Source organism: Zootoca vivipara, chromosome 16 (assembly GCF_963506605.1).
Source record: "Zootoca vivipara chromosome 16, rZooViv1.1, whole genome shotgun sequence".
Lineage (NCBI taxonomy): Eukaryota > Metazoa > Chordata > Lepidosauria > Squamata > Lacertidae > Zootoca > Zootoca vivipara.
In genome coordinates this window covers 22,809,375-22,939,442 of record NC_083291.1, presented here as the reverse complement: position 1 = coordinate 22,939,442, position 130,068 = coordinate 22,809,375, and the positions used below count along the sequence as shown (strand labels likewise).

Below are 130,068 nucleotides of genomic sequence, written 5' to 3'. Positions count from 1 at the left end.
ACAAGAAAAGGCCAGGGCCACAGCACAAACCAGCAGCCCCTGGTCCGATCCTTCCCTCTACCTTTCTGACATTAGTGTTGCTTACCCTGATATCCCAAGGGTGTGTGTTTCCACGGCAACAGCAGCCAGTGAAGCAGATCAGAGGGGGTGAATGTGCACCACACATTGGGGTTGGGTCATAGGGTAATTGAACTGAAACTCAACGCTGGGCTGGGCTGCCATCTTCAGCTGCAAGCCCCATGTTTCCCTGTGTCCTCCTTTGGACTTTGTAACAATCCTTGAGGCTGGTCCACTGCATTAACCCTTCCCATATCACCGTGCATTTCTCCATTGGGGATCCAAGTTGAGAGTCAGACTTGGCGTTTTCTCTTTTTTCAGACTTTCAACATGGATGCCAAATTGGCCTGTTTTTAAAAACAAAAACAAAAACGGGACTATCTTTCAAGCATACAGCTTCCCTTCATTTTTGCGCTGGTTTGAAAGTGTTAATGGAATACTCATTAATTCAACACTTATGTAAAATACTGCTTCGTTGTACTGTACAAATGTGAAAAGAGAAGTCTCCAGATAATATAAATGGTGTCTCTTGTTGGCTAGTTCATTTTAGCCCCGTATGGACCAGTTTCCAAACTGGTATTAATTCCAAGGTTCTGTTTTTACCTGTTTTGAGGACAAAAAAAATAAACCTCTGTAAAGGTGTGTGTGGAATCAGCTGCCGATAATCTAAATGGAAATGTGCATGCCAAGTGTCTATCTGTTGTCGTTTGGTTTTTTTTACAAATATTGTGGGGTTTTCTCCCTAAATGGAGTAAAATAATCCGTTTTTTGAAAGAAGCATAAAAACAACCAGTTTTCCCTTTTTTTATCTTCTTTACAGCCCCTCCTCCCTTCATAGCATGTGCCCTAGTCCTTTACAGTTGACTCAGAGATGCTCACTGTTGCATTAATCATCTGTAGCCAACTTGTGACCCGGATACTAGACGAGGATGTTGCGGTGTACCTTGCCAGGAGCAAGAGGACCGGTGGGCCTGGCTATGTCATAGAGTCCAGCCTATATTCCTCTCTGTGCCTCTAGTGTTGCCCCTGCTGCATGTTCCCCAGCCCACTTGGCCAGAAGGCACCACCAAGACTTCAAAGGTGGGATATGTTCTGTGGTACATTGCTAGACTACTGCTATCTGAGAAAATCAGGAAGTTGCCTTATACCAGGCATCCCCAAACTTCGGCCCTCCAGATGTTTTGGACTACAATTCCCATCTTCCCCGACCACTGGTCCTGTTAGCTAGGGATCATGGGAGTTGTAGGCCAAAACATCTGGAGGGCCGCAGTTTGGGGATGCCTGCCTTATACCGAGCCCAATCAGTTGATCCATCTAGCTCAGCGTGCACCAGTGGTCTGCAACCCTTGGGTCCCCAAATCATCCATGACCATTAGCTAAGCGGGCTGAGGATGATGGGAGTTTTATTCTAGCATCTTAGGATCCAAGATTGAAGAACACTGGGCTATGCTAACTTGCAGACACTGGTCTCTCCCAGCCATAGCTGCCAAGTCTCCCGTATTCCCTGGGAAACCCCCGTTTTTCCAGCTGTTCCCAGCTGAAAAAATGGATTTTTTTTTGTTTTTCCCCAGTTTATTCTGCTGTGGTGGCCATTTTGGAACTGGGCGGAGCATGCTCAGAAGCGACTTTTGGTGCTGCTCTGCCCAGTTCCAAAATGGCTGCAGTGCGACTTCTGGCGTGGCGGCCATTTTGGAACTGGGCAGAGCAGCATCAAAAGTCGCTTCTGAGCATGCTCCGCCCAGTTCCAAAATGGCGGCAGCGCTACTTCCGGTCTGCTACTTCCGGTCCAATCCCTCATTTCTTTGACAGGAACTTGGCAGCTATGCTCCCAGCCCTGCTTGAAGATTCTGGGGACCGAACCACAAAGAAAATGCCCTACCACTGAGCTACAATTTATGGTGCATTTGGCAATAAGGGTACCCACCACTGAGCTAAAAAATACTTGCTCCGTAGTCCTCTGTTGACATTTTTGACCGGTGTAGTGCTTGTTGTATTCAACCACCGACAGGATTATTTACACAGCCAAGCCCCAGCTCAGTTCTTTAGCTGTGAAGATTGGTTGTGGAGCATTTTCACAGTGAAAATTGCTTGCAGCCACTGGGTACAGCAGAACAATTACCACTTGTGTGCCTCTGATAGTCAGGAGAACATCGTTGCAACTATAGCTCTTGCACCTTCAAAGCCTCAGCAGAAAACAACATAATTTACCCAAAGCAACAAAAGGAGAACTCATTTGGGGGGTCACTTGGCCACGGATGGTTGTTGTTGTTGTTGTTTAGTCGTTTAGTCGTGTCCGACTCTTCGTGACCCCATGGACCATAGCACGCCAGGCACTCCTGTCTTGCACTGCCTCCCGCAGTTTGGTCAAACTCATGTTCGTAGCTTCGAGAACACTGTCCAACCATCTTGTCCTCTGTCGTCCCCTTCTCCTAGTGCCCTCCATCTTTCCCAACATCAGGGTCTTTTCCAAGGATTCTTCTCTTCTCATGAGGTGGCCAAAGTATTGGAGCCTCAGCTTCACGATCTGTCCTTCCAGGGAGCACTCAGGGCTGATTTCCTTAAGAATGGATAGGTTTGATCTTCTTGCAGTCCATGGGACTCTCAAGAGTCTCCTCCAGCACCATAATTCAAAAGCATCAATTCTTCGGCGATCAGCCTTCTTTATGGTCCAGCTCTCACTTCCATACATCACTACTGGGAAAACCATAGCTTTAACTATACGGACCTTTGTCGGCAAGGTGATGTCTCTGCTTTTTAAGATGCTGTCTAGGTTTGTCATTGCTTTTCTCCCAAGAAGCAGGCGTCTTTTAATTTCGTGACTGCTGTCACCATCTGCAGTGATCAAGGAGCCCAAGAAGATAAAATCTCTCACTGCCTCCATTTCTTCCCCTTCTATTTGCCAGGAGGTGATGGGACCAGTGGCCATGATCTTGGTTTTTTTGATGTTGAGCTTCAGACCATATTTTTCGCTCTCCTCTTTCACCCTCATTAAAAGGTTCTTTAATTCCTCCTCACTTTCTGCCATCAAGGTTGTGTCATCTGCATATCTGAGGTTGTTGATATTTCTTCCGGCAATCTTAATTCCGGCTTGGGATTCATCTAGTCCAGCCTTTCGCATGATGAATTCTGCATATAAGTTAAATAAGCAGGGAGACAATATACAACCTTGTCGTAATCCTTTCCCAATTTTGAACCACTCAGTTGTTCCATATCCAGTTCTAACTGTAGCTTCTTGTCCCACATAGAGATTTCTCAGGAGACAGATGAGGTGATCAGGCACTCCCATTTCTTTAAGAACTTGCCATAGTTTGCTGTGGTCGACACAGTCAAAGGCTTTTGCATAGTCAATGAAGCAGAAGTAGACGTTTTTCTGGAACTCTCTAGCTTTCTCCATAATCCAGCGCATGTTTGCTATTTGGTCTCTGGTTCCTCTGCCCCTTCGAAATCCAGCTTGCACTTCTGGGAGTTCTCGGTCCACATACTGCCTAAGCCTGCCTTGTAGAATTTTAAGCATAACCTTGCTAGCGTGTGAAATGAGCGCAATTGTGCGGTAGTTGGAGCATTCTTTGGCACTACCCTTCTTTGGAATTGGGATGTAGACTGATCTTCTCCAATCCTCTGGCCATTGCTGAGTTTTCCAAACTTGCTGGCATATTGGGTGTAGCACCTTAACAGCATCATCTTTTAAAATTTTAAATAGTTCAGCTGGAATATCATCACTTCCACTGGCCTTGTTATTAGCAGTGCTTTCTAAGGCCCATTTGACTTCACTCTCCAAGATGTCTGGCTCAAGGTCAGCAACCACACTACCTGGGGTGTACGAAACCTCCATGTCTTTCTGGTATAATTCCTCTGTGTATTCTTGCCACCTCTTCTTGATGTCTTCTGCTTCTGTTAGGTCCTTACCACTTTTGTCCTTGATTATGGTAATCTTTGTACGAAATGTTCACGAATGGTATTAAGTGTAAATATCCTGTGGCTTTTCATGAGTGATGTATGTGCATCTCTTAATACTTTGGAGTAGCAATTCACATGGAGATGTTTCCATTGCAGAACAGAGCTTAGGGTCCCACCTTCAGAGTTCTGTCACATAATTCTTGTTTCTTGATGGTTCATAATCTGCTCCTTCCACACCTTTTCTGATCTCAAGAAGACTTATTCCCGAGCAGCAACCACTAGCAGTTGAGCATCTCTTTGCAGCAATCATATTCATTCAGTCGTACGATATGAGAGATTCTCAAGTCCTGTTTGTGAGCGTCCCATAGGCATCTGGGTGGCCATTCTGAGAACAGGATGTTGGGACTAATCTTTTAAAACATTTTTTTTCTTGTAAAGAAGAGCGAGTTTGAACCCATGTACAGAAACCAGTTAAGCTCTCTGCACCAGCAGCAAAAGAGCTTCCCACAGCTGCCTCAGGGACCATTGAGATGGATGTAATTATGCCACCTCATACATTGGCATGAAAATTATGTCGCTTACCATCTCTCTCAGAAGATTTCTGACCTAGCTGTTTTTCTAAGATGGCTATTTTTAAAAAAAATACCAGGTGCTTCCAGATTCCTCGTGTTTCAAATCTGGACGGACTCTACCACCTCAAATGACTTAATGTTTAAACTGACCCAAGAAGAATAGACTCCATGAGACAGACACTCGATCCAGAGTAGTGGGTTCCGCAACCGTGACTAGATTAGATGCTGATGTGTGTTGCTTAGCCCTCCTCAACTGCCTACAGTTCATGTAAAAACACTGGGAAATCTAGGGAAGTACAAAGCGAGGAACAGCGTCCTGATCTGGAAGTATAATTTAAGTCTGGGAGGTCAGAATCGGGTCCCTTCGGATCAGAATTCACAAAAGATCAAAGTCCTCAAACATCCCTAGGCGCCACAACCACGCCGCTAGTTCAGAGTATTTAGTGCTTGTTGCAAGCTGCACAGAACATCACTCTTTTTTTACATTTGCTGTGGAGGAATCGGGAAGAACTCCGCATGTAGAATTTTGAATAAGCAACTTCCGCCTCCTTGGCTTCTGCCACAGGAGGCAACCCCAAGTCCCAGGTGCTCCATCTTTCCAAGTCAGCCAAAACAGACCACACTTCACAACATGGGAGCCTGTTGATCTGGTCAAGGGGTGTATGAATCGGTGCTTCCTGCCGTTTTCCCTTAAGCAGTTTCACTTTCGCACAAACTCAGTTGCCGAAATTCTCCATCATGTCCTTTGCTGTCATCCTGGCAGACAATTATTTTAGGACTTGTGAGCTGTCAACTGGTTCACTCTTCTGCATCCCCCCTCACACCACCCCATGCTAGCTCTGAATGTGGGGCTATTTTAGCCATAGATCTGATTTCCCCTTTCCATCTATTGCAGTGAAACTTCACAGGGTATTAACCGGGAGACTATTCTTAATACAGTATTGTGTGGCTTATGTCTGCCCCTCCTGCAGTTTCTCAATGTGTTTCGCACAGATGAAAAGTGTTAAGTGTTAACTTGCAGCCTCCTGTCCGAGGGCCTTGCAAGAGTCTTCCCGCGGATTTTAGCATGTGTCGGCCTTTTCCAAAGTAATGGCACATGCATGCGTATAAACTAAGGTGTGTGATTGTGTGTTTGTGAGTGTGCACAGCTGTATAAATCCCAATTAAAGGGAATGCCATGGGCTTTAGAAAGTGTTTTTAATTTATTTTCTAACAGGATTTCTCAGAGGTGCAGCGCGGCTGCAGCGTAAACAGAGCCTGTCTGTTCTTTTGCACTGTAATATTGTCTCTTGTTTTATTTAAGTGATTGTGTGATGCTTATTCCCCTCCCCTCTGGTTTTCAAAGTTTTCCTCTTTAGAAGAAAGGAAACCCACACAAAACAATGTTACAGTTATTTGTGCCATTGCTTCTGGTCGAGAGACTGAGCAGCAACCGTGCCTGTGTAGTCCATTAAAAAGTTTATTTTAAATAAAAATTATAAACCTCTCCCTTTTCTTCCTCTCATTGTAGCAGTTTCCTCTCTGTCAGAGTGTATTCATATTTTCTGGAGCAGCGAACAATTGAGACTATTATTCCGCTACAGAACAATCCATTGCGAGGTGCCCTGGCTTTTGTAAGGCTGGTGTGTCAGCCAATGGCAGTGGAAATGAGAATTAGGCTGTGGGTTTTGTTTAATGGAATCTGTGCCAGGCAGCTCAGCCCTATTCAATAGCCTGCCAGAGAGAGTTGCTTGTTTTCTCTCTGCAGCTCATCCCAATACAATAGCTTTCGACAAGCAAACTGCATCGACTAATTCTATCCAAATGCTTGGCAAGTCAATTAGCACCTTCTGGAGAGAAAATGGGATGGCATTAAGCTAGGAAAGTTCCCAGTATTAAAAGCTGGGAATAATAGATCGGCCAGAAAACCATCTCCTGCAACATTGTGTTGTTTGGGTTGAAGAAACTCAGGCTGTGGTTGAAATTCCTAAATATGCAGGTCATTTCTCCCTGCCTGGCTTGGGGATGAAGGAAGACTTTCAGTCCTTTACAATTATGCGCAACCAGGACTCTGCCGAAACTGCCACTTACTCTCTCTTTTTTGCAATAATTTTTGGCACTGCCAAAAGCTGCCTCTCCTTTTCAACGATTTTTGGCACACTCTTGAGAAAACGATTGCTTACTCACCGAAATTGCCCTCACGTTCTCTTTCCTTCCCTCTCTGAAACTATGCAATGACCTCGTCACACAGCCAATCCTGATTGGTCACGCCACATCGTGATGTCATCCTGTTCACTAGGTGAACCCTCATTGGGTGGTATCAAACATGTGAGTAATTTGGGAAGCAAGGAATAGTGATAGTAGCTTCCAGGGTGATACTAAAAAGGATAAAAAGAGTAAACTCAATTAGACTTCCTTCAATGTGTGTAGGATTCTGCTCTTAAGTGTACAAATTTCATGTCACTAAAATTGCTAGTTTTTACCTGAGAAGTAGAAGATATTGGGTTCAGAGAATGAAATAGGTGAATTTGGGTCTTTATTTGATCGATATTGCAATTGTTACAAGTCTTGGAACTTGCTGGTTCTACATAGGACATTTTCAGATAGAAGGGCCAGTTCAAGAGCCCTCTGTTTAAGGATAATTTCACGGAGTGACTGGGTTGACCAAATTCCAGAGAATAATAAAGAAAAAAGCTGTAAATATACTTAAGATGAAGAAAACATCAAAACGCACACACAGTGGGATGTGATTTGTTTCTTTGGCCTAACCATTGTGAGATTTAGACCCTTCAGACCTGTAAGTTTAAAGGGGGGGACCAAGTAAGAGAATCTATTTGAAGTTGCAGTAGAAATGGTCCCCAAAATGAACACAATTCACATTCAGTTAATTCAGCAATAATGAAAGCCGATTCCCCAAAGCCTGACACATCGTAGAAATGACCCTACCTTTAGGCATTGTAGAACACAAATTAGTTTGCTTTGTACCCTTTCACAACATCATAGTGTATGAAAATATGCCATCGGTTTTTGTAAAAGTAGAGCGCAATCTGCCATGTAGGTGAGCTGTTAGGATAGCGTCTATCCTTCAAATATAGTAATTTGTTGTTTAGTCATTTAGTCGTGTCCGACTCTTTGTGACCCCATGGACCAGAGCACGCCAGGCACTCCTGTCTTCCACTGCCTCCCGCAGTTTGGTCAAACTCATGTTCGTAGCATCGAGAACACTGTCCAACCATCTCATCCTCTGTCGTCCCCTTCTCCTAGTTATAGTCATGGGTAAATGAGTCACATTATAACTGCAAGTTTTCCCAGTAGTGATGTATGGCAGTGAGAGCTGGACCATAAAGAAGGCTGATCGCCGAAGAATTGATGCTTTTGAATTATGGTGCTGGAGGAGACTCTTGAGAGTCCCATGGACTGCAAGAAGATCAAACCTATCCATTCTTAAGGAAATCAGCCCTGAGTGCTCACTGGAAGGACAGATCGTGAAGCTGAGGCTCCAATACTTTGGCCACCTCATAGAAGAGAAGACTCCCTGGAAAAGACCCTGATGTTGGGAAAGATTGAGGGCACTAGGAGAAGGGGACGACAGAGGACGAGATGGGTGGACAGTGTTCTCGAAGCTACGAACATGAGTTTGACCAAACTGCGGGAGGCAGTGCAAGACAGGAGTGCCTGGCGTGGTCTGGTCCATGGGGTCACGAAGAGTCGGACACGACTAAACGACTAAACAACAACAACAATAACTGCAGCAATGTAACAGCTAGCACATTTGCAAAGCTAAGCAGGGTCCGGTCTGGTTTCAAATTGAATGAGAGACCACATGTTCAGATTCCTGCATTGCATGGGGGGTCAGACTAGATGACCCTCAGGGTCCCACCCAACTCTACATTTCTATGAATCATATATATGACTGGTTAACCCATTTGGGGCTGAGCAGCTTCATTCAAAGATGAAGCCAACCATTTCAGTAGGGTCTGGGTGAGCATCACCACTCAAGAGGTAGGGATCGAAAGCTGCATTGACTGCATGCACAAATAACTCCTTAGGTACAATGATATACCTTGCTGGATCGGAGCTCTTGGTTGTACTTCCAGTGAGGTAGCAAACACTAGGAGAAAGCCACTTGGCCACTTTTCTCAAGAATAGCACAGAATCCATAGCTGCCAAGTTCCGGCCGGAGAAATAAGGGACTGGACCGGAAGTAGCAGACCGGAAGTAGCGCTGCCACCATTTTGGAACTGGGCAGAGCATGCTCAGAAGCTACTTTTGATGCTGCTCTGCCCTGTTCCAAAATGGCCGCCACACCAGAAGTCGCGCTGCAGCCATTTTGGAACTGGGCAAAGCAGCATCAAAAGTCGCTTCTGAGCATGCTCCGCCCAGTTCCAAAATGGCCGCCACGCCAGAATAAACCGGGGGGAAACAAAAAAAATCCATTTTTTCGGCTGGGAACAGCTGGAAAAACGGGGGTTTCCCGGGGAATACGGGAGGCTGGAAAAACGGGGGTTTCCCGGGGAATACGGGAGACTTGGCAGCTATGACAGAATCTCAGAAAGAAAATAATGAAAATCTGAAGTAAATGAGGCCATTGGGTGAGCTGCTGTGATGTCATGGCAGAGGGAGAAGGCTGTTACCCTCAAATCCTGCTTCCGGTGTGGTGGTTGCATTCATAGTTGCTCAGGGTGTTGTGCCAAAAGGACACCACCACCCTATAGAAGAGTTTATTTTGCCATTTTCTCCCATTAGGTTTATGGAGCTCAAGTCAATAGTTACCTTATCCTCCCAACCATGCAATAATTCCAGTATTGGCCCCCTCTAAGTCTAGGGCCTGGGCCAGCCTCCCTCCCATAGCCTCCTTAGAAAGGGACCATCCCTGGGCCCACTTCATTTGTTTTGCCGCAGCTCCTCCCCACAGAAGGACCCCTGTTGCATTTTCATGAGAATTGCTTGATATGCATGGAGCGATTTCCCAAATTAACAGCTGGGAGTCCCAGACTAGGAATGCTACAGATATCACCATGAGCTATTAATTAATATTCATGATGGCAGTTGGTATTTTTCATATTTAATTGGCACTTGTTTTCACTGCCATTGAAGGAAGAGAGAGAGGCTAGGAAATTAGTCCTATTCCAATTATAATTTCATTTTGTTATGTGAACAGGGGAGTGAGGCACAGATGAATCCCGGCTCCAACATCAGGTCCCTTTGGAGAAACACTTTGGGAAACAGGTTAAGGAAGAACAGCAGGGATAAGAGCTTAAATATGGCTGTTTTCCAGCCGTTCTCTCCTGCGTGGTTGCGAGGACGCATTGATCGTAGGCCAGTTTACAGGAGTTGTTACAGCATTTAGGACCAACGTATTTTATTGCGCTATTGTCCTGTATTAAGAGTCACAAGCTGACTAGCAGCAGCTATTTGCTAATCTTTCAAGTATACAGAGAGAGCAGAGGAACACCCAAGGAGATTTTAGTTAGGCTAGCAAGAAGGCATTGAATATTTCCTTCCTTCCTTCCTTCCTTCCTTCCTTCCTTCCTTCCTTCCTTCCTTCCTTCCTTCCTTCCTTCCTTCCTTCCTTCCTTCCAGTGGTACCTTGGTTTTTGAATATCTCAGAAGTTGAACGTTGCGGTTTTCAAACGCCAAAATCCCAGAAGTAAATGCTTCAGTTTTTGAACGCTTTTTGGAAGTCAAGCATGCTACCATAGCTGCCAAGTTTTCGCTTTTCTCACGAGGAAGCCTATTCAGCATAAGGGAAAATCCCTGTAAAAAAGGGATAACTTGGCAGCTATGATGCTACACGGCTTCTGTATTGAGTTTTCCTTAAGTCAATGCTTTGGCTTTCAAATGTTTCGAAACTTGAACAGTCTTCCAGAACATTCAAAAACCGAGGTACCACTGTATTTACTTACTTACTTATCTCCACATTGATCACTCGCCTTTCCTCCCAAACGAAGAGCAGGATAACTCGCAATAACGCAATTACATGAAAATTAAACAGCCCTATAGAACATTGCAGACAGCAATGAAAACGGCAAAAAGGTCACAAAACTACCATCCGAAAGCCTACGCCCATGTTTCCCAAACTTGGGTCTCCTGCTGTTTTTGGACTACAATTCCCATCGTCCCTGACCACTGCTCCTGCTAGCTAGGGATGATGGGAGTTGTAGTCCAAAAACAGCAGGAGACCCAAGTTTGAGAAACACTGGCTTACGTGAAGAAGAAAGCCGTCGCACATACGCCAGTGAAGAAGGGGACTGCCTGATTTCTCTCTCCAGGGAGATCCAGAGCCAGGGTGCCACCACTGAGGAAGCCCTGCTTCAGACCCACACTCTTCATGCTGCTCCTATCTATGGGACCCCAAAAAGGACATCTTCCCCCACATTGAAGATTTTAGGTCAGATGGTACCGGTAGTTGTAAAGATGCTCTTCCAAGTATTTAGGTCCCAAGTCATGTAAGGTTTTGGGTTTAGCACCTTGAAATGGTAGGTCATTGTGCTGGGTTTCCACCAGCTCAAGGGAAGCACAAACTGAACTGAAGCTGGGGAGCGAAAAGAGAGTTCAGTTTTGCCTGTTTTTAAAAGACTCCAATGGCTCTCGAGTATCACAGATCCATGGAACCTAAGGAAAGGTAAAGGGACCCCTGACCATTGGGTCCAGTCATGGACGACTCTGGGGTTGTGGCGCTCATCTTGCTTTACTGGCCGAGGGAGCCGGTGTACAGCTTCCGGGTCATGTGGCCAGCATGACTAAGCCGCTTCTGGCGAACCAGAGTAGCGCACGGAAATACCGTTTACCTTCAATTCAATTCAATTCAACACCTTTATTGGCATATATATATAATATAAAAACAAGGACAAAGCATACAAAAAAATAGGTCATTAGTATAAATAGTAAGTCTACATCATACATTCTGGCCACAAGGGCATAATCTATTCCAGTAGGGGATGCCTTTGAGTCTTCCGGATAACACGGAGGACGGAAAAGCATTTAGGCGGGCCAACATAAATACTCTGCGATAAAAAGGAGATACCAGGTCATATATATATATACCAGGTCATATATATAATTAGGTATCAATCCTTGGTGCGGCGGCAGCCCCAAGAAGGCAGGCGAGCATACTAGAGGTTGGGCAGGATGAAGTTTCTGGAGTTCAGTTTACCTTACCTATTTATCTACTTGCACTTTGACGTGCTTTCAAACTGCTAGGTTGGCAGGAGGGAACCTTAAGTAGTAATCAACAAAACTGAGAGCATATCAGCCTGGTCTAGAGACTATACAAGGCGAGAGGACTTTTTTTTTTTTGGAAGATGGAGACAATGAATACAAAGTCTAGACAAAACTTAGAAAATAAAGAGAGCAAGCTTGCAAGAAGGAGCCTGAAGGTTAAATTGCTGGAGATGCATTTTGATTATCTTATTTTTACCATGAAATTCATGTGCCCTTAAATATGTATACCCCGATCAAGCTAAGGAGACAGGCCTAGGCAGGCTTGCAGGTATGGGTAACTTACTGGGAAAGACAGGCAGAAATCGGCTTTGGAATCAGATACACATCCAAATGCACATTCCTTCTTCCGCCCCCGTGGCTTTGAATGGGATGCATGTTCCAATGTGCTTTCAAAATGTGCTTCCCCACCTACGGTCTTGCACAACTAATTGCATACTAACACCTTGTTTACATGTAGCTGGACCTGGAGCGGGGCCACTAAGAGCAGGAAATGAGGCCCGAGAAGCAGCGTGATCATATTGTAAGGACGAAGTTGGAGAAATTGTGCAGAAGCTCGGTAGATTCCTCGCATCGGCCTCCTATGCTTCCCAGCTCTTTTTTTCTACATGGCACCACAATTGAAGAATTGCCTACAATGCAAGTTAAAAGTGAAGTATATTATAGAGCCAGTGGAGAAGCTGAAAACAGCACCATTGAAATCCATCTCCTTACTAGTCAACTGTCTGGAAGGTGGGCCTCTTACTATAAAGCTTTTTTTAAAAATAGACAAGGTCCACAACATGACAGATCTTTCGCCTTCACCTCTGCTCCCAACGTGAGCACTAGGGTTATAACTTTTTTACTAAAAAAAAAAAACCTGTATCATAAAGGGTTTCTTTTGCTTAGAAACCCTGAAAAGGGGAGTAATTCTTCTCAGTTGTGAAAAATGGTCACCCCAAAATGAAAATTTAGAATCATCATATACTGTATGTACTGTTAATACTCATAAAAGGTAAAGGTAAAGGGACCCCTGACCATTAGGTCCAGTCGTGACCGACTCTGGGGTTGCGCGCTCATCTCGCATTATTGGCCGAGGGAGCCGGTGTACAGCTTCCAGGTCATGTGGCCAGCATGACAAAGCCGCTTCTGGCAAACCAGAGCAGCACATGGAAACGCCGTTTACCTTCCCGCTATAGCGGTTCCTATTTATCTACTTGCATTTTGACGTGCTTTCGAACTGCTAGGTTGGCAGGAGCTGGGACCAAGCAACGGGAGCTCACCCCGTCACAGGGATTCAAACCGCCGACCTTCTGATCAGCAAGCCCTAGGCTCAGTGGTTTAACCACAGCGCCACCTGGGTCCCTAATACTCATAAGTATTAGCATTAAAAAAAACCAAAACTTTATGGAGCTCTTTAGAACTTTTACAGCTGTCTGGAACTTCCTAAAACTGTATTGGAGAATCACTGTAAGCAGAAGCCATCCATGCGCCAGAAATAATCAGTGCGCAGAACACGCAATCAAAGTGATGCGGGAACTTCATGGTGCTTGCAGTAAAAACAAAAAACAAACTGCAGCCTTGATTTATTCTAAACAATAGAAAATTTGCAAGCCCTATTTTTCCTGTACAGTGGAGCCTCGGTTTACGACTACCTCAGTTTACGAAAACCTCCGTTTACGAACACCGCAGACCCAGAAGTGTTTATATCCCGGCGTCGGATGCGCAGACATGATCTGCGCAGCTTGTGCATGCGCAGAAGCGCTCTATTGGTGCTTCGCGCACACGCAAAAGCGTGCCTTCGGCGAGTGAATGCCTCATTGAGCAAACGCCTCCGCGGAACGGATTGCGTTCGCAAACCGAGGTACCACTGTATGCTGTGCCTATTACATAATACATTTATACAGTTACATATACAAAAATCTATTTATTTATGTTGGGGTGACCTTTTTTCCCCAAAAGATTTGTTTTTAGGGGCAAATGTCCATCTAACTAAGCCTCAGGAACATAAGGTTGTAAAAAAAAAAGTTATAACCCTAGTGAGCACTTTGAGCAGCGCCAGACCCCTCAATTGCAGGGGCAAAGACATCACAGTTTAACCACCTATCAGGAAAGAAGCCAGAGAGGGCTCCAGGTGAGCCTTACAGATCCTTCAAACAGAAATCTAACCAGTCACATGGCAAGTATAATAACGCTCCCAGCAGGGCAGGCAATTGTTTGCTAACAAAGAAGGTTGCACAGGCAGCCAGGCGTCGTCTGAATGAGAGAGCTGCATTGAGATGCACAGATTTCCCTGCAGTCAACAACGAAGCAGCTATCAGGAAAGAGATTGCGCTCCTTGCTTCTTGGTCAAGGGCTGAGAAACCCAGGCAGCTAAAATACGAGCAGGTGATTCGGCTGCACATCCATCCTGCCGTCAGCGTCAAATGACGCTTTGTACCCAGATTCAAGGATTATGAAATGACCCTCAGACAAACAAGCAATCTTGAGCCTGGTGTTTTCTCCTTCCTGGCATTTATTGGTAGAAAATCCTCTTTGGGCAAGGTGGGGCGGGGGGGGGGGGTTCGTTTCATAACCCTGAATTGGCCCCATATCCATTTTGGGGGCATTGCTGCTGCTGCTACTGCTTTCCTGTATGTTAAAGAACCTTCCAACAGGCAAAGAGCCATTGCCTCGCAATTGCAGGAGGGAGATTTATTAACACGCAGTGCCACACCACGCCGTTTGACCCTAGTGACCCCTCTCCATTACTCTGACACCTCCTATCCACATAGTTTCTTAACCCTGCCATGCTCCTGAGTATATTTATCCCCCCCAAATCAGTTACGCTGTGGTGCCCTCTTGTGGCCGTTCAGCATTATTGCAACCAGAAGAAACTTCATATGAAAACCATTTTTATTAAAGATTTTCTTGGTTTACCAAATTACGTGCATTATCTTTTTTTTTTCAGGTTGCAACATCTTTTCTGCAGATCACTTACATTAGATATGAGACATTAGTGTAGTATTCAGTGTAAGGTCGGGAAAGAAGAAAGCAGGGAGGGGAGGGGTGGTGAAACTTATATTCTTTTATATAGTGTACACGTGGGGTTTTATGTTGGTGTCAACTGGGTAAGTTCTCTTTCTATTTGCTTACTACATTTCCTTGGTAGTGAGAGGGATTAGGGCTGCCAGGGTGTGGTTGGTTGTCTGTGGTTAGTTGCAGTGAGGTTTGTTTGCATGGGGGGGGAAGGTGGTTGGGTCAAGTAAGCCATGTTGATTCATATGGGACACGGGTGGCGCTGTGGTCTAATCCACTGAGCCTCTTGGGCTTGCCGATCAGAGGTTTGGTGGTTCAAATCTACACAATGGGGTGAGCTCCCATTGCTTTGTCCCAGCTCCTGCCAACCTAGCAGTTTGAAAGCACGCCAGTGCAAGTAGATAAATAGATACCACTGTGGCAGGAAGGTAAACGGTGTTTCTGTGTGCTCTGGTTTCCATCACGGTGCTCTGTTGTGCCAGAAGCAGTTTAGTCATGCTGGCCACATGACCCAGAAAGCTGTCTGTGGACAAACGCCGGCTCCCTCGGCCTGAAAGCGAGACGAGAGCCACAACCCCATAGTCGCCTTTGACTGGACTTGACCATCCACGGGTCCTTTACCTTTACCTTTTTTTACCTATTGATTCATATGCTGTCGGTGAGTTCTTGTTAAGTTTGTAGGGAAACTGCACTCAGCTCTCACCTGTGGCTCCTACTGTAGAAGCTGTCAACATTTGACAGCAGCCACACCCTGGGAATGGTTTCAACTGGCTGGCTAAACCAGGTGAGGGTAGCTGACGGGCTTCAGCCCCTCATTGAGTTAGGGTCTTTCCCTGCATGTGAAGACAGGCTCTGGCAGATTGAGCAGATGAGACTCCAGTATACCTGAAGGAGCGTCTCCACCCCCATCGTTCTGCCCGGACACTGAGGTCCAGTACCGAGGGCTTTCTGGCGGTTCCCTCGTTGCAAGAAGCCAAGTTGCAGGGAACCAGGCAGAGGGCCTTCTCGGTGGTGGCGCCCGCCCTGTGGAACGCCCTCCCAACAGATGTCAAAGAGAAAAACAGCTATCAGATTTTTAGAAGACATCTGAAGGCAGCCCTGTTTAGGGAGGCTTTTAATGTTTAATAGATTATTTTATTTTATTTTTCTGTTGGAAGCCGCCCAGAATGGCTGGGGAAACCCAGCCAGATGGGCGGGGTATAAATAATAAATTGTTGTTGTTGTTGTTGTTGTTGTTGTTGTGGGTCCAGTGGTCAAGAAGGCAGTTTCTGCACATGCTGTAGAAGGAAGAGAGGGGCAGATGGGGCTTGTCAACCTGGGAAGGTCGCTCATCTAGGAGAAGGAAAACTCTGGTCCTAAATCTCCGCTGCCTTGTGGGATAAACCCTACACAGTTCCAAAGTAGAGCCCCTAAGACCATTGGATGGTGCCTTGTATGCCTCCTTTTGGCAACTCCTGCAGCCCAGCTGGTGCCAAATGTATTGCTCAGCTTTCCTTTGGACCACATCAGAGAGGCCAAGACAGAGGTCTTGTAATCTAGGCAGCCCAGGACCTCCAGACATGCTGCCCAGGCTTTCGCCCCAGGAAGGTCACTTTGGTGCTGCTATCGGAGTGGTTTGACTTCACCCCCGGAGGCTCACTCCATTGTCTCTCGAGACAGACAGATGCCAACAACCAGGAAGAAAGGGAGAATCATCTGAACCCTCTCAGCACAAGGGCACTGGAGCAAATAACTGATACCAAAAATTTGCATGTTTTCCGTATGAGCCTTCATTTTGCAAGCTTAGAGGGACATGCCAGAACATTTTGGACTGTGTTTGTTTTGGAACAAGGGATCTAGGTAATCCATTGGGTCAGGACACCAGATGATGCAACAGGTCGACTGGATCATAGCTTACTACTTCTTTTTTTACTCTGCTGAACAAAGGCCTGACCACTTTTTATCAGTACTGTTTCATATTGGAAATGAGAAATTAAAGCAAGCTTCCTCCGGTATAAGGAAAAGCTTCATGGGTTAAACTTCAGCAGCAGGCTGCTGTCAGGATATAGAACCAGCTGAAAAACAAGTTAGCAACCTCAATTGTACAGAGCTATAAAGCACAGAAAAATCAAGAGAATCACCCCACCTTTTTTTGGCACTGTAAACTAATATGGCAGCTATTCTGAATTAATGCACAACAAAAGTATTGACTTGGACAGGTTAACCGCAGTCAAAAATAAAACTGATAATTCTATGAACCATTCCTTAGCTTGCAATTCCTTGCTTTTGTCCATTGGAATTTTGGGGTGAAACATTGATAGAGGTTTTACTTAACATGGAGAATGCTGAGAGATGTACCAACTGTTAAATGACTGAGCTTGCATCACAGGAGGGGAAAGGGCCTTACTGCCCCCTGGTGTTTTTTATGGTAAATACAAAGATGGGAAGAAGCTCATGCTGCGTATGACTGGATCTTTTCTAGATTTATTAGAAAGTGCATCTACAAAGAAAATCCATGTCCAAGAATAAAATAGAGCCTCCAGCTCTGTACGAGGACATCATCATTTTCACAAGTCACTTCTCTGGTGCTGGGAAAGACAAAACAGATATGGGAAGCGCCACGTTCTTAATTAGGCTTTCAGAGAAAACAGATATTTGTTGGCAGCTGAGGTTAAGGGCTGTTTATGGATCACATTCTACTTAAATTACATATTTATCATGCCAAACGTAAGCAAAAGTTGCTACTTTTGTTTCCCAATGGAAACCATTTTTAAAATTTTAAATTTTAAATTTAAATTGTTTAAATTCCCTATTTAAACAATGTGCCAAAGTCTGTCTCATTGTATGCTGCTTTTTACATAGAAGTGGAGAGACATTCTATTTGCATGCATATTTCATGTCTACAGTATTATCTTTATATTCTAGTAAAGGTAAAGGACCCCTGGACAGTTAAGTCCAGTCAAAGGCGACTACAAGTGGTACCTCGGTTTGCGAACGCAATCTGTTCCACGGAGGCGTTCGCTCGCCGAGGCGTTCGCTGACCAAAGGTACATTTCTGCGCATGCGCAAAGTGCCGATAGAGCGCTTCTGCGCACGCACTGCGCAGATTGCTTCTGCGCATGCGCTAGCTGTGCAGATCACGTCTGCGCATCCGACGCCACGGAACCCAGATGTAAACACTTCCGGGTCCGTGGAGATCGTAAATGGAAGTTTTCGTAAACGGAGGTAGTCGTAAACCAAGGTTCCACTGTATGAGGTTGCAGCGCTCATCTCGCTTTCAGGCTGAGGGAGCCGGCGATTGTCTACAGACAGCTTTCCAGGTCATGTGGCCAGCAAGACTAAACCACTTCTGGTGCAATGAGACACCACGACGGAAACCAGAGCGCATGGAAATGCCGTTTACCTTCCTGCCTCAGCAGTACCTATTTATCTACTTGCACTGGTGTGCTTTCGAACTGCTAGGTTGGCAGTTGTTGGGACAGAGCAACAGGAGCTCACCCTGTTGCAGGGATTCGAACTGCCAACCTTCTGATCAGCAAGCCCAAGAGGCTCAGTGGTTCAGACCACAGTGCCACCCGCGTCCCTTATATTCTAGTACCAAAAGCCAGATCTTAAGCAGCAGTGCCAAGGCACTTCTGACAGGGAAGAAAAAATCCAGAGCCACAGTTTGAGATGCAAATTGGTTTACTTTATCTTTGACATAAAGCCTTTACTCTTGCTCAGTGGTCAAGAAGCTTGAAAGACAACAGATCACCATAAATTCTATGAGACATAGGTAAGTACTAGTCAACACCAACTTCTCCTAAAGAAGTCCTGGGCTGAAACTAAATGCTAACCCGCTGTTTGTTGTTAACATCTAGATCAGTGTTCCCCAAACTTGGGTCTCCAGCTGTTTTTGGACTACAACTCGCATCATCCCTAGCTAGCAGGATCAGTGGCCAGGGGTGATGGGAATTGTTGTCCAAAAACAGCTGGAAACCCAAGTTTGGGAAACATTGGTCTAGACCAGGCATCCCCAAACTGCGGCCCTCCAGATGTTTTGGCCTACAACTCCCATGATCCCTAGCTAACAAGACCAGTGGTCGGGGAAGATGGGAATTGTAGTCCAAAACATCTGGAGGGCCGAAGTCTGGGGATGCCTGGTCTAGATGCATCCTTTTGTAGATATTAAGTAGATATTTTGTAGGCCCTGAACCAGTCCTTAGTCAAGTAGCATCCATCCATTTGTGCCCTGTTGAGATTGGTTTGGTGCTTTGCTGGGAAACTGCATTGAGCAGCCTCTTTAGAGGTCAGCTTGGCACCGCCATAGGAGACGGGCCAAACTGTTTTGGAGGTACAGTTTTTGTCACCTACAAGCTGCTAAGAGAAGCGCACTGCTCCGCATTTTAGTTAGCAAGTTCTGCAACGAAGAGGCCTCAATGACACTGAGCACCACTGAGCTCTGTGTACAGTACTGGGAAGAACTGAAGCAACTTGGCCACAGATTACAAGTTAGGCTTGATCGTTCAAAGCACTGGATCCAGGCACTTCCATCCTTTGGACACCGACCTCCGACTCCTTCACAGGTGGAGGTACTTCTGCTGCTTGGGATTTGGCCAAAGGTTCAGGAGGAGAGACCTCTTCTGGGGAGAAGGGCCCCACAATCCAGTTCAGGGGAGTGGACTGCATCACGTACTCCACCACCTCGTCCCCAGCCTGCCAGATTTTGCCCATTGTTTCCTGGCGGTGAGTCAAAAGGCCACTAGGAAGCTCCTGGAATGACTTGGCACTGGAAAGAGCAGCCTGTAGCTCCTCCATGTAGCTGTAAGCTTGCTGCACCTTTTCTTGGAGGGCCGCAGGGAGACCCTGCATGTTGGCCAGGAGGCTCTGGCAGGCAGCCTGCATCTGCTGGGCAATGTTGCGGGACATGCCTAGAGCCTGGGATTCCATCTGCTGGAGAGAAAGAGAGAGGTGTAAGTAATAATAGTAGTAGTAGTAACAACAACAACAACAACAACAACAACAACAACAACAACGAATTATTTATACCCAACCCATCAGGCTAAGTTTCCTCAGCCACTCTGGGCGGCGCCCAACAGAATATTAAAAGCACAATAAAACATCAAACTTTAAAAGCTTCCCTAAACAGGGCTGCGTTCAGATGTCTTCTAAAAGACAGAGAGTTGTTTATTTCCTTAACATCTGATGGGAGGGCGTTCCACAGTGCAGGCGCCACTACCGAGAAGGCCCTCTGCCTGGTTCCCTGTAGCTTTGCTTCCCCCCAATAGGGGAAGGTCACCTTCATCCCTCACCACTGCCATACCCTCCAACATTTCTCCAATGAACATAGGGACATCTTATTCCACCATAATACTAATAGTAATGACTATAGGTTTACTATTTATACCCCACCCATCTGACTGGGTTGTGCCACCCACTCTGGGCAGCTTCCAACTTATATAAAAGCATAATAAAACATGAAACATTGAAAAACTTTCCTACACAGGGCTGTCTTCAGATGGCTCGGGGGCCGCATAACTCAATACCCTCTAACATTTCTCCAATGAAAATAGGGACGTTGTAAGAAAAAGCGGGGCATTCCAGGATCAAATGAGAAACTGAGGCGCCTTCTGTAAACCTGGGACTGTCTCTGGAAAATAGGAACACTTGGAGGGTCTGCAGCTGCCCTTGCTCCCAGAGAGAAGATGGGGGCACCTCTGCTCTGTTCAGCACAGAAGGAAGGGGGGGTTCCAATCCTGGCATCCAATGAAATGTGGGCAAGTTTAAGAGGTGCATGTCCAATGTAGGAAAGGGTGTGTCAGCGGAAACAGGAAGAGCAAGCGATCTCTTGGGCTTTGTGGGGGTTTCTGAGGGAATATTTACTGACCCCTTTTGCAGGTGCCATAGGAGACAAGAGCAGGCAGCCCATTGGTGTTCGCATGTCACAGATTCAGAACTTGCACTGAGACCTTTTCCCCATCTATGCAAGTTAAAAGATAATCCACACCAAGGGGAGCTGCCATCTAAAGTAACGACACATCTCAGGTGACATTGGGGCTCTTGTAAAGAGGTTGGTCAGGTGAAAGCACTGCAATGGAAGCATTCAGTTCTTGTCTTTTTCTGAACTTCACTTACATTTGCCCATCCACACAAATCATAAAGCAAGCAAAATCTTTAACTTCCATTTAAAACTGGTGCTGAAAGTTTGATTATCCTCCGTTCAGACCATATTGTAGTTTTGTGTTTTATTTTTGCGGCTCTTGCCCTACCTGTGATTCAGAAACTCTGTTCAAAACCTGTCGAGGTTGTTGTGACTACTCTTGAGTAACGACCTTCCACATGCTTGTCTTTCAGATGTTTCTATTAGTGCCCATTATTTACAGTGTAACGAACTGCTGGTTTCATGTCTACTCGCTCGAGTCAGATTCCTGCACTGCCCCCCTTCGCGTTCTTGACCAACATAAAAGCCTCGGAACTGAGAAGCGCCTCCCTTTCCTCCTCCTCAATTCCAGCATTGGGGGGACGGGTCTTTGGTCTGACCGATTCCTGTCCTCTCTTTTCGCCTCCCTCTCTCCCTGCCTATGGAGCAGGGGCTCTTGGATGTTGCCAGAGCCCTGGCACTCCCTTTCCGTTTCCTGACTCCATCAGACCCTTCTCTCTCATGACTGCTGGGAGACGGGCTGCTTCGGATGAGGGAGGGGTTCTCTATAAACCCTCCCCCTTACAAAACCCAAATAATATGATAATTTTGTTATTCATCATGATCTCCCTTTAGCTACCATGCTGTACTTAGCAAGGAGGCTATGGTCTGCTGAGCTTTGTCACGAGAGCAAGCCATCCTGTCTTCCGTTGGGCCCTTCTCCGGGAAGTGCATCAAGGAAGCCAAGAACACAACACACCTCTGCTGGGCTCCCCCCAGTGGAATCACTCTGTCCCAACTGGTTCTTGCTCCACTCCAACCACTTCTGCCACAGTTCCTCCTGCCTGTCTCGATCTTTCTGGTCCGCATGTCTGGCAAATGCAATCTAGGAAATTAGCAGTGATAACATTAAGAACGTTTAGAAAAAGAGTTACTTCCAAGTGAAACAGTAAAAAGCAGAAAGTCTCTCAAACGAAGCTCAATGGGACTGACTCCCTAGGACAATCACATCTCACATTGTGCGGGGTTCTCTTGCCACACAAATAAAATAAACCAATCTGCTTGGGCAACAGAACATGGCATGCCTTGCTGATCAGGCAACCAACACCCAGGGTGGATTTACACATATGGTTTTTAGCATTAAGTAGGGGTTAGGGAAGGATTGTGATAATGGACATCGGATGTACCACATTTAATGTTCTTAATGCTTTATTAAAATGTGACACCAGAGGGTGCTACTGATCTACCAGCAGTGTTTTGAGGGGGGGGGGACAAGGTAAGAAAACCGCTTTAATTTACAAGTATGCCCTGTGACGTTTTAGAATGATATCTCTAATATTGTTCTAATAATGTTAAATAGGTCACTGTAGATCCAGAGCAGGGGTCGGCAAACTTTTTCAGCAGGGGGCCGGTCCACTGTCCCTCAGACCTTGTGGGGGGCCAGACTATATTTTGAAAAAAAATATGAACGAATTCCTATGCCCCACAAATAACCCAGAGATGCATTTTAAATAAAAGGACACATTCTACTCATATAAAAGCACCAGGCAGGCCCCACAAATAACCCAGAGATGCATTTTAAATAAAAGGACACATTCTACTCATGTAAAAACATGCTGATTCCCGGACCGTCCGCGGGCCGGATTTAGAAGGCGATTGGGCCGCATCCGGCCCCTGGGCCTTAGTTTGGCGGCCCTGATCCAGAGCCTCTGGAAAGCTCAAGAGCAGGACCTGAAAGTTGCCACCCTTCACTCATTTTGTCCTACAAAACAACATTGGTGTTCAGGGGCACCGCATCTGAACAGACAGACCCACCCCCTTCAGCTTCAATGGTCAGTAAGTGATTTAAGTACAGGTGAAACTCGGAAAATTAGAATATCGTCAAAAAGTGCATTTATTTCAATAATGCAACTTAAAAGGTGAAACCAATATATGAAATAGATGCATGACATGCAAAGCAAGGTATGCCAAGCTTTTATTTGTTGTAATTGTAATTATTTGTCGTTGGGCAGGTCAATTATAAATGGAATGTAATTAATGAAATGTAATAGTGATGTTTATTTTTGTAAAATAAAAAAATTCCTTCAGTAGCACCTCAAAGACCAAGTAAGTTTTTATTTTGGTATGAGCTTTTGGTATGAGCTTTTCGAGATTTTTGTATTATTGTAACTATTTGTTTTATTACTGTGGAATTTCCAAAAGAAAGCATTTGTAAAAATTTAAAGAAAAAGAAAAAACAATAAGTTGCATTCGTGAAATAAATGCACTTTTCGACGATATTCCAATTTTCCGAGTTTCACCTGTATATTCCCCATAAGTATATCCTCTTTTAAGTTATCAAATCTGGTGGACATCACATCTGGAATTCACAACCCTGAGCTAAAGTTATGTGCATTGTGCAACTGTACCCACATTTAAAACAAAAAAACAAAACCTAGAGCCAGAGTTGGGCTGTTTTGGACTACAACTCCCATCAGCCAGCGCAACCAGCAGGCTCTGCATCATGCAGCCATGCCAGGTGGCTCTGGTGGGAGTGGCGGCCTGCACCAGCAGAGGTTAGAGAAGGTCGACCCAGAATGAGCAAGCACTACCAGAGAATAAAAAAGTGCTTCTACCAAGTCCATTGCTTGCTGGAGCTGGGACAGAGTCTCCTGCATCTTCTGCTTGGTTTGGCGCAGCTTGCCCAGGGTGTGCTGGTAGGCTCTCTGGCGCACCCTGTTGGAGAGGGAACCCAGGCGCACGTAGTAACTCCGCTGCTGCCTTTGCTTCTCAATGGAAGAGGCCTCTGGCTCCTCCAGAGCAGCTGCAAGAGTAGCTGAAAGGAAGGCATGACACACTTTAGAACTTAGCAAGCCCTGGAAATATGCAAAACGCCCTAAATATTGTTGGTGCAAATATACATACGCATCGTGGAATTCCTGGATACCAGGATCCAAGTTGGGGGCAAGTACTACTTTTTGGCGGGAGAACCCCAGCAGAGATTTAAAGTCACAAAATATGCAGCAAGGCAAAGAAAAATCTAGACTGTTAAAGCTTTAAAATATGTCCTTCAAAGCGAGTTCCAATAGGTCCCATTAAAAGCTTCTTTCCAAAGTTTCCCTCTTCCCCCAGCATAGGGACAGACCACACATTTGGCAAGTTAAAAATGGTTTACTTACAAACTCTCGAAAGGTCAGATTCAGGTGCTTTAGAATAGTTGCACAGGCAGTAAAACTTAGTTTACTTACAAAGTAGTAAAAGTCCTAGATTCTTGGTATAAGAACTCTAGAGTGGCTGGTGAAAGCAACCAGCTCAAACCTCTTCACACACTGAACTTTTCAGATAGACTGAGATTAGAAGAATGAGCTCGATTACCCATTTCCTCCCTACTGACATTTGCTGCCATGCCTCCCTCTGGCTTCTGAAGAGCCCTCCCGCCCACGAATTAAGCAAAGCTGGAGAACAGCAGGAAAGTCCCAGAACAATGCACACATCTGCTCAATTCATTTTAGTACAGAATATGGATTGCATGGATGGAGAATTTTAGTTTTCAGATTGTGGGTGGCCTTGCAATAGGAATCTGCACTGCAGTGGACATTGTATGGCTAGTTCAGCCTAGTTCCTCTTCAACTGTGCTTAAAGGTAAAGGTAAAGGGACCCCTGACCATTAGGTCCAGTCGCGGACAACTCATCTCGCTTTACTGGCCGAGGGAGTTGGCGCACAGCTTCCAGGTCATGTGGCCAGCATGACAAAGCCGCTTCTGGCGAACCAGAGCAGCACACGGAAACGCCGTTTACCTTCCCACCGGAGTGGTACCTATTTATCTACTTGCACTTTGACGTGCTTTCAAACTGCTAGGTTGGCAGGAGCAGGGACCGAGCAATGGGAGCTCATCCCGCTGCGGGGATTCGAACCGCCGACCTTCTGATCGGCAAGCCCTAGGCTCTGTGGTTTAACCCACAGCGCCACCCGCGTCTCAACTGTGCTTAGAAGAGACTAAATAACACTGATGTACATGCATGAGCGTGGCGCAGACCACCGGGCACTCGTGCGCAGGTAGAGGCGGCTAACAGACAAGCGTCGACTGACCTAGCTCCTCATCAGACATTGGGAGGTAGTGGTCCACCATCTCCTCAGACTTCCCCATCACAGCCTCAACGGCACTGGAGGCCATCTGGCCTAAGCTGGAACCCATCACAGTGTTTACGCCGCTGGTTAGTGCAGATGTGGTCATCTCAACACTCCCTCGGACAGCTTCTTTAACCAGGTCCAGCATGCCGGGCGCCACGCCCTTTGTTTCGGCAGCTGCTTGGCAAACAGCTGCCGCTGCAACTGTCTCTGTTGATGACGCCGTCTCCTTTTTAGTTGGGCTCCCCTAGGGAGGGAGAAAAGCAGTCTGGCATCGGGGCAACCTAGCAAAACTTGTTAATAATAATAATAATAATAATAATAATAATAATAATAATAATAATAATTATTATATACCCCGCCCATTTGGCTGGGTTTCCCCAGCTACTCTGGGCTGCTTCCAACAGAAAAATGAAATACAATAATTTATTAAACATTAAAAGCCTCCCTAAACAGGGCTGCCTTCAGATGTCTTCTAAAAATCTGGTAGCTGTTTTTCTCTTTGACATCTGATGGGAGGGCGTTCCACAGGGCGGGTGCCACCACCGAGAAGGCCCTCTGCCTGGTTCCCTGCAACTTGGCTTCTCGCAACGAGGGAACCGCCAGAAGGCCCTCGGTGCTGGACCTCAGTGTCCGGGCAGAACGATGGGGGTGGAGACGCTCCTTCAGGTATACTGGACTGAGGCCGTTTAGGGCTTTAAAGGTCAGCACCAACACTTTGAACTGTGCTCGGAAACGTTACTTAATGAAAGTAACTTTCCATGTTCATCTGCTGCTCACAGATAAGCCTTCAAAGATGGACCACGTTGCATGTGTCCTACATCCGAGCAGAAAGGTATTCGGGGAAAGTGTTACAGGATTCAGTTTTTTTGGCAGAGAATACAGGGGAGGCTTCGAGTGCACACCTGTAAATAAACATCAGGCACCCAGAGCCTAGAAACATCAGATTCCTGGAAGCAAGGTGAAGCCTAAAGCCCTCCACCGAGTCCTGCTTAACTTACAGCTCTTGTCCTCCAGCTTGAGGTTGCTTAACAACAACTCCTATTGACTCAGGGATGGGGAACCTAAGGCACTGCCAGGCACTGCTGAATTCCAGCACACACCAAGCCCAGCCAACATGGCCAATGGACCGGGATTATGGGATCTGTAGCCCAGCTGACCTCTGGAGAGCCACAGGTTCCTATGCTAGCTGAAGGGCATCACCTAGTGAGAGTCTTCCAGCCTCCAAAGACCGTTCATGTCCTTTTGTTAACCCCCTAGCCACCAGTTGGCTGGGCCACAGCAGGACCACTCTGTAATCAGATGGCCAAACTCATAATAAGGACCAGTTAAAGTCTGGAGAGTGGTTACCTGATCATCTGGTCCTTGAGCTATTGATTCCTTTTCTTCCACTTTGTCCAGATCTCGGCTGCCCTGCACATCTGCTGCTGAATTTTTAATAAATAGATATTAAATAGTTGTTATTGGCGCAGTTGCACCTACAACAATAGATGTCCTTATTACATCTTATACATTACGTTCAGTTCTTGTATTACTGCATTTAGACATACAGGTAGATCTTTCCGTGAACTGTTTTGAGCATGAATTTCCCTGTGAAAAATGTGGTATATATATATTGGCAATGACAAAATTTATTTTGTGACGTTTCACTGACCATTTAATATTGTTCTGTAACAGAAGGTAAAATTTCATGTGGTCATTAGATTTTTGCCAGCTAATTTCCACTCCATTTCTATCTGTGGAACTTACTACCACCGCCATGAACATATGGGAACACTGGAAAACGCTCCACAGAGGGTAGGGATAGGTGAATATATTCATTTTGGTTTTTTGCAGTTTCAATTCCCTACATTTCCACATCAGTTTTTTATCTTATTTTTTAAAAGTTCTCATCAAAAATTCATCGGCACCACTGGGCAAATTCTTCCTACTACTTTTGCCTAACGCACACATGGTTGCAAAGCAATTTATATTTTGGTATGTCGCTCACACTAATATATGCATTTATATGCATGCTTTACCACAGAATATTCACTTTTGAACACACATCTGGGGAGCTGCACTGCAAAATTCGGATACGGCACAATTTTGAAAGGCAGCTGCGTTTCAGTTCACGTATTGTTTTGGAAAATGCCTTTAAACAGGAACAGAATTGAATTTCTCTCCACATCCCAAAGAACCGGCCATTTACTCACTCCGGGGCTTGCCGAAAAGAGGCTGCACCCCACTGACTGCGGCCGAAGCAATTGTCCTCATCCCCGTCTCGGCCGCATCACAGAAAGATTTGAAGCCCGGAATGTTCTCTTTCATTGAAGAGTATGTGGTGGAGACCATTTCACAAGCAGCACTCAGGGAAACCGAGGCCACTCTGCTCACCAGGTTCTGGAAGTAAAAGAACGTGAAGCAGACAAGACAACCTGTGTCAGCAACCCAAGGCCAGGGGACAGTCAACAAAGACTCCATTGGAACCAACCCCTCTTCTTGATATGTGACTGACCAGCGGAATTTGGAGTACATGGGTTTAAGGGAACAAAACTCTGTAGATTAGAAATGAGGAACCTTTTGGTCCTCTGGATGTTGTTGCTAGAGAAACAACAGGCCTGGCCAAGGCAGAATCTAGCCAAGGCAGACTCGAGCCAGTTCTTGTCTGACTCATTTGAGCCTAGGGCTTGCTGATCAGAAGGTCGGCGGTTCGAATCCCTGTGACGGGGTGAGCTCCCGTTGCTCGGTCCCAGCTCCTGCCAACCTAGCAGTTCGAAAACACATCAAAATGCAAATAGATAAATAGGAACCGCTACAGCGGGAAGGTAAATGGCGTTTCCATGTGCTGCTCTGGTTTGCCAGAAGCGGCTTTGTCATGCTGGCCACATGACCTGGAAGCTATACGCCGGCTCCCTCGGCCAATAATGCGAGATGAGCACGCAACCCCAGAGTCGGTCACGACTGGACCTAATGGTCAGGGATCCCTTTACCTTTACCTTTTTATAATTGCTTAATGAGGGTATAAAATGGAAAATGGCTAACATTGGGGTTTTTCCACAGTTGTTTTCTAAAGGGTGGTGGTTGATATATGAACCCAACAGAGAATGGAAGATGTAAATGTAGCTCTCAATGAAAACAGCACCAGGGAACTGGAGGCTGTTAAAGAGAGACCTTGGTTTATAGGTCTGTTTGGATTACAGTGGCACCTTGGTTCCCAAACTTATTCCGTTCCGGGAGTCCGTTCGATTTCCGAAACGGTTCAAAAACCAAGCATAGCTGCCAAGTCCTGGTTAGAAAAATACGGGACCAGCAGCACCGGCACCAGAAGTCGCTTCTACGCACATGTGTAGAAGGGACTTCCGGTCCCGGTGCTGCCCAATTTCCGGTACCCAGAAATGGGCAGAGCGGCACCAGAAGAAATCTGGGGGAATTACGGGATATTTTGGCCATTTGGGATGACAGCGGGAAATGGCTTTAAAAATGGGTGTATTCCCGGGGGAAACGGGAGACTTGGCAGCTATGAAACCAAGGCGTGGCTTCCAATTGGCTGCAGGAACTTCCTGCACTCAAGGGAAGCCACATCTGACATTCGGCTTCCGAAAAACGTTCACAAACCAGGACACTTACTTCCGGGTTTGCGGCGTTTGAGAGACAAAACGTACAAGTACCAAGGCGTTCAAGAACCAAGGTATGACTACATTCCCTATTTTCTAAGATGCTGGGCCTGCGTTGGAAAGCACAATATATTGTATGGATATTTGGGGGGGTATATCTTTAATGCTTATGCCCTGTTTTTTAAAGAGTTTGGATAATATTTTTATAGGCCTGGACAACGACTTCTTCCAAAAGGAGTCAGTTTTTATGTTTCCAGCTGCTTCAAACTGCACAATATTAAGATCTGCAACAACTTGTGCTGTGTTGCTGTTGCTGTTGCTACTCCACTCAGCGGACTGGAGGCCGTCTGGAGCAGTGTCTTATGTACTGTAGAATGCCATGTCTCCTTTGGAGCTCAACTCGGGGCATCAATGGTTTCTCCCATCAAATGACCATCACCAAGATCTACTCACCTGCTGGTCTTCATTGTTCTTGGAGTCAGAAGCAGCTGCTGCCATGTCTTTGTTTTCTGATGCCATGGCATTAACTTGGCCGCTCTAGAAAGAACAGGCAAGAAGACCAACATTACCTATCATCTCTTAGACTGGGTGTGTCCATACCAGGCATCCCCAAACTTCGGCCCTCCAGATGTTTTGGACTACAATTCCCATCTTCCCCGACCACTGGTCCTGTTAGCTAGGGATCATGGGAGTTGTAGGCCAAAACATCTGGAGGGCCGCAGTTTGGGGATGCCTGGTCCATACCATATATTCAAAGCACATCATTTCCTCCAAATCTTTCCTGAAAACCAGTGCTTTTTTTTCTTTTAAAAAAGTGTTTGGGTACCTTCATTTTGATTCAAGAAAATCACCATTTTATAGCTCAAATCGGGGGAAATAAATACAGTGAATGAACAAAAGTACAAAGATTCACAAAATGTTTAGGGTATGCCTACCCAGTGGCATAGGAAGCTGCTCGGGCACACGGAGCGGCAAACATGACGTGCACCTGGGGGCGGGGCGTCGCTACATAGCATGCATGTGCGGCGTTGCTACGTTTGACGCATGCAGCGTACGTAGCGATGCCGCACAAGTGCGCTATGTAGTGGTTTGCCGGCAGCGCAGTGCCGGGATCCTCTGCTCGCAGCTGCAGGCGTGAATGAAGGATCCTCCACATGCAGCTGCGGTGGCGTGATGGCTGCTCGTGCCGCCGCAGTGGGGTGCCGCCTTGTCACCCCCGGAGACGCACAACCCCCACCGCTCCCTGTTGCAATGCCACTGTGCCTACCCCCCAGAAAACTATGCTGCTGAAAACTATGGTTTCTTAAAGGTGCTGGGACTTGTTGCTCTCTGAAGGGTAAACTACAGCTCCCAAGAGTTAAATGCAGCTTTAAGTGTATTGTGCATAAGCTGTATTGGGTGGGACTCCCGAAGCAATTACGGTAAAAGATATACGCCATGCAAAATAATTTCCCACAAAGCAGTACCTATAAAGCATACAAGAAATCTAAAAAAAGAACTACAAAAGAACTACAACAGCCTCTTTTGTTTTATTCCCAGAAGAGTGAAATGCCCTTAACTCTCTTTCTCCAAATCATCTGTAGGAGAAAATAATGGTTTGGGCTTTGCTGGTCGAAGGACCCCACAACTGGAGCACTGTTACTGAGAAGGAAGTCTTCATAGCTCAGTCAGGAGAGCAGGAGACTCTGAATCTCAGCGTCCTGGGTTCAAGCCCCGCATTGGGCAAAAGATTCCTGCATTGCAAGGGGTTGGACTAGATGCCCCTCGTGGTCCTCTCCAACTCTATGATTCTATGATCCCTTACTTTCACGGTTGTAACGGAGAACCCACAATTTAAACTCACCTTTGCTGCTTTTCATAGACAAGGCCTGTGTGGTGCCATTCAAGACAAAAGGCACTGGTGGTCTTCCCACAACTTTGTTACTTACCGGTAGTCTAAGTGTGGGGTGTTTGGAACTCATGGGGGAAACACAGTCACCTGTTAACCACTGCAGAGCGCATGAATGGAAAGTGGAGAGGCACAGCCTCAAGGCTAAGCCAAGTAAATGCATGCAGTGTTTAATATTGTACTCATAAAGGTTGCCACACCCTAGTAATATATTGCTGCCCTAGCCATCCAGCCCCAGGGTGTGGCATTCTAACTTTTATAGAATTAGTGCCATTTTAGCAGCCAGCCTTAAACATGTATTCAATTAAAACAACAACCTGGCTTTCCCTGCTGCAGAAACACCAAAGCACACAGAGAACTAGTTAAGGACTCCAAAAGTCAACATACAAACATGTTAACTTACCACAAAATACCCAAGACCCACCTTCCAAACCTTCTCTTGCAGAGCTCTTCTTTATATACCTGTGATGATGTCATCAAAAGGCAGACCACGCTTGAGTGACAGCTCAAGAAAGCAATCAGAAATGCCCCCACCACAGCAGGTAAGGGGTTGCGTAGGATCGGTGGCTCTTCTTGAGAAAGAGGGTGGGTTGACTCTGTGACGGTCATTTCCTGTCTGGCACTAATGACTCTGCCTCCATTGTGTATCAGTGAAGGGAAAGCTCAGTCCTATGCACTGTTTACTCAGAAGTAAGGCTGAGTTCAGTGGAACTTACTGTCAAGTAAATGTGCAGTCATACAGCCCAAGCCTATGGATTGTTTACTCAGAAGTAAATCCATTGGTGCTTACTCCCAAGTAAATATCTCCCATCAAACAAGGATTTCAACCTTAATAGTTTATGTATTCTTTATACTGCGGAAAGATTTAAAGATTACAATTATACACACACGCAAATTTATACAAATGCCCACACACATATGTGTGTGTACACAGAGTAAAATAAGACATGAAAAGGGGAGGGGAAGAAAAGAAATAACTACAATAATAATTTTGTAATGTTTTTAAGTTCTGGTTTTCGTTTTCGTTTCATTTTGTATTGTGTATGAATGTTATGAGCATGCAACAGATATCACCCTTTAGCCTAAGGCCCCAATCCTAAATGAACTAACAACCTTATTCCTATGCATATTGACTCAGAAGTGCCATTGAATTCAATGGAACCTACTCCTAGGTATGGGTGCCTAAGGTTGCAGCCCTAAATTCAGGCAAAGCTCCTCTGAGTTCTTAGCAGCTCAAGAAGAACTGCAGTCTGGAATCTTGTGCCCCTTGAAATTAAATATGTGGTCCAAAATGCACTTTATGGTTCTCATTCTCAACGTGATTCCGACTAGCACCATTTTTTAATAAGACACCCCATCATAGCTGCCAAGTTCTCCCTTTTTTAAAGGGAAATTCCCTTATGCTGAATAGGCTTCCTCGTGAGAAATGGGAAAACTTGGCAGCTATGCACTCCATTTCATCCTCGCAACAGCCCTGTGAGGTAGGTTAAGCTATGAGATGGTGACTGGCTGAAGGTCACCCAGTGAGCTTCATGGCTGACTTGGGATTCACTGCCACTGGTCTCCCAAGTTCATAGTCCAGCACTCTAACTGTTATGCCGCACTGGCTCTCAGTGTGAAGATAGATATTCTCGATCTGCCCTTGGTGAAGAGATCTCAAAATGCACAGGGCAAAAGTCGAAGAATCACAGAACTGTAGACTTGGAAGGGACCCTAAGGGTCATCTGTTCCAACCCCCTACAAAGCAGTCAGTAACCTTCTCAGATTCCAGACCCACCTTTAATCCCAAATTGCAATATGGACACTCTCTCCCTCTGTGGCCTTCCCGCAGGAAAGACACAAAACCTGTCCTTTTTCCCCCACAGAGAAGCAGCAGATAAAGGGGCGACTATTGAGAGTTGAAACTGGCAGCAAGAAAAGGGTTAACCACCCCTCCCCACCTGCTTTCTCTATGCCTGATTGCAGCATCATTAGCTACCCCCCCACACACACACACACTCTTAAAGGGAGATGGGAAGTTATACAGAACTCCATATAACTTGTAGTTCAGTCCCATACCCTCCAAGTGATCAGTTTTCCAAGGACAGTCCCAGAATTACAGAAGCCAACCCAGTTTCTGATTTGCTCCCAGAATGTCCCAGTTATTCTTTTTCCTCACCTCCACACCTGGGAAAAATTAAAAGTGGTGTGTGTACAGGTTCAAAAACAGAGTCCTGTTTATACTGAAAATAAAATTCCCGCACCAAATGAAGGAAATGGTGCAGCTGGCATATGAAGCCCTTTCTAGGAAGGCTAAAGACTTGCCTTTGTAAATAATAAAAAGTAATAAAAATAAAGCTGAGTGTTTGCGGTACCTGCCGAGGAGCACCAGCAAAAACATACCCCATACTAGGACAACTACTGCTCATGAAATAACATCTTTCTCGTTTTCGTCACATTTAAACAAGCCGTATTGATTTGCGCGAAAGTATTTTACTAGTTTTTGCAATGTTCAAATTGTCAATATTTCTGTATACTCATTTTGAATTACAAAGTGTTACCAGCAGTAAAAATTAAAACCGGATGATTTCCAAACATATATGGGCATCAGGGTTACTGAGCTGTGGCCTTTCTGATGTCTGGATACAGTAACTATGACCTCATTGGTGTGTGTGTTATGACATCACCAGTGTGACCACAGTGCTATCATGTGAATTTTGAAGATGCAGCTGTGGTACATTTTCCCACTGGGGAAGGATGGACATATCAGAGGCCTTTTGTCTACATTTCCAGCAGTTAGATTCATCTCTGCCCAAAATCACCCAGAGATGGGCTTCACTGGAGACCTACCAATGAAATAGCAGAAAAATGCCGGAAGCATGATGAAAGCCAGCAAATGAGGTACTATTCAGGTATCTTTTTTTTGATGGTGTTTCCTGCTTGGCAGGGGGTTGGACTGGATGGCCCTTGTGGTCTCTTCCAACTCTATGATTCTATGATTCTATGATCTTCCACATCATGCAGACACAGAGACATCTGGGCTACCGGTAGCAGTTCTCCAGACCATCTCAAATAGCAAGCTCAAGTTCACGGTTAGAGCTCAATAGCAGAGTTTTTCCTTGGCAAGCAGAAGGTCCCAGATTCAATCGCTAGAGTCTCTTCTGTTAAGAGGGTCCCAGGTGGCAGAACTGGAGTAGACCGGCAGCCAATCGTAGTACATAGGCTCAGCTTGATGGGCCAATGGTCTGATACAATACAGTATTAGGAAGTTGCATATGAGGAATGTGGCAATGCAGTCTCAGTGAGGTTCATTTCAGTCCCGTTGCATCTGTAGTGGGGGAAATTAGCAACGCATTTGTAGGAGTTGTTGTTGTTGTTTAGTCGTTTAGTCGTGTCCGACTCTTCGTGACCCCATGGACCATAGCACGCCAGGCACTCCTGTCTTGCACTGCCTCCCGCAGTTTGGTCAAACTCATGTTCGTAGCTTCGAGAACACTGTCCAACCATCTTGTCCTCTGACGTCCCCTTCTCATTTGTAGGAGAGGACCCTCATTTTGACTTCCTGAATGCCGAGAGGCTGGGGTTATTTAGAAGAGTGTACGAGAGCAGCCATCTGGTCCTGGCTTTGTTGGAAACCCTGAAATCTAAAAGGAAATAAGGCATCAGTGCCTAATTTCTAATATGCTCCTTGACCACATGGCCCAAATCCCTTCTCCTTCAAGGCACAGACACCAGGTGGAAGAAGCTTCATTAACGTGGTTGCCACTTCAAAAAAAACCCCCAAAAAACGAGTATACTGGTTTCACCTGTGGGACGAGCCAGGCATCCACACACACAAACACACACACTGCCATCTGCACACTTGTGAGAATAATAATAATAATAATAATAATAATAATAATAATAATAATAATAATAATTTATTATTTATACCCCGCCCATCTGGCCGGGTCTCCCCAGCCACTCTGGGCGGCTTTCAACAGAAGAATAAAACACAATAATCTATTAAACATTAAAAGCCTCCCTGAACAGGGCTGCCTTCAGATGTCTTCTAAAAGTCTGGTAGTTGTTTTCCCTTTTGACATCTGTTGGGAGGGCATTCCACAGGGCAGGCGCCACCACCGAGAAGGCCCTCTGCCTAGTTCCCTGCAACTTGGCTTCTTGCAACGAGGGAACCGCCAGAAGGCCCTCGGTGCTGGACCTCAGTGTCCGGGCAGAATGATGGAGGTGGAGACGCTCTTTCAGGTATACTGGACCGAGGCCATTTAGGGCTTTAAAGGTCAGCACCAACACTTTGAATTGTGCTCGGAAACGTACTGGGAGCCAATGTAGATCTTTCAAGACCGGTGTTATGTGGTCTCGGCGGCCGCTCCCAGTCACCAGTCTAGCTGCCGCATTCTGGATTAGTTGTAGTTTCCGAGTCACCTTCAAAGGTAGCCCCGCGTAGAGCGCATTGCAGTAGTCCAAGCGGGAGATAACAAGAGGATGCACCACTCTGGCTAGACAGTCTGCAGGCAGGTAGGGTCTCAGCCTGCGTACCAGATGGAGCTGGTAGACAGCTGCCCTGGACACAGAATTGACCTGCGCCTCCATGGACAGCTGTGAGTCCAAAATGACTCCCAGGCTGCGCACCTGGTCTTTCAGGGGCACAGTTACCCCATTCAGAACCAGGGAATCTTCCACACCTGCCCGCCTCCTCTCCCCCACGAACAGTACTTCTGTCTTGTCAGGATTCAACCTCAATCTGTTAGCCGCCATCCATCCTCCAACCGCTCCAGGCACTCACATAGGACCTTCACCGCCTTCACTGGTTCTGATTTGAAAGAGAGGTAGAGCTGGGTGTCAGCAATATTTCCTAACCTGAACATTTCATAGATGGGCCATATCACTGCAGTGCCCACATCTGCCAGCAGAGAGCAGGACAGATGGTGAGATTTGATCCTAAGGCACTTATGGGGTTTTGAGATTTGCTAGTAAATGTCAGAATTTGCTTACACGACTTACTGGCATCCTAAAACAATACAGCGCTACCTCGGTTTTGAACGTCTCCGTTGACGAATGTTTCGGAACTCAAATGCCGTGAACCCAGAAGTGTAAATGCTTCTGATTTTGAACACACTTCCGAAGTCAAACGGCTTCTGCTGAGTGTATATGTTATTTTTTCCCCCAATTTTCTCTATTAAATTTGCAGGCCGCCCTTTGCACCTCCGTTTTTGAACGTTTCAGAACTCGGAACAGTCTTCCGGAATGGATTACATTAGAAAACCAAGGTACCATATAATTTGAAAAATGGCAGGAAAAGAGATTAAAGATGGGAAAAAAGGATCGGCAACACCATCAGAGAGAAGAGGATCAAAGCAAGAAGAAGTCAAGGATCTGGACGTTTTATGGCAGAAAATTAAAGATGAATTAAGACAAAATGAGAAACGCATGGAAAAGAAGTTAGGGGAAGTACAGGATAATCTAGATAAAAAATTTGAAAAGGTGGAAGGGGCAGTGGGGGACCTCACAACAAAAATAAAGGATTTAACAGTGAGATCCAAAGTAACTGATGAAGCGGTGAAGAAAAATCAGAAAGAAATTAGAGATGTCAAGAAACAATCGGATAAGGTGAAAGAAAAAGTTGATAAATTAGATAAGGCCCATGAACAGATGTTGGATAATTTGGCAATGATGGAAATGAAACAAAAACAATTAAATCTGAAATTAAGAGGTATACCAGAGGAACAAGATGAGGACATTAAAGCAAAAATCACCGCAGAACTAGCGAAATGGATGGAGAAAACAGATGAAGAAGTGAGTAACTCCATTGTCACTGCATTTAGGATCAGAGTAAAATCGGCCAAAGCCAGAGCAAGAAAAGCACCAGGAGATTGTTTGGTGATCTTCAATTCAATGGAAATGAAGAATGAGATTCTGAGATTAAGTTTTACTAACAAGTTAATTATCGGAGGAAGACCCATAATCGTCTTTAAAGAAATACCGGGAAGGTTCCTTCGCAAACGGGACGCGTATAAATCAATGGTGTCTCTACTGAGGAAGAACGGAGTACAACATAAGTGGGAATATCCCGAAGGAATAATGTTCTACTACAAAGAGAAGAAACACATATTGACGAGTATGTCAGACATCGGGAAATTTCTAAGGAAATATGAGAAGTTCCTGGGGCCGTTGGAACCAAGTTTAGCAATTTTGGCTGCAGAGACGGAGGAAGAAGAAGAAGACGTTAGACCAAGGAAGAAAAAAGAGAAAAAGAGAGAAGAAGAGGAAGAAGATAAAGAAGAAGGAGAATCGGGGGAAGAATCTAAACCAGAGGAGGAGGAGGAAGAGGATAAAGATAGTAATAAAATACCCATCCAAGACTAAACCAGATCTTGTAACAGAATTTGAACATGGCACTCAAGGTGTTGTCATGGAATGTAAATGGACTAAATGATAAGAAGAAAAGAAACAAGATCGAACATATTTTGAAGAAAAGGAGTCTGGATGTGATTTGTTTGCAAGAAACTCATGTAGTGAAGAAGCATAGTCATATTTTAATCAATAAAGGATTAGGAAAAGAGTTTATAAATTCAATTGCTAATAAAAAGAGAGGAGTAGTTTTTTATGTGAAAGAGAAATTGGATCCGAAATTGATCTCGAGAGACGAAGAGGGAAGAGTGATCGTTGTGCAGATAACATTTTATGGAGAAAAAATGTTTTTGGTTGGAATTTACGCACCGAATGAAAACAAGGCAGAATTCTTTAAGAAGTTGGAGGAAGATCTAATGGAATACATGGATCAAAAGATTATCTTGTTAGGTGATTTTAATGGAGTGGCGATACCTGAATTGGACAGAACAAAAAAGAGGAAGCATGATGGAAAATTACCTAAATCGTTCTTTGAACTTATGGAAAACCTGGGGCTAGTAGATGTATGGAGAGTGAAACACCCGACGACGAAACAATTTACCTTTTTTTCAGAACCAAATCAAAGTTCGGGAAGAATTGATCATATGTGGATTTCTAAAGAATTAGTACCCAGGACAACAAAAAGTGAAATAACGCCACGAACATTGTCGGACCACAATCCAGTATTTTTGGAAATGAGAGGGAAAGAACAGAATTCCTTTAGATGGAGAATGAATGAAGAAGTGTTGGAAAATAAAGAAACTGTGGAAAAAGCAAAAGAAATCTTGAAGGATTATTTCCATTGGAATTTGCATAAAGAAACTGGAATAGATATAGTATGGGACGCAAGCAAAGCAGTAATGAGAGGCTATCTAATACAAAAAAATAGTTATTTAAAGAGAAATAAAGAAAAGAAGAAAGAAGAAATTCTGAGACACCTCATGGAGAATGAGAAGAGGCTGATCGACAAACCGTACGATCAGCAAATTAAGAATAATATAAAGATGTTGCAAACACAATTCTCCATGTTGGTGAATCAGGAAATAGAGTGGAAGATAAAGCAGATGAAACAAAAGAATTTTGAATCGGCAAATAAAACAGGGAAATGGTTGGCCTGGCAATTGAGGAAAAGACAAAATCAAAATATAATAAATAAAATTAAAGTTCGGGAAGAAATAATTGAAGATCCAAAAGAAATTAGAAGGGCCTTTCAAAATTATTATAAAAGCCTGTATAGTAAAGGAAAAGAAGATGCTAGAAAGATAAATGAATATCTGGAGAAATATAAGTTAAAGCAAATTATGGAAAAAGAGAAGAATAAATTAAATGCCTCAATAACTGCACAAGAAATCCAGAATGCGATAAAGAAGATGAAGCAAGGAAAAGCGCCAGGACCGGATGGACTATCGGCAAAATATTATAAAGTATTGAATGGACAGTTGACCCCTGTATTAGTGGAAGTAATGAATAATATACTTCAAGGAGGAAAGACCCCAAACACATGGAAAGAAGCTTATATAACTTTGATACCGAAGCAAGGTTCAGATGGTTTAGATGTAAAAAATTATAGACCAATTTCATTATTGAATAATGATTATAAGCTTTTTGCAGATATAATGGCAACAAGATTGAAAGAGATCTTGAAGGACTTGATTCATAAAGACCAAGCAGGTTTTCTACCTAACCGACAATTAAAAGATAATGTAAGACATATTATAGATGTGATAGAATTTTTGGAGGTTAGAATAGATAAACCTGCGGCGCTGATGTTCATTGATGCAGAGAAAGCTTTTGATAATTTATCTTGGCATTTTATGAAAAAGAACCTGGAAAAGATGAAGGTAGGGGGATGTTTCCTGAATGGGATTGAAGCAATATATTCGGAACAAAGAGCAAAATTGATAGTAAATAATGTTTTGACAGATGAATTTGAAATCACAAAGGGGACCAGACAGGGCTGCCCATTGTCTCCGTTATTGTTCATTACGGTCTTGGAAGTGCTACTAAACAGAATTAGAGAAAAACAATCCATCAAAGGAATTAAATTAGGTGCGAAAGAATTCAAACTGAAAGCATTTGCAGATGATGTAGTTGTAACATTAGAGAACCCCAAAGAAAGTGTTGCTGAAGTGATAGAAGTGATTGAAGAATTTGGACAATTGGCAGGATTTAAAATGAATAAACAAAAGACGAAAATGATGATAAAAATTTTTGGTAAAGAAGAGAAGGAAGATTTGCAGCAAAGACATGGTATTGCGATTGTAAAAAAGGTACAATACCTTGGAATATGGATGACAACCAAAAATATAAATCTGTTTAATGACAATTATGAATTGGTATGGAAAGAAATAAAGAAAGATTTAGAGATATGGAATAGGAGGAAGTTGTCATTCCTTGGTAGAATTGCAGCTGTAAAGATGAACGTATTGCCCAAAATGTTATTCTTGTTTCAAACAATACCTATTATAAAGGGGACAAGACAATTCAAAGAATGGCAAAAAGATTTACAAAGATTTGTCTGGCAGGGGAAGAAACCAAGAATAAAATATAAAATATTGGTAGACAAGACAGAAAGAGGCGGATTCTCCATGCCGGACTTGAAATTATACTTTGAAGCGTCATGTCTCTGCTGGATAAAAGAATGGATAACATTGGAAAATACGGACTTGTTGGACTTGGAGGGATTTGACAACAGAGCAGGTTGGCATTCATATCTATGGTATGATAAGAAAAAAACCCATAAAGGATTTACGAACCATGTTATAAGAAGATCGTTATTTGAAGTATGGGAAAGAAATAAAGCCTTGTTAGAGACCAAGACGCCATGGTGGATCTCACCAATGGAAGTGATCATAGTGAAAAAAGTGAATATGGAAGGCGAGAGACCAACATATGAAAATTTTCTAAGACAATCGGAACAAGGTTGGAAACTGAAACCGTATGAAGAGGTGAAAGTATATTTGACGAGTTGGTTGCAATATCATCAAATTAATGATGTATTTGTGAAAGATAAAAAAATTGGTTTTGAGGAGAGAAGGTCCAAATTTCAAACAGAGTTGCTAGGGGGCAGAATAAAATTGTTGTCCAAAATGTATAACTTGCTGGTAGAGTGGTATACTAAAGATGAGTTGACGAAAGAGGTAATGATAAAATGGGCTAAGGATTTTGGGCATAATATTGAATATGATGCGTGGTTGAAATTATGGAACCAAACAATAAAATTTACAGCATGTACTGCTTTGAAAGAGAATGTTTGGAAGATGATGTATAGATGGCACTTAACTCCAGTGAAATTAGCAAAAATGTATAGAATGAGTAACAGAATGTGCTGGAAATGTAATGAAAAGGAAGGGGACTTTTATCATATGTGGTGGAAATGTGAAAAGGTTAAAGGATATTGGGAAATGATATATAACGAACTGAAAAAGATATTTAAGTATACCTTTCCCAAAAGACCAGAGGCCTTTCTGTTAGGACTGATAGGCCAAGAGATAACTAGGGAGGACAGTACCCTTTTTTGTATGCGACAACCGCGGCGAGGACATTATTAGCCCAAAAATGGAAGACCCAGGACTTACCGACAATTGGAGACTGGCAGACAAAGATGATTGAATATGCAGAATTAGCGAGACTGACTAGCAGGATTCGAAACCAGAGGGAGACAAGGTTTCTAAGGGATTGGAGTAAATTTGTGGACTATATGGAAATGAACTGTAAAGGTTTAAAGACACTTGCAGGCGTGAAATAAATCCTACGAATTGACCTTAAAGACTAGATACAAAGGAACTGCGAGATAAGAACTGATTAGAAAACCTTTTGAGGGGAGGGAGGGAAGTCAAGCTCGGCGGAGCATGTTTTTTGGGATGTATGTATTTTTGAATGTTTGTTTGTGTGTTTGTTTGTTTTGTATAATGTTTTAAATGTGTTTATTCTGGAAAATTTAATAAATAATTATAAAAAAAAGGTACCAGTGTAGCAAGTATTGGTAAATGGCAACGTTGACTATATTCCTAATATTTACTGATAACGTGTATACATTTGTAACAGCCCGACTAGAGCGTACCTGTTACTGTTGCATTGGTGAAATGATGGTAGTTGGGGGTTCTCTGCTGTTGTCTCTCTCTCGTTTGGACCACGAGAAGGTGGCAAAAACAGACGAGGGTGGGATTCATGTGGTAGTGGTCCATAAAGAGCATCCCAATCCATGTTCTGAATCCTGAAGTCAAATCATAGTGAGGGAGAAATTCAGTGCATGTCAAAATTCAGTGCATGTCAAAAAAAGGTTATTTATGTATGCCACTTTATGTATGCCATAAAGAAGGCTGATCGCCGAAGAATTGATGCTTTTGAATTATGGTGCTGGAGGAGACTCTTGAGAGTCCCATGGACTGCAAGAAGATCAAACCTATCCATTCTGAAGGAAATCAGCCCTGAGTGCTCACTGGAAGGACAGATCATGAAGCTGAGGCTCCAATACTTTGGCCACCTCATGAGAAGAGAAGACTCCCTGGAAAAGACCCTGAGGTTGGGAAAGATTGAGGGCACTAGGAGAAGGGGACAGCAGAGGACGAGATGGTTGGACAGTGTTCTCGAAGCTACGAACATGGGTTTGACCAAACTGCGGGAGGCAGTGGAAGACAGGAGTGCCTGGCGTGCTCTGGTCCATGGGGTCACGAAGGGTCGGACACGACTAAACGACTAAACAACAATAACAACAATGTATGCCACTACTGCAGCCCATGTTCTGTTAGCCCCAAAATGGAAAAGGAGCGAGATCCCAACTAAAGAAGAATGGCAACTTAAACCAATGGAATATGTGCAGTTTGCAGACCTCACATATAGAATAAGACAACAAGGAGAACATACATTTAAAGAAGATTGGGAAATGTTTATTGAATATATGGGGGTGGGAATTGTGTACACTTGAAAACGTTGGCAGTGTAAACAAGTTTTGATGGATGTAATAATGGAATACTGAACAGTATAGTTTACGTAAAATATGGAGGGATTCATGGTAGGCAAAATGAACCATGGAAAGAGAAGAAAGGAAGTCATTGACATTTTAAGGTTGTTTAATGAATATTTTAAATTATAAAAGAGGAAAATTAATAAAAAGTATACACACACAAAAAAATGAACTTAAGAAGGGAAAACTGAAAATAAAAACTAAAATCGAGAGATTTGGACACCCCTACTGAGCACATGGGAATTTGTAAACCCTTTATCCATAGTTCACAACATAAATAAATACAAAAACAAGCCACCTCCCACAAGCACATTTAAAAGGATGTAGGATGTTAGTCCACCAAAGGGTTGAAAAGTTAAAGATGCATGGGAAGGTATAGGTAAAGGTAAAGGGACCCCTGACCATTAGGTCCAGTCGTGACCGACTCTGGGGTTGCACGCTCATCTCGCATTATTGGCCGAAGGAGCCGGCACACAGCTTCCAGGTCATGTGGCCAGCATGACAAAGCCGCTTCTGGCAAACCAGAGCAGCACATGGAAACGCCGTTTACCTTCCTGCTGTAGCGGTTCCTATTTATCTACTTGTATTTTGACGTGCTTTTGAACTGCTAGGTTGGCAGGAGCTGGGACCAAGCAACGGGAGCTCACCCCGTCACAGGGATTCGAACCGCCGACCTTCTGATCAGCAAGCCCTAGGCTCAGTGGTTTAACCACAGCGCCACCTGGGTCCTTGTCCTAAATACAATATTGATCTCACCAGATACCCTGTTTGCACAAGAATGCATCTTGCCCCCTCCCCACCCGCTACAGACTGAGGGAGGGGCTGATCCTTAAAGGAGGACAACTCTAGCAACTTTCATGGCCAACGTTTTGTCCCATTTGAATAATAATAATAATAATAATAATAATAATAATAATAATAATAATAATAATTTATTATTTATACCCCGCCCATCTGGCTGGGTTTCCCCAGCCACTCTGGGCGACTTCCAACATAAATATTGGAATACACTAATTTCTTAAAGATTAAAAGCTTCCCTAAACAGGGCTGCCTTCAGATGTCCTCTAAAAGTCTGGTAGTTATTTTTCTTTTTGACCTCTGGTGGGAGGGCGTTCCACAGGGCGGGTGCCACTTCCGAGAAGGCCCTCTGTCTGGTTCCCTGTAACTTGGCTTCTCGCAGCGAGGGAATATATGTGTATTCTCATTTAATCTGTGTGCTGAATTGTTTTTATATATGCAAATGTTTTGATCTATGCCATTTCTCTCTATATTTTTATCATGCTGCGAATTACTTTGGGATCCTTCATGGGAAGCAATCGCAAAGGAAATAAATAATAACGTTTTAATAAGATGAGAAGAAAGACAAAAATAAGAGGCACCTTTTTGTTGCATCCGATGTGTGTACAATCTGTGCACACAACCCCTGACCTGCATGCTTGCACCGTTATTCACATGTAATATTCAACAAGTGAGGAACTGCCCATCTGTTATTATAATGCATACCTTTGCAAATATGCATACCTGTTATATTATGTATTATATAATAATTATTCTTAGTAGTAGTAGTAGTATTTAGAAGACATCTGAGGACAACCCTGTATCAGGAAGTTTTCCATCTTTGACATTTTATTATGTTTTTATATGGGCTGGAAGCTGCCCAGAGTGGCTGGGGAAACCCACCCAGATGGGTGGGGTATAAATAATAAAATTATTATTACTATTACACAGCAGTTGGGCTAAACAAAGCAGCATGCGTGCACTCTTTCACAAAAACACTTCCACATGTGTAGAGACAGCTGTTCGTATTTGCATTGCATTTGCCTGGTAAATGTATTTATAGAATTATAGAATTGTAGAGTTGGAAGGGACCCTGAGGATCATCTAGTCCAACCCCCTGCAGGAATATGCAGCTGTCCCATATGAAGATCGAACCTGTGACCTTGGGTATTATCAGCACCATGCTCTAACCAACTGAGCTACCCCCAAGAGCACTTTTCTTTATAAAAACAGCAACATATATTTAAAGTTAAAATGCTTGTGTAGCTGGGTGTGGTTTTTTCTTTCTTTCTTTACTAGCAAACCAATTAGAAGCTTTTGGGGGGCAGCATTCAGCAGTATATAAATGAATAAATAATAATAATAATTTATTTATTTTTATATTATTATTATTATTATTATTATTATTATTATTATTATTATTTATACTCCGCCCATCTGGTTGGATTTCCCTATATCATGTCACTTGCATGCAAACTGGTTTTACTTATTAGTACAGTGGTACCTTGGTGTACTAATTTAATCCGTTTTGGAAGTCCGTTCTTAAACCAAAGCATTCTTATTTCACAAAGAATAAATGGTATTGGGGAAAGGAGGTGGCAGTTTGGAGTTGGTTGGTTATTCTGTTAGCTGTTTCTTTGACTGAGAACCTGGGTGAGTGGTGACTTCAAGGAGATGCTATTTGGAGCAGTTTGTGAGGACAGGCAAGCTATGGATTAATAACTTATGCTATGATGGATGGAGTTTTGAAAACAAAAAGGGCTAAACCCTCTCTTGGGCTCAAGGGAGAGAAATGCATTGTATTTATTAACATATATATGAATAATACTTATCAACTGTTGTCAAACTGACAGGTGAGAAGATTCTTCAAGTCCTGTGTAAGGTGTCTATTTAACACAAAATAAAAAAAAATTCCTTCCAGTAGCACCTTAGAGACCAACTAAGTTTGTCATTGGTATGAGCCAGGGATCAGCAACCTATTTCAGCTGTGGGCCAGTCCACCGTCCCTCAGACCATGTGGTGGGCCGGACTATATTTTGAAAAAAATAATGAACAAATTCCTATGCCCTACAAATAACCCAGAGATGCGTTTTAAATAAAATGACACATTCTACTCATGTAAAAACATGCTGATTCCCGGACCATCTGCGGGCCGGATTTAGAAGGCGATTGGGCCGCATCCGGCCCCCGGGCCTTAGTTTGGGGACCCCTGGTATGAGCTTTCGTGTGCATGCACACTTCTTCAGATACTTCAGATCACAAACAGTTAACAACAGCTTGCGCCCATGTTCAGCAGAACGTGTGAACAAGCTAAAGGGCAATTATCACGGGACAGTTGCAGAAAACAACTGGTACTGTCCATCAATAGGTAACCTGGATGGCTGACTGCTTAAACCTAGTCATCACTTGTTAATCAACTGAAGTTTGAGTTGATTAATTTAGCTATTAAGCTGATAAAATCATGCAGTCTTCATTGTGGGCTTCCCTGTGGGCTTTGAATTTGTTCACTTGCTTCTTTTTTGAAAGTCAGCTACTGTATGTTTGAGAACTTTCCAGCCTTATGGCCCGAGAGAGGCAGGGGGAGGGAGGGAGAGAGAGATAGTCCAGGCCTTACCCAGGTCAGCAGCTTCATAGCCTTTCGGCATGATTGTCCTGTCTATCCGAGCAATCAGCCAGGCTCCCACGGTGACACTGCACAGCAGACGGAACAGGCAGGCCCCCAGGCCCAGCACCACGTTGTAGAAGAACAAGAAGTAGTTGAAATTGTGGAAAGCTTTCCTGGAAAAAAGGACAAATCGCCGTAGGAGAGTCACAGTACTATACGCACTCAAGGAGGCAGCATCAAGTGTAAATTGAATCAAACTGCTTCTAGCTTTCAGGCTTCCAGCTACAGGTACGCGTGGGAATCAAAAGCAAGTCACAGGTACTGTACGGATGGGCTCCGGGTCTAGTCATACTCAGAGTAAGCCCATTGGAATTAATGGACATGACTACCTTTAGTCCATTCCTTTCAGTTGGTCTGCTCTGTGTGGTGTGGTGTAGTGGTTAAGAGCGGTGGACTCGTAATCTGGGGAACCGGGTTCACTTCCCCGCTCCTCCACATGCAGCTGCTGGGTGACCTTGGGCTAGTCACACTTCTCTGAAGTCTCTCAGCCCCACTCACCTCACAGAGTGTTTGTCGTGGGGGAGGAAGGGAAAGGAGAATGTTAGCCGCTTTGAGACTCCTTCAGGTAGTGATAAAGCGGGATATCAAATCCAAACTCCTCCACCTCCTCCTCCTCCTCCTCCTTCTCCTCCTCCTCCTCCTCCTCCTCCTCCTCTCTTCTTCTTCTTCTTCTTCTTCTTCTTCTTCTTCTTCTTCTTCTTCTTCTTCTTCTTCTTCTTCTTCTTCTTCTTCTCTGAGGGGAGGTTAGCTGGATACAGGGGCAGACTTTGGCCTTTCAAATTTCAGCAGCACCCTGTGCGAAGCCAAAATTGACACCCCCTCGCATCTCGCCTTCGGTTCTTCCCAATTCACTATGTCATAGTTGTGGCACCATGTGTGTTTTCTAGACCTTCTCTTGTGCAAATTCCCTTGTGAGGATGGCACTTTTATAAAGTTATAATACGCGGGTGGCGCTGTGGTCTAAACCACTGAGCCTCTTGGTCGGCAGTTTGAATCCCCGCAGCAGGGTGAGCTCCGGTTGCTCTGTCTCACCTCCTGCCAACCTCGCAGTTTGAAAACACGCCAGTGCAAGTAGATAAATAGGTACCGCTGTGGCAGGAATGTAAACGGCATATTCTGTGCACTCTGGTTTCTGTCACGATATACCATTGAGCCAGAAGCAGCTTAGTCATGCTGGCCACATGACCCGGAAAGCTGTCTGTGGACAAACACCGGCTCCCTCGGCCTGAAAGCGAGATGAGCGCCGCAACCCCATAGTCTCCTTTGACTGGACTTAACCGTCCAGGGGTCCTTTACCCTTCTTTACCTATTATAAAGTTTTAACCACTAGGTAGCACCAGACAATGTTTCTGGGTGGCCACAGGACTTTCCTGTTGCTGTTGTGTTCTTGTTCAAGACAGACAACAATGTCCTTACGAGAACCCTGACTAGTATTTTCTCCCAGCAAACACTTTGGTTACACTTTTCCTCCATCAAATAGAGGCAGCAAACATTTCTTGCCTTGCACAGCTTCGACTGGAACAGATTTTTCTATCATGAACTTGAACAATGGGAAGTATATTTTTCCCAAGTAGAAACGCCAGCTTTTTTCTAGCACGGCTCCAGCGCCTTTAACAATGGCATGATAAGCAGAAACTCATCATCAGTACCAGCATAGGTGTCGGTTGTGCAAGTTGGATCAAATGTTAAGAGCCCTCCCCTGGTCAAAAAAACAAACCCCATTGGCCACCCAACTTCATTGCACTGACCTGTTATCAAGAGCCAAAGGCTTTTGCTTGTCGGTCAGCAAAATCTTCGGCTGAAGAAAGAAGGCAGTAGCTGTTGCAATCTGCAGTTGCATGAGCCCTATGACAACGGCAAGTGTGAGGCTGAGGCAGAAAAGGCAGAGAGAAGTGACAGTTTTAGGAGATTATAACACAAATAAAAGGAGCTGAAGGCCAAGGTCAGGGTATGCATTGGTACATTTCTTTCCCAGCTATCACCGACAACAGACTGCTAGTAATAATTGAAAGACGGATTTAAAAACCAGCAGAGTCAAGAAACGCAGTGGATCTACAAGGGGATCTGTGCTGAGCTGCAAATGGCCTCTCGCACATCTGCTATGCCACACCCACTGGGGTGGCTGGAAAATACCAGGATGTACACATAGAAACTGGGCAATATTCCCAATAAGAGGAAGAGTCAATTACAATTCCACTTTTTGCAGCTTGCAATCTTTGGACATGTGCACAGCTAGGGTCCATTGCACCCTTGTCAAGGAGCTGTCTTGGAGCCCATCCACCCCCTGGAAAAAAAAAATCAACTTTGTGCCATGGTGCGAGAAGGACAGGAAGTATCTCCCATGTTTGATCTCGCCATGATAGCAGCAGCACATCATCGCGCACATAAGCACATAACACTTCATAGTCTGGCAGCTGATATTTACGCCCTTCTTGGGCCTGTGCCCTCTGAGGGAGCCAGTTTCAGCAACCCCCAGGCATGCCTCTGTGTTTGGGTAGCAGTAGGAGTCACCCACCTAGAAGCAGCTCAGCCAGATGGGGAAATGGTAAATGTTTGGATTGCGAGGATCAGAAGGTTGGAAACCAAATGTTTGACCCCCAAAATCAGCTATCAGGTTCACAAGCACAGCTTGCAAAGGGCACTTCTATTTATGTTTTCTGTGCCTTTGATAAAGCACAATGAATACCTGAGAACGAAATAAATGTTTTGTGGATGTAGGAAGCGGTGGGCAAAACTGAGAGATGATCACTCGCCCAAGACCACCCAGTGAATGCCTGTCTGACCAATGTCCTGGCTCACAACCTCCTCCTCAGTCAGTACAAAAACGCAGGGCACTTACATCCCAGTTCCCAGACTTTTGAGCATTTCGATCCCCTGGCCATGCTTGATGGGCAAAACGAAGCCATACATGAACATCACTCCAAAGAGGCACTGAACCATGTGGATGATCAGGTACCCTAGAGGAAAAAAAGCACAAATGAACAATTAACAAGGGAAGAAAGGGGCAACCGCAATCATCATTTCACAACAAAGACAGCCACGTACCCCATAGTATGTATGCAATTTGCCAACCAGAGTATCTTGCTATTGCGGCCTGTTAATGTTAAAATAAAATAAAAAATGGAGAGACGTTTATATACAATAAGCTCCCACATGTATAATTGAAAATAAGAATATACACATAGCCTGGTATATAAATCTCCACTGGAACTTCTACTATGGACCATCTTCCTTGCTGAAGCCATTGATACCAAAGCTAAGCAGTGATAAAAGACTAACATTTGGGACTAGTCATAAACATTCTGTCTCATTCTCCCAATGTTCCATCACATGTCAATGTGACCAAGAAACTGACCCCAGCATGCCATTATTGTATGTATGTATGTATGTATGTATGTATGTATGTATGTATGTATGTGTTTGTTTCTTTGTTTGGTTAGTTATGGGATCTATATTCCAGCCTTCATCATAGAATGGTAACAAATCATTCTACAGTGGAACCTCGGTTTATGAACACCTCGGTTTACGAATTTTCGGTTTATGAACGCCGCGGACCCATCTGGAACGGATTAATTCACTTTCCATTACTTTCAATGGGAAAGTTCGCTTCAGTTTATGAACGCTTCAGTTTATGAACAGACTTCCGGAACCAATTACACTCATACTTCGGGTTAAGTACGCTTCAGGTTGAGTACTCCGCGGACCCATCTGGAACAGATTAATCCACTTTCCATTACTTTCAATGGGAAAGTTCGCTTCAGTTTATGAACGCTTCAGTTTATGAACAGACTTCCGGAACCAATTGTGTTCATAAACCGAGGTACCACTGTACAGAAAATCAACACATCAAAACTGAATTAAAAACCTGTCTGCATATTCCTTCATTTGCCACAACAGCCAACTTAAAACAGACAATACTTCAAAAGACTTGGCAAAAACATCTTTTTTCATGGCGCCAAATGTTCCTCGGTGTCAGCACCTGCCTAATCTCTACAGGATGAGTGTTTTACAATTAGGGTGCCGCCACCGAGAAGACCCTGTTCTGAATTCTGACCATCCAGCTTTCACTAGGCAATGGTACGGCCGAAAGGGACTCACCAGCAGATCTCAATTCATAGGCAGCACAGGACAAGGAGAGGTACTCCTTTATATAACTGGGACCCAGACTATTCAGGGCTGTATAGACACTAGCATCTTGAATTGGGCTGAAGATGGAATGAACAGCCTGGGCAGGCCTTTCCAGACAACGTCTGGGTGACGTAGGAGAGATTCGGGTATTTGCAAGATAGGTTACTGCTGTGGGTAGACTTGAAGGGGAAGAGAAGTGAGAACTCACCACATTTTGAGAAGATGACAACCTGACAAACACCAACGGAAGGAATTGCTTCTGCCCAGCCCACAGCCGTTTCATGTGCTTCCTAGGAAAATAGTGTAGTCAAGTTTATTTATATGCTGCCAGAGTCAGCTGTGCCCCAAAATACAAATACAATTTGGACTAGACTTGACTTTGCCAGGACTTAAATTGACTGCCTAGATCTGCTTGGACAAGCTGCTCTTTCTTTCCCCCCACTTCCCCTAGGGTCCCGAAATCCTCGCAGAATAAGACACAGGGCACAAAGCATCTCCGTACCTGTAGCAGGCCAAGATGTGGAACAGGTAGCTGACACTGGTGAGGCAGGCCGTGAAGGTGGTGACAAGCCAAACACCTGTGGGACAAAGAAACCATCACCTGTGTGACCTCATCCTCTCTGTGAGGTCGTATCCTCAGTCAACACAACCTCAAAAGTGTTCTGCTTTCGCAGGCATGGAAGGTACCGACATGCTTGCAAGCTTCAGAACCATTTCTCTCCACCCTCCCTATTTTTATTTGTGAGGCAATGTATGGGAAAGTGAGGCATTGGGAGGGGTTGGCTGATGGATTATCTGCACATGGCCAGTCTGGCAAGATACATAGGTTATCTATAAAATCAGACGGTTTGGGCAGCGTTTCTTTGAAGCTCATGCGCAGACTGATCGGCCGCAGGGCTGTGCAAACTGAGGCTACCTGGAGGAGTCGCTTTGCCACTTCTTGAGGGCTTCCAAGTGGCAGATTGAAGTGCTTGCTTGGTATGTATACCCTGTTCGCCGTTTAAGAATAAAATATTTAATCTTGTTGCAGGAATTTATGTAAAGGTTGGGGGAGGGGGTTGCCCCTCCAGCAGATACCACACACACACACACACACACACACACACACACACACACACACACTGTCTACCAAAATCAACACAATCACTTCGGCAAATATCCCCACAAAACACTTCATCACAGTTTTTTCTATATCCAAAAGGCCTCTGCTACACATCACCAAATGTAACAATTCACTGATAAATGTATCCGAATATTGGCTCACTGGGATAACTTTAGAAAGTCATATAAAATCGCTCCAGTATGGATTTGCACCATTCCAACTTTGTTCTGTTCAGGAAAGGAATGGCTTACGAAGGGGGGAGTCTGGGATGTGGGCAGCCATAATCCCTGAAACCTGGGATCACGTACACAGCAGCCTCTTGGACAAGAGGTAATCACTGGCATCCTGGCAAATGGGTGTCAGACAGGCAGCCATCAGTCTGCGCCCATACCTTCTGTGACGTCAATAAATTCTTTCAAATGCTTGACCCGGGCAACTACTTCTGTTGTATTGCTGGAAACAATAACCACATCAAAGGTGGACTTCAGAGCTTCCAGCGCTTGTGAAACCAGCTTGTAGACATAAAACTCATTCACAACAAACTGGAGGAGAGAAATGGATAAAAAGCAACAGTTAACAGTTAATTCCCAGTTAATTCCCAGACAATATTTCATGCTGCAAATCCTCACTAGTGAACTCCTTTAAAGATCTACAGCCCAAATATGAACAATTAAAGAATCAATGCTCATTAATGTGAGTCATTGTGGACTCACGGCTGTCCATGGAGGCGCAGGTCAGTTCTGTATCCAGGGCAGCTGTCTACCAGCTCCATCTGGTACACAGGCTGAGACCCTACCTGCCCGTGGACTGTCTTGCCAGAGTGGTGCATGCCCTGGTTATCTCCCGCTTGAACTACTGCAATGCGCTCTATGTGGGGCTACCTTTGAAGGTGACCCAGAAACTACACTTATTCCAGAATGTGGCAGCTAGACTGGTGACTTGGAGTGGCCACCGAAACCATAAAACACTGGTCCTGAAAGACCTACATTGGCTCCCAGTACATTTCCGAGCACAATTCAAAGTGTTGGTGCTGACCTTTAAAGCCCTAAACAGCCTCGGCCCAGCATACCTGAAGGAGCGTCTCCACCCCCATCGTTCTACCCGGACACTGAGGTCCAGCTCCGAGGGCCTTCTGGCGATTATCTCACTACGAGAAGTAAAGCTACAGGGAACCAAGCGGAGAGCCTTCTCGGTAGTGGCACCCGCCCTGTGGAACGCCCTCCCATCAGATGTCAAGGAAATAAACAACTATCTGAAGGCAGCCCTGTTTAGGGAAGTTGTTAATGTTTGACGTTTTTAATATTCTGTTGGGAGCCACCCAGAGTGGCTGGGGAAACCCAGCCAGATGGGCGGGGTATAAATAATTTGTTGTTGTTGTTGTTGTTGTTGTTGTTGTTGTTGTTGTTGTTGTTCTTATCATGGCAGATATCCCCATGAACAAAGGGCCATTCCTCTGAGAAGAGGAAGCTGGATCTTACACATACACACACACACACACACACACACACACACACACACACGGATTAACGCATCTGCCCCATTGGAAATCATTAAATTGAGCTGGAAATCATTAAATCTTACCCACTCTGGAAAGCCTTGTTGTTACTCCAAAACATCTCTCCACCCACCCAGAAAGAAACAGGGAATATTTTATTCACCATGTAGAGGCAGATGAGGGCAAGCACAGCCATGGTGATCATCCTGCTGGGGAACTGAAAATAAGGGTCCCATTCATACACCTTCTGCCGGATCCAGGATTTCTGAGGCTGCCTGTTGGTGGGGAAAAACATGTAAAGAGCACTGAAGTGGCAAAGGAAGGTGGGCTGCATGTGGAAACTGCTCTCAGAAAGTGGTCTACCCTCCTTCGAATTGCACCCCTGCCACAAAATGTGGGCTCACAAAGCAGAGCCATAGCTGTGGGGGGTTGTGCCAAACTGGGTCTTTGACCCGGGTGAAACAAAGCCTAGAGGAAAATTTTAAAAATTCAGCAGTTGCGTGTTCACCACTGTAATCTAGCATCTCTGAGTACCATTCTAATCTCATGGGGCCTCCTTACTATGTTAACTCTCAGGTCGCCTCCAAACTGTAGGTGGGAATTCAATTGCATAGTGGAAATTTAGGTTTGTACAATTAAGGTGAGTTAAAACAAGAGAAGAAGCAACAAATCCGCTTTTTTAAAATTAAAAAAAATACTGGTAGTGAAAGTGACGGGGATGGAAAACGAGCGAGGTCCCAACTGAAGAGGAACGGCATCTTTAGCTGATGGAATATGCGCGGCTTGCGGACTTAGCATATAGAACAAGAGAACACATTTAGAGAAGATTGGAAAAGGTTTATTGAAAATATGGGGGGAATTGTGTACACTTGAAAACGTTGGCTGCGTTAAGATAAATTCAACAGTGTAAATAAGTGTTGATGTATGTAAGAATGGAATACTGGATGGATTCGTTTATGTAAAATATGCAGGGATTTAGGACATGCAAAATGAAACATGGAAAGAGAAGAAGAGAAGTCTTTGATATTTAAGGATGTTTAAATGAGTGTTCTAAATTGTAAAACAGAAAATTTAATAAAAAAAATTGTGTGTGTGTGTGTGTGTGTGTGTGTGAGAGAGAGAGAGAGAGAGAGAGAGAGAGAGAGGAGAGAGTGATGGTGAGAGGCACTACAAGGGTGCATGGGCGTAGGCAGGGGGGCAGGAGGGGGCAGTTGCCCCCCTAGAAGCAGGGCCGCTGGCCAGCCTGCCCCGCTGCCCGCCGCCACCCGGTGCTGTCTCCCTTCTCCCTGGCTGGCTGTGAGGCAGGTGGAGGGAAAGCCCCAGAGCCGCGCAATGCGTTTGGCTGGCTTTCCCTCCGCCCGCCACACAGCTAGCCAGGGAGAAGGGAGACGTCCCTTCTAGCTGGCTGGCTGTGGGGTGGGTGGAGGGAAAGCCAGCCAAACGCTTTGCGCGGCTCTGGGGCTTTCCCTCCACCCACCCCACAGCCAGCCAGCTAGAAGGGACGTCTCCGTTCTCCCTTGCTGGCTGTGGGGCGGGTGGAGGGAAAGCCAGCTTTCCCTCCACCTGCCCCAGCGATCGCGGAGTGGGAGGATTTCGGGCTGATCGTGGTGCCCCCTCGCCCCTGCCGGTTGTGGAGAGGGAGGAGGGGGTCGGAGCAGCCCGATTTCGGGCTGATCCTGGCGCCCCCTCACCCCTGAACAACCATGGCTTTCCTTGCCCCACTGTGGCCCCTCCCCCATGCCTTGGCCCTTCCCCCCTAATTTTGATCCTGGCTACGCCCCTGCAAGGGTGAGAAAATGATCCCTTGACAGAAAGACATATAAACCCCATGCAAACAAATCAGGAAACAGACCTCGGTCAACAGATACCATTTTCTCCTGCCCAAGGATGGTTGGTAAGACATTAGCTAGCCTAGGAAAGGCACGGGGGAAGAAGGAAAACAGGGACGGTCCCTAGCAGGGGCAGCTGGAGCTTATAAAACCCTCGATGCAGATTCCACTTTTATTATTTTTTCTAGACTTAAAAGGCGAATGCCCCTGGGACAGAATGACCCTCCTCACATCAGTGGAGGCTTCCTCATGAGCTGCTGGACATATTGGCCCTGGTGTGCTTCCAAGAAGGAGGCCTTCGCTTCCTGCAGGGAGAAGGAAAGAGATGCTTCATTATTCCAGGGGGCACTGAAAGAGTCTAAAGGAGAGCACACCTTGAAATTAAGAACGCGCTAAAGTGTCTGGGGACTACTCACATCTTGATGAAATTATAGTTTCTTTTTTATTAAATTTGTATACCACCCTATACGCATATAGGGTCTGGGGGTGAGTCGCAATGTCAGAGTTACAATATATAAAACACAAAATAGGTAATTAAAATAATCAAAACAAAATGCATGATAAAATACATAGTAAAAATAACAAAGTAAAATAATAAATAATAATTAAAATAATCAACAATCTTAACACACTAATAAACAATACACTCCCAAAAAAGCCCCTAAACAATACTCCAGCTCACAAATACATGCAAAAATCCAAATTAGTATATATCATTTAAAAACAACTGGTTTTGCTATTTATTTTGCGTTTTTGCAGCTGTGTGTGTGTGTGTGTGTGTGTGTGTGTGTGTGTGTGTGTGTGACTCCGTGGAACCCTGTTCTGCTACTGATTGGTTCATTGTGTGACAGCAGTACATTGGTTATTACTTTCATTTTATGGATCAATGGTCTCGTTAGGCAATAAAATTCATGTTAAAGTTCTATTTTAGGGGTTGTTTTTAAAAGTCTGGAACAGATTAATCCATTTTGCATTGCTTTCTATGGGAAAGCATGCCTTGGTTTTGGAACGCTTTGGTTTTGGAACGGACTTCCGGAACTGATTAAGTTTGAGAACCAGGGCACCACTGTACTAAAAGGCTAAAACTAGCCTATCCAAGCTCCCTCCCTCTTAAGCTGCAAAGGGATGGCACCCTGCTGAGATCACTATGAGGAAGGATAATATCTAATAAAGATGCCCCCTCCTAGAATCTAATCAAATCCCAACTTTTATATCAGAAATGTTCCAAGTTAACTTTTTGTCCCGCTGCTTTTTCACTGTAGGAAGCAGCAATACTGAGGTAACAGCGAGGCAACACCACAGAACGACCAACAAAGGAAAGGTCGTACAAATCCACTCCTAATGCATTGTTGTTGTTGTTGTTGTTGTTGTTGTTGTTGTTGTTGTTGATGTTGATGTTGATGTTGTTATGTCAGTGACTGGCAGCAGATTACACTCCAAAAAAAAAAATGGTAAAAAAACCAGTGGTACATGTGTAAGAGAAACCTGCTGGCACAGTTAAGAATGCTATGCTAGTCTTCTTCCAGAGTTCATTATCCTATATAATAAAGTCCCTGCGTCTCTGCGTCCAGATTCCCTGTGTCCCTGTGTCCGCGCCACTGCGCATGTGCCCCACGGACACAGGGACTGGACGAAGAGACTGGACGCGCGCGCGCGCACACACACACACACACACACGCTCTCCCCACCCCACCCCTCTGCCTCCTCCAACTGCCGCTCTCGGCCGGACAGCGCCTCACTGCACTTGCGCTAAAGCGCGAGGAGGAGGAGGCTGCTTTTTTCCCCCTACGCTCCCCCCCCCGGTGCTGCTTCCAGCCAAGCCAGGCCAGGCCGGGGAAGGAGCCTCTCCTCCCCGGCGTAGCGCCTTGGCGCCGGCTGAGAGAGGCAGGGTGCGTAGGGGAAGCGAGGGTGGAGGCCGGCGGAGGTGAATGGGGGGAGGTTTGTGCGTGTGTGTGAGAGGGAGAGAGGGAGGGGGGACGTGGAGGGAGGCGCTCACGCCCCTTTATCTCTCCTGCCTTTCCCCTGGGCTGAGGGCTCGGGCGGCCGTTGTTGCCGCCGCTGCACCTCTTTGTGGGGGCAGAGTCCCACTGGGCGCCTCTCTGGGCTCCCTTGCTGTGTGACGGAGAAGCTGCGCCGCTGCCGCCAGTGGCATGGGATTAATGCCTGTGCGTGTGTGTGAGGGGGAGACTGGATGAGGAGGCGGCACCCCGGCCCCAGCTTCTCTGCCCCTGCCGCTGCCGAGACACATGCTCTAGCACCCGTTATTTTAATGGGCTTCAAGATACTAGTATAAGTATAAAGAATAAAAAGGGTTCCCTTTGATGTTTAAATACTCACACTTAGAGGAGCCAGCTGGAGTCGGCCCCAGGACGCTTTCACAAACATATAGACAAATCTGCCTAGCAGGAAAAGCTGGCAGAGCAAGGAGGGCCAGTAAAAAATAATATTTTCATATTCCCCGATGATCTGGGCAGAAAAAAAATGTGGATTAAAAGGGTTATCTGTTGGTGCTGCAAATATTCAGTTGTATGCCCCAAGTAGTGTCCCAAATATTCCCCTCTCAGACCTTAAAACCACAATGTTATCCCGTCAGCCCATGGTGGTCTGTTTTCAACAGTGTTCAACAAAGTGTTCAACAAAGTACCGCATGTGCTTTAATGTGTTAGGCCACTGGCTCACAGAGCCAATGAGAAGCTACCAGAGTGTCACTATGCCTGGCATTCTGCCCACACTAAGCCTCCCAGGTGACCAGCAGCGTTGGTTTGTTTGTTAAAAAAACACTATGATTGTGCGACCTGAATTGGCCAGTATATAACTGAATCCCACCGGGGGGGAAGGTAACAATCAGTACTCTGGAAGCGCCCTCATTTGTAGTATATGACTAAACTCCTGAAAAAGGCTAAAAACAATGTCCTTGATAAGTATTTGTGATGTCAAACATCTTAGTATTATTGCCTAGCCTGACACTCACTTGTCCATGTGGGCACTGCACAATGTTCATGGCTATGATGGCAAACCTGTAAAATAAAATTAAAAAGGAGATACGATGGCATGTGTCGGTCTCTCCTGACATTGTGCTTTGTGAATCTTAAATAAGGTAAAGGGACCCCTGACCATTAGGTCCAGTTGTGAACAACTCTGGGGCTGCGGCGCTCATCTCACTTTACTGGCCGAGGGAGCCGGCGTACAGCTTCCAGGTCATGTGGCCAGCATGGCTAAACTGCTTCTGGCGAACCAGAGCAGCGTACGGAAACGCCGTTCACCTTCCCGCCAGAGTGGTACCTATTTATCTACTTGCAGTTTGACATGCTTTCAAACTGCTAGGTTGGCAGGAGCAGGGACCGAGGCTCACCCCGTTGCGGGGATTCGAACCGCCAACTTTCTGATCAGCAAGCCCTAGGCTCTGTGCCACCCACATGGATCTTAGAGGAGATATAAACTGAGACATTTCACAGGTGCCATAGGAGACACTAAGGTGTCTGTGGGCACTGCATTGGCAACCCTGGCAATGCAATAACCCCCTGGATGCAGGCAGAACCTTATATGATGCTTCTCTCATTACCGCCAACTTCCCCACATGCCCATCACACCCACAAGTGGCCATTCTGGCCAATTATCTGAAGTCGCTCACCAACTTCCTGTGTAAAGGAACCCAAGCATGGCCCCCACGATCGAGAAATGTGTGGACAGGCAAGCGAAGAAAGGATAGGAGGAAAGGCCCACTTCCATGGCACCAGTGAGAAGGACAAAGGCTGTAAGAAGATGAAAACAGATAATTCAATCATATTAGGATAGTGCAGTGGGTGTAAACAAATTATTATTATTTTATCATTTATTAAATATGTATACCGCCCTATACCCACAGGTCTCTGGGTTATTTCTTAGTGTTTTTAAGTGTCAGGTGTAACTTCAGCCTGAACACAGCAGAGTTTGCGCAGGTTTTTCCGGAAGCTTCTGGCGGTAACTTAAATGACTAGATGTCTGGACGCAGAGTAAACTATATACAGGATTTATTAAAATAAAAGAAATCCAGAGTTTCTATGTACAACTTTAGAACTCAAAAACAAAGTAAAATAAATCCTTTCCTCTCTGTCTCTGTCTCTCTCACACACAACTGATACAGCACCTCTCCTCCTACACTGACCACACTCACCACACCACGTACTGTGCTAGCTTTCACTGATAACAGGTCTCTGTGCTGATCATCAACCAATGAGAGCGCAGTTACTATGGCAGAAGTAGACCTTGGCTTTCTGCCCAGTGTTAATTGCTTGTCCTAGAGTTGAATGTGTGAAGAAGCAATCTGATGGTTTCTCATGCTACTAATTTAGCAAAAACCTGAACATTATTCACAACATAAAATCACAATCTAAAAACATAAAATACATAATAAAAATAAGAACAAGAACAACCTAATAATCCCCCCACCCTTCTACAATACATTTTTTTTAAAAGCATTAGATGTCAATCAGCCAAAGGCCTGGTTAAAGAGGAACGTTTTTGCCTGCTGCCTAAATGTAATATAATATAAACACCGACAACTGGGAAACACTGGCCTGCGAGTGCTCCAATTGGAGAACAGCCTTTATCAAAGGTGTCATGGGCTTTGAAGATGCTTGAACTCAGGACAAAAGGGATAAACATGCTAAGAGGAAGGCACGCTTGGCAAATCCACACCGTGATCAACTCCCGCCTGGAAACCAATGTCCCCACTGCGGAAGGATGTGTGGATCCAGAATTGGCCTCCACAGTCACTTACGGACCCATTGTTAAAACCGTGTTCATGGAAAACAATCTTACTCGGCTAGGAGTGATCGCCAAAGAAGAAGAAAGGTGCATAATGAAGGCACCAGCCAAAGCTCCTTGGGGACAGCATTCCACAAACAGGGAGCTACTGCAGAAAAGGCCTGTCCTTGTGTTGTCACCCTCTGGAGGAGTTTCATATTAGGGAGTTTCATAGCTTGGTGGTCCAGGGGTCAGCAACCTAAGGCCCATGGGCTGGAAACGGCTGGCGGAGGTCGTTTGATCGGCCCACAAGACACCCCTGAACCAAGTGGCCTGCTCGCACTCTGTGCTAAACCGGCGAAGCGCAGTGCGAGGACTCACTTCTGCGGCACTGGAAATCGCGTTTGCACATGCGCAGACGCCGAAAATCATGGGTGGGCGCACTCATGCGCATGCACGATCCGGCCCATGGGGACCGATCCAACCCAGGCTCTGCTGTAGTCTAACATATCTGAAGGGCAGCAGCTTGGGAACACACAGCTTCCTCAACCAGGGGCTTGATGAAGACCCCAACTGATTTATGCACCAGGCTGGCATTTCTCAGCAGGGGCCTCTTACCTTGTGCCCATCTGAACTTGCTGGGCAGTGGGAGGTAGCCTTCCGAAAACAGAATCATGACTTTGTTGGCTGTAGCTCCAAAGGCAAAGCCCAGAGACCACCGATTGTTGAATGCCCCGGTAAACTCCAAGGGTCTGTGGACAAAAATACATTCAAGCTCCATGGGAACATAACAGCAACCCACTAGCATGTGGGCGATGGCCTCTTCAGGATGGTTAAAATAACAAAGAACTATTATCATGGTTATCTTTACTTCAGCTACAATGCATTTCCATTTACAGTCGTGCCTTGGTTCTCCAACGCCTTGGTACTTGCACGTTGTGGCTCCCGAACGCCACAAACCCGGAAGTAAGTGTTCCGGTTTGCAGAGGGCCTTCTCGGTAGTGGCGCCCGCCCTGTGGAATGCCCTCGCATCAGATGTTAAAGAAATACAGTAAACAACTATCTGACTTTTAGAAGACATCTGAAGGCAGCCCTGTTTAGGGAAGTTTTTAATGTTTTATGTTTTATCACATTATTATTATTATTATTATTATTATTATTATTACAGTGGTACCTCTACTTACGAATGACTCGACTTACGAATGTTTCTACTTACGAATGGAGCTCCGTCCGCCATCTTGGATGCTGTTTAGATAGGCTTTTTTCTACTTACAAATTTTTAGATAGGGTTGCTTCGACTTACAATTTTTTTCGACTTACGAATGTGCGTTCGGAACGCATTAAATTCGTAAGTAGAGGTACAGTGGTGCCTCGCTAGACGAAATTAATTCGTTCCACGGGTCTTTTCTTATAGTGAAAAATTCGTCTAGCGAATCCAATAGGAATGCATTGAATTTTTTTTGAATTTTTTTTTGGCCCATAGGAACGCCTTAATTGAATTTCAATGCATTCCTATGGGAAACCGCGATTCGCTAGACGAATTTTTCGTAAAATGCATTCGTCTAGCGAGGCAACCTCCGCTCGAAAAATCCTTTCGTTAAGCGGAAATTTCGTTAAGCAGGGCATTCATTAAGCGAGGCACCACTGTACCACTGTATTCTGTTGGGAGCCACCCAGAGTGGCTGGGGAAACCCAGGCAGAGGGGTGGGGTATAAATATATTATTATTATTATTATTATTATTATTATTATTATTATTATTAGCAATACAACTACCATAGTGTTGGTAAGGAAGACTCACATGACCATGCCGCATCTCCTGTTGAGAAGAGGCCATTTTTCATCTAGCCAGCTTCTCCTAGCTCTTCTTTCAAGACAGGACAGAACCACAATGATGGCGATCTGCAAAAAGGGGGGAAATGAATGTCGAAATGTCAAGGGATAGACTGCCAGGCAATTGCGAGTTGGCAGTCAGATTACTCAACTTACCGATGGAAGAAGTGAATAATGCAGAAAGAGTTCCATGTCCACTGAACTTGTGCAGGTTTCATTTTTCAATTGCCTGCTCAGGAAACACAAATGAAGATTTAAAAATTATCTGAAAGCTAGATGAAGATTCCATTTGCCTTGAGGTTGTTTCATAAGCTCTGGAGCCGGAGAAAATCTCAACAGCGGCTAAGCTACACCTGCCATGAACAATGAGCCTTTGCCGAGACCACATAACACTGGTCTTGAAAGACCTACATTGGCTCCCAGTACGTTTCTGAGCACAATTCAAAGTGTTGGTGCTGACCTTTAAAGCCCTAAACGGAAACGGCCTCAGTCCAGTATACCTGAAGGAGTGTCTCCACCCCCATCGTTCTGCCTGGACACTAAGGTCCAGTGCCGGGGGCCTTCTGGCGGTTCCCTCACTGCGTGAAGCCAAGTTGCAGGGAACCAAGCAGAGGGCCTTCTCGGTAGTGGCACCCTCCTCATGGAACGCCCTCCCACCAGATGTCAAAGAGAAAAACAACTACCAGACTTTTAGAAGACATCTGAAGGCAGCCCTGTTTAGGGAAGCTTTTAATGTTTAATAGATTGCTGTATTTTAATATTCTGTTGGAAGCCGCCCAGAGTGGCTGCTTCCAACAGAATATTAAAATACAATAAGCCAGATGGGCAGGATATAAATATATTATTATTATTATTATTATTATTATTATTATTATTATTATTTGGAAAGAAATTGCTTGAGAAGCCATTTTCAGGGGCAACAAATAGGCAATAGATCTAGATTGTGTGTGGACTACATAGAAAAAAATGAGAATAGCAGATGAAGCTACTTGGCTGTCAAAAGATAGGTAATGCACAGATGTCTCCAATCTGCATGTGCGTGTTTGAATAATGCAGGGACTCTCCATTTAACAAGGAGAAATAGCAGAGATGGCTACAACACAGAAGCTAACACCAAAATGCTGACATAACAGGGCCTTTCCCAACTCCCGTCTCACTGTATTCAAACTTCCACTCCCCCCTCAGTGTCTTCCATCCCTGCTTTACTCAAACTTCTGCTGTTGTTGAAAACCGTGGCTTTTCTCTCAGCTTCTCTCCCTCCTCACTGCTGTTGTGCAACCTGCCTTCTGTTTTCCTCCCCTCCCCATATATGCTTTGCATTTTTATGCATATATGAAGAAACAGACTATTTTGATCTTTCCCCTTTCTGCTATAAACAGCCATTCCTGATTCTCTTTCTGCTTCTACCCACAGGAGAAAACACTCCTTGAAGTTAAACATCTGCAAAGTGCCACCGAGAGACAGGCAAAGGTCATGATAATGAAACACTAATCTTATTGACAGTGTTCGGAGGAACCTGGTACTTTTTTTTCTTTTTCTCCAGTCAGAAGTTAGAACCCTCTTCAAAGCTCTGAAAACCAACCAGAGCCATTTCAACTTGATATTATTACGAGCAGCATCGCAGGGCTGGCAAAGGTGGAAGAAATAACATGGTTTTGTCATGAATGAGGCTATATATGAAGAATAACTCATAGAAGACCATGCAGCTCCACAGGTTAAAGGGAAGAAATTGTGTGTCGCCAGCAAACAAGCAAACCACGACCAAAAGCACACAGTACTTTTCCCAACAAACCACACAATTAGGTGCTGTGTCGCTGCCGCCCCCAACAAACCAGGAGACAGATTCAGAAGAGCGTACATAAGAGGACAGGAGGGGCGGAGAGCATTGCTTTGAAAAGCAGGGACTCCCAAACCTGCCTCCAGCTGTGGCAGGTAACTGTTTAAGCTCATCCATCAATTTGTCCTAACAAATGCCCCCAACTCATCCATTTCACCCCCAGTCTGGCTAATCCCCAGAGAGCATTTGCAGGGGGGAAATAGCTGGCACATTCCTCGGATGAAAATAGGGACATTTTTCACACACATATGCAATAAGCAAAAACCTGCTCTTATTCCCCTATTGGGTTCTCCATCGGTCGGAGAATATAACAGAGGCCAACCAGAGAATTTTGAGAAGCAAAGCCTTTATTTTTGCTGTTGCAACAGGGTCCTTCCCCTCACGCAGGAGAGCAAGGAAGGAACCCAGAACAAAAGAGAACCTCCACTTTTATCAGTTTTCCCATCACCACCCCCAAAATACATCATTCCTACATCACAGCTACGTAATCAATACCTCACAAAAAGGGAGGGTTCAAGGTAGAAATCTGAGCACCTTTGACACCTCTCCTAGTCCTCCTCTCACCCCTCACACAAAGAGAAATTAACAGTTTCCTAAAAGTTGGTCACTATCTTTTGTTTGGAGGAGTCTTCCATTGTGAATGAGATGGCTAGTAGTCTGGCACCATTGATGGGGAAATGTCCAGTTGGCAGAGCCCCCGGCTTACAGGATTATGGCTCCCAAATTGATAGTCATGTGGAAATGTGTGTGTGATTCTGGTCAGAGAGAGTCAAAATGGTGTCAGTCAGGCCTGTCTATTTTTTGTCATCCCCACAGAGCATTTCCTATCAGAGAAAGGGCCACCACCACTTCACCAACAGAATGCAGCACACATGCCCTGCACCATCCTGAGAAACCCCACAATTTTATTTTATTTTAGTCTTTGGTAGATTTTTTAAAAAGAACAATGCAAATGAATTTTAGAAAGGGGCAAGATTAGACGCAGACGCACAAAGCATTTTAAAATATATATATTCAAAACTCCTTCTGCTCCTCTCCTCTCCACCCTTTTCCCGCCCAGGGCGGCCCTGCCCTCTCCCTGTGTCTCAGAGGTGGCACGTTAGGCGAGGGCGGGCCATGGCAGTGGCAGCTTCTCTTCCTCCTTGCCTCCTCTCCAGTAGCCCCTACCAGCTGCCCAAAGGAGGAGGCCAGCGGCGGCGGCCATGGAGAGGCAACAGGGTGCTCCCTCACAGCTGCCGCTGTCACCGTTTAGGACAAGTGCCGGCTCACCCTCCTCCCTGAGCTCAATGGCGGTGGCACTGGTGGGGGAAATAGGGACATTCTGCGATCAAATTGGAAGCTGGGATGGCTTCTGTAATTCCAGGGCTGACCCTGGAAAACAGGGATGCTCAGAGGGTAGGAGACGCTAGTTATGCCCCTTTCTCCCATTGACTGATGATACTCTGTAACTGACCTCAATTTCCCCACATTAGCATTAACAGGCAACCATGAGGCAGAGGGTCCTATTCTTATTTGGGAATGCATAGCTCTGTCCTCTCATGGGTTGCAGTTGATTCAATATTGGAGTCATCTACCGGTAGAACCCAGAATTACTAAGGGCAGTACAATGCAACCCAAGGAAATACTTCCTTGCTCAAACTTACCATGCCTCAGCGGCCATGCTGAGCAATTCTGCACTCAATTCTAGAGGTGCATCTAAGCACAACTATTCACGTGCCAGGGATCTGGGCGTCTTTCTCTCTGCCGTCCTTCTCTCCCAGTAGGAATTCTGCAGTGCAGTCTGTGATTTTCCCTGGGATTCCGAAGGGAAGATCGCAACACCCACTGAGCTCACCACAGACAGAAAGCAAACATTGGGTTAAATATTTACCTCATACGAGCATTAAGGAAATGTTGTGTATCCCGCAGCCTGCCCGTTGAGAAGTTTCCTGGTGAATTACTGACACCGTTGCAGCAATTAAGAGAGGTGATCACGCAGCTCACTTGAACAGTGTCAACAAAATGGCAATGCACAACAATGAAGGTCATGTCATGACATACAAGGCATGTCATTACATGTCCATCATGTCATGATATACAAGGCATGTCATGACATGACATACATGGTGTGCCTTATGTCGTGACCTGCGTTGTCCGTCATGACATGCTTTGTGTGTCTAGATATGCTTTGTGTCAAGACAAGACAGTTAGGGGGCAGTGCAGAAAGCAGGATATGCCACACAAAATCACCAAACAGCACTCCACATTGGCAATCGGACAAGGTTGGGTTTGAGGGTATCCCTATGGCCCCCAGTTTGAGTTTCAAAAGCTCAGTTTGGGGGACTGTAGAGAAAGTGGGGTTTGCAGCACAAAATGGCACAAAACCAGCACACTTCTTTGGCATTGGTCAATAGGACGAGGTTGGGTTTGGGTCCCTTTAGTTGTGACCCCGGTTTGAGTATCAATTTCTCAATTTGTGGGGCAGCACAAAACATGGAGTCTGTGGCACAAAAGTACCACAAAACTTTGGGACAAGTTTGGAATTTGGGGCATTAACTTGTGACCCTGATTTTCTTTGACAATACAGTGGTACCTTGCTTTTATAGCAGCTTAGTTTATGAACAACTTGGAAATAGAACACTGCAAACCTGGAAGTAGGTGTTCTGATTTGTGATCTTTGGCTTGGAATAAGAACATGTTCCACTTCCTGTTGAGTGTATCCGGTTTGTAAATTGAGCCCCTGCTGCTAATCAGAGGCTTCCTATTGAGTCTGTCAGCTGTTGAGTCCCCAGCGCCCACGCAACCCAGAGGTGATATTTGGAGCTTTTGGTTTTCCTTTTTTTGTGTGTGTGTTGTTTGTTTGGCTTTTTCAATTTTTTTGTCTGCAACTTGTTCGTTTTATGGGACTGACATGTGACTGTGGCTTGTGACTTGGTTTTTGTGACTGTGTGGAACCCAGTTCAGCTACTGATTGATGTGTGACTGCAGAAATGGACAAAAGCCCCCATTAAAACAATGGCTATCATCAGTGCACCGGAAAAAATAATAATTTTAATTTTTATCACTTACAATACTTTTTTATTTATTTTATACGGTAGTACAGTACATTGTTTATTGGGGACCCAGGTGGCACTGTGGGTTAAACCACAGAGATTAGGGCTTGCTGATCAGAAGGTCGGCGGTTCGAATCCCTGCAACGGGGTGAGCTCCCGTTGCTCGGTCCCAGCTCCTGCCCACCTAGCAGTTCGAAAGCACATCAAAGTGCAAGTAGATAAATAGGCGGGAAGGTAAACGGCGTTTCCTTGCGCTGCTCTGGTTCGCCAGAAGCAGCTTTGTCATGCTGGCCACATGACCCGGAAGCTGTCTGTGGACAAACGCCGGCTCCCTTGGCCTACAGAGCGCGATGAGCGCCGCAACCCCAGAGTCGGACACGACTGGACCTGATGGTCAGGGGCCCATTTACCTTTACCTTACATTGTTTATTGTTTTCATTTTATGGATCAATGGCCTCATTAGATAGTAAAACTCATGTTAAATTTGTGTTTTAGGAGTTGCTTTTAAAAGTCTGGAAGAGATTAATCCATTTTGCATTACTTTCTATAGGAAAGTGCGCCTTGGTTTTGGAACGCTTTGGTTTTGGAACAGACTTCCGAAACAAATTAAGTTTGAGAACCAAGGTACCACTGTACTCGGTTTGGGGAAACGGCACAAAATGTGGGCTTAGCAGAAAAAGATGACACAAAAATAGCACAAAACTTTTGCAAAATAAAAAAAAATCCTTCAGTAGCACCTTAAAGACCAACTAAGTTTTTATTTTGGTATGAGCTTTTGTGTGCATGTATGGGACCCAGGTGGCGCTGTGGTTAAACCACTGAACCTAGGGCTTGCTGATCAGAAGGTCGGCGGTTCGAATCCCTGTGACGGGGTGAGCTCCTGTTGCTTGGTCCCAGCTCCTGCCAACCTAGCAGTTTGAAAGCACGTCAAAATGCAAGTAGATAAATAGGAACCGCTACAGCGGGAAGGTAAACGGCGTTTCCATGTGCTGCTCTGGTTCGCCAGAAGCGGCTTTGTCATGCTGGCCACATGACCTGGAAGCTATACGCCGGCTCCCTCGGCCAATAATGCGAGATGAGCGCGCAACCCCAGAGTCGGTCACGACTGGACCTAATGGTCAGGGGTCCCTTTACCTTTATGTGTGCATGCACACTTCGTCAGATACACTGAAACAGAATCAACCAGACCCTTATGTATATTCAGAGGGTGGGGGGTTGGGAATGGGTGATGGGCTGATAGGAGTGGTGAACCTGTTGATGGCTGTTAACGACTGCTGATGACAGCAATTGGTCCTGCGGGGGGGGGGGAAGCAAGGGCTGAGGCACAAAATCTGAAATTTCGTAGTCGCACGTTAATGAAGCCTGATCATCACACATGCAAAGGGCCCTGGCTAGAGATCCATAATAGGGAAAAGTTCAGGCAAAAGAGAAAACGTGCTACAGACATGTGTTTTGGGGTGTTGCCTTCTCTGGATTGGAACAGAGAAATAAATGCTTTTATAGAGATCGCAAAGCAGCATTATCCATTGCCAAAATCCAGGTTGGTCCCCATACTGTCCTCTTCACCTGCATGAGAAGATCCATTATGTAGGCTCAGAGTTAAGTAGCAAAGTCCAAACGGCTTGCATCACAGTTCCAGCATGATCGTCACACCTCGCTCCTACCCTGCTTCTTTGTTCTTAGCTTGTGTAGGAAGAAAGGTCTAATCAAACGTATCCTTTCTGATATGCAGTCGCTAAGCAGTCACAAAGGACATTTTGGCTGGGTATCAAGGTTACTGATAGCGTAAATGAAGCTTTGAAGTTGCTTTAAGTTTTCAGACTATCTGGGATTTTAATCCATGATAGTTTATGCCATAATAGCTTCCTTAAGTGCTTTAAGGTGCAACAATACTTTTTCGTTGTCCCTCTCCACAAACCCCGAAACAAATTGGAGGCACACTTCCCTTTTACACCTAAAATGTCCAGCCCAAGTTGCCAGGACAGGTATGCACTGGTGTGGCATCTGCATCCATATATCATACAGTATATCATAGGATCAGGGTGGCGCTGTGGTTTAAACCACTGAGCCTCTTGGGCTTGGCGATCAGAAGGTTGGCTGTTTGAATCTCCACGATGAGGTGAGCTCCAGTTCCTCTGTCCCAGCTCCTGCCAACCTAGCAGTTCGAATGCACACCAGTGCAAGTAGATAAATAGGTACTACTGTGGCGGGTAAACGGCGTTTCCATGCGCTCTGGTAAACGGCGTTTCCATGCGCTCTGGTTTTCATCACGGTGTTCCATTGCGCCAGAAGCGGTTTAGTCATGCTGGCCACACGACCCAGAAAGCTGTCTGTGGACAAGCGCTGGCTCCCTCAGCCTGAAAGCGAGATGAGCGACGCAACCCAATAGTCGCCTTTGACTGAACTTAACCATCCAAGGGTCCTTTGCCTTTACGTTTACCATATATCATGGCCATCAATAACATGTGTGCTGCAAGAAACATGTGTAACACTCCTGTTTCCCCTTCTTCCTTAACAACCACAACATATTGTAAATTCTTCTTGATGTTATTGTTTTATCATTTTGTAAACCTCTTACAGAGGTTTTTTTTTTAAAAAAACCAATCAAGCGATGTATACATTTTACAAAACAAACATTAATTAAAAATACATTGCTGAATTTATTGAAAGTGGTTTTCAGGAAAACACACAAAAAGCGGAGATGAGAAATTATCTTGAGGTATTAAAACTTGGAGCTTTTTCTTCAGGGCCTAGAGGTGAGGAAACATGAGTGGCCATTATATTTAAGAACTTCCCATTATTAATTAACAGTTAGTGAGTGGGTAAGAAGATCAAAATGAACCTTATCTTTTTTGGAATTGGCACGCAGTGTGATAAGCCAATTATAACTGGCTACATCTATGCCACAAACTCAGATCAAAAAGGGAAGATGGTTGCAGAAGATTATAGTGGAATGATTTCATCAACATTGGATAGGACTAATGGTATGTCTGAAAGCATTCCAAAAATATTGATGAAGAACTTTATGCTGGGTGTTTTAACAGACCCCTGACCCTAGCTGCCAAGTCCTGGTTAGAAAAATACGGGATCAGCCGCGCCGGCACCAGAAGTCGCTTCTACACATGTCCAGACATGCATAGAAGCAACTTCCAGTGCCGGCGCTGCCCGATTTCCGGTGCCCAGACATGGGCAGAGCGGCACCGGAAGAAATCCGGGGGAATTACGGGATATTTCGCCATTCGGGATGACAGCGGGAAACGACTTTAAAAACGGGGGTTTCCCGGGGGAAACGGGAGACTTGGCAGCTATGCCCCTGACACTGATACCATCACTCCCCAGTGAAAATTGTATTTTCCATTACTGGAAAATATTCACTGAGAAAAGGAATTGATGCTGGATAATTTGCTTCTACAAAATGAGGAATTTATACAGTTTATCAATCTGGAAGACACAGCAAGAAAAGGCAAGGTTTTCATTATGTAGGGTCAGCTACACCAGTAAGTGTACAGTACAACCAGCTTTGGAAGCAGTTGCTTAATAATAATAATAATAATAATAATAATAATAATAATAATAATTTATTGTTATTATTATTATATTCATACCCAGCCTATCTGGCTGGGTTTCCCCAGTCACTCTGGGCAGCTTACAACACATATAAAAACATAGTAAAACGTCAAACATTTTTTAAAGAAAACTCTCAGCGAGTAGAACTAATGAAGGCACCTTGAGAACAAATCATCTAACAGCAGTTTTAGAATTATGCACACACCAGCTCCAGTTAATGGTTTGGAAACTCAGGATTCCAATTTGGCAACTTGGAAAAAAACAAAAACTCATTGTTATTAAACCAGTGTCACTGACTCTGGACCAGTGTGGTGTAGTGGTTAAGAGTGGTAGACTTGTAATCTGGTGAACCGGGTTCGTGTCTCTGCTCCTCCACATGCAGCTGCTGGGTGACCTTGGGCTAGTCACACTTCTTTGAAGTCTCTCAGCCCCACCCACCTCACAGAGTGTTTGTCGTGGGGGAGGAAGGGAAAGGAGAATGTTAGCCGTTTTGAGACTCCTTCAGGTAGTGATAAAGCGGGATATCAAATCCAAACTCCTCCTCCTCTTCTTCTTCTTCTTCTTCTTCTTCTTCTTCTTCTTCTTCTTCTTCTTCTTCTTCTTCTTCTTCTTCTTCTTCTTCTTCTTCTTCTTCTTCTTCTTCTTCTTTTGATTTCCCACCTCAGGTGTGCTTTCATTCTAGATCCCTGTGGTCTGGGCAGGCCAGAACAGAGCGAGGAGCTGGGACGCGGGGGTAATTGGCACAGGTCTATGATTTTGAGGAGGCCGAGCCAGGGGGGAAAGTGTCAAATAATTGTAGGGACAGCAGGAAAAAAAGTGCATGCTTGTGTGGTCTTCAAAGAGATTACCTAAATCTTCCTAGGGACAATGGCTTGTGTATAGTTTATTAATGATTGCAGCAGGCAGGCAGTTCATGTGGAGGGAAGACATGACACATAATGTGGGGGAAATAGGACAGATTATCTTTTTAGGAAGCACTATGGAACAAGCTGTCAATTCGTGCAACTCTCAGCAAGTATAACTTGTGCCGCTTTTGTCTTGCATCACCAGGACCAGCATCTCCACAGTCCATGTCCCATATTAAACACGTTTATCCCAATGCACCAATTGCTCTGTAGCATGATCGCCTGAAGGGACAGCACAGGGCTGTGGAAAATCCATAGGATAGGATCCTAGTCTTCGCTTCTGGAATTGCAGGAGACTGGGGTTGTTTAATAGCGTGTAAAGCAACAGCCATCTTTTCCTGGCTCTGCCCGATACCCTAGGAGCTAAAAACAAGACACCAGCGATTAAAATTTCAAACATCAGCAACATGCATACACCACAACCTCTATACCATATTTATAAGGCTTCCATTTTGTTTCCAGGTACAATTCTAGGTGCTCACCTTAGTGTTTAAAGCTCAAAGTAACTTAGGCCCCAAATATCTGCAAGACCACCTCCTTCCCTCCAGACCATCGTGGGGGTCAAAATCAGCAGAGGGGACCCTCTTGGTAGTTTCATCACTCTCAGCTGTTTATGGGATGGCAGCCCTGGAGAAGGCATTCACTGTAGCAGCCCCAAAGTTGTAGAATTCCCTTCCCACAGATGTGTGTCTGGCACTTTCATTAGGCCACTCTCATCAGAGGCTGAAAATGCACCTCTTTACTGGGGTTGCCAGACTCAATAGAGGACAGGACTTTTGTGCCTTTAATTGCCCTGCTCTCTTTTGAGTCTGGAAACCTTAAAGAAAAACCAGCAGACCCTTTGTTTAATTTCCAAGCCAAACGGTCTGTTGGTTTCTCTTTAAGGATTCCAGACTCAAAAGAGAGCAGGGCAATTAAAGGCACAAAAGTCCTGTCCTCTATTGAGTCTGGCAACCCTACTCTTTACCCTGGCCTTTGAAGAAGAAGAAGAAGAGTTTGGATTTGATACCCCTAAGGAGTCTGAAAGCGGCTAACATTCTCCTTTCCCTTCCTCTCCCACAACAAACACTCTGTGAGGTGAGTGAGGCTGAGAGACTTCAAAGAAGTGTGACTAGCCCAAAGTCACCCAACAGCTGCTTGTGGAGGAGCGGAGACGCGAACCCGGTTCACCAGATTACGAGACTACCGCTCTTAACCACTACACCACACTGGTTCCCTCCCTTTGATACCTGAAATACATATCTTAGGACCAGCCCTATTCTCTTGAATGTTAATCCTTTTTTAAAATTAGGCTTTTAATTGCCGTAACCCACCCTGGGGCAGACTAATGACGGTACAACCACAAAATACATTTGAAATTGGTGTCAGATAGGTTGGACCTAGGGCCGGCTCCTGAAGGAAATCACAAAATGGCGCCTCCCTCCCCGTCAGGGAAGAAGGGGTGAGTGGAGATCTAAATCAGGAACAAGGGAAGAATATTTGGGACCTGCTGCCTCACCTGGCCTCATGGATGGGCTGACCCTGGTTGGACCCATAGCTGCCAAGTTTTCCCATTTCTCGCGAGGAAGCCTATTCAGCATAAGGGAAAATCCCTTTAAAAAAGGGATAACTTGGCAGCTATGGTTGGACCAACTCACCAACCTGTCAAACTCAATCACATACAGTACTTATAACATTCAGTGTCTGGACAGTGAATTGTACAGCTGGGATAGCAGACTTTAAAAACAAAAGAAAACCCTAGAATGGAATTTGACCAGTGCTGCTGTGAGTGAATGGGTTTTTCAAAGAATATGTAGTGTTGTCAACTGGCCGGGGGGTGGGGGTGGGGGTGGGACGGGCCTGCTCTTATGCATGTAAAAGCAGCTTGCTCAGCAGAAATCAGCAGCGGAAGCTTTTCATGGCATAGAAGCTGATAATGTCCTCACATCCAACTGCTGTTACAAGGCCCAGGAGCAGTGGGCTGATGAAAAAGTCGGCAATCCTAAGAATAAGTGTCACATGTCTTTTTTGTTTGTCCCTTGCTAGCCCAGAGCAAATTTTGAGTTTTTGAACTTCCTATTCTTGGGAAGAAGGGCTTGGGTTTTTAAGAATTAGGAAACATCTAGGACAAACAGTTTTTAATGTGTACGTTTTTTCAGTTCCTTGGCGGTAGCGGTATTTGGAGCCATCCTCACAACTGCAGAGTTACGATTTGTGAAACATAACTTTAGGTGCCAGGCAAAAGCCTTTCTCTTCTCCCAGGCCTTTGGCTAATTAATCTATGGCCTTTTAAACTATGGAGTGTGTGTGTGTGTGTGTGTGTGTGTGTGTGTGTGTGTGTGTTATTGTTTTGCTTGTTACTATGTTACATATTTTTAATACAGTCAAACCTCAGTTGTCAAATGTAATCTGTTCTGGAAGGCCGTTCAACTTCCAAAATGTTCGACAACCAAAAACTGAAAGCAGGAGCCTCAGTACAATACGGAAACTCAAAATAGAAGCTGCGTAGCACATTCGGCTTCCGAAAATCGTTGAGAAACCGGAGCATTTACTTCCGGGTTTTCGGCATTCGGGAGCCAAAACGTACAACAACAGAGGTGTTCAGGAACCGAGGTTTGACTGTACTGTAAACCGCCTGTCATCCTTGGGTGAAGGGGAGTATAACAAAAACAAACAAACAAACATACAAGCTTTGTTAAATTGACTCCCAGCGTTTACCTATTTCCCGCATGTCCGTGTTTTCAGTGGGTCCATTGACTTTTTGCCATTGCCTCTGTCTGATTTTGGAATCCAGGATGTGGCAGAAGCAGACAAGGATGGGGTTCGAGTGGTAGTGGTCCATCAATAGCATTGCAACCCAAGACTTGAATGCTGCAGTGAAATAAACACCATTCACCTGTCGATGCCAAACGCCCCCTTCCGTCCCCACAAGAATGAAGCCACGATGCATTGAAAATGTAGGTCCCTCGAGGTGCTTACCTTTATCACCGCCTTCAAAGCCCCTCGGCATCACTGGCCTGTCCAGTCGTCCAACCAGGAAGGCTCCCAGGGCGGTGCTGCGTAACACTCTCATGAGGCAGGAAAACAAACCCACCACCACCGAGTGGAAGAATAAAAAGTAGCTGAAGTTTGCGAAGGCTTTCCTGGAAAGGAAGAGATGTCTCAGCTGACCAGTTCCAGGGTCACCCCCACAGGAAAAAAAACTGGAGGCAGGACCAGGTGTATTTGCTTTTGAACTACAGCAAACATAGCTCAGAGCAAAGCATCGATATTCTCCGAGTCTGAATTTGAAGACAGTGCTGTTGCTACAATATTCAGAAAGGCTTAGTAATTGTTCCTGCATGTGAGCTTAAGGAAATAAAGGTCGTATAGTACTACAGGTGAAACTTGGGAAATTAGAATATCGTGTGCATTTATTTCTGTAAAGTGCATTTATTTCTGTAATGCAACTTAAAAGGTGAAACCAATATATGAGATAGAGGAAAGCAAGATATGTCAAGCCTTTATTTGTTGCAATTGTAAGTATTTGTCATTAGGCGGATCAATTATAAATGGAATGTAATTAATGAAATGTAATAGCGACATTTATTTTTGTTTGTCAGAGGTTGTTGTTGCGACTACTCTAGAGTAACGACGCTCCACATTCTTGCCTTTATACAGCTTTATTTGGTGCAGTCTATTTACAGTGAATTGGGGTGTGCAGAAACATGTCTGCTTAGTCCGAGACAGAACCCAGGAATGGCGGGCTCCTCGTCTTCTTCCAGTATAAGAGTCTCGGAACGGCAAACCTCCTTCCACGCCTTCTTCTGCGTAATTCCGGAACCGGAGGGAAAAAGGGTCTCCGCTCCATGTTTTCCTTCTCCCCCCTTTCCCCCTCTCTTTCTTCCTCCCTCATGCGTAGCAGGGGCTCTTCTGTGTGGCCGGAGCCCTGCATCCCTCTTCCTCCTTCCTCACTGGACTCCTCCCCCTCCCCGCTGACATTGCTGCTGTTTGAGGAGCTGCTCTTGATGATGGGAAGGGGATCTCCTTACAGTTTATTTTTGTATTATTGTAACTATTTGTTTTATTACTGTGGAATTTCCAAAAGAAAGCATTTGTAAAAATTAAAGGAAAAAATAATAAGTTGCATTACTGAAATAAATGCACTTTTTGACGATACTCTAATTTCCCGAGTTTCACCTGTATATAATTAAAGTTGTTGAATTTGCGCTAACTGTACTTGTTGAACAGTTTAAAAAGCTTTGCTGTATTAACCCTGGACTGCATGAAGGTGTTAGAAAGAGCTTGTTGCTTCCAAGAAAATACAGATATACAAATGCATGTAAATAAGGGGAAATAGACAGAAGTGATTACATCCCATTAATCATCTCTCTTGGAATACAAGAGGGTAGCACTTTGACTTGAATTACAAAAGCAGTACCATTGCCATTCCCTTTGTTTGCAGCAGGGGGAGCCAAAGTAGACATTATTGGACTAGCAACTCCCATCAGCCTCAGTCAGCATGGTCAATGGTCAGAGATGATGGGAATTGTAGTACAACAGTATCTGAAGAGCACTAAGTTCATTACGCCTGGTTTATTGGTTCTTAATAAGGAATATAGGCAGACCAGAATATGAAAAGACAAGCAGAGGCAGGAAATCTGAAGACAGGGAGGAGACAAGAGTGTCATATATGATTTTAAAAAAAGGTGGGTGTCATTTTGCAACATGGGTTTAAAGGTAAATTCTGGTTCTGATAAAGACTATGGACTGCTGGTGCCATAGAAGGTTTGTTTAGAGACCTGAAGGATTTCCAACTTGGAGCTGATTAACATGTTCAGAAGAATCATGTGGCATCTCAGATTGCGGGAAGGGAGAAAGCAAGAGTCTCATCACCATTAAAAAAATGAATGAAGAAGCAGATAATCAGTGGTGGCCTTTTTATAAATATAACATGCTGCAGAGCTAGCTCATAGAATCATAGAATTGTAGAGTTGGAAGGGACCCAGGGGTCATCTAGTCCAACCCCCTGCAATGCAGGAATCTCAAAAAAGGGAGGGAGGAAGCATCCATGATGACCATCCAACCTCTGATTAAAACCCTCCAAGGAAGGAAAATCCACAACCTCCTGAGGGAGACTTCCCATCTTCCCATCCTAGATGACCTAATGGAATATCTTTATTCAAGGAATCACTCCCTGATACCAACCTGTTGTCAAGTGCCAGAGGTCTCTGATCGTCTTTTGGTGAAATCTTCGGCTGAAGAAAGACTCGAGAACCAGCAAACAGCTCCAGCCTCCTCAAAATCATGATGAGGACAAATGAAAGACTGTGAGGCAGAAAAGGAAGGTAAAACTATTTTAAGAAAATTATAACCACTACAAGGAAGTGGAGATAAAGAGTTGCTTTTGGATAAGTTCTACTCAGACCAACTGAAATGATTGTAAAAGGACACCCTGGACAGTTAAGTCCAGTCAAAGGTGACTATGGGGTTGCGGCGCTCATCTCGCTTTCAGGCCGAGGGAGCCGGCGTTTGTACACAGACAGCTTTCCGGGTCATGTGGCCAGCAGGACTAAACCGCTTCTGACGCAACGGAACACTGTGATGGAAACCAGAGCGCACAGAAACACCGTTTACCTTCCGGCCGCAGCGATACCTATTTATCTACCTTACTTATGCTGGTATGCATTAGAGCTGCTAGGTTGGCAGGAGCTGGGACAGAGCAACGGGAGCTCACTCCGTCGCAGATTCGAACTGCCGACCTTCTGATTGGCAAGGCCAAGAGGCTCAGTGGTTTAGACCACAGCTCCACCCGCTCCCTACTTGAAATGAATGAACCTAAATTAACCATGCCCATTAACTTCAATGGGTCTGCTCCATGCCCCCCCCCACTAACTGATCACAAGACGCAACAGGTGCCCATCAACTTTAGGGGGGAGCGACTCCCTCAAATATTTTATGGGGGGGGGAGCAAAGGGACCTCAGGCCCTCGGAGCTGGCTCCTATGCCACAGAACAATCACTCCAATCCTCAATCCCTGTCAGGAGTATGGGCAGGAGTCAGGCTCTGGGGCCTGTAGTGCCTTGCAGGACTGGGGCCTGCCTCAGCTTGTGCTGGAGAGGCAAGGAGTGACCACTCAGGTGAGACCACTTGATATCTCACTGCACCTGGTGGCAGGAGCTGGGAGGGATAAAAGCTCAGCATTTCCCTTCAGCTCTTTGCCACAGCGATGCTATCCCTGCCTGGTTGCCTCTGGCCTCTCGCTCCTTGGACCCTTGCCTTGCCGATGCCTTGATCCTTGACCCTTGGACCTTTGCCTTGCCGACGCCTTGCTCCTTGACTCCCAGACCTTCGCCTCTGCCTTGCTCCTTGACCCTGTGACTGCCTGCTGCTGGACCCTCAGCCCTGCACCTGTTCCTGCTTCTACACCTCCATCTTGCCTCTGGTCCTGACGTCCTCAGCCAGGGCTTCAACCGCCCGCCGACCGGACCGTGACAATCCCCCATCAGTGAATTAAAAAAACAAACCCATATTTATTTGTTTAGTGGAATCTATACAGTGCTTAGCTGTTAAAACTTTCAAGAGCTTTATATAAAATACAGCTGTACCTCGGAAGTCGAACGGAATCTGTTCCAGAAGTCCGTCCTACTTCCAAAATGTTCCAAAACCAAATTGCGGCATCTGATTGGCTGCAGGAAGCAACAGAACCCGCGTCAGACATTTGGGTTCCAAAGAATGTTCACAAACCAAAACACTCACTTCTGGGTTTGCGGCATTCAGGAGCCAAAACATTCGACTCGCAAGGCGTTCGTCTTCCGAGGTATGACTGTAATATATACTATAAAGCAGGCATAGGCAAACTCGGCCCTCCAGATGTTTTGGGACTACAATTCCCATCATCCCTGACCACTGGTCCTCTTAGCTAGGGATGATGGGAGTTGTAGTCCCAAAACATCTGGTGGGCTGAGTTTGCCTATGCCTGCTATAAAGTTATCATTAAAAAAACAAGGTAGCCTTTTTCTTTTTTCCTTTACAAATTATAAAAAGCCGTTATTATTTTTAAGAAAAGAGAGTTATTCTTCTGACAGTTGACACTTACATCACAGTTCCCCACTTGTCCAGAAGCTTGGCCCATTCACCATGTACCATGGGCAAAACAATCAGATACATGACAATCATCCAAGCTACAAACTGCAGCAGATGCATGATCACGTAACCTGGATGGAAGAGAAAAGTCAACATGGGATCGGGGGAGAGGGATGGCAACACCAGCCCCCTATGAACTTATGCCAAAGGCCCTAGAGACAAATTATCACATACCCCATAATAAGTATGCGATTTGGTAAGCGGTGGATCTTCCCACTGCTAGCTGTTGATGTAAAGACAAAGGGGGGGGGAGAGACAGTTCGTTTATGCAGGCATGCCACAAACACAATTTGGAAGCAAAATATATGAATACAAATATATATAAATTGTGTTTCCAAGCACAATTCCAAGTGTTGGTGCTGACCTTTAAAGCCCTATACCTGAAGGAGCATCTCTACCCCCATCATTCAGCCTACACACTGAGGTCCAGCTCCGAGGGCCTTTTGGTGATTCCCTCACTGCGGGAAGTAAAGCTACAGGGAACCAGGCAGAGGGCCTTCTCGGTAGTGGCACCCGCCCTGTGGAACGCCCTCCCATCAGATGTCAAGGAAATAAACAACTACAGTGGTACCTCAGGTTAAGTACTTAATTGGTTCCAGAAGTCTGTACTTAACCTGAAGCGTACTTAACCTGAAGCGAACTTTCCCATTGAAAGTAATGGAAAGTGGATTAATCCGTTCCAGACAATGAAAAACACCCCCTAAAACAGCAATGTAACACGAATTTTACTGTCTAACGAGACCATTGATCCATAAAATGAAGGCAATAATCAATGTACAGTGGTACCTCAGGTTAAGTACTTAATTGGTTCCGGAAGTCCATACTTAACCTGAAGCGTACTTAACCTGAAGCGAACTTTCCCATTGAAAGTAATAGAAAGTGGATTAATCCGTTTACTTCCAGGTCCGCGGAGTACTTAACCTGAAAGTACTCAACCTAAAGCATACTTAACCCAAGGTATGACTGTATCTGAATTTTAGAAGACATCTGCAGTTAGCCCTGTTTAGGGAAGTTTTTAATGACTAATGTTTTAATGTATTTTTAATCTCTGGTTGGAATCCGCCCAGAGTGGCTGGGGAAACCCAGCCAGATGGGTGGGGTGTAAGTAATATGTTGTTGTTGTTGTTGTAAATCTAAGAGGGTAACCCCAACCTGACAGTAGCATGTAACCTTATGTTAGAATCAGGTTCTTTAAAGAACAGTGTGAACAAGTTGAAAGTGGGGTCTTGATCTTGTTATCACACAAACCTGATTTTCACCAGACATTTTTCTCAAGGTAAGGTTCTGAGACTAGAAGTAAGCCCTGCTGAGGGGGAGATGGCTGGGCAGAAGCCATAATGTATAGGAAAATTGGCACAGATCACAAATTCATCAGCAGGGTGCAGTCGTTAGTGTCAGACTAAGGCCAGGAAAATCCAGGTTCAAATCTCTACTCAGCCATGAAGTTTTATTTAAAAAAACCAAAAAACACTTGTACACTACTTTGATATGTTTTTATGGTATATGGGTAAATAAATATTTCAACAAACAAATTAAGCTTGCTAGGTAACCTTGAACCAGATCAGTGCCAGAATACCAAATAGGCAGAGCAGGATCCGGCCTATGGGCCCCGTGCTTTTAGGGACCCTGTGGCAATGGATCAAAATAGGCAACAGCCCCCTTCTGCTCAAGTGATCTGCAAAAACCATGTGCCTGTGTGTGTTGTGTGTGTGTGTGTGTGTGTGTGAAATGGGTGGCCACATCCACTGCTGGTTTGTGCCACCCGCCCCCCAAAAAAGGTTAGCCACCCCTAGTCTCATGGAAATATATGCAGTGCTTGTTATTCCCTTCCAGGAAATGAAAACACATTTTCTGGACTTCTGCTATCCCTACCGCACTTCAATCTAAGGCAAGGATAGCCAACATGATGGATGACCTTCGGATTTTGCAGGACCACAACTCCCACCGTCCACAAATGCTGGCCATGTGGGCTAGGGCTCACGGGGAAATGGAGTCCAATGACAATTGCTGAGCCCCAGGCTGGGGGAGGTCAAAATAAGTGGTAAAGTGAGAGGGCTTCCATGAAATCAAAACAATTTCACAATGAATATGTTCTCTAGCCATCTACTTTTCTACACTGCCTAGGAAGAGGTCCCGGAATCTCAAAGTGAAAAACTTGACTCTGGTAAAGTGACTGTAAGTTGACTGTTGACTGAAAGAGTGTCCAGGTCCACCAAATCCATGCTTTGGTTTCTTAAGGGGTTTATTATTATTATTATTATTATTATTATTATTATTATTATTATTATTATTATTCCTCGCCCATCTGGCTAGGTTTCCCCAGCCACTCTGGGCAGCTTACAGCACATTAAAATTATAAAACATCAAACATTAAAAATTTCCCAATACAGGGCTGCCTTCAGATGTCTACTAAAAGTCAGATAGTTGTTTATTTCCTTGACATCTGATGGGAGGGCGGTCCACAGGGTGGGTGCCACCACTGAGAAGGCCCTCTGCCAGTTCCCAGTAACCTCACTTCTCGCAGTGAGGTAACCGCCAGATGGCTCTCGGAGCTGGACCTCCGTGCCCAGGATGCACAATGGGGGTGGAGATGCTCCTTCAGGTATAGAAATGAAAACTCCTATATAGGGGTGAAAATAGGGGGTTAAGAGTTAAAACTCACCACACATTGAGCAGATGGCACAGCTTCCGATTCCATCAGAAAGTAGCACTTCTTGCCTGCCCGCAGTTTCATTATGTGCTTTCTAGTGGGGAAAGCATTTTAAAAAATGTTTGGAGGCATTGCTCTAGTAGGCGACATCTGGATCTTTTGAAAGGCAGCTCCCACCATCCCCAGCCAGCATGTCCAATGGTCAGGGATGATAGGAATTGTAGTCCGACAACATCTGGAAGCAACCAGGTTAGGGAAGGCTACCCTCACACCTCCTCTAACATCTGTATGACATAAGAAGGGGGAAAGTATCAATTTTAGCATCAGTAGCCAGATACCTGGGGACGCGGGGGACGCTGTGGGTTAAACCACAGAGCCTAGGGCGGCGGTTCAAATCCCCGTGATGGTCCCTGCCATACCTGCCAAGTTCCTCTCTGAAAAATAAGGGACCGGACCGGAAGTAGCATACCGGAAGTAGCGTGGTGGCCATTTTGGAACTGGGCGGAGCATGCTCAGAAGTGACTTTTGATGCTGCTGTGCCCAGTTCCAAAATGGCCGCCGCACCAGAAGTCGCGCTGCAGCCATTTTGGAACTGGGCAGAGCAGCATCAAAAGTCGCTTCTGAGCATGCTCCACCCAGTTCCAAAAAGGCCGCCACGCAAGAATAAACCGGGGGAAAACAAAAAAAATCGTTTTTTCGGCTGGGGACAGCTGGAAAAACGGGGGTTTCCCGGGGGAAACGGGAGAGTTGGCAGCTATGGTCCCTGCTCCTGCCTACCTAGCAGTTTGAAAGCACATCAAAGTGCAAGTAGATAAATAGGTACTGCTCCAGCGGGAAGGTAAACGGCATTTCCGTGCGCTGCTCTGGTTCGCCAGAAGTGGCTTAGTCATGCTGGCCACAGGACCTCCGGAAACTGTACGCCGGCTCCCTCGGCCAATAGAGCGAGATAAGCACCGCAACCCCAGAGTCATCCACGACAGGACCTAATGGTTAGGGGTCCCTTTACCTTTACCTTTAGCCAGATACCTAAAATCAGGAGTGGCATGCTAGACTACAATACCCATCATCCCTGACCATTGGACATACTGATTTAGATTGATAGGAATTGTAGTCCCACGGCATCTGTAGAGCTACTTCATTGGCTACTTCTCCCCTAAGAATCTATCAAGGAAATTTGTGTGTCGCCACCACCAGCCAGAAGTGCCAACTTGCCCCTGCATGGCCCTGGCACCAAAAATTGTGGGTGCCTAGCCCTTTCATGGGCAATTTTGTGGGTGTTTGGGCACCTGGGGCCCCAGGGAGTTGGCATCGATGCCACCACCTCAAGAGGAACTCAGTTGCAGGTTCCCCAGGAATAATCAGTTCTCTCTTGCCTAGAACAAGTTCATCTTTTTTTAAAAAAAAGTTATTTCTTGTTGCATATAAAAACCCTCCCCAGTTTCCATCCAGCTTCATTGGCTTATGACAATACCACGAAGCCTTGCTGCTTCGTCAGGGCAATAGTTGGAGCAGTTGCACTGGAAGACCAAATGAAAAAGCATTCTCCATTTGTGGAGCTAGCAAGGGTCTTGGCCCACAGGGTTGCAGAAAACACCCGGTTTCACTGAGTGCTGATGCAGCAATGCCACAGGTGACTAACTCCAGTTAGTATTATGTCTCCACTGGCATTTTCGTTAACCACAGTTTGCCCAGACCACAGTATACCGTCTTTCCCCTATTTTAAGACGTAGTCATTATATAAGCCATAGCAGGATTTCTAAGCAATTGCGCGATACAAGCCATACCCCGAAAATAAGACATACTGATAGACCCTTCACCCAGTAGCAATAACCCCCCCTCTCGCCAGCCAAGCCCCCTTAAAAATATCTCCCCATTTTGCTGTCGCTCCACAGACACGTATTTCCTTTAAAAGCTTGTAAAAATGCACTGAAGAGCCGTAGCTGCTGGCTGCTGAAGCATCGTGATTTTCCCTCCCCGTTTCTGAGAGCATTTTTTTAAATAAAAGGATTCGAAAATATTTTTTTTAGCCAAGCTGTGTAAGCTGTACTTGGTGAAGAGGAGAAAAGTGGGGTGGGGAGGAGATGAAGGCACGAGGAAGAAAAGAGGGGCGATTGAAGCCGTTGCCTCGTGAATGCAGAGGCTGTTTTACCTTTAAGGAAGAGATCTACGTGTGCGCGTCTCTCTGTCTCTCCACACACACCCCCGCGTGTCTCTCTCTCTCTCTCTCACACACACACACACACAGCCCACCTCTCGCTTCCCCCCACCTTTCCCTTCCATTCTATGCGCCCACCCATGAGTTGCCTGTTGATTTCCTCTTGACGGGAGAGGGGCTTTTGAAGCCGCTGCCTCACGAATGCAAAGGCTGTTTTCCCTTTAAGGGAGATCTCTGTGTGCGCCTCTCTCTCTCTCTCTCTCTCTCTCTCTCTCTCTCTCTCTCTCTCTGTGTGTGTGTGTGTGTGTGTGTGTGAGAGAGAGAGAGAGAGAGAGAGAGAGAGAGAGAACCCACCTCTCGCTTCCCTCCACCTTTCCCTTCCATTCTATGCGCCCACCCATGAGTTGCCTGTTGATTTCCTCTTGACGGCAGTCTCCTGTGTCTGATTGTTGTCTCCTTGCTTTTACCGAAGGCATAAAGCAGCCTTCCTTTCTACCTTATGCTTGCTTGTCTGTGGAGCTGCTCCTTTAAGGATTTGTAAGTAGTCTGGATCGCAGTCCTTGCCTTGGGGACTTTTTTTTTAAAATAAGGACTTTTTCCGTCTTGCTGTTTGCGAGCACAAAAGTTAAACTGCCGGTCCTAGCTTCCTTTACCCACAAAAATTTAACTCACCTCGCTAGCTCAATTGCTTCTTAATTGCTACCATTTACCAAGTCAGCAATCTTAATTGCTGTTTAGCTGGCTTCTTTGTTCTCAGCAGGTAGCTTCTTTGCTATCACTACAAAGTGTTACATTGTTCTTCAGACTGTTGGAACTTAAGTCTCGGGCAGCTGGCTAGTAGAGATCCTTATTTGCTTTTACATATAGGCTACTGCTAGGACTGTATCACACAGATAGATTCCATTATACTGGTTTAGATTTAAGAAGCTCCAGTGTAGCAGATTGCTATTAAGTGAGTCCCCACATCAGAGGGGAGAGAGAGCAGCCCTTTGTGAACATCCCAGGGCTGGGGAGAGAGGGCTGGGCCAGGGACGCACACTCAGACTCATAATAAAAATACCAGTAAGACATCCCACCAAAAATAAGCCACCCTGTGGTTTTTTGAGAAAAAAAGGAATAAGACGGTGTCTTAAAAAAGGGGAAACACGGTAGCAAGTTCACTATTACCCCACACTGTCAACCGTGGTTTTGAGGCACCTGATTGAGGCCTGTATGAATTTAAAAGATATATTTGCAAATGTTTGAATGCTGCACCAGCCGGCTAAAGCATTCTAACTGTTGTTTGTTTATTTTCCTGCTCTCCTTGCTAGGGCCCCCTGATTTATGACAAGCAAAAGGCCTTTACAACCTCTCAGGCTGTAAAAGGTTAAAATTACTGGCTGGGAGATGACCCTGCATATTTAGAAAATACAATCCAGCTGCAAATACACTAATTAAGAGTTGGTAAATATTGTTTAACAGAAAGTGATACCATGAGAGAGTCCTAGCCATTATTTTTCTAAAGTATAAGGTTTACTGAGAATATTAGAGCAATTGGGAAGAGCTAATGACAAACAGCAGCTGGGAAGGAAAGGGGGGGCTCATTTCTAAAGAGTCTTTTCAAGCCTCTGCTTTCAAGCCTCTGTCTTTTGGACACAAACCTTTTCTGAAAGTTTCTGTTATATTGTATACTATTATAAACCAATGTGCCTTTTATGAGATTTGTTGGCTTAATGGAGTTATGCAAAGGATTTAGAAAGTAAGAAATGTTAGATTCTTATGTTAGATTCTTATGGCTCCTAGGTGTGTGGGAATGCACATCCAGGCTTTTGTTTAGACAGAATTTATTACCATAGCCATCTGTTTTAATCATTTTGTTTTAGCCATTTGTTTTGGAATGCAAGGGCAAAGGTGATCTGGTAATTAAGGTTCCTTGTTTAGGCAAATGAAAGATATACGACTACTTGTCTGCCATTTATGATAGAAGGAAATATAGCTCTTTGCCTCCCATAAAAGGTAATAGGAAATGGGTGTATCTTTATTATTGGCTCTAGCACACAGCCAATAGGAATTTCAACCAAGCTGATTGGACAGAGGCAGCCAAAGGAGGAGCAAGGGGACTGGGCTGAGGAAATATAAGTGCTGACCAGCAGGGCTAGAGCAGGCAGAGCTTTTTGGTAACTATACCACTGTGCCTATCATTTATTTGTCTGACAAATAAATTATTATTTAAATTTCTCTATTGCTGTGTTGAATATTTCATTCCAGCTAAGTGTCAACCACAAGCAGGGTGCTACAGTTTGTTGCTGGCAAAAATGCCCATATGAAAATCATGCTAACCACAGTTATCATCAAACCTGAAAGGGAAGAGGGAATGCCCGTGCATGTGGGCAAGCCCAGTGGGCATTGCCAAATCCTGATAAGGCAATTGCCAGTACAGAATTACTTTTGCCCTAGGCCTCTATAATCCACAGCATAATCCATACCTGTAGCAGGCTAACATTACCAGTATGTAAGAAACACTCGCAACAGAGGAAACAACGGTTGTGCAAATCCAAACAACTGTGAAACAAGCAAAAAGACAGGTTTCCTTGACACAATCCATTCAATAATCTGTCTTTGAACACATTAGAAAATATAAACTGACTTAGCCATGGCAGAAACACTTTCAGTTTAAAAACAAACAATGCAAAACATGTGCTTATCACTGATCTTCTAAACCAGGCATCCCCAAACTTCGGCCCTCCAGATATTTTGGACTACAATTCCCATTTCCCCCCACCACTGGTCCTGTTAGCTAGGGATCATGGGAGTTGTAGACCAAAGCATCTGGAGGGCCGCAGTTTGGGGATACCTGTTCTAAACATCTGTAAAGGACTGAAACTCTGATGTGCTGCAACATCTGCACAATCATATAGCCATAAACATGTATACTTGCTTTAAACCTCTGCTTGGTTCTTCCCTTGTGAACGGCTCAGGGTAGATTTGGAAGGGCAAAACTTAAATGGATACACCACAAGAAAACTTTTTGCTTCGAGACCTGGCCATGCTAAAGTGCTAGGGTTTGTCAACATCCAGAGAAGAAAGCTGAACTTCTGAACATGGAACATCCCACCACCACCGAGCAGAGCACCTAGATGCTCATGAGCAGAGATGAGAAACTCAGACCCATGAGCCAAATCATGGTTGATGTTATTACCCCTCTATTACCGGTATTGTCCATGCTGGGCCACTCAACTATTGCTACTGTGTCCTTTCTTTTAGCAGATAAAGATGATCAGGTGACAGCAAAAACTGCAAGGTTTTTAGCAGGGGCAATTAGAATATGATCTATTATTTGATTATTGATGGAAACCTCCAAAATGTATTTTGTATAGTTAGGTTTTTACCTCTATCTTCAGTACATTTTATTTTAGTGTTATGGCTAGTGGCTGATGCAAATAACGATTCTTCTGATTCACATCTTTCTAGCCCCAGCAGGTCCTCCTCCAAATAATACAATAGTTAGATTTAGGATGCAAAACTTTCTCCCTACCTTGTGCAACGGTAATAAATTCTCCAATATAATCGGAAATGGACATGGATTCTTCTGGTGTCTCAGGAGAAGATGGAAGCTCATCTAGCCATGTTTTAAGTTGTTTTAGCAACCCGAAAAGCACATCAGTTACAATAAACTCAGCTACAACAGACTGGAGGATAAACAGAAGATGAAGACAACAACAGTGAGTTTGACTATCTCAAAAGAAGAATGATAGGATAAAACAACATATTATGCTTCTGTGAAATAAAAATAATAACTAGTTATTAATACACAGTCATACCTTGCATCCGGAACGCCTTCTGAGTCAAACGTTTTGGCTCCTGAATGCCACAAACCTGGAAGTGAGTGTTCTGGTTTGTGAACATTCTAGGAAGCCAAACGTCCAAAGGGGCTTCCGCGGCTTCTGATTGGCTGCAGGAGCTTCCTGCAGCCAATCAGAAGCCGTGCTTTGGTTTCCAAACATTTTGGAAGTCAAACGGACTTCCGGAACGGATTCCGTTTGGCTTCCAAGGTACGACTGTACCTAGAAATGACAAAGGACTAAGAAACTATTCAGAAATCATTATGTCTTTCTGATGAATGATATAAAGGAAGATATAGGGTGCTCTTTAACTTGTACAATTAATGTCACTAGGGACTCAGCTACATTAGTAAAGAAAAAAGTGTTTTAAATGCGTTATAACACCGTGACACCAGATGGCATCCTTCGGCAACGTGATTTCCCATTTTGAGCTTTACAATGCGTTTTTCTGAAACATTTTTTGATGTGTCTAGATCCAGCCTAGGACCGTGATTTAATGTTTCTCAACTGACTTGAGAAGGAAAGGGCTATGAAAAAAATTACTGTATTTTGGATGCACCTATTGCGTTTGCTTATAATGTCAAACCATGCTTTAGTGCTACATGGACACATTCCCACAACTTGTTTGAAAACAGACCAACTTCAAACTGTGGATTACACAGCTGGTTTGTTTAACAAACCAGAGCTTGTTTCAAGCCTGGATCCCTGGTTGGTACATCACAACAGACTGATATTCTTTGAAAGTGAAGCAAAATACTGCAGAAGTCTTTCTCCCATCCAAATGCGAGGAGGAGAGGGTGGGAGGAGCATGCAAGCCCAACACTTTGCTCAGAATCACTGCAGCTCAGCCACATAGCACTAAAAACCATGGCTTCTGGTTATGTGCAAATGCAGCCATTGTTAGGAATTTAAAATAAGTCGAAGACTAGACTGGCACCAGGCACAGCCCCCCCGCCCTTAGAACTGACCCATCATTTTCTTCTCCTATGTGACAATTGAATACAGCACTGTATTTTCAGTAGTTTGGGGGGGGGGTTAGCCCTCCTCTGTATCTGTTTTATTTTTTCTACTTTCACGTTTATTTTTATTCACCATATCCATCATTTTTATTGTATTCTGTATGTGTTTATGCCAATAATTTTTAAATATATAATAAAGACTAGACTGGCACCAGGCAAATCCCCGCCATCACCCTTAGCTTCAGGGATCAGACATCCATTATTTAATCTGCTCTCCAGCACAGCTAATGAAGAATTTAAGAGAAGCAACTATGCTTTTCCAGTTCAGGGAATCGTGCCATGCAGCTCCTTTACTTACTGCATAAAGGCAGACTAAGAGAAGCACAGCAGTGGCGATCATTCTGCCCGGGAATCGAAAGTAAGGGTCCCATTGATACATCTTCCTCCTAATCCAGGATTTCTGAGGTGGCCTGTTGGTACACAAAATGCAGGAGTGGCCGGTGAGGAGGAGCAGAGGTACACACACACACACACACACACACACACACACACACACACACACACACCTGCCAATGCTCCTCTGCAACAGAAGTGGGAGTGACAAGGTTTGTGCTGGCCAGGGAAATTTGCAAGATTGCCAGAATGGGTTCACTGGTGAGAAGCCCCAAACGATCCCCTGCGGTGTCGGGCGGGATGGGGGGAGCGCAGGAAAGATCCTGCACTTCCCCCCATCCCGCCTGTCACACAGCGAGGATCATAGGGGGCTTGAGAAGCCCCGAACGATCCCCGATGTGTTGGGCAGGATAGGGGGAAGCGGAGGAAAGATTCTCCGCTTCCCCCCCCCCATCCCGCATGCGCTTAGGCTTCCTCGGCAAAGGCAAGCGGGGGACACCTAGCCTGCTCACTTGCCTTCGCCGAGAAGGCGCCGTTGCCGCCTAATGCCGGCTCTGTCGGGCAGGGGGAGGGAGAAGCGGACTCCGCTTTCCCCTCACCCCGCCCGACACAGCGGGGATCAGACGAAGCTGTCGGCGGCAGGGGGAGAGGAACGAAATCATTCCTCTCCCCCTGCTGCTGAGCCTGCACAGATCCCGGGGTTTGGGGAAGCACTTGCAGCTTGTCCAAACCCCGGGATTTGTCCTTTCTGTCGGCGGCAGGGGAGAGGAAGGAAGGAAGAGAAAGGGCTGCTTTCCCTTCCTTCGTTCCTTTCCCCCCCCCTCCTTCGCTTCTCCCCCGCAAGTTCCTCTTTGTGTTCCGTTGGTCTCTGCCTCTGATCTTCCTTTGCCTTCTCCCCTTGCTCCAGCTGGTTTCCCTTTCGCTACATGAATGCCCTGATTTTCTGATCAGAGGCTTTTATGGCCACGCTTCGCACGACGAAGCGGTGGCCATAGAAAACCTCATCGTATAGCGAGGCAACCTCCGATCAGAAAATCCTTTCGTTAAGCGAAATTTTCGTCTAGCAGGGCATTAGTCTAGTGATGCACCACTGTACTTTACCAACAAGCAGTTACTAAAAGGACACTCCTCAGGAAGGGGGAAGAGAAGGGATGCCTTTCTGTCTATTGCCACCCCCATCCCCGGTTTGCAAAACTTATTTCAAGCATTGTTCCTTTACTCCCCAAACCTCTCTCTGTGTCTGGTATATGATCACTGCCAGGAAGCCAGATGCAAACAGTCCCACTGCTGGCAAATCCATATACACTGTATGAACTGAGTGATGACTTAGAAAAGGCAAAAGGATGATCCAAAGCCTTTTCTGCCTTGCAGAATGCTCTGAATGCTAGTGGGAATCCCTTCCCATTCAAATGCCCAGAGGAAGACTCTCATCCATATGTTTTTTCAGGGTACAATCTGGGCCTGACTGGTGCTGAGTGTCTCCTGTATAGGTAGGTGGGAGCAGGAGCGTCGCAAGGGGTGTGTAGGGGGTGTCATGCCTAGGGGGGTGACAAAATCCCCCCCCCAGGTAGATCGGCGTAGCTGTGCTCGCACCCACGGTGGGCAGATATTCATGATCGTTGTGGCGAAAATCCACCAGCTGATTGCGTAAAATACGCCCAGTGTGCGGCGCTGGCTGCCAGGGATACACGCACTAGCGGGCGGCGCTCACATCCCCGGGGGTATTTGCATGATCAGCGGGTGGCGGTGGCACCCCTGGGAGGATTGGCGCGCCCCTGTGGGTAGATTGCCCCGCCCCCGTGGGCAAATCGCCCCGCCCCCTGAGCGGATCACCCCGCCCCTGGGTGCACGTCATGTTTGCCGCTCTGGGTGCCCCGGCAGCTTCCTCCGCCACTGGGTGGCAGATGACAGGGTAGCCATAAGTTGGCAAACAAAAATCTGAGGAAGGAGGACAGTGAGAGAGGCATGGGGGGAATAGATTTGAGCTTGTGTCTACCCAGTTTTCCCTGCATTGCTTCTTGAGAGCATGTGGAACTGGCCCATTATTAAAAAGCCATGGCCACTCCTTCACTCAACCTCTTCATTTTTGAAGGAGTTTGATCACTCCTCCCAGCTGGAGAGAGAGTTTGCTCAGATGGGGATTCTCATCAAATCTGGCATGAACATTTTCCTTTAGTTCAAAAGGGGAAATGACCCCAAAACAGAACAATTCCTCACTGCGGTAGCGGTTTCCTCAGCAATCGCTGGACATAGTGTATCTGATGTATTTCCACAAAAGAAGTCTCCTCCTGGGTAGGAAGCAGAAGGAAAGAATTATGTATGATTCCAAGAATTTCATTTAAGAGTTGCGGGATTCTGTAATTACAGGTGTGCTATTCTTGGGCTGAATCCAATACAGCCTGTGCCAGAGCTTGGCCCTCCAAATGTTGCTAAACTACAGCTCCCACCATCCTTAGCCAGTGGCCATGTTTGCTGGGGCTTATGGGTATTGTAGTTTAGCAATACCAATTGTTATGTATTCAGTGGTCTGTGTTTGCCCGAGCTTGAGTCTGGACTAAGGATTCTGAGCCCCAGTGTTCTGATTCGATACATGATATCCAATCACAGAACATTTCAGGATTTGGGCCTCTGCCATTGGCCCTTAAACTCTGAGTTATGATTCACGGATTGGAAATTTAGACAGCCAATCACGGTGGGAGTGGCCCAGGCTTTCAGAAATGTATATAAGCAGTTGCTTTGCCCCTGTTGCCCAGTTCTGTTAGTTCAATAAAGGTTGTTGCTGTTATAACTGTGTCTTGCCTTGTGGGGACCCACCTACACATCACCAATGGTCCCCATACTTGTAATACATACTTAGGAATGTTTAAACCTATTCATTTGATGGGTTAATCTGTGTTTACTTTTTGGGAGGGACCAAACTACGTTATGTGAGAACATCAGATGCCCACAGGGCAAGCACAGAGGGTGCATCTACCCAGCTTATTGTGCAGGAACAGAGCAGGGACTGCAATGTGTCTGGGGTATTTTCTTGCTCAGACCTGACAACAGTCCTGCATTCCCACTAGTGCTCTGCAGCATCTGTCTGGGGACCACCAGGGGTCAGCGGAGAGTCCAGGAAGTTGGGACCAGGGCTCTTGCAAACCCTTGGGGATGCTGAGAGGGCTAGGTTTCCAGAGGGAAGGCTGGAGGTGGTGGAGAAGGTGCTCCACCAGCCCCATCAACCCAACAGCAAAGGGGGGGGAAGAGGAGGGAGCAGAGGAGGAGATTCAAGGTGCCAAGGGCATTTTGTTGGCGAAAGTCACGATGGGGGGTGCTTCCGGATTCTGATTCGGAATAGAACAGTCATGGATTTTGATGCTCTGTCTTGTATATATGTATATAATAAAAACTCTGTAAAAACCAATCATGGAGTTTGGAGCCGCTTACTCATGAGGAAGCAACCAACACCATTACAGCATCTAGCTAGGAGCTTAAGAATCTGGCCCAAAGCAAGCAAAAGCCAGTCAAATGAGGATTCATCAAGATTCCACACTTTGCAAACGAGGAAGCAGCAAATGGATCCATCTCTTTATAAGCGATAGCTACAAAATGGTGGGTTTTTTTCTATAGCTCTTTTAGTTTCACTGTGTAATTAGGAAGACTTTGGAGAACAGAGACCACAGAGGGGTTTAAGACAGGAGAGGTAGGGTTGGTGACACTGGGTTTCAAGAGCTGACTGTCAAGTCTTCCCAAAATATTTGGAACATTACAGTTTTGCTCCTAAAAAACAGTCCAGACCCTGCAATCTTCATCAGAGGCCATTCTCTGTGTGCTGCATTGGAGGGAGGTGCAGAGGGTTGAGACACAAGAACCAAGGCACCCCATCTGAGGAATGTTCTCTCCAAGGAAACATGTCTGGGACCATCATTATCCATTTTTAAGATACTAGGCTAAGATCTTTTTATTCGCTCAGGCCTTTGGTAACTAAGCTGGCCTCCATGATGATGCCCATCTATTAGTGGCGGGGCTAGGATTTGTCATTACAGTCGTACCTTGGAAGTCGAACAGCCTAGTTCTCGAACATTTTGGCTCCAGAATGATCAAAACCTGGAAGTGACTGTTCCGCTTTTCAAACGTTCTTTTGGAAGCCGAACGTCCGACGGAGCTTCTGTGACTTCTGCTTGGCTGCAGGAGCTTTCTACAGCCAATTGGAAGCCCCGCTTTGGTTTTCGAACATTTTGGAAGTCGAACAGCCTTCCAGAACGGATTCCATTCAATTTCCAAGATACAACTGTATTATTATTATGTTTTTGGATGAGCATTTTTGGTATTTTATATTATACATTGTTTTCATTGTCTTGTTTAGTGTTGTGGTTTTTTAGCTGTTGTGTTGTATCTTGTTAAGTCACTTTTGAGGCCTTTTTCGTAAAATAAACAAAAAAAAACCCACTAACAAATTTCAATAATAATACTAATAATGCTGAATTTAAATAGAGAATGGTCAAAATAAGCAAATGAAAAATGTAAAACATTGATAGAGCTGTACTTATTTCATGGCACAATTAAGCTTTGTTAATTCTCAGAGTACTTCGCTTTTCTTTTGTCGCCTTACTGCCATTTTCAGCAATGTACAGAATTCAGAAGGCAGGAGAAATGTTTTTGCTTTCAAAATGATTATAATAGGAAAAATGTGATTATTACAAAATACTCACATTTACAGTCTCATACCCACAACGGACTCTTATGGCTTTCACAAAAATGTAAACAAATCGGCCTAGAAGAAAAAGATAGCACACCAAGGAAGGCCAACCCATTATGAAGTCTTGGTATACACCCAAATACTAGGCAAAAAAAGAAGAAGGCAAAATTACCAAAGGCAAACATTACACCACCCATCATACATCCCAAAAACTCAGCTTAAGTTATTAAGCCTGTCTTGTTCTGAAGGGCAGAATCAGGATCATAACTAAGATCAATGCACTCTGCCATTTGGGATCTGTCACATTCTTAATATATATACACACACCGTATTTTTCTGTGTATAAGACGCCCCCATGTATAAGACGATCCCTATTTTTTTTAACCCAAAATAAAGAAATTAAGTTGTTTAGCTTTGGGGGGGGAGCTCACTTCCGCCAATCACTCACCTGCCTGCCTGCCTGCCACTGCCAATCACTTGCCACAGCCACTGCTGATCACACCTCACTGCAGCCACCAATTGTCTGCCCGCTTGCCACCACCAACAGCCCACCCGCCCACTTGCTGCAGCCGCCAATCACCTGCCCAATTGCCACAGCCACAGCCAATCGCCAGCAGTCCTTGCCCCAGCCACCAATCACCCGCCCAATCACCACTGCCAATCTCCTGCTTGCTGATGCCATTAGTGAATCCGTTGCTGCAAGACTAACACCTTCTGTGACTGGGACCTAGCCCCTAAAGGCACACACTGGAGTGTGACTGGGACACTGTTACATGTAGATACCATTTCTTGCTTTTTATTTTACCCCAGACACTGTGCATCTGCTTGGGCAAACCCAAACGTGCCCTGCTATTGTTCCCACTGATAGCAAACTCAGATGGTGGCAAACAACAGCATTATAGCCAAAATGGTATTAGGGAGAAACGAGCAGATAGCAGGGTGCACAGAAAAGCCACAATGCTTACAGAAGTGTAAGTTGCTATGGGGAAAGTTTTAAAGGGGGCAACCCCCTCCCCAGGCCCAATAAGAACTGAGTAAAAACTGAATGTTAATGGAGCATATTCAGGAGCCATGAAATGCTGAGTGCCTGGGCACTAGGAAATCAGGAGGGGCAGAAATGGAATGGAGTGTTCTAGAACAGGGCAGGGTGTCTTCTGTTGAAATTCTTCTAGTTTGGCCCTGCTCACAGCTAGCTTTCTTGTGCCCTGTCCGTGGTCCTGAGATCCTGAATTGTGTCTCCATTCTTCTTCCATCCCAAAAGTTCTGAAGGCATCTAATTCCTGGACTGAAGGAATTACCCATGGTGCTTGCCCTCTCACACACCGCGGTGGTTCTTTCACAGGTCTCAGCCTTATATTTCTACCACAGCTTTCCTTCTACACAGATCACAGAGGGCTCAGTAGCCTCCCAATAGCAGTGTCACTAAGCTGATCTGAGTGGGGTGGTGGCAAGGTGAGGGCTCTACAGGTGCCCCAGCAAGGACTACTGTTTTGACTCTGCTGGTACACCTGTCTTGTCCTGACCCATGCTGATGTTGGGATGGAAGCTCCACAGCATCTTGCTGGCCATTGCAGAGGAGGCTCCCCCATTCAGGCTCTAGCCCAATGATGGCAAACCTATGACACGCGTGTCAGACGTGACACGCAGAGCCCTCACTGCTGGCACGCGCCCCATCGGCCCATTCGTGCTGTTATTGTTGTCCCTCCTGCCCCATTTGTTCTCCTCCTACAGCTTGTCTCCGCTGTTAAAACCCGGAACCTTTTTGTTGTTGTTGTTGCTGCTGGTAGTCAGAGATTGGTTTTTTAACCCTTTCTGTGCTGTTTTTCCTGGTGCTTTGGCAGACTATGATTGGGTGTAACAGCATTCGTTTTTTAACCCGTTCTATTCTGGGTTTTTGGCACTTTGGCAGACTATGTCGGTGCTGCGTGTTAGTTCCAGAGAAGGTATTCTTCGTCATTTATTTCTGTTCTCTTTCCCCCCCAAAAAGCACAGCAGCTTTGGGTCACCCCCTCCCCAAAAAAAGCAAAGCAACTTTTGCACCCCCCCAAAAAACCTCCAAAACTTTGGTCAGCAGCTCCCCCCAAAAAGCTCAACAACTCTGGGCACTTTGTGATAAATAAGGGGGTTTTGGTTTGGTTTGGGTAAATAATTAGTTTTTGGTTTATTAAATACAGTTATATATTACTATTATACATTTTTGTTATTTAAACTATAAATATCGCGAAATTATGGTTTTTTTCTCGAAGTGACACACCACCCGAGTTATGCGCTCGGTTTTTTGGCGAATTTTGACACACCAAGCTCAAAAGGTTGCCCATCACTGCTCTAGCCCCAGCAGGCAGGCAGATAAGAAATATAAGCACTTACTTTGTAGTCAGGGCACAGGAAACAGTCTATCACCGTGATGGTCATCCTTTAAAAAACAACAACACTGGAGTTACTTAGACTTATTTCTTCATTAGGACTTTCTGTATTCTGTATTATAAGGTATGTGTTCCTTGTTGTATGTTATGTTGCTGTAAACTGCCTTGTGTATAGTAATATAGAAAGGCGGTACAGTCAAACCTCCGTTTGCGACTGCTTCAGTTTCCAACCACCGCGGACCCGGAAGTGTTTACATCCAGGTTCCGCAGCGCTCGGATGTGCAGAAGCACTCTATCGGTGCTTCGCGCACGCGCAGAAGCGTGCATCGGGGAGCGACCGATTCGGGGAGTGACCGGTTCTGCAGAACGGATTGCGGTCGCAAACCAAGGTACCACTGTATACAAATTAAAAGGGAAATGAAAAAAAATATGAAATGAAGTGAAATGGCTCCTCCTTATCTACAAGAGCATGGAGAAAGTCAAAGGCAAGTTATCCTGATGTACATCTCCTGCGCTTCCTGACGTACTTCTTATAGGGCTCATGGTATCATCCCTGGCCATTTTGATCCCAAAGGAATTCCACCATGAAATCCTCCTGGCAAATAGCATCAATATCTAGACTGAGATAGACAATGGAGTGCAAGCGTGGTGAGATCAGACTTCAGCTCCTATCATTCCTGACCATTGAGCCATGCTGGATGCAGCTGATGGGAGTTGAGTCCAACAACATCTGGCGTACACCATGAGGCCTATCCCTGATCTAGACAATATTAGGAACCCTGGATCATTTTAATTTATTTGCTCTCTAGCAACGATCATCTCAAACTTCCACAAATGCCCTTCACAAGGTTCTCTAATGGCGAGTTGTCTCTCATCCCAACATCTCCACGAATGGCACTCAGACAAGTATATCCGATATAAGGCTCTGCTCACCAAGCTGCAGTGTAAAGAAATCCCAATATGGAGCCGGTAATCACGTAACTTGTTGAAAGGCAGGCAAAGAAAGGGTACACAGAGACGCCCACTTCGACGGCATGGATTAGAACAACAAAAACTGCAGAAAGATGAGATCATTTTAGAAACCATAGTTACTCCAAATGGAGGTCTAGCATTTCTCACAGCTCATCCCGGTCACTTGTGGGGGGGGATGCTCTAAGCACTGATAAAAGCTAGCCCACTTTCAAGGATGTATTCTCACAGTTGCTTGGTTGGAGGAATATTTAGGGTGGCTGTGAATGGGAATCTGGTGCATTTACTGTGTCTTAGAAGTCAGACTTGGCATTGAGATGCCTGAACTGTGAAGACCGTGAGTTCCAGTGAGTTCTTGAGAGCTCTCACAGAGCAAACAATATCTTGCAAGGTTTCAAGGGATTTCTGTGACATTTAGAACAATAAGATCCAGAAAGCAAAGAACTTCCGATTCTTCATCTATCCGCTATGTAAAAATTCACTTTGTCCAGTCCAATATCACACCCAACAGAGCCACTTTCTATAAACCAACATGACCTTGAATCCTCAAATCCAAATATCATTATTTCATTTTCATTTTCATGTAAAGTCTATGAGAGGTTTCCAATCTTTAACACAGCTTATTTGTCTATCTTTCTCTTTCTTTCTTTCTTTCTTTCTTTCTTTCTTTCTTTCTTTCTTTCTTCCTTCCTTCCTTCCTTCCTTCCTTCCTTTCTCTCCCCACCCCCTTTTATGTTTTTATTGTATCTCAATCAGTATCTCAGTTTGGATATAAAAGGGACAATATATTAAGTTTTGTATTTTTCTCTATAAACCTTAATAAACCTTAATAGAGACTTTGGTGACATTTCAGCCAGTCCTCACGAGATTTCATCAGAAGCTGCCACTGCTGACGCCGCCACTGCTTCTCTGCTGCCAGTGGGTTGGGCAGGGCACCTGCAGGGGCACCACCTCTTGGGCTTCCTCATGGGTGGGCCAGCCCTGCTGCGAGAACTAAACAGACCATTGACCTTATTTAGCAGGGCTCTTTCCGCGTTTTTTTATCCAGCCTTTTCCAACTCCCATCAGTCCCAACTAGCATAGCACAGTGGGTAGGGATAATGGGAACTGAGCTGTGGCATAGTGGGGAGGGGGGTTTACCAGGGGGGGCATTGCCCAGAGTGCACAATCAGGGGCACACACACATACACACACACACACACAACCCACAGGCACACACACAACCCAAGATCCACATCATGCCCTGACGGCGGCAGGGGTTCTAAAGCACAAAGGATGAAGATCACCCATCACACCCTGCCCCCGCTTGACACATGAGTGCTTGCCCATAGGCCACAGGGCCTGGGAATCACAGGGGGTGATCGTCACCCTCCGTGCCCGCTTGGCAATGAGGGCTGGATGAGCGTGTTCCGCACCCGCCCCAGGTGTAATCATTGCAGACAGGCAAGCAAGCCTCGATAAGAATTAATGATTCTCTGGCAGTTTTATGGTACTTTTATTTACAAAAAACACATCAGAGTGAGGCTTCCAGCCTGCTCTCATTGAAGGAGTTGGTCTTAATTTTCCACCCCTCTCACAGCAGGAAGGACGCCAGATTCCTGCCCTTCCCCTCTTGCCCTTTCGTCGTCCAGTCTCCGAGAACGGAGACTGAGAGGTTGGACTTCCCCTCCCCACTTCCACTAGACACACTCTCTGTCCTCTGCCTCTCTGCTGGTTGCCTAGCAACCCTCTGACTGCCCCACTAGCTCCCCCCCCTTGAGAGCTATTGTCTGTGACTTCTTTGTGAAGGGGGGGTCGAGCTCCGCCTTCCTGGCTCTGTCAGCCAGCTTTCGTCTGCAGAGCCGGCTTCTCTTTCACTTGGCTCAATTTCTGAGTCTGACTCTTCCCCTGCGCTCGGTTGAGCCACGTTCCTGACACTAGGTGCTGGCAAAGGGCGCAAGGCCCCTGAAATTGAGTCCAACATTATCTGGGGACCAGAGCTTGAGAAAAGACTAGACCCTACAATGGAAATAGATCATTCCCAGCCCCTACATTCCACTTGCATCGTCAGCGGAGCGGAGCTGAGGCAGCATTTGCAGAAGGAAATCAGCAGGTAGGGGAGAGAGTGCTTAACTCTTCCACACAGTCAATTGCCACCCTCCACCCCGATTATTTTTAAAGATCCCTAGTCCTAATAAACAGAGCCCTAAACATGGAAGAGAGATCAGCAGGAAAGAAAAGTGATCTTGGTGGAAGGAAGAAATCAGCAAAAAATCAGCTCTGGTCAGACATCACCTGGAGTACTGTGTCCAGTTCTGGGCACCACAGTTCAAGAAGGATACTGACAAGCTGGAACGTGTCCAGAAGATGGCAACCAAAATGGTCAAAGGCCTGGAAACGATGCCTTATGAGGAACGGCTTAGGGAGCTGGGTATGTTTAGCCTGGAGAAGAGAAGCTTAAGGGGTGATATGATAGCCATGTTCAAATATATAAAAGGATGTCATATGGAGGAGGGAGAAATATTGTTTTCTGCTGCTCCAGAGAAGCGGACACGGAGCAATGGATTCAAACTTCAAGAAAGAAGATTCCACCTAAACATTAGGAAGAACTTCCTGACAGTAAGAGCTGTTCGGCAGTGGAATTTGCTACCAAGGAGTGTGGTGGAGTCTCCTTCTTTGGAGGTCTTTAAGCAGAGGCTTGACAGGCATATGTCAAGAATGCTTTGATGGTGTTTCCTGCTTGGCAGGGGGTTGGACTGGATGGCCCTTGTGGTCTCTTCCAACTCTATGATTCTATGATTCTAAGAATTTGGGAGGTTAAAAACACCTGATCTCACCTGCCGATCTTTCCTCTTATGTTAGCAAATGCAAGGCTGAGATGGGAATCCTGAATACAAATTTGAACTCACAGATGAGCCCAATAGCTCAGGTTCTGGCTAGTATCAGGGCAATGAGCAGATTAGTATGGATAAACTGAAAACATCAGAGGCTCACGATATTGTTCCAACCCCAGGCCTCCCTGTTGCTTCTTTGCCACATGTTTTACCTTTAGCCCACCTCGGAAATAGCGAAATGAAGTGGTCTGTGGAAAACAGGTAGATCACTTTATCAGCAATAATTCCAAATGCAAATCCAAGTGACCATCTGTTGCTGTATCCAAGGATATCAAAGGGTCTGTGAAGTAGGAAAAGAAGAAAGGAAATAATTCTGCAACTGGGAAGCCATTACAAAGCTGAAAGCTTATGTGCTGCAGCTCCCACTTTCAAAGAGTCATAAAACTTAGGTGTAAAATCAACCAGGAGCTACTTCAGCTTGGAGAAAAATAAAAACAGTGACTGTTCAGTTAACTATCTTGTGACAGTTTGGTTGGTCCCAATACATAAAAGCAGGGGTCAGCAAACTTTTTCAGCAGGGGGCCGGTCCACCGTCCCTCAGACCTTGTGGGGGGCCGGACTATATTTTGAAAAAAATAATAATGAATGAATTCCTATGCCCCACAAATAACCCAGAGATGCATTTTAAATAAAAGGACACATTCTACTCATGTAAAAACATCAGGCAGGCCCCACAAATAACCCAGAGATGCATTTTAAATAAAAGGACACATTCTACTTATGTAAAAACATGCTGATTCCCGGACCATCCACGGGCCGGATTGAGAAGGCGATTGGGCCACATCCGGCCCCCGGGCCTTAGTTTGGGGACCCCTGCATAAAAGTATTGCCTGATTTGGAGAGAGTTTTAAATGTATGTTCTGGTTGTGACCTATGAAAAGCTTCATCTAATAATGATTATTATTATTATTATTATTATTATTATTATTATTATTATTATATTTATACCCCGCCCTCCCCAGTCGAAACCGGGCTCAGAGCGGCTGACACCAGTAAAATTACGTATATTCTGGCGTATAAGACGACTGGGCATATAAGACGACCCCCGACTTTTCCAGTTAAAATATAGAGTTTGGGATATACTCGCCGTATCAGAAATACGACCTGGTGCATAAGACGACCCCCGACTTTTGAGAAGATTTTCCTGGGTTAAAAAGTAGTCTTATACGCAGGAATATACAGTAGTTAAAATACAGGTTAAAATACAATCTATATATACCGTATAAAAATGCAGAAGGAGTATGTTTGTACGAACGAACCTTTCTCCACAACCGCTTACCTGATCGCCCTTAAATTTGCCCACAACATTGGGTGTGCATGTAGGAGTGTCCCTATCCACTTACATTATCCATTATGACACACCTAGGACTGGTAGAAACCTGGATTTGTGTATTAAAAAATTGCCCCCTCCAGTGGACATCCAACAAACAACATCCAACAGTCTGCCAAAATCCCGCCCACTCTCCATCCACCCCCACCACCCAGGACATAAGGGACCCAGGACATAGCTGCCAAGTACCCCATATTCCCTGGGAAACCCCCGTTTTTCCTTACAATTTCCCGGCGGTCTCCTGTTTGAGCTCCTCTCCCATAAATGTCCCTTAAATCCGCTCCTGCCGGCAGCCATTTTTCTGGTGCCGGTTTGCCCATCTATGGGCACCAGAAAATGGCCGCCGCTGGTGCCGGAAATAGCTTCTGCGCATGCCGCATGGCCACCCCCAAGATGGCCGCCGGACAACTTCCAGTGCCGCTGCAGCTGCTGATCCCTTATTTTTCTGTGGGAGACTTGGCAGGTATGACCCAGGAGCGGGTCAACCTGGGGACACTCGCGGGGATTAGCCACTGCAACGTGTGGCAGGGCCAGCTAGTTTACAATTAAAATTTTGAATGCAGCCTCATTTTTAAAAAGGCCCAAGTCAAAAACCATAAGGGAGGGAGCATAGGGGTCAGACTGAGTCCAGGCCAAAGGCCAGGCGAAACAGCTCCGTCTTGCAGGCCCTGTGGAAAGATGTCAAATCCCGCAGGGCCCTAGTCTCCTGTGAGAGAGCATTCCACCAAGTTGGGGCCAATACTGAAAAGGCCCTGGCCCTAGTTGAGCACAATCTAACCACCTTATGGCTTGGGATCTCCAACATGTTGTTATTTGTGGACCTTAAGGTCCTCCGCGGGGCATACCAGGAGAGTACCAACATAGAAGATCTTCCTTGCCTGATACAACAGGAGGAGCCTGCTCTGTTATGGTGGGAAGGGCAGTAACTTATCCTCTTTTTTATCCCAGATGAAAATACTTGAATTTATGCCTCCTGCAAGACAGATTCAGAAAGGCGGCCTGCTTTTATGAAGGAAGGGCATTTGTTGTACTGACGTAATTGTCTTTTTAGAAGACACATATAACCACAGGAGGAAAGTTATTCTTCTACTTACGCCAGAATCCCACAGTGTCCATGTAGAGGAATTTTGTCATCTATACAACATCTTTTTAATCTTCTTTCAAGACAGGACAGCACTATAATGATGAAGACCTGCCGATGCAGAAGAAAAGTCATGAGGGAGTGAAGGGTTAGGGTTAGGGTTAGGGTTAGGGTTAGGGTTAGGGTTAGGGTCGCAGTCGCAGTCGCGGGGGCCATTTTGGAGCACCATCGCTACCCTTACAGAGAGAAGCTCCGTGTCGGAGGCGGAGAGCGCTGGATTTTTCCAAAGAAGAATTTGGGAAATTGAGAGACCGTGAGTAAAAATGATTCAAAGACTTAAAATTGGATTTGAAATTTGGAACGGGGGTGAGATTTAAAGAACGGAAGCCTATCTCCCCCCTACTGATTTAAAGAGGAAGCAGCTTAAGGAGGAATCCCAGTGCCGGGGGTTAAGAACTTTACTGTTTGAATATTTCCAAGGACTGACCAAAGATTCTCCTCCTGAGGCAGGGTAAGAGGGGAGAACTGTTTTAGACAATAAGAATCCCTGCAAATATGTTCAATTGAAGAAGAGATCCCCTCTGTGCCCTGAAATTCGGCACCCCGAACAGAACAGCGAGTGGAATATAATGGGGTGAGTGAAAGGAAGGAATTGACATTTAAAAACTTTTGGTTCAATATTTGATGGCTGAGTGCAGCCTGTTGGAAATAATTAAAAAGCTGAGGTTATAATTCATGGAATATATTGCATCCCGTTTGGACTATGTGGAAGAATTGCAACTTGTAACCACTTCCTGTTTTCCAAGCCTTGCTCTGCCCTTGAAAAGCTAGAAAAATGTCAACAAAAGATTACACACCTGGCTTCCAGGAGAAAGTTTTGAGACTCTTGTGGGAAATGACAATCAATATGTATAAGACTCAACAACAATTGGAAGGAATAAACCAAGATCTACAGGAAGACGAAATACTTCAAGAAATGGTGCAAGAGGATAAAAAGACAGATAAATTGATTTACAATATAACTGAAGTAAATGAGGATGAAATACAGGACTTGCCAATGAACAAAGACTTAGCTGAGAGTGGGAATACCCCTCCTCAGGAGGGGAACAAGCAAGAATTTTTGAAGAGACAGAAAACCCACAAGAAAAGCATCATGCAAAGAAGAAGGGACTTATGGGGGGGGACAGAGAAGTTTGGACTGTAAAATTTGTCAGGAAGGGGGTGGGATGAAGGAGGAATATTTGTTGTTTAATAGGATGGATAAAAAAAGGACTGAAAACTGGATCACAGACTTTGGTACCTGCTGGACTGGAAGGCGAGGGCCGGGATCAGGGGACAGAGAGGAAAGAATTGAGGTTAAAGACAAAATTTAGAATTGGGAATGTAAAAAGGTTTTAAAAATATGGGAGTTTTTGGGAAAAATTGGGGCATGGGAAGAAAAGGAAGGTTGATAAGTCAGAAATAAGATTTAGGAGTTATTTAGAAGTATCAAAAAAGAGAATTCGGTAAGATGAATGATTGAAGGGACGGTTGGGGGTTCTAAACCTCTTGTCGGCCCTCTGCGTGCGGGGAGCTCTTGGTGGCAGGGGGGGCTCCTGGGGTGGGGGGGCGGGGAGGGAGGGAAGTCCCAATTGGAAAAAGAACCATCGCCTCTCTCTTTCTTTCCTCTGGGATTCTCTGTGGCAGAGGGAGTGCTGGGGGAGAGGGGAGAGAGGGAATGGGAAAAGATGTTAGGGGAAAAAATAATAGAAATAAGGATACTATTGATGTAAGATTGGGGAGTTTGGAAAATAGAATGGGGAATATGATAAGAAAACTGCTAAAATGGTGTTAAAAATGAAAATCAGAAAAGGGGGAGGTAGGGGAAGCCCATAATAATACAATGATTTTAAAGAAAAGAAAGGAATAATTATTAATTGTGGGTTTTTTTGTTCTTTTTTCTCTTTTTTCTTTTTAATTATTTTTGTTTCTTTTTTGATGTTTTTCATTTGGGGGGCGGGGTGATTTTTGATAAAGTTTAGATAAATAGTTGGGTGGACACCCACTTGTTCTCTTCTTATTTCCCTAGCACCCCTCGGTGGCATGGGGGGTTTCTGGGGAGAGGAGAGGGGGGTGGGGACAAGCCCAATTATAAAATGCACCACCTTCGACTGTGCACTGTCCATGGGAATACCTTGTGGCAGGAGGGATCTCATGGAGGGTGGGTTAGAAGAAGGGAGAAAATATGTTACCTATTGTATATGTTTTTTTGTTTTGTTTTTTTGTTCTGCTAATACGCAAAATCAATAAAAATTATTGGGGGGGGAGAATGCATTGATGGTGTTTCCTGCTTGGCAGGGGGTTGGACTGGATGGCCCTTGTGGTCTCTTCCAACTCTATGATTCTATGATTCTAACTGCTAATTCCCCAAATTATCCTTTTAATGAATAGTCCTGTAAGAAGTATTCAGCAGACCTGATACCAGAGTTTATTATATATATATATATATATATAATATGAGATCAGTATTCCATTTTGTGCATTATTCAGTATTATACACAGCCACTCTCCTCCCTACCTAATGCCAGCCTCAGTATCTGAGGAAGGAGAGTAGCTCTGCATTTCATCAGTCATAGCTCAAGAAAGTACGATAACTAGCCTACTTACTGCTGGAGGAAGAGATATATGTACAAATGTCTCCATTTCTATTGACTCCTCACAGGTGAAATTTGAGGTGTTGTTCTCATTTAGGAAGTCTGTTTCCCTGTACAAGAAACACAATCGTAAATAGCAGATATGTTAGATCATATACAGAGTTCAGCATCTTAAGCCTTACTTGCAAAAGTCTGGTCTTCTATATGCTGGGAATGTCTACAGCCCTATCCCTCAAAGTTTGATAGCCAAGATACATTTAAAATAAATAAATAAATAAACTGGAAGCATGTCAATGCTTACAGTCAAAAGCATTTAATTTGGGGGATGCATATGAATAAAAATTTCTCACCTTCTGAGTACCGCTCCCGACCCACCCCCGGCTATGCTCCTACATGTATCCCTGTTCTAGATCTGCCTCCTACATGAGTCACTGTTCTAGATATGCCCATATCAGCTCAAACAGAAATATGGAGGGCACCATCCTCTGAGGGGTGGGGGATTCTAATGCTTATCTGCACGAGGACAGAAGTGACATGTTTAAACCACGCAAAGATGAGTCAGAATATTCTGACCACAGCAGAGGTGGAAGCAAAGCAGTGGGCATTCTCTTCTGAATTTGTTTCCCACAGCAGACACTTAGTTCCCTTGTAGCATGCTAGCATTGGCATGTGTTGGGAATTACTTCTCTGGAGCAGAGGTGGCTGGCTCGGGCCCTCCCAGTTGTGTCCAATCAGCCCTTCAGACACACAACTGCGACACACCCACCCTCCACCACTCCATTAGGCAAACAAGTGAGGAAGATTGCCATTGCCTTCCAGAGTGCTCAGCGTACATTGCAGCACTCGGGAACCATCAGAAGCGGGTCGTGAGAGCTTCCACATACGCCGCCTTCCAAAGATCCCTGGAGCAACTTAAAATACTTCCCTTGCCTTTCCCATTAGGAAAAATGAGGGTCAGGGAAGCTGGCTTAATCAGGAGCCACCACCTCAAGGACCCTGGAGCACCCTGAAGCAGCCGTTCCCAAAGGCACTGCCCCCTCTTTGCCATAGCTCAACTGTTTCTCAATTGGCTGCAAGTGGGTGGTTTTCCCAACTGACTCATTAATCAGGAGCAGGATCGTTGAGCAGTGGCAAAGAGGGAACTGCTCCTCCAGGCCCCTGCTCAGGTGTGTGTTCCTCCAGCGTCGAAGCAAGGATTCTGCAACATCAACTTTGTTGGACTGGTCATGTTGCTCAGATGCCTGACTATCGTCTTCCAAAGCAACTAACCTATTCCAAACTTTAAAAATGGAAAGTGTCATGCTGGTGGTCAACAAAAGAGGTTTAAAGACTCTCTCAAGGGAAATCTTAAAAAATGTAGTTGTTGTTTAGTCGTTTAGTCATGTCCGACTCTTCGTGACCCCATGGACCAGAGCACGCCAGGCACCCCTGTCTTCCACTGCCTCCCACAGTTTGGTCAAACTCATGTTCGTAGCTTCGAGAACACTGTCCAACCATCTCGTCCTCAGTCGTCCCCTTCTCCTAGTGCCCTCCATCTTTCCCAACATCAGGGAAACACCAAAAATTGGGAAACACTTGCCTGTGAGCGCTCCAATTGGAGAACAGCCTTTACCAAAGGTGTCGTGGGCTTTGAAGACGCTCCAACTCAGGACAAAAGGGAGAACATGCTAAGAGGAAGGCACACTTGGCAAACCCTCACCTGTGAACAACACCCACCCAGAAACCTACGTCCCCACTGTGGAAGGACGTGTGAATCCAAAATTGGCCTCCACAGTCACTTACAGACTCATATTAAAATTACGTTCATGGAAGACAATCTTACTCGGCTACGAGTGATCACCAAAGAAGAAGTGTGTGTCTTTTTCTTCCTCTGAGTCACATGGCCTGCTAAAGATGCTCTAGTAGTGGGGAGCCACTGAGAAGAAATGACTGGTTCCTGCTTGTCATAGTCAAGACCTTCAGGCCTGGTGGTAGATGTTGTCTCTGCTGCTCCTCCCTATGGGGTTAAGAGCCAGCAACTGCTCTTCATCCTACAAGGTGGACTCATAAGCCGCCGACTGCTAAAATTACCAACATGCGTAAGTAATGCGGCTATTTGCTTAGAAATGAAGATCCCCTCAGTGGAGTTAGTTTTATGGAGGCGAGTTTTGATTTATTGGATATCACTATGGCATAAACTCCCGAACCACTATCTCATTCAATGCATGTGGCGGGATGACTTCACAAATTTGTGGTCAGGAAAAATCCATGCCAAATTGCTGTCCTATGAGATCTCGCCCACTGAATTGCTCAAACTGGATCTAAATGCGGCAAAAAGGTGTATAAATCAAAGGCTGGATGATGCGGAGCTATACCAAAATTTCTTAGCTGGTGGTGGAGTCTGCTCGCCGTTAAATTTCGGCATAACCCCTGTTTACCGTGCTCCGTCCTATTTAACATCGCTTACGGCCGCGTCTCACCGATATGCCTTCATTAAAGCTAGGTTCAATGTTTTTCCAACAAACGTGCTGAGACATAGATTTACTAAGGGCCAAGTCTCTTCAATGTGTGCTTGTGAAATTAAAGCATCTGAATCTCTACATCATGTTATGTTTATCTGCCCTATGTACAGTTTGGCTCGTGCTAGTATACTAAACTCCATAATCCAGCCTATGGCTGACAAACCAGTTGACCTACAGCTTGCCTGGGTTCTTCAAGATGTGGATCCTTATATTACTCTACAGGTTGCTAAATTCCTAACAGCCGTCCTCTCGTACAAGAGACGGAATGGAATGTTAGCAGATTATTTATAGTTATAAGAATTTTCTATAATGACATCAGATATTGATTTTAGCGTAGTGCCTAAAAAATTTTAATCATAATCTTAAACTTTTCTTTTTTAATTGTTAATATTTGTCCTTGTGAGCTGTGAATTGTGTTATATTATTCGTGGCTTGAACGAGTCCGCTGTTTTATTTGATTTATTTTGCTGTGTTGTGTTTTATGATGGGCGTAAAGCCGAATAAACATTCTGACGGACTCATAAGCACCCAACCTGGACTCCCATGGCCATGACCCAGGAAATGCCTACTCCTGACATCTTCCAGACCATGATGAATGTTGACAATTCAGCCAGGACATTAAAAATGAGGTTATATGCAAGCAAGGGCAGGGCTTGTGTACTTTGCATAGACACGTAGAAGACATGCCAGTATTCACGGACTTGTCATGTCAGTGACATGAAATGATAGCTGCTGAAATTCCCTGTGTCTCATAGCTGGATCGAATAACCTCAGCTCCACGTAGAAACCCTTTTGCAGAAAAGGAAACACCAAGAGAGAGACAGCTGGCAGATTCAGTGTCCTTGGAAAGCATTCCTGACCCGCCCCCCCCCCCTTTGCCTAAGCCTAGACAGGCTTTGAGAGTGATAGAACAGAGAGCTCAGCAGAAACAAGTTCAGATTACCCGATGAAGGAGTGACGTAGATTAATGGGGATGGAGGGAGTGAGCCTTTATGGGGAGAAATGCCATTTCTAGAGAGATATGCATTCTTTTGTCTCTCACTGTGATTATTAAAGAAACTAACTGGTAAGAATGCTCCTTTCATTTGATCTACTTAATTACTGCCACCGAGGGAGGGATCCAGTTCCCGAAAGCCTGACATCTCCTCTAGACATGATGTTCCTCCCATTGATCAATGTCCTTCTTAAAATGTGCCTCCCAGGTGCCGTACTACAGAGTGCACACAGCTTCTAAAGCAGCCAGACTGCATTAACATTATTAGCACACTGTTGGCTCATGTTCAGCTTGTGATTCATCATTTTATATCTGCTGCTGCCAAGCCCTATTTCCCGGATTTTAGACTTATGCTTGTGCTTTTGATTGTGTGTGTGTGTGTGTGTGTGTGTGTGTGTGTGTGTGTGTGTGTGTGTGGAAATCCAAGACTTTGCTTTTATCTGTGTTGAATTCCACCTTGTTCTGTTTTGGCTTAGTGCTCCAGCCTTCCTAGGAAATGCTGATTCTAGAACTCTATATGCACAGAAGTGGAAAGAAAAGACGATTCCAACGAAGGAGGAATGGCTTTTAAAAGCTATGGACTATGCAAAGTTGACAGCAATGTTAAGAGATCAAAATGAATGGAGACCCTTTCTGGACCATTTGGAAAAGCACTACAAATGAAATCGCAGACAGGATTCGAGATAGGAGCAGCAGAAGAAAAATGATAAAGTAATTGTATTCGAGGGATTTTTATAATAGACAAGAATTTTATAAATAATGCAGTAGAAAATAGTTTGAATTTAAAAACTGTGGAGGTGGGAGTGGAAAGTCAATATATGAAATAATGTAACTATTTAATTTGAAGTTCGTTTGTAAAAATCCAGAAGTGTGTGTGTGTGTGTGTGTGTGTGTGTGTGTGTGTGTGTTGATTGATAACTGGTATGTCTTGTCCCTCCCACCACTGTGTTATCTGCAAATCTGATAAGCTTGCCCTCTACAGTGGTACCTCTGGTTAAGAACTTAATTCGTTCCGGAGGTCCGTTCTTAACCTGAAACTGTTCTTAACCTGAAGCACCACTTTAGCTAATGGGGCTTCCTGCTGCCACTGCACCGCCGAAGCACAATTTCTGTTCTCACCCTGAAGCAAAGTTCTTAACTTGAGGTACTATTTCTGGGTTAGCAGAGTCTGTAACCTGAAGTGTTTGTAACCTGAAGCGTTTGTAACCCGAGGTACCACTGTATTTCCTGCAAAAATGATAACAAACGGAGGTTGTAAGTCTCCAGGCTGATGCAAAACCATTGATGACCCCTCATTGGGTACAGTTGTTCAACTAGTTGTGGATCCACCTAAGGTAATAAAGGTAAAAGGTAAAGAACCCCTGGACAGTTAAGTCCAGTCAAAGGCGACTATGGGGTTGCAGCGCTCATCTCGCTTTCAGGCCAAGGGAGCCGGCGTTTGTCCACAGACAGCTTTCCAGGTCATGTGGTCAGCACGGAAATGCTGTTTACCTTCCTGCTGCAGCAGTACCTATTTATCTACTTGCACTTGCACGAACTGCTAGGTTGTCAGGAGCTGGGACAAAGCAGTGGGAGCTCACCCCATCGTGGGAATTCAAACCACCGACCTTCTGCTCAGCAAGCCCAAGAGGCTCAGTGGTTTAGACCACAGCGCCACACACTAAAAGCTTTCTCTTTTTTTATCCACCTAACAGTCACATTGACCAGCCTGCATTTTACCATGTTGTCAACAAGGATATCATGGTAGATTTCATCGAGTGCTTTGCTGAAATTTGATGCCTTATTTCAGCAATGCCCAACCAGTCGACCACGATCAACAGGTATATCGCCAGGGTGCTTCCAATCGATTGTGGGAGTGAAAAAAGTGATCACCCTGTTGTTCCTGAGAGATCGCGCCCTCCCCGCCCCCAGCTCTATGTCCCATTGCTGCCTCCGGCACTACTTGTTAAGGTTGAATTCCCAGGATTGGCGTCAGAGTTTGGGAAAGGTGGGTAGTTAGCGTTCTGATGTGATTGTTTTTATGCAATCATTCCCCCAAAATGCTGATCAAGTCTCTCCCCCACCCTTAAAAATGCTCAAAAACTGTTGCAAGCCGTTCCTAAGAAAAGCTCAACAACTCTAGGAGTAGATCGCAGTCGCTAGAGAGTTGGACGCGGCTACCTTATTTGCTAACCCTGGGTGGTGGTAACTAATAATCACCACTCATGCCAACCCACTGTGTACAAGCAAACACTAGCTTAGAAAATGTTGTCCTGTGTGTTTTTTTGCACCTTCCTCCTGGCTTGGCTTCCTTTATTTTCAGATTTGAACTCTCTCGGCTCTTAGTGTCTCAGTCAATATCAGACAGGACAGACTGCAAAAACAAGTGGACTCAGCTGTTCATCCTCCTGGCGTCCTGCCCATTTGAAATCAAATAAGAACTCTTTGAAATCCAGGGCTGGGGATTATATAAATCTACGTTAAAAATATATCTAAAACAAACTCCATTGTTGCAGTGTTGTTATTCCATGTCGGAGTGTCTCTATGGGGACCAACACGGATGTCCTCAAAAAATATCAGGCAGTGCCTCATATGCTTCTAGGCCAGTGGTTCACAATGTGGGAAGTACTGAGCCCTGGGGGGCAGTGGGATTACCTAGTGGGGGTGCTTAGAGGCAGTGGGGCAGTGAGGTGCTGGAGACATAGGTAAGTGAGTGAAAAGCTGGCATCACCAGATCAAGTTCATCAGTTTTCATAAATAATAGAATTGTAGAGTTGGGAGGGACCAAGAGGGTCATCTAGTCCAACCCCCTGCAATGCAGGAGTCTTTTGCCTGGTGCTGGGACTCGAGCCCACGACGCTGAGATTGGAAGTCTCATTGTTGACTGATAGTTTTCATGGGATTTTGAATGAACGTGCAATTAATTGCTGCTGTTTTGAATTTTATCTCTCTTCCTTGGCGGGTCATGTTCTGAGCAATGCTTATTATGGGATAGAGGGCAGTGGGGATGAGTTTTTGGAACCAAGAAGATGGGGAACCAAGGAGATGAGTGGGCTATTTTGGTGCTTACTTCAGGGACATGGAGGGTGAAACCCGAGCTGATATTTGGTCCTGCGCAGTGGCTTTTCCTGCCAGGTAGCTGCTGTAGCAGGAGGCGACTGGAGACAGATGGAAGAAGTCTGCCAAATGAGGAAGTCTACACGACTGGCATGACCCCAGTCAGAACGGATTTTTCTTCCTCTTCCCGCTATTGTTAATGGGAGGAAATCTCTCACTGGCACTGCGCTGTGTTGCGGTAAGCAAAACCCACCAGGAACTGTAATCAATCCAGAAATGGCATCAGACATTCACTACTGTCATTGTATGCAATATAAAAACTCACAACTTTGGGCAGCAACCCAATGCACATATTTCGCGCAAAGGGACTTTAATTTGAATTAGTATGAGATCCTTTTGTAGCTAGAAATACTGTTTACAATAGGCAGGCTTAGGCAGTATGTGGACCGAGAACTCCCAGAAGTGCAAGCTGGATTTCGAAGGGGCAGAGGAACCAGAGACCAAATAGCAAACATGTGCTGGATTATGGAGAAAGCTAGAGAGTTCCAGAAAAACGTCTACTTCTGCTTCATTGACTATGCAAAAGCCTTTGACTGTGTCGACCACAGCAAACTATGGCAAGTTCTTAAAGAAATGGGAGTGCCTGATCACCTCATCTGTCTCCTGAGAAATCTCTATGTGGGACAAGAAGCTACAGTTAGGACTGGATATGGAACAACTGATTGGTTCAAAATTGGGAAAATATGTTCTGAAGCTCAACATCAAAAAAAACCAAGATCATGGCCACTGGTCCTATCACCTCCTGGCAAATAGAAGGGGAAGAAATGGAGGCAGTGAGAGATTTTACTTTCTTGGGTTCCATGATCACTGCAGATGGTAACAGCAGTCACGAAATTAAAAGACGCTTGCTTCTTGGGAGAAAAGCAATGACAAACCTAGACAGCATCTTAAAAAGCAGAGACATCACCTTGCCGACAAAGGTCCGTATAGTTAAAGCTATGGTTTTCCCAGTAGTGATGTATGGAAGTGAGAGCTGGACCGTAAAGAAGGCTGATCGCCGAAGAATTGATGCTTTTGAATTATGGTGCTGGAGGAGACTCTTGAGAGTCCCATGGACTGCAAGAAGATCAAACCTATCCATTCTTAAGGAAATCAGCCCTGAGTGCTCACTGGAAGGACAGATCATGAAGCTGAGGCTCCAATACTTTGGCCACCTCATGAGAAGAGAAGACTCCCTGGAAAAGACCCTGATGCTGGGAAAGATTGATGGCACAAGGGGAAGGGGACGACAGAGGACGAGATGGTTGGACAGTGTTCTCGAAGCTACGAACATGAGTTTGACCAAACTGCGGGAGGCAGTGCAAGACAGGAGTGCCTGGCGTCCATGGGGTCACAAAGAGTCGGACACGACTAAACGGCTAAACAACAACAATAGGCGGGAACCAGGCTGGTTTTCTCAACTCATTTTCTTAAAACAACATGCAGGGGAGCTTCTCCCACCATCGCTCGCTTTTTGTTCTATTTTGCAAATTGCAGCACAATGGAGAACCGTAACAAAACACAGAGTTTCAGATCTCTAATGTATAATTGTTAAAATGCATGACTGGAAACAATTGGCGAGCATCAAAATCAAATAAGCCAAAAGTAAAAACAACTATCTAATATAGGCTCTTCCCAAATCCAGCAGGGGGGGGGGGAGGTTGTGAATTCTCAAGAGTTATGAAAGTTAGGAACGAAAAACCATACCGTGTCTAAATTGATTAAAGATCTATTTTGGCTGCTCACTTTCCACGTGCATGGATTTTTACATGAAACTGAGACGTCAAACTTGCTTATGCCAATTTGCAATAAAAGAAAAACACAGGACCTTTTGCTGCCTGCAGCCAAGAGGAAACTAATGAGATTTCCAAGGCGGAGTTTGGAGGCAGGGAAGAGCAAAAGGGGCTGCTTATGGGATGATCTGGTTACATACTTTTGAAATATGATCAAAGTTAGAGGCACGGGGCAAAACCACCACATGTGGAGGTAGGGTCCTCATTCTGAGCATCCCTTCCAGCACTCAGGTGATAAAAAGGGTAAAGGGACCCCTGACCATTAGGTCCAGTCGTGACCGACTCTGGGGTTGCGCGCTCATCTCGCATTATTGGCCGAGGGAGCCGGCGTATAGCTTCCAGGTCATGTGGCCAGCATGACAAAGCCGCTTCTGGCAAACCAGAGCAGCACATGGAAACGCCGTTTACCTTCCCGCTGTAGCAGTTCCTATTTATCTACTTGCATTTTGACGTGCTTTCGAACTGCTAGGTTGGCAGGAGCTGGGACCAAGCAACGGGAGCTCACCCCGTCACAGGGATTCGAACCGCCGACCTTCTGATCAGCAAGCCCTAGGCTCAGTGGTTTAACCACAACGCCACCTGGGTCCCATGGGTTAATCCATCTTAATTTTACTGGAATGAGGTGCTAGTGGTAAATTAGTTTAAGACAGGCTTTGCTCACTGAGGCTGAGATTCTCTTGTTGTGCTGCAGCGGTCCGAGGGGATCCCTAGGCTGAATCAGAAAAGCTTTCTCCCAGACCTGTCGGGGGGGGGGGGAAGACTCTGCAGACCTGGGAAATCACATTTCACATTCAACAGGATTTGATGCAGTTGTGAGACCAGCCCCTTCCTGCAGGTACGGACTGTATCTCTGGCACTCATTTTCTAAGGCTGTTGATTGGCTAGGGAAGCCCACCGCATAGAAGCTATTTGCTTTAAAAAAAACACACCTATAGGTCTGCAACACTGTTAGTTGATAAAGTGACTTTTCTTCTTTAAGTTCTCTTTGTTCTTAACCTGTCTCAAGGTTGCCATCTGAACTAGCCAGATGTTTAACTGAGAATCAGTCACAGTCCATCCTTTGGAAAATAAGACTTTAGAGCCATCCTGGCCAAACTCCACTGATTGCCAATTAGTTTCTGGGCCCAATTCAAAGTGCGGGTTTTGACCTATGAAGCCTTAAATGGCCTCAGAACCACAATACCTCAAGGACCGCCTCTCTCCATATGAACCAACTCAGACTCTACAATAATCATCTGAGGCCCTTCTTCATGTGTCTCCTCCATGAGAGGTCCATAGGGTGGAAACACGAGAACGGGCCTTTTTTGCAGTGGCTCCCTATTTGTGGAATGCTCTCCCCAGGTTGGTTCATCTAGTGCCTTCATGATTACGGCCTTGGCCCAGGGTGCCTGAAGGAGCGTCCCCAGGCCCATCGTCCAGCCTGGACACTGAGGTCCAGCTCCGAGGGCCTTCTGGCAGCTCCCTCTCTGCAAGAAGTGAGGTTATAGGGAATCAGACAGAGAGTCTTCTCAGTAGTGGCACCCGCCCTGTGGAATGCCCTCCCGTCAGATATCAAGGAAATAAACAAGCACCTGACTTTTAGAAGACATCTGTGGGCAACCCTGCTTAGGGAAGTTTTTAACATTTGATTGCATTTTTAATATTCTGTTGGGAGTCACCCAGAGTGGCTGCGGAAACCCAGGCAGATGGGCGGAGTATAAATAAATAAATAGGCACCAGGGAAAAAAATTACTCTTAAAAAAAAATCCTTTGGCTGATCAACGGTCTATGCCCCTTTAAATGTGCTTGTGAGAGAGGAGGCTATTGGTTTGTTCTTGTTTATATTATGTACTTTGTGGTGTGAACTGCCCTGAGATCTTCAGATGAAGGGCAGTATACAAATTTAACTAATAATAATAATAACATTAAAATAGTGATGGTTCCCAAAGAACAACAAATCATGGCAGAAAGTTAAATGTATTTATTTTTAGCTCCAAACAGTTGCGGATAAAAAAAGGATAGATTGTCTAAATTAACACAGGATGCGGGGGGAGGGCGACCCAACCAGATGTTACTTAGAAGTTTGCCAGTTGCAACATATGGTTGAATTTATAAATGAAAATGCTGACAAACAGGTACTATTGATTCTTCAACATCAACTTCGTTGGACTGGTCATGTTGTTCTGATGTATTGTCTTCCAAAGCAACTACTCTATTACGAACTTTTAAAAAAGGAAAGCGCCATGCTGGTGGTCAACAAAAGAGGTTTAAAGACTTTCTCAAGGTAAATCTTTTAAAATGTAGTATAAACACTGACAATTGGGGAACCCTGACCTGCGAGTGCTCCAGTTGGAGAACAGCCTTCACCAAAGGTGTCATGGGCTTTGAAGATGCTCAAACTCAGGATGAAAAGGAGAAACATGCTAAGAGGAAGGCACGCTTGGCAAACCCTCACCGTGATCAACACCCGCCCGGAAACCTATGTACCCACTGTGGAAGGACGTGTGGATCCAGAATTGGCCTCCAAGGTCACTTAAGGACTCACTGTGAAGACCGTGTTCATGGAAGACAATCTTACTCGGCTACGAGTGATTGAAGAAGAAGATTAGAACAAAACATAATGGACTCAACCCACTATCACTGTGACCTTCTTTAAAACATAATTTTCATTCACTGGACAGAATCGAAAACAGATTAACATCATATTTCTCCTGCCTTAAGTTTGAGGGAAAAGTTATGATTTAGAAATTGCTAAAGATGATATACAATGAAGCTCAGTAAGCGGGGATTTGAGGAAGTCACCCTAAAATGTTTAAGAAAAGAGATTTGAAAGTGAGAAATTTTTGTATTTCTTTTTATGTGGTTTTGCTAGTCTTTTATTGTATTGTTATGTAATGTTTTTATTTGTTTGTTTTGTGTTATTATAAAATGAATAAAAAAATTAAAGGAAAAAAGAGCTAAAAATCTTAGCCCCATGAGTTTCCATGCTCCTCTCATGCTTATTTCTGCCTCTCCTTCCTCTTGATTCTTCTGTGTTCAACTTCAGACTGAAAATTCTTGGCAGTATAGAACAGGGGACCCTTGTCCTTTCCTTTAGAAAGCACTCATTGACTGGTGCAATTACAGAAGTACGGTAACTACACAGAATTAGGCTGTTAAGATGTTCCCATTCTGGCCAAATGACAAAAGTTCCTTACCTAAAGATCTCCCTTTCCCCTACCGCTTCCCTATATATCCCCGTGTCCAACAGAAGAAGCATGAGAGAGAAATATATTTTCCATACATCTCCATATATGTGTGCACGTTTCTATAAATAGATTTCGTTTGGGAAAGAAAAGCAGTTGAGGAGGGCGATGTCAATTGCAAACACAGCTAGCAGGGGAGAACCTGGGCTCATTTCCGCCTGGGTCAAAAACCCAGTTTGGCAAAAACAGCAACAACAAACAACAACAACCACAACCACGGGCATTTGGGTACACACAAAGGCTGGGAGCCTCAATGGTGCCCCTCCGGAGGCTTCACCGGGGCAAAAAACCTGACCCGCCCCGGCTCTGAGAAAAGCGTGAACGCTCTCCATTGCGCCCCATCCTTTGTTATTTCCATCAAAGATTAAGTTTAAAAGAGATTCAAATAAAGCCAAGAATAAAAAACAAAATCCAAACAAGTAACGGGAGGCTTCTCACGGGTTTCACCCCAGCAGCACCAAAAACAGCTTGGCAGCGCCAGCGATGCTTCCTGGGAGTAAACTCTACTGGCCTTAGTGGGGCTTACTTCTGAGTAAGACACGCGCGCCGGTTCGCGGTGGGGTTTGGAAAGCTACACGCAGGGGTGTCAACAAGTTGAATAAATATTGGGAGGGGGCATGTAAACCCCGCCCAGCCGCACAATCGATTACAGGATATACCGGTAGTGAACACTTTGCCTTTGAATGGCAATGCTCATCAACTTTTATGGGGGCGGCGAAGAGCCCCACAACCCCTAGGAGTTGGCTCCTATGGCACACACACCATTTGAATGGCAGTGCCCAGCAACCTGGGCGGGGGGCTCATATATTTTATTGGAGAGGCTGAAAGAAGGACCCCTCGGCCCCTCGGAGTTGGCTCCTATGGCAACACGTGCCTTGCCGTCTTCACGTAGTTTAGCAGCAACACGTGTCTTGCCTTCTTCCCAGAGTTTCGCCTGGCGCGCGTCAGATGTTTACGGCTTCTTGCAAGGTCCTGGCAACGCGAAGAAGCGGCACCGAGAGGCAGCTGGCATCCAGGCCCCACCCTACCCCAGCCCCCTGCCTGGGCAAATGCCCCTGCCCCACAGCTCGACTGCTCGGACTTACCCGGACCCCTCCATGGTTCTGCTTGGAGATCTCCAAACGGGAAGATGGCGGGGAACACAGGCCGCCCCCCTCCCTCAGTTTGGGAGAGAAGAGGGATGGTTTCGCCTAGCCGAGGCGCGCGCAGTCCTGGGTCTGGCGCGCTACTCTCCTCTCGGCTCCTCCCGCTTCATTTCCATTTTTCGCAGGGAGGATCACGTCGGGGCAGCTGGAGGAGGAAGGGCGGGCGGAGGCATATTTGGGGCGAGACACTGCCTTCTCACATGCTCCGGCAGGGCTTGTTGTTTCTAAAGCGCTTCTATGCCCCAGAGGCAGAATCAGGGCGAGGCTCTCCTGGAATAAGTGAGCACAAAGCCCCCTGGAGGCAAGACAATGGTCGGCATCACTCCCATCGTCGGTTTCTTCTCAACCTCAGTTTGCCAGAATTGGAAAAAGATCCCGTAGAAACAGATGTTTTCTAGGGTATGCGCACTGCCCGGTGCCTGCCTATTTTGCGCCCTCGACTAATTGCTTGCACACCACACACCCGCATTGCTAGCAGTCTTTGAGTACAGTACATTTCTCAAATACAAAAGAATATGTTTGGCACACAAATCATTTTGAATGAGCCTGTGAACTGTCTCATCCTCTTAAAAGTTTTGATTTCAAGTACATCAGGACCTCGCTTTGCATGCCTTTTTCCTTTGCAAATTCTCTCTTAGATTCCTCAAGGCCAAGTGCTGTCTCTTGGCATCTTCCATTGATATTGCTGCCAAGCCAACTGGGCTCTTTTGCAATGCTCTTGAGGCTATATTTTTATCAGGTTGAGGTTTGAGAAACTGTGTTCATTCACCACTGGCACTGCGAGTGTGAGAAGGATCCTTAGAGCAACAGAAACATTGGGCACATTAGCCAGGAGTTTTTTGTTGTGGCGGTGTGAAGAGAAGTACCCCTTGTCATGGAATAGATTTTGGAAGTGTTCAAGCTATTGCTATAATTTCACAACACAGATTTTCAGCGTCAGTATATCTTTCTTTCCACTGTGCATCAATTATTTCCCCAAATTCTTGCAGGTGTTATGTACATCTTCAATAGATTTTTGTTGTTGTTGATACTGTATAAATCACACAGGTAGCTAAATCAACATAATATACAATCATAGTCATATTGAACAAATGACAAACATCAGGGGTGCAGTCCAGAATAACTGAGTTGTTTTTGGCTGAGTTTAATTTATAGCACCTGCTAGAAGCTGTGGTAGGGATGCTGCCAATTACATGTGTCTTCATGTGCACCCATTGTTTTGCTTCTTTACAATGAGGCCCAGGGGGAGGCCCCTTCAGTATTTTATTCCTGCTTATTGCAAAGTTGAGGTGTAAGGACACAGCCCCCCCCCCCCGTTCAAGGTCTCCTGTGAAAGATCCTATAAAGCCATGATCAGGTTGTCCACGTGATGCGGGGAAGTTAATTTTTTTTAGTATGTTTCAGATTTTTTTTTCTGTAGCGGGCAAAGCATGCAATGATGTCCCATGGGGAAGGAAGGATGCCAGCTTTGGGCATGGGTCTCAGAACCTTGTGTGCCCTTTCCAGGTTTTCCACGTTGAGCGTCTGGCCTGGGAATGGGGATTTCAGCCATTGCACAAGAAAGCTTGCTGAATCCCCTATCTCCACTTACAGTGGTTTATGAACACAATTGGTTCCAGAAGTCTGTTCATAAACTGAAGCGTTCATAAACTGAAGCGAACTTTCCCATTGAAAGTAATGGAAAGTGGATTAATCCGTTCCAGACGGTCCGCGGAGTAACCGTTCATAAACTGAAGCGAACTTTCCCATTGAAAGTAATGGAAAGTGGATTAATCCGTTCCAGACGGGTCCGCGGAGTACTTAAACTGAAGCGTTCATAAACTGAAACATGGGTGTAATTGGTTCCGGAAGTCTGTTCATAAACTGAAGCGTTCATTAACTGAAGCGAACTTTCCCATTAAAAGTAATGGAAAGTGAATTAATCCATTCCAGATGGGTCCGCGGCGTTCATAAACCGAAAATTCATAAACCGAGGTGTTCATAAACCGAGGTTCCACTGTATTCAGAAAAGTTGTGAAAGATAACATGTTTGTTTGTTTGTTTGTTTGTTGTGCCCCAACCATCTGACTGGGCTGCCCAAGCCATTCTGTGCAGCTTCCAGCTCAGTATACAAAGACACTTGTACACTGAAGGAAAATTGTACGAAAATGATGTACCAGTGGTATTTGACTCCTAGTAAGTTAGTTAGCAAAAGAGGGACCCAGGTGGCGCTGTGGTTAAACCACTGAGTCTAGGGCTTGCTGATCAGAAGGTCGGCGGTTCGAATCCCTGTGATGGGGTGAGCTCCCGTTGCTTGGTCCCAGCTCCTGCCAACCCAGCAGTTCGAAAGCACGTCAAAATGCAAGTAGATAAATAGGAACCGCTACAGCGGGAAGGTAAACAGTGTTTCCATGTGCTGCTCTGGTTTGCCAGAAGCGGCTTTGTCATGATGGCCACATGACCTGGAAGCTATACGCCGGCTCCCTTGGCCAATAATGCGAGATGAGCACACAACCCCAGAGTCGGTCACGACTGGACCTAATGGTCAGGGGTCCCTTTACCTTTACCTTTAAGTTAGCAAAAATGTACAGTGGTACCTCTGACTCAGGTGTGTAGCAAGGGAGGGGCGAAGGGGGCGGACCACCCCTAGCTCCACTCTAGCGGGGGCAGCGGGGGAGCTGCTCATGGAGGCAGCACCCCCGGGCCCTGGCCCACCCCTCACCTCCTCCGCCCGAGCAGGAAGAAGCAGAGTGCGCTCTGTACCATGCTCTAAAGCAGAGCACCAGCCAAGCGCCACCAGCCAAGCAGCGCAGCAGCGCCAACCCGGATGGATTGCGCATGTGCTTTCATGTGGAGTCCGTCCTGGCTCGTCCTGGCGTGTGCGTCGTGACGTCACGATGCATGTGTCAGGATGCACGTGCGCTGTGGAATGACGCCCTGCCCTCAGGGGGTGCCGCCCCAGGCTGCCAAGTGGCACCGTTTGCCACTGCTCTGGTTAAGAACTTAATTCGTTCCGGAGGTCCGTTCTTAACCTAAAACTGTTCTTAACCTGAGACACCACTTTAGCTAATGGGGCCTCCCGCTGCCACCGTTCCGGTGGAGCACAATTTCTGTTCTCATCCTGAAGCAAAGTTCTTAACCCAAGGTACTATTTCTGGGTTAGTGGAGTCTGTAACCTGAAGCTTTTGTAACCTGAAGCGTTTGTAACCCAAGGTACCACTGTATAGAACAAGTACAAATACCTGCTGGAAATGTAAAGAAAAAGAAGGTACCTTTTTATCATATATGGTGGTCGTGTAAGGTAATAAAAGCTTTCTGGGAGATGATATATAATGAAACGGGGGGGGGTGTTTAAAATAACTTTTCTATTAGGAATAATAGGTGCCGACATTCCAAAGGAGCAGAAAAGACTTTTTATGTATGTGATAACAACCGCCCAAATGCTACTTGCCCAGAGATGGAAAGAAGACAAGGTCCTTACAAAAGAGGAATGGCAAACCAAGCTAATGGACTACGCCAAAATGGCAAGGCTGGCTGGAAAGCTCAGGAACCAAGAGGACAAAAACATCAAGAAAGAATTGGGGGGGGGTTATAATTCATTTAAAAGACCACTGCAAGCATTAGCACGATTTTAATCTCACTTGTAATGTAACAAACACTATGGATAATATGGATTATCCATAATATGGATTATTAAAATATAGATTATGGAATAATATGCAGTTGGAAATGTTGACAATAGGACCCATGGAGGAGATTGGGGGGGGGGTGTCTCGAGATTCAGAGTAATCTCTATATATGCATATGCATTTGGATTGTTATAAATGTATATTTGTAAAATCAAATAAAATGAAAGTTTTGAAAAAACTTCCCAATACATGTTGCAATGTCTGTTGCAATTTCCAAGGCCTGCTAGTTTGTTTCTCCTGTTGCTTAATTTGTTTCTCTTGTTTCTGCTTCCTCTTCTCCAGGGTGCCAGTAAGAGTCTCAACCTTGACCTGTTGCTCCAAGAGGGTCTTTAAGTCCTTCCGAGCTTGATGCAGCGAGTCCATTAGGGAGCCTTGGATAGCTTCTGATATTCTCTGTTTGAGTTCCTTCAGGTCTGGTTGGGATGGTACTGCATGCTCGCTATGTGAGGTCGTAATGGTTTTATTTATTTCCACCTTCTCCTTGCTCATCGCCATTTTGGCTTTCTGGACTATGTGCTGTGTCATTCTTGGACTGAACATTGTTGGTTTGTTTCACTTTGCGTCTCATGTTCCCCTTTCGTTCCTCTCATTCATGGCAGGGTGTTTTAGTGTAGTTCTCTGTTAAAAGGTCATTATTTAGACCAGCGTTTCTCAACCGCTGTTCCGCGGCACACTAGTGTGCCGCGAGACGCTGGCTGGTGTGCAGCGACGTGCGGCGACGAGAAGGGCGATTTGCATTGTCACGTGCCTGGCGGCCGCCAATACACACCACTGACCCACCGGAAAGCAATATTTCTCCTCCTCTTTCCCGAAGCTCAGTGCAAATGAGCCTGGCGGCCGCCAATACACAACACTAACCCGCCGGAAAGCAATATTTGGCAAGTGTTTCTTACAGTCATAATTATAATACAGGGCGGCACAGAGTTAATTTTTTAAACTTTTTTAATTGTGGTGTGCCTCGTGATTTTTTTCACGGAACAAGTGTGCCGTGGCCCAAAAAAGGTTGAGAAACACTGATTTAGACTGTGTTGCTTGGTGGCTTTCTCAGAGGGGCCATTATCATCACGTCCGAGCCTGAAGGTCCCCGGTTTTGTTTTTGTTTGTTTTTATGAATTTATTTATTTGGTTTTATCAGATTAAAATTTTACAGTCACATATCCAACATACAACATAAAAACAAGATTCCAAGGAATCTCTTCCCTCCTCCCCTTTGTGGGTCCTATTGTTAATCATTTCCTTCCTGCATCTTTCATAATAATCCAAATCTTTTATCTCTCCTCTCCATTGTATCCAAAATTCACCATTTACAAGTGATGTTCCAATCCTACTAATGGTTTTAACCAGGCATCCCCAAACTGCGGCCCTCCAGATGTTTTGGCCTACAACTCCCATGATCCCTAGCTAACAGGATCAGTGGTCGGGGAAGATGGGAATTGTAGTCCAAAACATCTGGAGGGCCGAAGTTTGGGGATGCCTGGTTTTAACTGTTTACAATGGTCTTTAAGATAAGTTATAATTTTTCCCCATTCCTTATTAAAATTTAGGTCTTCCTGATTTCTGATTCTTCCGGTCAATTTAGCCATTTCGGCATAATCCATCAACTTGATAGGCCATCGACTTTATCTTCTTCCCTGTTTCAAACCTTGTTAAAGGTCCCTTTGGATTCCTGTCAACATTGGATCTAAATTTAAATGCTTGTATTGTTTGTGTATTTGGAATCTGTATATGAAACTGTTTCTAATTGTTTTTACACTGTCTGTGCTTTACGGTTGTAACTGTATGGTTTTATTTATTTTGTTGTTGTTGTTTAGTCATTTAGTCGTATCCGACTCTTCGTGACCCCATGGACCAGAGCACGCCAAGCACTCCTGTCTTCCACTGCCTCCCGCAGTTTGGTCAAACTCATGTTGGTAGCTTTGAGAACACTGTCCAACCATCTCGTCCTCTGTCGTCCCCTTCTCCTAGTGCCCTCCATCTTTCCCAACATCAGGGTCTTTTCCAGGGAGTCTTCTCTTCTCATGAGGTGGCCAAAGTATTGGAGCCGCAGCTTCAGGATCTGTCCTTCCAGTGAGCACTCAGGGCTGATTTCCTTAAGAATGGATAGGTTTGATCTTCCTGCAGTCCATGGGACTCTCAAGAGTCTCCTCCAGCACCATCGTTCAATTATTTATTCAATTATATAATTAATAAATTAATTAATCATTTTACAGTTGTGTCTTTTGTTGTTGTAACCTACCCGTGGGATGTTGTGGTAAAGAGCAGATAAGAAATCTAACAAACAAATAAATAAATCTTCCATCCAAATTTCCAATGGCAATACGTTTTGCCCACATAATAGCACAAACAGACCAGCTGACAGGACTGAGTCAGAGGCAAAAAGTAAGTTTTCAAAGTGTAATAGAGTATGAATTAGCCACTGGAATTTGTGTACTCCTAAGGTGGTTACCCTGCTATCCCACAACCAGCAGAACAACTTGTTTTTCTTCCTTTCAATAGGACAGAACAAAAAAGCGGAGCACACCCAGCAGGAAGGTTTATATAAATGTCACGGAAATGTCATCTAATGTAAGAAGCAGCTAGAGTTACAGTGGACCAGAAAAGTCAAGAGGAACGCTGGAGAACAAAACACTTGTGGTGCCTGCAGAAATAGAGTTAAGCCGCTCTTCAGAGATATCAATCATACAACAAGCGTAACCGGCTGCTGTAATCAAACACTAATTTATAAACATATAACGCAGAATAGAGGGACCCAGGTGGCACTGTGGGTTAAACCACAGAGCCTAGGGCTTGCTGATCAGAAGGTCGGCGGTTCGAATCCCTGTGACGGGGTGAGCTCCCGTTGCTTGGTCCCAGCTCCTGCCAACCTAGCAGTTCGAAAGCACGTCAAAGTGCAAGTAGATAAATAGGGACCGCTCCGGTGGGAAGGTAAATGGCGTTTCCGTATGCTGCTCTGGTTTGCCAGAAGTGGCTTTGTCATGCTGGCCACATGACCTGGAAGCTATATGCCGGCTCCCTCGGCCAATATCGGTCACGACTGGACCTAATGGTCAGGGGTCCTAATGCAGAATAACTTCAATCACTAATTTATAAACGTATAACGCAGAATAACTTCAATAACACAACCATAAATGTCATATCACTCGTGATTCAATCCAACATCAGTTCAATGTATTCAGTCATATGTATGTATTCAGTATTCAGTCATAAGTTGTAGTTCATATTGGGTATCCATATGACATATATGTCATATGGATACCCAATATGAACTACAACATATGACTGAATACATTGAACTGATGTTGGATTGAATCACGAGTGATATAACATTTAGTGATTGAAGTTATTCTGCATTATATGTTTATAAATTAGTGTTTGATTACAGCAGCCAGTTACGCCTGTTGTATAATTGATACTTGCTAATCGTAACCTAGGTTTGTGTTGTGTGAGCTCTTCAGAAATAAACAAATTTACAACTGCATAAGAGTGTTAAACCAGACTAGGAAGATTGGGTTCAGATCCCCACTCTGCAAAACGCACCCATCGTAGCCACTGGTATATTTTCTAGTATAGAAAGAAAATGCAATGGCTATTGTTGTTATCCCAATTTCCCCCCAGAACTGGGACTCAAGGTGGCTCACAAAAAATTAAACATTGGCTGTCCGAGCTGCCCCACACACCAGAACCAAGTGGGACCAAGGTCTGCCTCCTCTCTCTGTAGGAGACAGAGGCCCCACCCCAGCCCCACCCACAGGGTGCCTGCCATGGGGGTCCCTGGGGGCACCCTCTTGTGCCCTCTCAGAATCCGTTGTCATTGGCCCTGGAGGGCTCTGTTTACCCTCCATGCCCCACCCCCAGCATACTAACATGCACCCGCTTTGGGTGCCAAAAAACCACACTAAGCCACTGCCAACACAGCCCCCCCCCAATCATGGGAACTGTGGTTTAAGGGTGCTGGGAATTGTAGCCCTTTGCAGGTAAACTATAGTTCCCATAATTATTGGAGGTGAACTCACATTTCCCTAGTTTATATTAATCCCTCAACAAGCCTTCAATTAAAAAAACGGGGGATTTGATTTAACGGGATTTAGCGCGACAGTTGCCTGTTTGATGTTTTACATGTGCTATGGCTATATGGCTAATGCAATAAACTTTTTATTGATTGATTTAACGTACACTGTGCTGCTGTGCCGTTTGTGTTATTTCAGGGAACACCTTGCTTTTAATTTCCATATTGCTTTTTTTATTTTTTTTTAAAAAAAATAACGCTTTTCCTTGGAGGCCTGCTCGCCCCTTCACAAAAATCTAGGAGGGGTATTTTATCTGCTGCTGTTGTTCCTTTGTTGTTGGTTTTGGCTATGGGCTTTACTTCTGCAGCTGGTAAATTCATTCGCAGCAAGGGAGTGGTTTTGACTCTCTCAAAACCAACAGAGCGGCACAAAAGCTGGAAGCAGTCGATGTCACAGAATACTCATTGCGTGGCGAGGCCCCGGGCCCCACAGTTTCCTTAGATAATAAACACACGGAGACACAAATGTTTAGGTTAATGGAATAAAATAGGTCACAACTTTATTGGTTACAGATGTGAGCGGTTTGGCTTAGGCATTGGGTGAAACCAGACTATATCCTGACTCCTGCCCATCTGCAGGAGTCTCATAAGGGTAAACCACCAGTAGGGGGAGCCCTCTGATATACATCAAATTGGGGCGCCCCCAGGGTCCCCGATGGGGTCGTGCCATGGCCCTAGCCCATGCCCAGGCTTCGGACAGGATCCATACACCCAGATCCCGTAAACAGGATACCCTTAACGTGAAGGGGAAGGCGGAGGCAACAACCTCCCCTCCCATAAACAAGGCTTAAAAGGTAAAGGGACCCCTGTCCATTAGGTCCAGTCACAGACGACTCTGGGGTTGTGGCACTCATCTCACCTTATTGGCCGAGGGAGCTGGCGTACAGCTTCCGGGTCATGTGGCCAGCATGACTAAGAGGGTGGGTGGTCTGGGAGTTAGGAGGTGAAAGGAGGTCGCGCCCCCCCCCCCGGCTGCACCACTCTTTAATTGGCTAGTGGCAACGCCCACACACCCCAAGCAATGAAGATGTCATGGACTGGGTGGAAGGAGAGGAATGGTAGGAGGCACCAACTGGGGAACTCCCCAAGGGAAGGAGTCTGGTGACTGGTGGTGTGATGATGATGAGTGGACAGAGGGAAAAGAGGGAGCAGACTGGGAAGAGGAGGTGTCAGAAGCTGAAGAGGTAACAGGGCTTGGTGAGAAGGGAGAGTCTGTGGCAGAGAGAAGTCCAGAAGCAGAAGTGGAAGCAGGAGAGTGGGGTGAAGGAGGCCAAGAGCAGAGATGAGTCAGGCTGGGGAAGAAGCAAAGATGTTTCCCCCTCTTGCTGTGACTAGCTCCCCATCCCCTTGGTCTCCCAGGACCAGGACAGGCATGGAGCAGGAGGAGCAAAGGCAGGCCCGTCGGCATAGTCTCAGGTTGCTTGGGGGAAATCCTGGAGAGGAAGAGACTTAGGCAGCTGTGGGAAGGTGGGGACCTTCAGTATTCACAACTGCCTCAAAGAGACAAGACCTAAAGGAGAAGAGTTGTTGTACTCATCAGGCCTGGCACTCCTATTTTTCTAATAAAGAGTTAACTTCACCTACCAGTACTTCATGTGATTTACTGCTGGCTCACTCCTGACACCAGTAGGACGTGGGTGGCTCTGTGGGTTAAACCACAGAGCCTAGGGATTGCCAATCAGAAGGTCGGCAGTTCGAATCCCTGTGACGGGGTGAGCTCCCGTTGCTGCAACCCCAGAGTTGATCACGACTGGACCTAATGGTCAGGGGTCCCTTTACCTTTACCATTACACGCCTGAGGTACAACTTCTCAAAATAAAAATGTAGCCAATTGTAATCCCTAATTTTGCCCTCTTCCTGTTACAACCAGCTCTTAAACCTGCCCTATAGGATGGGACAAAGAGGGTGACTAAATATTTTTGTTACAGGTAGGTAGCCGTGTTGGTCTGGCGTAGTCAAAACAAAATAAGAAAATTCCTTCCAGTAGCACCTTAAAGACCAACTAGGTCTCTAGGTTTGTCATAGGTATGAGCTTTCGTGTGCATGCATGCTTCTTCAGATTCTTCAGATATTCTTCAGGTATCTGAAGAAGCGTGCATGCACACGAAAGCTCATACCTATGACCAACTTAGTTGGTCTCTAAGGTGATGCTGGAAGGAATTTTAATATTTTTGTCTTTCTGTCTACATTTCATCCTGAATGGTGAAGGTCTGGTTAGGCTTCTCTGGTTTCTCATAAGCCAGTAACAATAGGGGCGGGTGATTTATGGCACAGTCCCAGAGAAATTATGCTCAGCTGCCCAGGCGGAATTAAGACCCCCCCCCTCCATTTACCTGCAGAGCAATAATGCACTGCCGAATGGGTAGCCTTTATCTGATTCTGTAGCATGAAAAAGAAATAATGGAAGGTTTTAAATGTCACTTATCCCATGACTACAAGATTCTCTTGCATCGAAAAAGAAAAGAAATAGATGACTCTGTCTGTGCAGCTGGAAAGAGACATTAGTTGTAGACAGATCTGAAAGTTGTTTAAGAGAGACATCATTTGTCATCACAGTGTACACATATCGTTTTAATCCTGCCCAAACAAACAAAAAACCTGGAAAAATGATGTTCCGGAGGAAAGGAACTAAGATTATGACGGTTTCAGGTTTCAGGTTAGCCTAGAGTTCTGCGAGCAGCTCAGAGTGTTAGCTTGCACATTTGCACAAAACTCTGCATAGAACTGAATATTTATCTGAAATCTTCATTCAAACAAGTGAGCTTCTTAATTGAACTGCTGAACAGAAGGAAGTTGAGTGCCTTCTTTCCGGTCAGAAATCATTGTTTATATTAGTAGCCTGACCCCTTTAGTTGATGCTTTGGGATCCTCAGGGCTGGATTACTGCAATGTGCTCTTTGTGGGGCTGCGCTTGGACTTGGTTTGGAAGTTCCTGTAGGTGCCGAATGCAGTAGCCATATGGCCGACAATGTGGGACACCATTGTTAAAACATCTGCACTGGCTGCCCATCTGCATGAAGTTTGCTCCTGAAAAGATGTTTGTTTGTCCTTAAGCCAGCCTCTCTCTCTCTCTCTCTCTCTCTCTCTCTCTCTCTCTCTCTCTCTCTCTCTCTCTCTCTCTCTCTCTCTGCCTAGCAGTGTTATTGTATTTTTAAAAATGGGGGGGCGGGGTATGTTTTCATATATTACTTGCGCAGGAGATAAGTAATTCAACTGCTTTAAGAATACTCTCACAATTTTGTAAGCTGTTTTGCCTAGCTTTCTGATGTTGCAAATGCTGATTCAGAAATAAATGGTGCCCCTTTAAGAGTCCAGGGTTTCACTTTGTTTTCCTACTAAAGTAAGCTAAGCAGTAGACATACATCTCCCAGAATTAGCGGGGGGGGGGGACGAACATCTCTCTTATTATTCATTGACAAAGGAAGGGCACACTAGACAAAAGTCCCAAATATACACATCTACTGTAGCTGGCAGGTTGGCTGCGGGGGGTGGGGTGGCAGAATGTAGCAGTAAAATTGCTGAGCATATTTTGATTTCCTCCTTCCGCCCATCTCTTCCTTTAATATGGGCCAAGCCACTTTTACAAAATGACAACATGGAAACTAGTGCCGTAACTACAGTGCATGCCACAATCCTGAATTCCATATCTTAGTTATGTACTGTGGGAAGAAATATTTCCTTTTCTCCACTCTGAAGCTATTCTCAATGGAGATAAAAGGTAAAGGGACCCCTGACTGTTAGGTCCAGTCGTGGACAACTCTGGGGTTGCGGCGCTCATCTCGCTTTACTGGCCGAGGGAGCCGGCGTACAGCTTCCGAGTCATGTGGCCAGCATGACTAAGCCGCTTCTGGCGAACCAGAGCAACGCACGGAAACGTCGTTTACCTTCCCGCCGGAGCAGTACCTATTTATCTACTTGCACTTTGACGTGCTTTCGAACTGCTAGGTTGGCAGGGGCAGGGACTGAGCAATGGGAGCTCACCCCGTCGCGGGGATTCGAACCGCCAACCTTCTGATCAGCAAGCCCTAGGTTCTGTGGTTTAGACCACAGCACCAGCCGTGTCCCTTCTCAATTGAGATAACGGCCCTTAAATGAAACCACTTTTCCCTGAGACCTTTCCTTTTTTTTTTTTTGAGTTTTAAAAACAAGTTTATTAATCAATTTAAAACTTTACATAAAACAAAAGCACATATAGTAATGGTACAACTCAAGTATTTCCAATCTTACAAGTCATACCCATTTCCTATATCTATGTAAGTAAAAGCCCCCCTCCCCCCTCCCACCCACCCTGTTCCCCCCCTTCCCCTTTCTTTTCCTACTATTTTCCCTACCGTCTCCTCTCCCTCCCTCCTGTCACCATCATTCCTTTTTTCCTATTATACATTATGTATGTCTATTATATGTAACAGCTCTAAAGCTTAAAGAGAGGATTCAGTAGAAATCATTAAAACTAAAAATATTATAAGAAAAACAAAGGGTTACTGTGTGTTTTCCCTTTTCCTTTCGTGTTCTCCTTCCTGCCAATCACTAATGCATTTTTAAACATATGCGAACGTACTACACCCAGTATATTTCTCTATTATACACATCTAATACGTCCATTTGTCTTCCTGCATCAAAACCTTATGTATACATTTACTTTTTTCTTTCCCCCTTCTTTATTTTTTAGTCAATTATTACCAAATCTAGTGCACCTTTAGTATATTTTTGAATATATAATTTATATTTTAGCCAATTTTCCGGAAAAAATTTTTGCGATTTGCCTTTCAGGTTGTTAGTTAATAGGGCCATTTCTGCCAATTCCTGTAATTTATTTTGCCATTCTATTAAAGTAGGGGCTTCAGCCTCCTTCCACTTTTTCGCAATTAATAGCCTTGCAGCAGCAGTAGCGTATAGAAAAATTTCTTTCATGACGGTTGGTATCTCACTTCCAACCATACTTAACAGAAGTAAGAGAGACCAAATTTGGAGAACACTGTGAAGAAGATAGGGCTCATTCCCCTTTAATAGTTGTGCAGATGATGCCATTTCTGCAGGTGTAGCTTGTCATGCAAATTGCAGTGCCAAAATTCCCTCTTGTGCACTATTAAAGGTGCAGGAGCCTGCCCTCCCTCTAGCACCCAGACAGCAGACTGATGCTCTCAGCCTGATGGAAAGGTCTCAGGGAACAGAAGTGACAGAAGTGGCATCTTATCTGGATGGGGAGGGGCAGAGTCAATCCAATATTCCCAACCAGTGCATCCATGCATGCCCCACCCCCACAACCTTCCCACTGCACTGCTCCAGCCCCGTACAGGAAAACTGCCACGATGCTGCCATGTTGCTGGTTTCTGGAGGGTGGTTCTACTGTTCTGCACCAGCTGTTACTGGGGGAGTACAAGCCTGTCCAAAATACCTAACGCTGGAACAGTGGAACCTCTGTATTGTCTAGACTCGGCCCTCCAGATCTTTTGGGACTACAGCTCCCATCATCCCTACCCCTAGCTAACAGGACCAGTGGTCAGGGATGATGGAAATTGTAGTCCCAAAACATCTGGAGGGCTGAGTTTGGGGGTGCCTGGTCTAGACCACACATGATTCCTCTGCATCCTGACCGTTTCGACTTCAGAATCTCCTCGGCCTCCCCAGGGGCAAACGGAAATGAGAGACAAAAACTGAGGGAGTGTAATTGATCGTGGCTCACTGCCAAGTTGCCAGATGACCTTACCCAGCGGCTTCATTAAAAGAACATTATTTTATTGCACTTTTAAAAACTTAATAAGCAAACTTAACAAAATATAACACAGCTGTGGTTCCACAAAGATTGACTACAGTCACCATGAATTACAGAGGAGCACGAAACCTTCTCTCCATGTGTTTGTGGCAGTCTTTGAGTTGGAACCTCCCTATGCAGGTACAAGATGAAGGGATGGGATGCGGGTGGCCCAGGTTTTTTTTTATTTCTGCCCCACCACCCTTTGTGTTGCACCTCAGAGAACTCAGAAGCTTGTTACACTTTTCTGACACTCTTGATAGGTGAGATCCCAATAACCATCCATTGATTTTATTGAGGTTGCTGCACAAAAACAACACAACAGCAGTGACCTCTGACAATGATTTCCTGTACTGCAGATTAGCCCTACTGTTGAAAGGAAGTGTGAATATGGCTCCCCTGTCAGGATCCATTATGCAAATATAGTAAGTAACTCCACCTAACTCCTGCCAAAATAGGCTGTGAAAACATGAAGAGAGAAAACCACCAGCCAAAGATTTCTCAGTTTACAGCATGATCCAATTACAGTTGTACCTTGGATCCTGAACGCCTTGGTCAGTGCTTTTTTTTTCCTTTTAAAAATGTTTAGGGGTACTCTTATTTTCCTACTCATACTGAAATACTGCCCCTCAATGAGGCCAAACTCAGATTCACAAAATGTTTAGGGCTATGCGTACTCCTGCATCCCCCCCAGAAAAAAATCACTGGCCTTGGTACTCGGACGTTTTGGCTCCCAAACGCCACAAACCCGAAAGTGATTGTTCCGGTTTGTGAACATTCTTTGGAACCCCAATGTCCAACATGGCTTCTGCAGCTTCCGATTGGCTGCAGGAGCTTCCTGCAGCCAATCAAAAGTCGTGCTTTGGTTTGCGAATGTTTTGGAAGTCGAACAGACTTCTGGAACAGATTCCATGTGATGTCCAAGGTACAACTGTACAGTACATGATTCAATACAGGGAATAGCTCAGTCGGTAGAACATGAGACTCTTATTCTAAGGCCCTGGGTTCAAGCCCCACATTGGGCCAAAGATTCCTGCATCACAGGGGGTTGAACTAGATGACCCTAACGGTCCCTTCCAACTCCATGATTGTGTGTTTACTCAGAAGTAAATCCCTCTGAGTTCAATGAGTCTTGCTCTTCAGTAAGTAGGTACAGGAGCCATCTCCACAGAGCACAATAGATTGTTTCTGGTTACTTTT

The 130,068-nt window shown here is 45.2% G+C and overlaps 3 protein-coding genes across 6 annotated transcripts; all 3 read right to left on the bottom strand.

Annotated features, from left to right (window-relative positions):
• Positions 1-18,882: 18,882 nt before the first annotated feature.
• LOC118075205 (perilipin-3-like) lies at positions 18,883-25,159 on the bottom strand. The gene is made up of 4 exons (XM_035097086.2): positions 24,890-25,159; positions 23,436-23,635; positions 21,581-21,706; positions 18,883-19,634 (listed from the first exon to the last, which is right to left on the bottom strand). Exons 1-4 carry the CDS (start codon positions 25,074-25,076, stop codon positions 19,194-19,196), a joined length of 954 nt encoding a protein of 317 aa, XP_034952977.2. The 5' UTR covers positions 25,077-25,159; the 3' UTR covers positions 18,883-19,193.
• A 1,118-nt stretch (positions 25,160-26,277) lies between these two features.
• Positions 26,278-65,080, bottom strand: LOC118075204 (stimulated by retinoic acid gene 6 protein-like). 4 transcript variants are annotated; one of them, XR_009556833.1, is made up of 21 exons: positions 63,781-65,080; positions 60,457-60,529; positions 60,269-60,369; positions 59,087-59,220; positions 57,375-57,495; positions 56,715-56,760; positions 56,081-56,209; positions 53,975-54,048; positions 52,078-52,189; positions 50,811-50,961; positions 49,820-49,895; positions 49,526-49,607; positions 48,235-48,283; positions 48,029-48,146; positions 46,938-47,057; positions 45,139-45,302; positions 40,845-40,997; positions 33,934-34,035; positions 28,978-33,755; positions 27,124-27,310; positions 26,278-26,355 (listed from the first exon to the last, which is right to left on the bottom strand). XR_009556833.1 is itself a non-coding variant. In XM_035097084.2 (19 exons), the coding sequence occupies exons 1-18, from the start codon at positions 63,795-63,797 to the stop codon at positions 33,941-33,943; spliced, it is 1,815 nt and encodes a 604-aa protein (XP_034952975.1). In that variant the 5' UTR covers positions 63,798-65,080; the 3' UTR covers positions 28,892-33,755; positions 33,934-33,940. The 4 variants fall into 4 exon arrangements, 2 of the variants coding, with proteins under 2 accessions (XP_034952975.1, XP_060124751.1); XR_009556834.1 differs by lacking the exons at positions 26,278-26,355; positions 40,845-40,997 and having other exon boundaries at positions 27,071-27,310; XM_035097084.2 differs by lacking the exons at positions 26,278-26,355; positions 27,124-27,310 and having other exon boundaries at positions 28,892-33,755.
• Positions 65,081-69,591: 4,511 nt separating this feature from the next.
• LOC118097923 (stimulated by retinoic acid gene 6 protein-like) lies at positions 69,592-115,622 on the bottom strand. The gene is made up of 18 exons (XM_060268767.1): positions 115,323-115,622; positions 102,664-102,760; positions 100,031-100,128; positions 97,759-97,886; positions 94,698-94,818; positions 93,769-93,814; positions 91,415-91,543; positions 88,941-89,011; positions 86,689-86,800; positions 85,065-85,218; positions 84,016-84,091; positions 79,408-79,489; positions 76,920-76,968; positions 76,699-76,816; positions 74,808-74,927; positions 72,600-72,763; positions 72,339-72,491; positions 69,592-70,004 (listed from the first exon to the last, which is right to left on the bottom strand). Exons 1-18 carry the CDS (start codon positions 115,334-115,336, stop codon positions 69,817-69,819), a joined length of 1,920 nt encoding a protein of 639 aa, XP_060124750.1. The 5' UTR covers positions 115,337-115,622; the 3' UTR covers positions 69,592-69,816.
• Between the last annotated feature and the right edge of the window lie 14,446 nt (positions 115,623-130,068).

Bases quoted from the DNA above. Each gene is read 5' to 3' on its own strand.
- LOC118075205 (XM_035097086.2), bottom strand. From the start codon at position 25,076: ATGCTGGACCTGGTTAAAGAAGCTGTCCGAGGGAGTGTTGAGATGACC. The intron at 23,636-24,889 runs GTCAGTCGACGC...CCTTCCTTTCAG, and splicing joins AATGTCTGATGAGGAGCTAG to CTACTCTTGCAGCTGCTCTG. The intron at 19,635-21,580 runs GTGTGTTGTGTT...CTTTCTCTCCAG, and splicing joins CTGGGGGGAGCCCAGCAGAG to CAGATGGAATCCCAGGCTCT.
- LOC118075204 (XM_035097084.2), bottom strand. The intron at 60,370-60,456 runs GTAAGTTGAGTA...CCCTTTTTGCAG, and splicing joins ATTATTCACTTCTTCCATCG to ATCGCCATCATTGTGGTTCT. The intron at 47,058-48,028 runs GTAAGTGCCCTG...TTTCTGCCTCAG, and splicing joins AAAAGTCTGGGAACTGGGAT to CCTCACACTTGCCGTTGTCA.
- LOC118097923 (XM_060268767.1), bottom strand. The intron at 100,129-102,663 runs GTAAGTAGGCTA...CTGCATCGGCAG, and splicing joins ATATATCTCTTCCTCCAGCA to GTCTTCATCATTATAGTGCT. The intron at 76,817-76,919 runs GTATGTGATAAT...TCTTCCATCCAG, and splicing joins AATCGCATACTTATTATGGG to GTTACGTGATCATGCATCTG.